This window comes from Hemiscyllium ocellatum, chromosome 32, assembly GCF_020745735.1.
Source record: "Hemiscyllium ocellatum isolate sHemOce1 chromosome 32, sHemOce1.pat.X.cur, whole genome shotgun sequence".
Taxonomy (NCBI): Eukaryota; Metazoa; Chordata; class Chondrichthyes; order Orectolobiformes; family Hemiscylliidae; genus Hemiscyllium; species Hemiscyllium ocellatum.
In genome coordinates, this window is record NC_083432.1 from 7,959,826 (window position 1) to 8,104,004 (window position 144,179).

The 144,179-nt window shown below is 46.7% G+C and overlaps 1 protein-coding gene across 5 annotated transcripts; it reads left to right on the forward strand.

Annotated features, from left to right (window-relative positions):
• The first annotated feature begins 18,713 nt into the window (after positions 1-18,713).
• Positions 18,714-110,349, forward strand: maptb (microtubule-associated protein tau b). 5 transcript variants are annotated; one of them, XM_060849067.1, is made up of 15 exons: positions 18,714-18,817; positions 28,536-28,780; positions 33,824-33,892; positions 43,560-43,598; positions 60,788-61,537; positions 74,312-74,373; positions 74,544-74,723; positions 76,118-76,259; positions 78,850-78,879; positions 82,868-83,142; positions 85,913-86,005; positions 97,061-97,142; positions 97,890-98,002; positions 101,498-101,642; positions 102,192-102,281. In XM_060849067.1, exons 2-15 carry the CDS (start codon positions 28,633-28,635, stop codon positions 102,194-102,196), a joined length of 2,133 nt encoding a protein of 710 aa, XP_060705050.1. In that variant the 5' UTR covers positions 18,714-18,817; positions 28,536-28,632; the 3' UTR covers positions 102,197-102,281. The 5 variants fall into 5 exon arrangements, with proteins under 5 accessions (XP_060705050.1, XP_060705045.1, XP_060705046.1 ...); XM_060849062.1 differs by lacking the exon at positions 101,498-101,642 and having other exon boundaries at positions 102,192-110,349; XM_060849063.1 differs by lacking the exon at positions 101,498-101,642 and having other exon boundaries at positions 43,563-43,598; positions 102,192-110,349.
• The last annotated feature ends 33,830 nt before the right edge of the window (positions 110,350-144,179 follow it).

Here is a 144,179-nt window from a genome sequence, read left to right on the forward strand (position 1 = left end):
TGGGGAAAGCTCCCTTTGCCTGAACCACTGATACTGAGGCAGTAAGAATGTCTATTTAAAGAGCACACCAGTCAGTCCCTGAGACTTATCATCAAAAATTCATAACCTGGTGAGACGTAGCTGGAATTTGAACAGCTCAAACATATGGCCAGTGGGCGTGGGATCTTAAGGCAGAGGCAACTGATAAAAGTCTCCTTGGACTAATTGTCCTACACCCCCTTCCAAATAAGAATGCTCCTCAGGGTGTCTGGGTCCAAACAGGCAGCCTCATTGGCTGCTGAGCTGAACCACAAAACCTTTGTTCCTGAAGAAATCCTCCCCTAGTGCCACAACCAATTGGAAAGGATTGAGGTGGGAGAGCGAGCACCAATGGTAGTGAGGGAAGTCCTGAGAGCTCTCCTTAGGACCGAAAGGCTGGTGCTGAATTGAAAGATGTGGCCAAGTCCTTCTGTTTTATCTTCTGCAAGTCCAGATATTGGCTAAAGGCTATGGGGGAAAACGGTGGGATTTATTAGATTTATTGTTTCTTTTTCAGAGCATATGCACCTCATGCAATGAATGGAAGTCAATCAGAGACTGTAACAGTCCATGCTATGGCTCTCAGTGTGGCTTAGATTCCTCGTAAAGATATTCCAAAGAACGTCAATGAGGTTAAACAAATCCCTGAAAGTAAACGGGATTTTGTATTGAACAGAAATATGGCTACATTTCCCTGAGGTGAGGCAAACAAGTCCATAGTGATACTGAGTGATATCAGAACTAGCCAAACTCTATTGCCTGATCTTCTCATCAGAGAGTCCAGTGAGTTCTAAGGTGCTATTAAAAGGGATTGATGGAGGGCACATGCCCATTCCCCTCACCGGCTGCACCCTGAGACCGACTTTAGGTTAGGATCAGTGATGATAGGAGTTGTCCCCAGTCTGCCTGAGGATGGGATCGGCCTACTCTTCAACAGTGATTGGGTGGGATCAAAGCACTCCCAGTGATCGACCAGGCAGTGGTCCAATGAGGTACCAGATGGAAATATTGCAGATGGCTCATCAGATTCCGAAGGCTGGGAATGTTGGTAAAGGTAAAACCTACACCCACATCAATCGGCATCATTCCTGGCCACAGCCTCACAAGGAGGTAGTAAGGGTATTACAGAACCTGCCTCACCTGTAGCATGTGGGAAAATCCCAAATTGCAATAAGACTGGCATTAACATTCTCAGGCTGGCTTTTGGGAAACCATTCAGCAAGGTGTTAGTGAACTGTGTCAAACTCAAATCAAAGTGTGGGGGAAATGGGGGTGGACAGAACCTCCTTGTCATCGATGGGCTTGCCAGTTTCCCAGACACTGTTCCCTGAGAACCATATCTGCTAGATTGGTGGTGAGAGAATTGACCCAATTGGTCAGCCAGAATGGTCTGCCTACGGACACCCAATCAAACCAGGGCTCCAATTTCATGTCCAAGATATTCCTGGAAGTTGTAGATAACCTGAATGTGACCCAGTGAGGTCTTCAGTGTATCTCCCGCTAAGGGGCACTAGAATAAATCATTGGCACTCAAACAAAATGACAAGAGCACACTGCCATGATGATCCCCATGATTTGGAGGGTCTTCTTCCACTCACCACGTGGAATTCAATCAATTGGGTCCACCAGGTTTACTTCATTCGAATTAGTTTATGGCACCAAATGTGAGGGCCTCTGAAAGACAGGATTTTAGAAAACAAGTTGTAAGTGTCCATGTTAGACCTACACAGCAGAAAGTGTGGGCCTGTAGCTTGAAAACACTGAAAATCTCCCTGGCAGTGATGAAACAAAAGGTAGAAAAACATTTAGCCAGGAGACCATGTTTTCATGCTCCTGACCCTATTTACACCAATATTGTGTGACCCCAAAAAGTCGCCAGTACAGAATAGCAAAAAAATTTGGGAAAGTGAAATATCTGATTGAAACTGTAGATTGGAGTTAAAAAGCAACAGTTCTGTCATGTTAAAATGATAAATCATTACCCACCGCCAAGGGAACAAGCAGGTAACAGTCTCATTGCAATCCCTAGAGGATGAGGCTAGTAGTGGAGAGGTATTAGAAGGAGACATTGATACGGCCCACATTGAATCCTCGACTGCCTGAATAACCATCACAGATAAGCTAAAACATAGACACGTTACTTACAGCCTAGGTCATCACAGCAAACAAACTAACAGGGCTGCTCACTGCACTCAGGGCGCTTATGCAGAAACAAGCTCGGCTGCACCATCCCAACTCAAAATATGATGGAACTGTAAGATAGGTCCCTCCCATCAGGCAACATCCTTATCAGCTTGGCCCAGAAACACTGGCTCAGGGCCACACAGAGAATAACTTTCTCCCAGAGAATAATTAGGCTAGGGAACTAATGAGTAGATTCGGTGACACCATTCCTCAGTAGTTAGCACTGCTGCCACGGACCCTGGTTTGATTCCCGCCTCAGGCGACTGTCTGTATAGAGTTTACACATTCTTCCAGTGTCTGCATGGGTTTCCTTCAGGTGCTCCGGTTTCCTCCCACAATCCAAAGATGTTCTGGTTAGGTGAATTGGCCATGCTAAATTGCCCATAGTGTTCAGGGATGCATAGATTAGGTACATTAGTCAGTGGTAAAAATAGGATAATAGGCTAGGGGTGAGTTACTCTTCAGAGGGTCAGTGTGGACTCATTGGGCCGAAGGGCCTGTTTCCACGCTGTTAGGATTCTAGAGTGTAGCAGCAATAGTGAGAGCTCCCGTTGTCCTGGTGTCCAAGCAGGACCACTTCATAAGGGTCTGCATTGCCGACTGAAAAGTTAATGCAGTGACTGGAGCCAACTCCTTCCCAATACCCAGTTGGAAGATTGTGTAAATAGGGTCAGTAAAGCAGCATGTGTTGTATCAAGATAGATCTATTCCAGGAATTCAGGCAGACTCCCCTGATTTCCTAAGTGATGGAAATCTCTACCTTTGTAATGCTGCATGGGGTGTACTCAGATAATGTCAATCAGACTCTGAAATCTCCCGGGCACCTGCCAAAGGCTGATTAACCAGATTTACCCGAAAGCATAATTTACTGAGACCTCCCCGCATACAGTGACACTTGGGAAACATACCGAGAGTCCTCGTTGAGAGAAAATAGTCAGCTGATCTCAGGGTCAGTCAGTTTGCTAAGGCCCAAGGGATCTGTCCAAGAGACACAGTAGGTCAAAGGTCCAGGACTATAGCCCCTGGAGTTTGGAAAAATAAGGGGGTATCTGATACAAACTTATAAAATGTTAACAGGACTAGATAGGGTAAATGTAGGAGGGATGCTCCCAATCACCAGGGGGTACAGAACAAGGAGTCACAGTCTAAGGTTTGGCTATTTAGGCCTGTGATGAGGAAACATTTCTTCACCCAATGTGGTGAGCCTGCAGAATTCCCTGCCATAGAAAGTGGTTGAGGCCAAAATGTTGAATGGTTTCAAGAAGGTGTTGGATATAGTTCTTAGAATTACAGGAATAAAAGCTTGTGGGAGAAAACGGGAGCAGGGTGCGGAGTTGGATGATCAGTCATGATCGTATTGAATGCTGGAGGCCTGCTCTCACTTTCTATGTTTCTATGTACTACCCTGCACTGCAATCAATAGCACAGTTCCCCATTCCCACAGCAAAACCAGAAACCACACATGAATGGGTTCTACAAAAAGATCATTCCAAACATCAGCACACCACTAACAGTGATACTACAGAAAACAAAGGCTGACTGAGAAATGCCAAACAGCTTTTGGAAAGGCGGAAGCCATTTTAATAAGTGAGCCTGCGCCTCCAGCTCCAAACTTTAACCAAACATTGGAAGTAACTATCAATGTGAGTGACCTTGGGATTGGGGCTATCTTCCTTTGGGTAAGTGAAGCCTGAATAGAGAGGTCAATCGGGTATTTCTCCAAAGATCTAAGCTAGCATCAGACATGGTGCTCCACAGAAGAGAAGGAAACCATTGATTTATTACTGGTTTTCAAACATTTGGAGACATACCAGGAGAAAGTGAGACCTGCAGATGCTGGAGATCAGAGTTAAGAGTGTGTTGCTGGAGAAGCACAGCAGGTCAGGCAGCATTCGAGGAACAGGAGAATCAAAGTTTCGGGCAAGAGCCCTTCACCTTGCCTAAAATGTTGGTGCTTCTGCTCCTTTCTACAGACAAAAGAATGGAGAAACAATTCCAGTGACTGTCAGACAAAGTCTTGTGTGGGACCCATGGAATGTTACACCTATGGGAACATTAAGTAAATTTCAAAAAAAGAGAGATTTAACAGGAAGAAGTAACAAAGGGGAAGACTATCTCTCCACACTCAGCAGAAAACCAACTCTTACAGCCATTTTATTGTGTTATGCCCTTTTAGGATTATACAAAAAAAAACAGTTTAAACAATGTTTAAAAACTGACTCAGGTCCTGATCTGTGAGTGTGCATGGGAGAAAGTGTGTGAGTAAACTGGAGAATTCCTTCCAGGGGTAATGATGTCTCTGATCCTGTTTTGGGGATCCTTGCGGGGGAGCGGGAGCAGCTCCGAGTCGTAGTCCACATAAGCACCAGCAACATAGGTAGGAACAGTGATGGGGACTTAAGGCAGAAATTCAGGGAGCTAGGGTGGAAGTTCCTCCTGCAAAATGTGGGAGGTAAGGGTCACCACTAGTATCCCTGCTGACTGCATCTGCAGGAAGTGCACCCAACTCCAGCTACTCAAAAACCCCATTAGGGAGGTGGAGCTGGAGCTGAATGAACTTTGGATGATTCAGGAGGTGGAGGGGGTTATTGAAAGGAGTTACAGGGAGTAGTCACACCTCAGGTACAAGAAAGTTGATAGGTTACCGTCAGGGGACGGAAAGGGTACCATCAGGGGACGGAAAGGGAACCATCAGACAGTGCAGAGATCCCCTGTGGCCGTTCTCCTCAACAAGTATACCATTTTGGATACAGTTGGGGGGGGTGGGGGGGTTGAACGACTTACCAAGGGTAAGCAGTGGGACACAGGTCTCTGACACGGCACGGTGGCACAGTGGTTAGCACTGCTGCCTCACAGCGCCAGGGACCTGGGTTCAATTCCCGCCTCAGGCGACTGACTGTGTGGAGTTTGCACATTCTCCCCGTGTCTGCGTGGGTTTCCTCCGGGTGCTCCGGTTTCCTCCCACAGTCCAAAGATGTGCAGGGCAGGTGAATTGGCCATGCTAAATTGCCCGTAGTGTTAGGTAAGGGGTATATGTAGGGGTATGGTTGCGCTTCGGCGGGTCGGTGTGGACTTGTTGGGCCGAAGGGCCTGTTTCCACACTGTAAGTAATCTAAGACACAGAGTCTGTCCCAGTTGCTCAGAAGGGGAGGGGGGAGAGAAGCAAAGCATTAGTCATTGGGGACTCCATAGTTAGGAGGACAGATAGGAGGTTCTGTGGGAACGAGAGAGACTCACGGTTGGTGTGTTGCCTCCCAGGTACCAGGATACGTGATGTCTCAGATTGTGTTTTCAGGATCCTTGAGGGGGAGGGGGAGGGGGAGCAGCCCCAAGTTGTGGTCCACATAGGCACTAACGACGTAGGTAGGAAGATAGATGGGATTTAATGCAGAAATTTAGGGAGCTAGAGTGGAAATTTAGATGTTATCTCTGGTTTGTTGCCCGTGCCACATGCTAGCGAGGCAAGGAATAGGGAGAGACAGGACTTGAACTCGTGGCTACAGGGGATGGTGCAGGAGGGAGGGTTAAGATACCTGGATAATTGGGGCTCTTTCTGGGGTAGGTGGGACCTCTACAAACAGGATAGTCTACACCTGAACCAGAGAGGTACCAAGATCCTGGGGGGGGGGGGGAGATATTTGCTAATGCTCTTCGGGAGGATGGGAACTGAGACTGTAGTTTGAGTATACAGTAGGTTAAGAGTAGGGAGGACTGAAATAAGGGTTCAGGGTCACAAGAGGGCAGCGGCAAGCAGGAAGGTAGTTTGAAGTGTGTCTATTTCATCGCCAGGAGCCTCCAGAATAAGGTGGGTGAACTTGCAGCATGGGTCGGTACGTGGGACTTTGGTGTTGTGGCCATTTCAGAGACATGGATAGAGTAGAGACAGGAATGGATGTTGCAGGTACTGGGATTTAGATGTTTCAGTAAGAACAAAGAAGATGGTAAAAGAGGGGGAGGTGTGACATTGTTTGTCAAGGATAGTATTACTGTTGCAGAAAGGACTTTTGAGGACTCCTCAACTGAGGTAGTGTGGGCTGAGGTTAGAAACAGGAAAGGAGAGAAACTCCCTTTTAGGAGTTTTCTATCGGCCTTTGAATAGTTCCAGAGATGTAGAGGAAATGATAGCAAAGATAATTCTGGATAGGAGCGAGAGTTACAGGAGACTTCAACTTCCCAAATATTGACTGGGAATATTATAGCTCAAGTACTTCAGATGGGTCAGTTTTTGTCCAATGTATGCAGGAGGGTTTCCTGACACAGTATGTAGATAGGCCAATAAGGGGCGAGGCCTCATTGGATTTAGTACTGAGTAATGAACCTGGCCAGGTGTTAGATTTGGAGTAGGTGAGCATTTTGGTGATAGTGACCACAATTCGGTTATGTTTACTTTACTAATGGAAAGGGATAGGTATACACTGGAGGGCAAGAGCTACAGCTGGGGGAAAGGCAACTATGATGCAATTAGACAAGATTTAGGATGCACAGGAGGTGAATGAAACTGCAGGGCATGGGCATAATTGAAATATGGCGCTTATTCAAGGAGCAGTTACTGAGTGTCCTTGATAAGTATGTACCTAGAGTAAGATTAGATCCAATCAAGGATAGCAGTGGGAAGTTGTGCGTGGAGTCAGAGGAGAGAGGAGTAATGCTAAATGAATATTTTTTGTCAGAATTCACACTGAAAAAGACAATGTTGTTGAGGAGAATACTGAGATACAGGCTACGAGACTAGACAGGATTGAGGTTCACAAGGAGGAGGTGTTAGCAATTCTGGAGAGTGTGAAAATAGATAAATTCCCTGGGCTGGATGGGATTTAAGCAAAAGTGAGGACTGCTAATGCTGGAAATCAGACTCTAGATTAGAGTGGTGCTAGAAAAGCACAGCAGGTCAGGCAGCATCTGAGGAGCAGAAAAATCAGGACTGACGAAGGGCTTTTGCCAGAAACATTGATTTTCCTGCTCCTCGGATGCTGCCTGACCTGCGGTGCTTTTCCAGCACCACTCTAATCTAGATGGGATTTATCCTAGGATTCTCTGGGAAGGCAGGGAGGAGATTGTCAAGCCTTTGGCTTTGATCTTAATGTCACCATTGTCCACAGGAACAGTACCAGAAAACTAGCAAATGTTGTTCCCTTGTTCAAGAAGGGGAGTAGAAACAACCCTGGTAATTATAGACCAGTGAGCCTTACTTTGGTTGTGGGTAACATGTTGGAAAAGGTTATAAGAGATAGGATTTATTATCGTCGAGAGTGGAATAAGTTGATTAGGGATAGTCAACATGGGTTTGTGAAGGGGAGGTAGTGCCTTACAAACCTTATTGAGTTCTTTGAAAAGGTGACCAGACAGGTGGATGAGGGTAAAGTTGTTGATGTGGTGTTTATGGATTTCAGTAAGGCATTTGTTAAGATTCCCCATGGTAGGCTGCTGCACAAAATACGGAGGCATGGGATTGAGGGTGATTTAGTAGTTTGGATCAGAAATCAGCTAGCTGAAAGAAGATAGAGGGTGATATTGATGGGAAATGTTCATCCTGGAGTTCAGTTACTAGTGGTGTACTGCAAGGATCTGTTGTGGGGCCACTGCTGTTTGTCATTTTTATAAATGACCTGGATGAGGGCGTAGAAGGATGAGTTAGTAAATTTGCGGAAGACACTATGGTAAGTACAGTTGTGGATAGTGCTGAAGGATGTTGTAGGTTACAGAGGTACATAGATAAGCTGCAGAGTTGGGCTGAGAGGTGGCAAATGGAGTTTAATGCGGAAAAGTGTGAGGTGATGCACTTTGGAAGGAGTAACAGGAATAATGATTACTGGGCAAATGGCAAGATTCTTAGTAGTGCAGATGAGCAAAGAGATCCCGGTGTCCATGTACATAGATCCCTGAAAGTTGCCACCCAGGTTGATAGGACTGTTGAGAAGGTATACAGTGTTTTATTGGTAGAGGGATCGAGTTACGGAGATACAAGGTCATGCTGCAGCTGTACAAAACTCTGGAGCGGCTTCACTTGGAGTATTGCATGCAGTTCTGGTCACCGCATTACCAGAAGGGTGTGGAAGCTTTGGAAAGGGTTCAGAGGAGATTTACTGGGATGTTGCCTGGTATGGAACAAAGGTCTTATGAGGAAAGGCTAAGGGACTTGAGACCATTTTCTGCCTGCAACTGTAGTAGACTTGTCAACTTTACGTGCATTTAAGTGGTCATTGGATAGGCATATGGATGAAAATGGAATAGTGTAGATTAGAGCTAGTGTATTATTGGGCTAGTGTAGGTTAGGTAGGCTTTGGTCGGCGCAACATCGAGGGCCGAAGGGCCTGTACTGCGCTGTATTTTTCTATGTTCTATGTTCTAGATGGCCTTCAGATTGGTTTTACAGAGCAGCGCAACATCGAGGGCCGAAGGGCCTGTACTGCACTGTCATATTCTATGTTCTATGAACTCAGACTCCTGTTCTAGCCTGGGTTTAAATGCTATTCAACTGAGAAAGCCAAAGAAACACCCATTAGTCTCCTCTAACAGCTGGAGTCCAACCAGCCAGCAAGCCAATTCGAGGAAGCAGGAGCAGCAAGACAGCCCCCAGCCAATCACCACCAAAGGAAACAGGACCAAGGGACTTCAACTCACTGCAAAACTAAGAACCTTAGAACATAGAACATAGAAGGATACAGCGCAGTACAGGCCCTTCGGCCCTCGATGTTGCGCCGACCGAATCCTACCTAGCCTATACTAGCCCAATAACTTCCAAATGCCTATCCAATGCCCGCTTAAATGACCATAAAGAAGGAGAGTTCACCACTGATACGGGCAGGGCATTCCATGAACTCACAACCCGCTGTGTGAAGAATCTACCCCTAACATCTGTCCTATACCTACCACCCCTTAATTTAAAGCTATGTCCCCTAGTAACACCTGACTCCATTAGCGGTAAAAGGTTCTTAGTATCTACCCTATCTAAACCCCTAATCATCTTATACACTTCTATCAGATCTCCCCTAAACCTTCTCTTCTCCAATGAGAACAGCCCCAAGTGCCTCAGCCTTTCCTCATAAGATTTTCCTACCATTCCAGGCAACATCCTGGTAAACCTCCTCTGCACTCGTTCTAAAGCTTCCACATCCTTCCTATAGTATGGCGACCAAAACTGCACACAATACTCCAGATGAGGCCGCACCAGAGTCTTATACAACTGCAACATGACCTCAGGACTCCGGAACTCAATTCCTCTGCCAATAAAGCCCAGTACACCATATGCCTTCCTCACAGCACTATTTACCTGGGTGGCAACTTTTAGAGATCTGTGTACATGGACACCAAGATCCCTCTGCTCATCCACACTACCAAGTAGCCTACCATTAGCCCAGTAATCCATCATCTTGTTATTCCTACCAAAGTGAACGACTTCGCACTTAGCTACATTGAATTCCATTTGCCACATTTCCGCCCAGCTCTGCAACTTATCTATATCCCGCTGTAACTTACCACTTCCTTCCTCACTATCCACAACTCCACCGACTTTTGTGTCATCCGCAAACTTGCTTACCCAGCTTTCAAGTCCTTCCTCTAGATCATTTATAAAGATAACAAAAAGCAATGGTCCCAAAACAGATCCTTGTGGTACACCGCTAGTAACTGCGCTCCAAGATGAACATAATCCATCAACTACTACCCTCTGTCTCCTTCCAGCCAGCCAATTCCTAATCCAAACCTCTAATGTATCCTCAATGCCATACCTCCGAAGTTTTAGCATTAGCCTACCATGGGGAACCTTATCGAACGCCTTACTAAAATCCATATACACAACATCTACTGCTTTACCCTCATCCACTTCCTTGGTCACCTTCTCAAAGAACTCAATAAGGTTTGTGAGGCACGACCTGCCCTTCACAAAACCATGCTGGCTATCCCTGATCACGTTATTCCTACCCAGATGTTCATAAATCTTATCCCTTACCATTCTCTCTAAGACTTTGCCCACCACTGAAGTCAGACTCACTGGCCTATAGTTGCTAGGGCTATCCCTACTCCCTTTCTTGAACAATGGGACCACATTCGCTATCCTCCAGTCCTCTGGTACTATTCCTGTTGACAACGACGACATAAAAATCCAGGCCAATGGCTCTGCTATCTCCTCCCTAGCTTCCCATAGGATCCTGGGGTAAATGCCATCAGGCCCAGGAGACTTATCTATATTCATCCTTTCCAATATTCCCAAAACCTCTTCCCTGCATATTTCCAGGGCATCCATTCTAATTATTTGTGATTCCATATTCACATCAGCAACAGTGTCCTGTTCCTGAGTGAATACTGATGAAAAGTACTGATTTAATGTCTCTCCAATCTCCTCCGCCTCCACACACAACTTCCCACTACTATCCTTGACTGGACCGATACCTACCCTAGTCATCCTTTTATTCTTGACATACCTATAGAAAGCCTTTGGGTTTTCCCTAATCCTACCAGCTAAAGACTTTTCATGTCCCCTTCTCGCTTCTCTTAGCTCCCTCTTTAGCTCCTTCCTGGCTACCTTATAACTCTCAATCGCCCCTACTGAACCTTCACGCCTCATCTTTACATATGCCGCCTTCTTCCCTTTCACAAGGGACTCCAATTCCTTACTAAACCACGGCTGCCTCACAAGGCCCTTTACACCATGCCTGACTGGTACATACCTATCGAGGACACGCAGTAGCTGCTCCTTGAACACTCCCCACATCTCATTAGTGTTCTTCTCTTGAAGCCTGTTTTTCCAATCCACACATCCTAAGTCATGCCTCACTGCATCATAATTTCCCTGCCCCCAGCTATAGCTCTTGCCCTGCAGCGCACGATTATCCCTCTCCATCACTAAAGTAAAAGTCACCGAGTTGTGGTCACTGTCCCCGAAGTGCTCACCTACCTCCAAGTCTAACACCTGGCCTGGTTCATTACCTAGAACCAAATCCAATATAGCCTCCCCTCTTGTTGGCCTGTCGACATATTGTGTCAGGAAACCCTCCTGCACACATTGTACAAACACCGACCCATCTAATGAACTCGAGCTATAGCTCTCCCAGTCAATATCTGGGAAGTTAAAGTCCCCCATAACAACCACCCTGCTACCTTCACTCTTTTCCTGAATCATCCTCGCAATATTATCCTCTACTTCTCTAGGACTATTAGGAGGCCTGTAGAAAACACCTAACAGGGTGACCTCACCTTTCCTATTTCTAACCTCAGCCCAAACTACCTCAGATGGCAAGTCCTCTTCCATCGTCCATTCCACTGCTGTGATACTGTCTTTGACAAGTAATGCCACGCCTCCCCCTTTTTTACCCCCATGTCTGATCCTACTAAAACATTTGAACCCTGGAATGTGCAACAGCCATTCTTGTCCCTGTTCTACCCACGTCTCTGTAATGGCCACAACATCGAAGTCCCAGGTACCAACCCACGCTGCAAGTTCACCTACCTTATTCCTTATACTTCTGGCATTGAAGTATACACACTTCAATCCACCTTTCTGGTTACAGGCACCTTGAAGTTAAACTAACAATGTTCCCCAATCCACTGTTCATTGAAAAACCTTGACAAACCTGATTCATTTCTGAGATTTTAGAGAAGATTTGTAGCTCAGGTTGTAAGTCTGCTCACTGAGATTTGTTCTCAGACGTTTCGTCACCATGCTAGGGAACATCATCAGTGAGCCTCCATTGAAGCACTGGTGGTCTATCCCACTTTTTATATGTGTGTTTTAGTCTGTTGTGGTTGGTGATATCACTTCTGGTTCTGTTTCTGAAAGGTTGGTAATGGGGTCCAAATCTATATGTTTGTTAATGGGGTTCCAGTTTGAATGCCAGGCCTCGCAGAATTCCCATGCATATCTTTGTTTAGCCTGTCCCAGGATGGATGCACTGTTCCAGTCGAATTGGTGCCCCACTTAGTCTGTGTGTATAGAGACCAGTGATAGTTGGTCATGTCTTTTGGTGGCCAGTTGGTGCTCGTGTATCTTGGTGGCTTGTCTCTAGCCCGTCTGTCCAATGTGACATTGGTTGCACTCCTTGCAGGGTATTTTATGTATGATTGTTCATTCTGCTGGTTGTTGGTACGGCTCCTTTTAAATTCATCAGGAGCTGTTTCAGTGGTAGGCTTGTGGGCTACCATGATGCCCAGGGGCTGGTGTCATAGGGTGGATAGAGTCTGTGAGTGTGTTGTGTCTTCTTGTTTAGGTCTGTGGTGTAGGAATCTGTGGACTGCGCTTATCAGGTACCTGGTCCTGAATACATTACATAGGTCTTTGTCCTCAGCTTCCCGTATTTCCCAGGTGCTGAATGTGTTTAAATAATGTCCTCATGCAGCTCTGTTTGAGGTGCTGGGATGGTTGCTCCTGTAGTTGAGTATCTGGTCAGTGTATTGTCACTTTCCTGTAGATGAGGTCTGCAGCTCTCCATTGGCTTTTCATTCTACTGTGACATCTAGGAAGGGGACTCTGTTGTTGTTCTCTTCCTCTTTGGTGAACTTTATAGTGGTAAGGATGTTGTTTGTGGGTTTATTCCAATTTGTTACATTTTGAGATGACAAAGATATCATCCACAAGTGGACCGAAAGCTTGGGCTGGATCATGGGAATGGTTTTACATCCTAACCTCTGCATTAACTGCTTCTGCTAAGAGCCTGAACATCGGTGATCCCATAGGTGCCCCATTTGGATACATGAGCACCAACTAGCTGCCAAAAGATATGATCAACTATCACCGGCATGTATACACACAGATGAAGGGGGACTCCAGTCCAGTTAGGACAATGCATCCATCCTGGGACAGGCTACACAAAGATATGCACAGGAACTCCTAGAGGCCTGGTATTCAAACTGGAACTCCATTAACAAACATATTGATTTGGACCCCATTCTCCACCCACTCAAACAGAACCGGAAGTGATCTCATACACCACAACAAACTGAGACAGATAAATAGCAAGTGGGACAGAACACCAGAGATTCATCGGAGGCTCACTGATGATGTTACCTAATATGTTGACGAAACATCTGAGGACAAATCTACCAGCTCAGCAAGTAAACTTCCAACTGATTCATTTCTCTTTTAACTTTAATCTTTCTTTGGGCTCACTTCTTATTCCTAACCTGTGTTGGGTATAATGCCACCATGATTCTTTCTTTTCATGTTTAATAATTAACAAACTCATTCTCTAGTTAACTGAAAACAGTCTGGTTAAATCTGCCTCTTTTAAAGCATCAATTCATTTGATCCAGATGAAAGGCATCCACAAGGGAGAGATCCTTTATAAATTAATCTTGAAGTGACCAACCAAGGAGGTGGATGAACAAGAAGGGGAGCCAGTTCATTCTGCCTCACCCAGGAACTTAATGAGTTTGGCTATTTGAATTAGGTAAATGTGAGGAGCTGCATTTTGGAAAGGCAAATCACAGCAGGATTTATACAATTAATGGTAAGGTCCTGGGGAGTGTTGCTGAACAAAGAGAACTGGGAGTGTAGGTCCATAGTTCCTTGAAAGTGGAGTGGCAGGCAGACTGGATAGTGAAGGAGGTGTTTGATATGCTTTCCTTTATTGGTCAGAGCATTGAGTATAGGAGTTGGAAGGTCATGTTGTGACTGCACAGTTCATTGGTTAGGCCACTTTTGGAATATTGTGTGCAATTCTGGTTCCCCTCCTCTAGGAAGGATGTTGTGAAACTTAAGAGTTAAAAGATTTAAAAGGATGTTGCCAGGGTTGGAGGGTTTGAGCTCTCGGTAGAGGCTGACTGGCTGGGGATGTTTTCCCTGAGAGGTGACCTTTATAGAGGTTTATAAAATCATGAGGGGCATGAATAGGATAAATAGACAAGGTCTTTTTCCTGGGGTGGGGGAGTCCAGAACTAGAGGGCACAGGTTTATGGTGAGAGGGACAAGACTTAAAAGTGATCGATTGGGCAACTTTTTCACGCAAAGGGTGGTGCATGTGTGGAATGAGCTGCCAGAGGAAGTGATGGAGGCTGGTACAATTACAGCATTTGAAAGGTATTTGGATGGATTTAGAGATGAATAGGAAAGATTTAGAGGGATCTGGACCAATTGCAGGCAGATAGGACTAGATTAGGTTGGGATATCTGGTCAGCATAGATGAGTTGGACCAAAGGGTCTGTTTCTGTGCTGGACATCTGTATGATTGCATCTGTCTGGAACCTTGCCTGGGGTTTGATCATAACATTAGGGTAAAAAATGAGGGCTGCAGATGCTGGAGATCACAGCTGAAAATGTGTTGCTGGTTAAAGCACAGCAGGTTAGGCAGCATCCAAGAAATAGGAAATTCGACGTTTCGGGCATAAGCCCTTCATCAGGAATGAGGAGAGTGTGCCAAGCAGGCTAAGATAAAGGGTAGGGAGGAGGGACTTGGGGGAGGGGCGATGGAGATGTGATAGGTGGAAGGAGGTCAAGTTGAGGGTGATAGGCCGGAGTGGGGTGGGGGCGGAGAGGCCAGGAAGAAGATTGCAGGTTAGGAGGGCGGTGCTGAGTTGAGGGAACCGACTGAGACAAGGTGGGGGGAGGGGAAATGAGGAAACTGGAGAAATCTGAGTTCATTCCTTGTGGTTGGAGGGTTCCCAGGCGGAAGATGAGGCGCTCCTCCTCCAGCCGTCGTGTTGTTATGTTCTGTCGGTGGAGGAGTCCAAGGGCCTGCATGTCCTCGGTGGAGTGGGAGGGAGAGTTAAAGTGTTGAGCCACAGGGTGGTTGGGTTAGTTGGTCCGGGCGTCCCAGAGGTGTTCTCTGAAGTGTTCTGTAAGTAAACGGCCCGTCTCCCCAATATAGAGGAGGCCACATCGGGTGCAGCGGATGCAATAGATGATGTGTGTGGAGGTACAGGTGAACCTGTGGCGAATATGGAAGGATCCCTTGGGGCCTTGGAGGAAAGTGAGGGAGGAGGTGTGGGCGCAAGTTTTACATTTCCTGCGGTTGCAGGGGAAGGTGCCAGGAGTGGAGGTTGGGTTGGTGGGGGGTGTGGACCTGACGAGGGAGTCACGAAGGGAGTGGTCTTTGCGGAACGCTGATAGGGGAGGGGAGGGAAATATATCCCTGGTGGTGGGGTCCGTTTGGAGGTGGCGGAAATGACGGCGGATGATACGTTGTATACGCCCACCAACCTCCGTATACAACGTATCATCCGCTGTCATTTCCGCCACCTCCAAACGGACCCCACCACCAGGGATATATTTCCCTCCCCTCCCCTATCAGCGTTCCACAAAGACCACTCCCTTCGTGACTCCTTCGTCAGGTCCACACCCCCCCACCAACCCAATCTCCACTCCCGGCACCTTCCCCTGCAACCGCAGGAAATGTAAAACTTGCGCCCACACCTCCTCCCTCACTTCCCTCCAAGGCCCCAAGGGATCCTTCCATATCCGCCACAAGTTCACCTGTACCTCCACACACATCATCTATTGCATCTGCTGCACCCGATGTGGCCTCCTCTATATTGGGGAGACGGGCCGCTTACTTGCAGAACGCTTCAGAGAACACCTCAGGGACGCCCGGACCAACCAACCCAACCACCCCGTGGCTCAACACTTTAACTCTCCCTCCCACTCCACCGAGGACATGCAAGGTCCTTGGACTCCTCCACCGGCAGAACATAACAACACGACGGCTGGAGGAGGAGCGCCTCATCTTCCGCCTGGGAACCCTCCAACCACAAGGAATGAACTCAGATTTCTCCAGTTTCCTCATTTCCCCTCCCCCCATCTTGTCTCAGTCGGTTCCCTCAACTCAGCACCGCCCTCCTAACCTGCAATCTTCTTCCTGACCTCTCCGCCCCCACCCCACTCCGGCCTATCACTCTCACCTTGACCTCCTTCCACTTATCACATCTCCATCGCCCCTCCCCCAAGTCCCTCCTCCCTACCCTTTATCTTAGCCTGCTTGGCACACTCTCCTCATTCCTGATGAAGGGCTTATGCCCGAAATGTCGAATTTCCTATTCCTTGGATGCTGCCTAACCTGCTGTGCTTTAACCAGCAACACATTTTCAGCTGTGATCATAACATTACACAATTGAGACAAGAAAACTTTAACACTATGAATAAAATTGGAGACTTCAAAGTTGAGTATGATAAATTTTATAAGGAATTTGTCAGTAGAGTGATCAAGAAGACATACGGCATACTTTCCTTCATTGGAAGGGGTACTAAGTACGAGAGGTGGCCGGTCAGTTTACAGTTGTATAAGAATTTGGTTCGGCCACATTAGGAACACTGCATACAGTTCTGGTTGCCACATTAACAAAAGGATGAGGATGGTTTGGAGAGGATGCAGAGGAGGCTCACCAGGATGTTGCCTGGTATGGAGAGCGCTAGCTACGGAGACAGGCTTGGGTAGATTAGGACTATTTTTATTAGAAAGACGGAGGTTGAGGGAGGACCTGAATGAGGTTTATAAAATCATGAGGTATAGACAGGGTGGATTCCAAGAAACCTTTTCCCAGAGTGGGGGACTCTATTACTAAGGGTCATGAGTTCAATGTGAGAGGGGAAAGGTTTAAGGGAGATATGCGTGGAAAGTTCTTTACACAGACAGTGGTGGGTTGCCAGCGGAGGTGATAGAGGCAGGCCCAAGAGCATCATTCGAGATGTATCTAGAGAGATATATGAATGGGCATGGAGCAGAGGGATACAGATCCTTGGAAAATAGGCGGCAGGTTTAGATAGAGGATCTGAATTAGCTGTGCTGTAATGTTCTTTGTTCTTTGAATCAGGATATGGAGCACAGGCAGTGAAATTGAATTAAGGCAGAGATTGACCAATGGTCTTGTTCATATTTTCATCCTTAAGGAATTGGGTTTCTATTGATCTTTTGAAAGGCTATGAGAATGTGGGTGGTTTAGCTGCCAACATGGATGTTGGGGAGGACAGATGAGAGGTGACAGGCAGACTGCCACAACCTGATGCCTGCAGACCATACAACAGCTTTGTTTCCACAAACTTTTCAGATCCAGCACCTATACCCAGGAGCACTGGGTCATCCATGGATTGAGTACCATAATCTGCTCCAATGATACAGGGACCTGTCGGCCCCAAAGGTTTCCCACATTGATCCGGGCAACATTTAGGTGGGGCACAACTGCAGTTTCAATGCCCAGGTTATAGAGTCACAGAGATGTAAAGTACAGAAACAGATCCTTCAGTCCAACTCGTCATGCCACCCAGATATCCTAACCCAATCTAGTCCCATTTGTCAGCACCCAGCCCATATCCCTCCAAACACTTCCTGTTTATATACTCATCCAATGCCTTTTAAATGTTGCAATTGTACCAGCTTCCACCACATCCTCAGGGAGCTCATTCCATACACGCACCACCCTCTGCGTGCAAAAGTTTCCCTTTAGGTTCCTTTCATATCTTTCCCTTCTCACCCTAAACCTACGCCTCTAGTTCTGGACTCTGCCACCCCAGGGAAAAGACTTTGTCTATTTACTGTATCCATGCCCCTCATAATTTTGTAAACCCCTATAAGGTCACCCCTCAGCCTCCAATACTCCAGGGAAAACAGCCCCAGCCTATTCAGCCTCTCCCCATAGCTCAAATCCTCCAACCCTGGCAACATCCTTGTAAATCTTTTCTGAACCGTTTCAGGTTTCACAACATCCTTCGGATAGGAAGGAGACCAGAACTGGCCAAACCACTCTCCTGTACAGCCACAACACAACCTCCTAACTCCTATATGTAGACAGTGAGGTCTGTAGATGCTGGAGATCAGAGTTGAGTGTGTGATGTTGGTATAGCACAGCAGGTCAGGCAGCATCCGAGGTGCAGGAAAATCCAACGTTTCCGGCCAGAGCCCTTCATCAGGAAGAGAGAGCTCCTAATTCCGATACTCAATGCCCTTACCAATAAAGGAAAGCCTACCATACACCTTTTTCACTATCATATCAACTGAGATTCCACTTTCAAGGGGCTATGAACCTGCACTCCCAGGTCTCTTCATTCAGCAATACGCTAGGACCTTACCATTAAGCATATCCTACCCTGATTTGGCTTTCCAAAATGCAGCACCTCACATTTATCTAAACTTCACCTGCCACTCCTCGGTCCATTGTGCAATCTTGGGTTGCTGGGCCCACGGCTTGTGTTAGTGGGGTCCTGACGAGTGGGGGTGTTCCTGCCTGAAGTGGAGCTCTATGTGAGGCAGGGGCCAGCCGGTAAAACTGATCCTCTGATCGCCCCGTGCTCAGCATTCCTACCACAGGCACCATCCTGCGGTTGGAGGTGGTCCAGGCTCTTCCAGCTTCTGTCCGTTAACTGCACGGAGGTGCCTGAGGGTTTTGGTTTGGAATGGGAGCCCTGTTAGTTTCCCCCTTCCCCTGGTTTGCTGCATTGATTGGGACGGCGTGTCAGAGCCCCGTTAGATCCAAGCTTGCGGTCTACCCCAGTGCAGTTCCTGCCTTTTTATCTGTAAGCGAGCCCAGCCCATAATAGACACTTATCTAATGCTTGGCAGAGCTCAGCACTGAACACACCCACTCGCTGCTGTCTCTCTCTCTCTCTCCCCCCCTGTGTCTGACGGCCAAGGCCTGTGTGTGTGTGTGTAGTGCCTGGATGATCAGCTTCCACAGAGAGGGAACCGGAGCTTGCACAGTGAGTACATCTATCGCCCCAGTTTGCTGCCTGACGCTGTGCGGGGTTCGGTGCCCGGGTTACTACAACACACGTCGCTCTCGCTCAATCCTCGCAGTGTGTGTGCCAGCCCCAGAGAGCAGAGAAAAACAGCACCATTCTGCAGCCAGACATTGATCCCTTGGGGGGTGGGGCTTTTTTTTCTGGAAGTGTCACAGTGTCCTGAGAAACGCAGCCTGTGGAAACACACACAGACATGCCTAACAGGAGAGATTTGGAGCAGTCCCTGTCCCTGTGCTCATTCCGTTGGCCCAGACTCGGGCCCCGACACTGCTTCCCCCACCGCAAGCCCGCTCAGGGAGCACAGGAAACAGAGGGTTCACGGAGCCACACTTCAGTGAGAGTCAGTGTGTGGGACTGTACCCCAGTGAGAGTCGGTGTGTATGTGTGAGACTGTACCCCAGTGAGAGTCGGTGTGTATGTGCGTGGGACTGTATCCCAGTGAGAGTCAGATGAATTGCAATGTAGTTTCCAGAGACCCCTTGGGAATGACCAATCATAATATGATAGAATTCTTTATCAAGATGGAGAATTGAGGTAGTTTGATTCTAAGATGAGAGTCCTGAATCTTAAGAAGGGGAACTGCGATGGTATGAGGCATGAGTTGGGTATGATGTAGGGTATTGAAAGGAATAACACTGGATAGGCAATGGCAAACATTCAAAGAGTGAATGGGTGAACTGCAAAAATTGTTTATTCCTGTGTGGCGTAAGCATGCAAAGAGAGCAGTGGCCATACTACTTCTTATGAGGGAAGTTAAATATTAAATACAAAAAAAATACACAAAATTGACAAAAAAAAATAGGTCTGAGGATTGGGAACAGTTTCGAAGTCAGCAAAGATGAATCAGGAGATTGATTAAGTTTGGTTAGTTGCAGGAAGGATGTTCCTGATGATGCAGAAGTCCAGGACCAAGGCTCATAGTTTAAGGCTATGGGCTAAATCTTAGGGAACTGAAGTGAAGAAAGTTTTCTTCATTAGAGAGTAGTAATTCCGTCAAATTCAGTACCATAGAAAGTGGTTGAGTCCAAAACATTGTGTTTTCAAGAAGGAGATAGGCATTGCGATTGTGACTAAACAGATAAAGGGATTTTGAGGGGATGGACATGAATTGAATTGATTGTCATCTGTACTGGGGCACAGTGAAAAGCTTTGTCTTGTGAGCAACACAGGCAGATCACAGAGTTAAGTAACATAGATAAATAAATAATAGGTAAACAGTGGCAAAAACCAAAACACAGGTACAGGTGAATGTTAACAGTTTGTGAGTCCATTCAGTATTCTAACAAAAGTAGGGTAGAAACTGTTTTGAAACCGGCTGGTGCATGTGTTTAGGCTTCTGTACCTTCTCCCAGATGGTTGAAGTTGTAGAAAAACATTGTCAGGGTGGGATGGATCTTTGAGAATGCTGGCGGCCTTTCCTTGACAGCGGCCTGGTAGATGGATTCTATAGACGGGAGGTTGGCCTTTGTGATTGTCCGGGCCGAGTTTACTACTCTCTGTAACCGTCTCCGATCTTGAATGGTACAGTTGCCATACCAGGTAGTGATACATCCAGACAGAATGCTCTCGATGGTGCACCTATAAAAGTTGGCAAGGGTATTCACCGTCATGCCAAATTTCCTCAGCTGCCTGAGGAAGAAGAGACGTTGTTGGGCCTTTGTAACCAGTGCATCCACATGAAGAGTCCAAGAAAGCTTGTTGTGGATGACCACTCCCAAGACACTCTCTACTAGTTCCACCTCTGTGCTGTTAATGTGTAGGGGGACAGGTGAAGGCAGGACTAAGGTATTGAGCATGATGATCAGCCACAATCATATTGAGTGGCAGAGCAGGCTGGAGTGGTTGAATAGCCTTATTCCTCCTACTGGCTTCTATGTTGTTGTGTTTCTATATGCATGGGACACCTAACCCAGTGAGAGTCAGTGTGTGAATGGGATACCTAACCCAGTGAGAGTCAGTGTGTGTGGGACATCTAACTGTGTGTGTGTTGTGTGTGTGTGTGTGTGTGTGTGTGTGTGCGTGTGCGTGACTGTACCCCAGTGAGAGTCTGTGTGTGTGTGTGTGGTGGGGGTCGGTGGGGGAGGGGGTACTGTTCCCCAGTGAGAGTCTGTGTGTGGGGGACTGTTCCCCAGTAAGAGTCGGTATGTATGTGGGACACCTAACCCAATGAGAGTCAGTGTGTGTGGGAGCCTGTTCCCCAATAGAGTCAGTGTGTGTGGCACTGTACCCCAGTGTGAATCAGGGGAACCCATACCCCAATGAGAGTTAGTTTGTATGGAAACCGAGCGCAGGAGGGTTAGTTTGTGCAGGACCTTTGCCTCAGTGAGAGACAGTGTGTGTGACCTGAACCCAAAGATGTGCAGGCCAGGTGAATTGGCCATGCTAAGTTGCCCATCGTGTTAGGTGCATCAGTCAGTGGCAAATGGGTCTGGGTGGATTACTCTTCGGAGGGTCGGTGTGGACTGGTTGGGCCAAAGGGCCTGTTTCCACACTGTAGGGTATCTAATCTAATCAAAAACCCGAGAGAGAGCCAATATATGTTGAAGTCTTACTACAGTAAGAGTTAGTTTGTGTGGGATCTGTATCCCAGTGAGAGTCAAATGTGTGTGAGACCATTCCCTCAGTTAGAGTCATAGAGCAGTACAGCACGGGAACAGGCCCTTCAGGCCCAACATCTCTACGCTGACCATGATGCCATTTTAAACTAATCCCATCTGCCTGCACGTGGTCTGTATCCCAGTATTCTCTGCCTGTTCACGTGTCAGTCTAAATGTCTCTGAAATATTACTATTGTATTTGCTTCTACCAGCTCTCCTGCCAGTGCGTTCCAGGCACCTACTACCCACCCACACATACCTACTACCCTGTGTAAAAAAACTTGCCTCACCCAGCTTCTTTAACTTACCCCCCTCTCACCTTAAGTCTATGCTTGCAAGTATTTGAAGTTTCTACTCTGGGGAAAAAGACTCTGACTGTCTACTCTATCCATGCCTCTCATAATGTTAACACTCTATCAGATTACTCCTCAGCCTCTGACATTCTTGTGATAACAATCTAAGTTTGTCCAAACTCTCCTTATAGCTAACACTCTCCAATCCAGGCAATGTCCTGGTAAACTTCTTTCGCACCCTCTCCACAGCCTTCCTATAATGTGGTGACCAGAATTACATGCAATACTTGAAATGTGGCCTCACTAAAGTCTTAGACGACTGCAGCATGACTTGCTATCTTTTATGCTCAATGTCCCAACTGATGCCACCTTATCTGCTTGTGTTGCTATTTTCAGGGAATTATGGACTTGCACCCCCAAGATCCCTCTTTACATCAACCTCCTACAGGTCCTGCCAGTTACTGTATGTTCTCCTCTTGCATTTGACCTCCCAAAATGCTCATCCAGATTAAACTCCATCTGCCATTTCTCTGTCCAACTTTACAACCAATATAAATCTTGCTCTATGCTTTGACAACCTTTATCACTATCTACACTTCCACTTATTTTCATGTAATCTTTTCCAACTTCCTAATTAGACCACCTACATTTTCAACCATATCATTTATATGTATTACAAACAGAGGTCCCAGCACTGATACTTGTGGAATACCATGAGGGCGGTATGGTGGCTCAGTGGTTAGCACTGCAGCCTCACAGTGCCAGGGACCCGGGTTCGATTCCTGCCTCGGGCGACTGTCTGTGTGGAGTTTGCACATTCTCCCTATGTTTGCGTGGGTTTCCTCCGGGTGCTTCAGTTTCCTCCCACAGTCCAAAGATGTGCAGGTCAGGTGAATTGGTCATACTAAATTGCCCATAGTGTTTGATTAGATTAGATTACTTACAGTGTGGAAACAGGCCCTTCAGCCCAACAAGTCCACACCGACCCGCCGAAGCGCACCCCACCCATACCCCTACATTTACCCCTTACCTAACACTACGGGCAATTTAGCATGGCCAATTCACCTGACCCGCACATCTTTGGACTGTGGGAGGAAACCGGAGCACCCAGAGGAAACCCACGCAGACACGGGGAGAACGTGCAAACTCCACACAGTCAGTGTTAGGTGCATTAGTCAGAGGGAAATGTGTTTGGGTGGGTTTCTCTTCGGAGGGTCGGCTTGGACTGGTTGGGCCAAAGGGCCTGTTTCCACACTGCAGGGAATCTAATCTAATTTAAAAAACCATGGTCACAGACCTCCAGTCAGAAAAACATCCCTCCACCACTACCCTCTGTCTTCTGTGACCAAGGCAATTTTGGATCCAACTTGCCAATTCACCATGGATCCCATGCGACTTAATCTTCTGGATCAGCCTATCAAGAGGGACCTTGTCAAATTCTGTATTAAAAGTCCCATGTAAACTGCCCTATCCTCATCAATCATCTATGTCACATCCTCAAAAAGACTCAATCAAATTGGTGAGACATGACCTCCGCACTCAAAGTCATGCTGGCTACTCCTTGTGAGTCCATTCTTTTCTGATAGAGGAATATAGGAAGTAGGAATGGGAGTAGGCAATTCAGCCCTTCAAACCCACCCTACTGTTTAACATGATCATGGCTAACATTATTCTGGCCTCAACTCCACCTTCCTGCCTGCTCCTCATAGCCCTTTATCCTGCTTTTCATTAGAAATATCTCTATTTCTTTTCTAAATCTGTTGATTGGAAATGAGTTCCAAAGATTCACAACCCTCTGAAAGAAGTAGTTTCTTCTAATCACAGTTTTGAACCTACCTCCTCTCACTCTATAGCTATGCCCTCTTGTTTGAGACTGTCCCACAAGGAGAAGCATCTGTTCAACGTCCGCCTTATAATCCTCTTTAGCATCTTGTATACCTCAATCATATCCCCCCTCATTCTTCTGAACTCGAGCGAATATTCAACTGCTCCTCATATGACAGCCTTTTCATCCCTGGAATCAATCTGGTGAGCTGCCTCCATTGCCATTACATCCTTCCTCAAGTAAGGAGACCAGAACTGGTCACAGTACTCCAGGTGTGGTCTCATCAATGCCTTATAAAATTGTAACAACACGTTTTTTAGTCTTGTAATCCAGTCCTTTTGCAATAAATGCAGGATTCCATTTACCTTATTATATATTGCAACTGCATACCCACTTCCTGTGATTCATGCACAAAGATTCCCAGATCCCTCTGCACCGATGCCTCCCATTTTGAATCTGCTTCCCATTTAAATAATAATTTGCCCTTTTATTTTTCCAGCCAAAATGGACAACCTCACACTTACCCACATTAAACACCACCTGCCAGGTTCTGCATCATTCTCCTAGTCCATCAATATCCATCTGTAATTTTTTTTTCCTCATCACTGCCTGCTTTCCTATTTTAGTATCATCAGCCAACTTTATTATATTACTCTCTGTCCCTGCTTACAGATCACTTATCTAATGCATGTAAATCCTGTCACTGAGAATATTTTCCAGTAATTACTCTACTACTGATGTAAAGATCACCAGCCTATAATTTCCTGGATTATCCCTTCTTAAATAAAGGAATGACATTGGCTATTCTCCAGTCTTCTGGGACCTCACCTATGGCTAAAGTGGATAGGAAGATCTCTGCGAAGGCCTGAGCAATCTCAACTCTTCCTTCCCTTAGTATTCTGGGATAGGTCCCATCAGGCTCTAGGGGTTTACCTGCCTTAATGTTTTTCAAGGCACCCAATAACACCTCCTCCTTAATATTGACATGCCCTAGAATGTCAGCATACCACTCCCTAATCTTACCATGCCATCCATGTCCTTTTTGGTGAATACTGATGTGAAATATTTGCTGGCTCTACATATAAATTTCCTCCTTTGTCCTTGTGTGGGCCTGCCTTTTCTCCAGCTACCTTCTTGCTCCTAATAAATGTGTAAAATGCCTTGGGATTCTCCTTAATTCCAAGTGCCCAGGACGGTGGTTAGTACTACAGCACCAGGGACCTGGGTTCAATTCCATCCTCGGGTGACAGACTGTGTGGAATTTGTATGTTCTCCCTGTGTCTGTGTGGGTTTCCTCCAGGTGCACTGAAGATAGTGTTTTGGCCATGCTAAACTGCCTAGTATCCAAGGATGTGCAGGCTAAATGGATTAGCCATGGGAAATGTAAAGTTACAGGGATAGAGAGTAGGATGCTGTTTGGAGGGTCAGCATGGACTTGATGGGCTAAATGGTCTGCTTCCATGCTTTAGGGATTCTACAGTTTCATGACCTGCTTCCTTTATACTCATCGAGGGCCTTGTCTGATCTCAGTTTGCTGAAACTTACATACGCTTCCTTTTTTATTAGCTAAACATCCAATATCTTATGCCATCCAGAGTTCCAAAATATCTCCATTCTTATCTTTCATCCAGATTGGAACGTGCTGATCCTGAACTCTGATCAACTGACCGTTAATAAACTCCTACATTCAGATATGGATTTACCCTCAAACAGCTACTTCATACCTGATTTCTCCTGTTCCTCCTTAATACTGTTGTAATTATCCTTCCCGCAATTTAGCACTTGCACTTGACGGATTTATTCTTATCTATAAACCACCTAAAATTTAAGGAATTATGATCACTATTTCCAAAATGCTCCCCTACTGAATCTTCAATCACCTGGCCAGGCTCATTCCTTAGTTGGATTATTACATATTGTTTCACAAAGCACTTGACAAAGTCTGACCCATCCAAGCCCCTGGCACTAATCCAGTCCCAGTTAAAATCATCCACTACAACACGTCTTTCCATGATCTGCTTACATATCTGTGCTTCTATTTCTGCCTGGCTATTCGCAGGACTATAGTATAAACCCATCATAGTGATTGCACCTTTCATATTCCTGAGTTCTGCCAATATGGCCTCACTGGATGAGCCCTCCAACATGTCCACTCTTAGCGCAGCTGTGACATTTTCCTTAATCAGTAATGCAACTCCCTCACCCCTTTTACATGCCTCTCTATCACACCCTAAATATTTAAACGCTGGAAAATTGAGCTGCTAAACCTGTCCTTTCCTCAACCAGGTTTCTGTAATAGTAACATTGTAGTAACATTGAACTAATCCAGGTCCTAAGGTTTACCTAATATATTCCTTGCTTTGAAATAAATACACTTTGTTAACCTGGCCTTGCCTTTTCTTCCTATCAGACTGACTTAACCTCTTCCTCCTCCTTCATCGATCCACAGTGTGTGTGGGACTGTACCCCAGTGAGAGTCGGTGTGTGTGTGTGGGGGACTGTACCCCAGTGAGAGTCGGTATGTGTGTGTGGGACTGTACCACAGTGAGAGTCAGTGTGTGTGTGTGGGACTGTACCCCAGTGAGAGTCGGTATATGTGTGTGGGACTGTACCCCAGTGAGAGTCAGTGTGTAGGGGACTGTACCCCAGTGAGAGTCAGTGTGGGGGACTGTACCTCAGTGTGTGTGGGACTGTACCCCAGTGAGAGTTAGTGTCTGTGTGTAGTACTGAAAGGAGGTACTCGTGAGTAGTAATATCTGGATTACTCCTGGTGCTGCGAGCTACTGAGAGTAGGAATAAGAGGATCAAGCAGCTGAATGTGTGGCTGAGGAGCTGCTGTGTGAGAGAAGGGTTCAAATTTTTGGATCATTGGGATTTCTTCTGAGGTAGAAGTGACCTGTACAAGAAGGATGGATTGCACCTGAATTGGAAGGGGACTAATATATTGGCAGGGGGATTTGCAAGAGCTGCTCAGGAGGATTTAACCTAGTAATGTGGTGGTGGGGAGGTGGGGATAGGGTGGGACCCAGGGAGATAGTGAGGAAAAAGATCAATCTGAGACTGGTACAGTTGAGAAAAGAAGCGAGTCAAACAGTCAGGAACAAAGTGGAGAACAAGGTAGGACTGATAAATTAAACTGCATTTATTTCAGTGAAAGAGGACTAAAAGGCAAGGCAGATTAACTCAGGGATGGTTAGGAAAAAGGGACTGGGATATTGTAGCAATTACAGAAACGTGGCTCAGGGGTGGACAGGACTGGCAGCTTAATATTCCAGGATACAAATGCAACAGGAAGGATGGGGCAGGGGGGGGCAAGAGAGGAATGAGGAGTGGCATTTTTGATAAAGAATAGTATTACAGTTGTACTTAGGGAGGATATTCCTGCAGTGAGAGTCAGTGTGTGTGTGTGGGACTGTACCCCAGTGAGAGTCAGTGTGTGTGTATGTGTGTGTGTGTGGGACTGTACTCCAGTGAGAGAGCCAGCGTGTGTGTGTGGGGCTGTACCCCAGGAGCTTCTGTAAAGTATGCCATTTGTAATTTGACTGTTCTGGCGATGTTTTTGCTTTGATATCTCTAGCCAACTTTGTCCAACATGCTGGAGTGTGAGGTCTTTGTTGACATCCCAACTTCGCATCAATGTCAATCTCTCCATCTGTGCCCCTTTGATTCCCTAATTTTTTTTTGATTCCCCACAGTGTGGAAACAGGCCCTACGGTCCAGGAAGTCCACACTGACATTCCGGAGAGTAACCCACACAGACCCATTTCCCTCTGACTAATGCACCTAACACTATGGGCAATTTAGCATGGCCAATTCACCCTAACCTGCACATCTTTGAACTGTGGGAGGAAACCGGAGCACCTGGAGGAAACCCACACAGACACAGGGAGAATGTGCAAACTCCACACAGACAGCCGCCCCAGGCTGGAATCGAACCCAGGTCCCTGGTATTGTGAGGCAGCAGTGCGAACCACTGAGCCACCCTGCCACCCCACGGTGCTTTGAATATGGTCAGAGCACGGATCCTGGCTGATATTTCTGCTGCTAGGTCACCAGATCGTGGTCAACCAAAGCTCAATTTCAGCACTGTTGTGTTGAGATTATCCAAGAGAGAGCTGGGAGCTTTGAGCACACTCTGATTCTCGTCCAGCCCGTGAGGCGGAATATCTGACTGGGTGCTTCTCTCCTGGTTTCTGGGTCTCGGCATTAGTCTGGGCAGCTCTTTCCTGCCCCCATGGGGCTTATTATTGGACTCAGCAATTCAGTACTGATCTATATGGCTCAGTACTAGACTAGGTGGTCCTCCTGTGGTCCTATAGAGCTCAATATCAACATGGACGGTTCACTCTCAGTCTTAGGGGCAGGATGATCTGCTCAGCAGTAGAAATAATGAAACTGAATAGTGGTGTGTTTACACGGCTAAGTCTGGAAGCAAGGCTGAAACCCGACTCAGGGACTTGAATTGCCTGCTCTGTCACTGCTGAATCAGGACAATTGCTGGCTTTGTGGCTAGTCTTGAAAAGGGAGTGTTGTGGGCAAGTGGGGTATGTGTCCCTGTAAAGGGCACAAAATGAATGAGCCCTGGAAATGGTCTGTGGGTCTACATTACTGGATCTTGCCGTCGGTATGAAATATTCCTTTAAGACTGAACCAGAAACGATACAGATTTCTGGCCCTTCGTAGGAGTCAGTATTTCGATGTTTCTGGAAAGGGCACAAAGCTTTGTCTCTCTCTGCAGCTTTGTGGATATTGCAGGGCTGAATTTTTCTGGCAAGCTGACAATGTGGCAGATGGAGACAGGGTTAGAGACTTGTGTATAATGGGGAATGTCGTGTAATGGAATGCTGTGCTGCAGTGAATTTAAAGGAGATCCATCGTTAGCAAAGAAATCCTGTGCCGTTCTGCACTAATCATGAATATGGAGGTGTAGCTGATCCCTCTCCCCTCCCCCTCTCTTTCAGGCTGAATCTGTGTGGGAATAGCTGAGCATCAGTACCAGTGCAGTGTAACAAGCCCCTGCACAACTCATCAGGAGAACCCGATCAAGCTGCAGCAGAGATGGAGACAGTGGTTAGTGGAGAGCACAGTCTGTGTGTCGACCAAGATAGGGACAATAAACCAGCACCGGGCCTCCCCGAGGTGAACGAGAATGGAGTTGGGGTAACCGCAGCAACACAGTTTGGGGCAGCAAACCAAGCGACTAAAGGTCAGTGAAGAAAAAGGGGCTTTGTTATGAATTGGTTTTCTTTCTCAGATGGGTGGAAGCAGCAGAGTTAAGCACAGATGGCTCAGGGCGTTGCTGCAGCCAGTGCTGGAATATTCTAGCAAATACTGACATATATGCCAGGGCTGCAGTTGCTACAATTTTTTCGGAATGAGCTTTTGTGTGCAATTGGTCGCAGCTTTGAAATGCTTTTCCTGTAGATTAATGCTGCTAAAGCATCCTCAAACAGACGGAACCAATTTAGACAGAGCTAATTCTGTAACCCTTGGTGACCTGCTCTCTGGTTTGAAAAGCTTCAATTACATCGAGAGAATCCACTCCAGAAAGGACCTTTCGGTTTTCTTATTCCAGTGCAAGACATCCCCACAACCGACAAAACCGAAGGTGATTCTCTTGCCGTGGCTTTGTGCAGCCATTGTGCCCCACCCCAGCTCGTACATAGTGGAGAGGGAAACGCAGAAAAGGTTCACCATTTCTGTATGTTACAGACAGTGGCAGCCACCTGTCCACCAGGTCAGAACTCAGCTTTTTATCACAAATCAATTGTCTGTATTAAAAAGGGGTTCCTCTGTCAGCTCACAGACACCCCATGCATGGGTTGTCTCTTCTGCCTCACACAGTCACATTTTCATATCCAGAACACCATCAGATTTCAGGTCTGAGAGCAGTGGAGTGGGGTTGGGTTTATGTGTGATCATGTCATATGTATGACAGCAAGTCGGAAGCTTGTTTTACACCTCCTGTCCCGTTTTTACTTATGATGAGCCCGAAAGAAAGTTGGGATCTGACTTACGTCTCCTTGTACCCTGACCTAAGATCATTACTACAACCACCAACTAACAAGATCATGCAAGAACACAAGCAGTAGCTTCGAACAGATGGGCCGAATGGCTTGGTTCCATACTGTAGTTTTAGATTTTGTTTATTTATCATCATGTGTATCTTATTGCAAAATACAATGAAAAGTGTTCCATAATGTTACCACTCTCCGACACCATCTTAAAAACACAGAAAAATAACCAAAAGATGGAATATAAATGCAGAAAAATGAAGAAATCAAGAGAATGTCCACTTTGACAGTCGTTCTTGTTGTGTGCTCTGTTATGGGGCTGGTGACCAGGCACAAATCTCCTTCATCGTGCCACTCCTGAAATGCAAGTTGCCCACTCTTCAGTGCCATCACCCCTCCACTGACTCCCTCGTCACTGTGAGTCCTCGATGGACTTCGCCATGCAGATGCCACCAATGCCGCTGGCTACTGCACTGTCCCAAACTCACCTCCACCACCATCACCGTGAGTCCACTCAGGGCCCACCTCGCCAACGCAGCCGCTGCTGATGCTGCCGGGTCTCGTACCGGGCCCCAACCTGTCATGGCCTCCGCCATATCCGTGTATCTGCACCAGACGTAGATGGTGTTGGGAACCCCAGGCCGGCCTCCCACCCCGCTGTCATGGGTCTGTATTGTTGGGCACATTCACTGCTGCCAACACTGTCACCGCAACGAGTTCTTCACCAAGAGGTAAGTGAAACAAAAGAGAAAGAAGAAGAAACAGGAAAAGAGGAAAACAGAAGGATAACTGGCAGAAGGGTGAGGCCTACTTCATCACTACCTGACCAGATATTACCAGTATCATAGTCACCCATTAGGGTCCGACTGAACCATTACCACTCTCTGTTTGCTCAATGGAGTAATACATCAACTGCCATGGAGTTTGCCCTCACCAGTCAGCATGTGCTCACCTATCTGAACAATTTATTCACCCAGGGGAACTGCCTGTATATCAGGCTCACAGAAGCCCAAGAACATGCCGTCCAACTCAACAGCTCCATGCTTCACCTGAACATCCTCCCATCCTTCTTCATCACATTCCTCTCATTGCTCAGTATCTAACTCAATCAACATATCTTTTTATTGATTCTTTCCTTAAGTCTTTATGCAGCTTTGCCTTAAAGCTATGTTTGCCTTTTGTCTCTCTTTTCTTCCTAAGGCAGCAGGTTCTACGTTCTCACTACTTGCTGACTAAAAATATTTTTAATGAGTTTCTTATTATATTTATTAGCATCTTATACTTATAACCCCTGGTACAGGTTTCTTCCACAAGAGGAAACATCAGTTCTACATCTATCTTATTGAAATCTTCAAAACTTTAAAAGCCTCTGTATGGTTCCCCCTAGGTTTTCTCTGTAACAGAGCTACAGCCTCTTCAGTTTTCCCTGATCATTAAAGCCTCACTTTTGTGTCATTTTTCAAAATCATTTTTACAACATCTCCAATACTCTGCATCCTCTTAATGATGTGGAAATGAGAATTGTTCCTGGTACTACAACTATAGTCCAATCATATTCTGATATGAATGTAATGTACTTTCTTTGCTTTTCAATGCCTTTTAGAACTAAACGTTTTTTTCCTTTTAAATAGCTTTATTAACCTGAATCACAATCAGTAGTTAACAATCCTAGTGACACTCAGGAGTATGTGACTTCCTTATTCTCCTGTCTGTCATACAGACGGTCATCTACCAATTGCATGCCTATTCTGAAAGTTTATCAGTCTTGTCTTTGAATATTTTGCAGTTCTCCTTTACATAAATTATTGCATTAAATTTAGTGCTGATTGCAAATTTTGAAATTGTGGTTCCATTTCTCAAGTCCAGTGGAACTGATCTGAATTATTGCCGCAGAACTTCTTCAACTGATCTGTTGCTTCTTAATTCACTCACACAGGATGTGGGTGTCAGACCTGCATTTATTGTCCACCTCTAATTACCCTGGAGAAAGACCTACCTCCACGAATCGCTGCAGATTCGGAAGGGACAGTGGCATAGTTCCAAGCCACGATGGTATGTGACTTGTAGGTGGTGGGTTCTTTTAAAAAAAATCCATTTGGTGTGGAAACAAGTCCTTCGGCCCAACAAATCCACACCAATCCTTCGAAAAGTATCACACCTAGACCCATTCCCTCTCCCCCTAATGCATGTAACCTACAATCCCTGAGCACTATGGGCAATTTAGCATGGCCAGTTCAACTGACCTGCACATGTTTGGACTGTGGGAGGAAACCAGACCACCCGGTGGAAAGCCACACAGAAGCAGGGAAAATGTGCAAACTCCACACAGAGAGTTGCCTGAAGCAGGAATTGAACCCAGGTCCCTGGTGCTGTGAGGCAGCAGTGCTAAACATGAGCCACTGTGCCATCCCAAATGTTTTCCCATGTGTCAACTGCCCTTGTCCTTCACTGAGTCATTGGCTCAGAAGCTGCTACCTAAGCAGCCTTGGTGAGCTACTACAATGTGCCTTGTAATTTGTCCACACCTGCTACTACTGTACATTGGTAGTGGAGAAAATGAATGTTTAGGTGATGTATGGTAAACTTATCAAGTGAGCTGATTTCTCCTGGATGGTGTCAAGTTTCTTGAATGGAGAGTGTTCATCACCCTTCTGACTTATGTCTTATAGATGGTAGATAGGCTTTGGGAAGTCAGGAGGTGAATTACAGTTATGGACCAGACCAGACTCTCTCAAAGCATTTCAAGAAGGCAGCCCAGACCCTAACTTTACTCGTTGCTTTAAGCAGATGTAACGCAGATATTCCAGGAGTGATGCAGCTGGCCTGACCACTCAGTTTTAAACAAAACAGTGTTTTTTTAATCATGAACAAAAGAGAACAGAATATAGAATAACACCACTTATCTTAAAACCCAATCAACTCTATTGCAACTAATGATGCTATTACAAATACTTGCAACGTGCCCAAAATCACCCCCTTGGCAAAAAAAAAAGGTAAATTCAAACACAGGTCATTACAGAAGAAAGATTGTAGAGAGAGAAAGAGGATCAGCATGGAACTGCTTCTTTGGGTCCAGCAGTTTGTCTGGGTTCTCAGCTAAGACTTGACCCATACCTGCAAAACATCCAGACTGCAAAAAACAAAACAAACCAGAGAAAAGCTAAGCTGGGAGAACTGGCCGCTCCCCTTTCATTGTACAAGTATTTTATTCAAACCTTAAAAGCTTCTTCAAGAAGATAAACCCAGACATGTTGGACCCTCTGCCTTTATGACCCCTAAGAAAAAACCCAAGGACAGCATAACCATGTTAATGGAGCAGCATTGTCACATTACTCACTGCAAGCTTCCTAGTCTCTGACCTGCTGTTTTACCCACAGTACTTTTTATGGTCAGTCCAGTTCAGTGTTTGCTCAATCATAACCCCAGTAAGTTGACGGTGGAATATTCAGCAAAGGTGATGTGATTGGATATCAAGAGCAGGTCGTTAAATTCTCTCTTGTGGGATAGGGTTTTTGACTGGCACTTGCATGGCAGAAATGTTACTTTCCACATGTCAACCTGAACATTATCTCAAATCTTGCTGCACAAAGGCAGGGTTTTTATGATATTTGAAAAAGTTGCAAAAGGTGCTGAACATTGAAAATTTGCACAATGAACATCCTCAATCCTCACTTTATGATAGAGGGACGGTCATGATTAAACAGCTGAAGGTGGTTGGGCTGAGGACACTAATCTGAGGAACTCCTGAAGAGATATCCTGGAGCTGAGATAACTGACCTGTAATAACCACAGCCATGTTCCTGTGATAGGTGTGGCTTCAACCAGTGGAGAGTTTTGCTGCATTTGGTCAAAAGCTCCTTAATGCCAAGGACAGTTGCAGTCACCTCTCCTCTCTTCACCAGTGTTTGTTTAGTTAGAAATTATTATACTGATCCGATTACTAGTTGAGTTAATGTTAACGGTTCAGATGAATGCTGCAGTGATTGTTCTATTGATTTGGATTAGTGCTATAATCTTGCAGTAATTATACTGATCTGGATTAGTGTGCTAGATTCCATTGTATATCTGGATTCGTGTTTTAGAGTACTGCTCTGGATTAACACCCTCGAATTAATTATATTCATTTGAATTAATAATCAAGATAGTTTAACCTGAAAGACTTATTATGGATTTAAACTGAACCAGATAAGTGACAAATTTCTCTGGTATTTTGAATGATATATATCCACTTTCAGATTCTTCTCCTGTGTCAGATGAGCCTGTTTCAGATGCTTCTGATGTAAAGAGTACACCATCTTCAGAAGGTAAGTGCCTTCCTTTCTCTGTATAATAGAAATAATTGCCTTCTAAAGAGTGGTTTAAACCTACTGCAAAGTCCAGAAAGTCCTGGGGTGAAAACAGAATGCTGGAGAAACTTAGCAGATCAGGCAGAGTTAACATTTCAGGTTGATGAATTTTATTGGGATCTTCTGATTTCTTTTCCCAAAATCAGAACAACTATACATCTAGTGCACCCCACGTTTACATTCATACAATTCAACATTGACATCAGTGCATTAGTCATCATATTCAGTATTGATTTGATCTGGCACTAAAATTACATCAGATTCTCTGAACTATCAATTCTAATATGTTTCAATATTAACAAGATCAGTGTCAATATCTAAACAAATCACTTATCACAATTATGTGGCAATCTAATCGCCTTAAACTCAGCAAAAAAAAACTCCAGAAAATTTCATTCATTAATAACTAAATTAGCATGGGAGCTCTTGTAAGGCAAGAGCAGTCTCCCTGCTTCCAGACGTGAAGCTCTGGGTTAGAGCCTGATACCAAGAAGTGTTGATCATGGTAGAGTGGTTCATATGGCCAAGCAGTTTGGTTGCCAGCCTGTTAATCTTTTCAATACAGGCAGTACAGGGGGAGAGTCTCCTAGTCAGCTATCCCACTGAAGACCACTGCAGCACTTTGCCCATAAATGTGGACCATCCAATGGAAGTTGATGGCCCAACCCTGAAAGTGAGGATGGAAGAAAAGGCAGGCAGAGCCTAAATAGATATTCACTGTGCCCAACACTAACAAGGGAAATGTAAATTAAACTTTGATCTCTTTACATCCCTATGTTCCTTCTTCAGTATGTTAATTCAATATTCCATTGTGCCACAAAACTGCTTTGGATTGTAATGTTGAATCAGGTATTACCATAGGAGCAGACCAGACAGATTGAGAGGAGAGAGGCAGGCTTACAATGCATTTATGTAAAGTATGTTGTGCTTAATAAGGTTAGTAAACTGATAGCAAAAATATGCATGGGGTTTTAATGTGGTGATAATAACAGAAAAATGTCTTAAAAGTAGTGAGGACTGAATCTTTTATATTCAAGGGTAGAACATAGTCAGAAAAGAGAGTTAAGGAAAAAGGCAGTGAGGTAATAGGACTGATTAGGGTAGACACTAACATTGGAAAGACAAAATGCCCTTGAGGGAGAGCAAAGGCAGAAAAAACAAATTGCTGGAGAAACTCAGCAGGTCTGGCAGAGTTAATGTTTTGGGTCCGGGGATCCTTGTTCAGAACTAGGCAGAATCTGTTTGGGGAGAACTGAGACAAAAATGATCAGGTTTATCTGGGGAGATAGACATCCCAAGGTGGAGAAATAAATCATTAGTGAAATGACCAAGATATGCAAGGCGAAGAGGGTTACCTCCAATTACAACAGGATCTGAACCAGATGGGCCAATGGGCTGAGAAGTAGCAGATGGAGTTTAATTCAGGTAAATGCGCGGTGCTGCATTTTGGGAAAGGAAATCTTAGCAGGACTTATACACTTAATGGTAAGGTCATAGGGAGTGTTGCTGAACAAAGAGACCTTGGAGTGCAGGTTCATAGCTCCTTGAAAGTGGAGTTGCAGGTAGGTCGGATAGTGAAGAAGGCATTTGGTATGCTTTCCTTTATTGGTCAGAGTATTGAGTACAGGAGTTGGGAGGTCATATTGCGGCTGTACAGGATATTAGTTAGGCCACTGTTGGAATATTATGTGCAATTCTGGTCTCCTTCCTATCGGAAAGATGTTGTGAAACTTGAAAGGGTTCAGAAAAGGTTTACAAGGATGTTGCCAGGGTTGGAGGATTTGAGCTATAGGGAGAGGCTGAACAGGCTGGGGCTGTTTTGCCTGGAGTGTCGGAAGCTGAAGGGTGACCTTACAGAGGTTTACAAAATTATGAGGGGCATGGATAGGATAAATAGACAAAGTCGTTTCCCTGGGTTGAGGGAGTCCAGAACTAGAGGGCATAGGTTTAGGGTGAGAGGGGAAAGATATAAAGGAGACCTAAGGGGCAACTTTTTCACGCAGAGGATGGGACGTGTATGGACTTAGCCGCCAGAGGAAGTGGTGGAGGCTGGTACAATTGCAACATTTAAAAGGCATTTGGATTGGTATATGAATAGGAAGGGTTTGGAGGGATATGGGCCAGGTGCTGGCAGGTGGGACTAGATTGTGTTGAGATATCTGGTCAGCATGGACGGGTTGGACCGATGGGTCTGTTTCCGTGCTGTACATCTCTATGACTCTAAGTATAGAGTGATGAAATTATTATTATTTAATTACACAAATTATTGTTAGAATAAAGCATAGTTGGGCGGGTTGAGAATTAGGTTCAGTATTTCCTTGATGAGTATTTGCTGAACCCAGTGAGGAAGGAGTGTCTGGTGTGGGGGATTGAAGTGTCAGAAGGGAGACAAGTTTCTATAGGAGAACATTTGGAGAAGAGTATTCATTATATCACGTAGTTTTGACTCGTAATGGAGAAGTGCAAGAAACTTACAAGGTAGAGCTTCTAAATTGAAAGATTAATTTTAATAGGATGATGAGAAGCCCTAGCCAAGGAGAATTACTTCAAATGTCTGTGAAGAAAACTAATAGATCAATGGTTGATCTTTGAGGAGGTGGTGTTTCAGGCACAGACTGTGTAAATGCCAAAGTTGGAAGGTCAGGGGATCAAACGCAGAACTCATTGTAGGATAAGCGAGATTCAGAATATAATGAACCCAAATAAAAGGGCGTACAAGGCATATCAGGTGAATTCTCCAATCAATAAGAACCAGGTCAGAGAGTGTGAGAATAGAATGGCAGTCTGCATTGAAGGGAACCCAAAATCTTCCTCCAGCGGGCAGGAAGTCAGCAAGTGGGAAGAGGCAAACACAGGGTCTCAGGGATATATATATTGCTAAGTCAAGGCTGGAATGCGAAGGCACTCTACTGGACTATGTTCCCTTTGTATCTTATGGCTGTTCAGTGCATCCTCCATAACCTTTGGTTCTTGAGTGTGCGCCTTGTTTATCCCACTACTCCACAGTGAGTCCTTTCCATAAACTGCTGAACTAACTGTATCTCTAAATATTACTGTTTGTCCAGATTCCTGGTATGGCTTTCTGTATATTCCACTGCTCCTTATTGTGTCCCTTACATTCACTACACTCCCTAATGTGCCTTGCCTATACTCCACTGTTTCCCAGCTCACCCCTCTACGTACCCTAATGTTCTCCAGTATGTTCCTCCCTGTGTTTTGAACTTACCAACCGGTTGTCTGTGACATTACACTGTTACCCAGTACAGCTCCTTAAACTTGCATTTTCAAAATTTCAAAATCTAACCTTTGATCCTCCATTTGCTGTAACACTTTGCAGCTCCTGATTTACTCAGTTATGCTCTCACCTCCATCTCTGATGCTCTAAGAACACAGTCAACCGATGAACCTCTCCAAATCTAGCTGTTCCCCTTAGTTTGGGCCTTAGCTGTGTCCTTTAAAAACAAACGATACAAACTTGAACAAACATGACATAGTAATTGTTGACCATCCACTTCCGCATTTAACTGGATCCCATCAGGTCCTCCTCCCATTTTCTAAAACTGTTCGCTGGAGTCGGAGCAACTGAAGATAATTCTGAGGTTTTTTTTCTCTGCTGTAAACCAACTTTCATTTTGTTTAATTGTATGGAACATGGGAATAATCGGCTGGCCAGCATTTATTGCCCATTCCAAGTTGCCCTTGAGAAGGTGATGGTGAGCTGCCTTCTTGATTGGTGCAGTCCCTATGTTGTAGGTGGATTCACAAAGCTTGGAGGGAAACTTGATGGTGATATTTTCATGTATTTGCTGTCATTGTCTCACTGGGTCTGTAGTGGCTGTGAGTTTGGAAATTGATATCTAAGGAACTTTGGTGAGTTTCTGCATTGCATCTTGTAGATAGTGGCAGTAATGCATACTGAGTGTCAGTGGAGGAGGGAGTGGATGTTTGTGGATATGCCAATCAGGCTGCTGCTTTGTCCTGGCTATGGGGAGTATTCCATCACATACCTGACTTGCACCTTTCAGATGGTGGGCTAGCTTTGGGGAGTCAGGAAGTGAGTCAGTCACTATAGTATTCCTCACCTGTGACTTGCTCTTGTAGCCATTGTGTTTGCATGGGTAATCCAGTTCAGTTTCAGGTCAGTGGTAACTCTCGATGTTGATAATAGGGGATTCAGTTGAACGTAAGAGAGCACTTAGCGAATATGGCCTTGATGTGAAGGACAGATACACTCACTTCTCTTCTGGAATTCAGCTCTTTTGTCTATGCTTGAACCAAGGCTGTAGTGAGGCCAGGAACCCAAATGGACTGTCAGTGTGCAGTTGTTGAGCAGGTGCTTTTTGATAGCATTGATGATCTAGAGTAGACCCAATTGGATGGTAATTGGCCGGGTTGGGTTTGTCCTGCTTTTTATGTACAGGACATACATGGACAATTTTCCACATTGTCGGGTAGCTGCCAGTGTTGTAACTGTACTGGAACAGCTTGGCTAGGGGAGCAGCAAGTTCTGGAGCACAAGTCTTCAGTAATATTGCTGGAATGTTGTCAGGGCCTATACCTTTGCAGTATTCAGTGCCCCCAACCATTTCTTGATAACACGTGGTGTGAATCAAATTGGCTGAAGACTTGTATCTTTGATGCTGGGGGCCACTGGAGGACACCAAGATGGATCATCCCCTCAGCATTTCTGGCTGGAGTTTGTTGCAAATGCTTCAGCCTTACCTTTATACTGATGTGCTGGGCTCTTCCATCATCAAGGACCGGAATATCTGCGGAGCCTCCTCCTTCAGTGAGTTTATTTGACCACTATCACTCATGACTGGACGTGACAGGACTGCAGAACTTAGATCTGATCTGTTGGATGTGTGATCACTTAAATCTATCTTAAGCTGCTTGGTACACATGTAGTACTGTTTGGTAGCTTCACCAGGTTGGCACCTCATCTTCAAGGTATGCCTAGTGTTGCTCCTGGCATGTCCTCTTGCAATCTCCATTGAACCAGGGTTGATCCCTTGGCTTGATGGTAATAATAGAGTAAGGGTCAGGGGCAAGGAGGTTGCAGATTGTATTGAATAAAATTCTGCTGCAGCTAATGGCCCACAGTGCCTCATGGATGCTCAGTCATGAATTGTTAGATATCTATCCTATTTAGCATCGTGGTCAGTCCACATTGGAGGCAGGATTATGTCTCCACAGGACTGTGCAGTCCTGGATGCTGGATAAGCTGCATGAGAATTTGGTGTCAGTGTTACCAATGCTAACATGGATCTGCAGCCAGCAGAGATTGGCAAGGATGATGTCAAGTAAGCTCTCCCCTTTTCTTGGTTCCCTCACTACCCACTGTTGACCCAAACTCGTAGCAAAAACAGAAATTGTTGGAAAAGCTCAGCAAATCTGGCAGGATCTGTTAAACATGTCAGGTCAAGTGACCTTTCCTCAGAACTTAAGAACCAGTCCAGTAGCTATGTCCTTGATTATCCAACCGACTGAGTTAGTATTGATGCTACTTATCCACTCCTGATGATGTCCCCCAAGTCTGCTCAACCTGTCCTGTCGATGGGACGGTGAGAGGATGGTGAGAGTGTTGCCTGAGACATAGTCATTCTCAAGAAAAATTACCGTGCAACTGTTTTTTTAATTGACAGTGGGAAACCTCTCCCAGTTTTGGTAAAAGCTTTCATTTGTTAGTATGAATGACATTGCAGGACTAATAGGGTGGATTTGCTGTTATGGTTTCCAATGCTTTGTCTGATGTTTTGTCTGGAGTAATTTTGTTTATCAGACTTTGTAAATGGTTTCATGCAACTGAATGTGTGGCTGAGCCATTTCAGAAAGCAGATCAAAGTCAGTGATATCGCTGTAGATCTGGAGACATGTGTATGCTAGACCAGGTAAGGTCAGCAGATTTCCTTCCCTAAAGGGCATTTGTGAACCTGATAGGTTTAATGACAATTGACAATGATTTTGTGGTTATCACCAGACTAGCCTTTTATTCCAGATTGATTAATTGAATTTCACCATCTGCTGTAATGAGATTGGAACCTATAACCCGAGCATCTTATACTACATCACTGTCTTCCCTTGATCATTTACACTGGATGCCCTCTCTACTTTTGGACCAGTGACTAACTCTGGTGACTTTCAATTGTCTGTCCTTGGTTTCCTTCTATTTCTCATCTACATGATGCCCATTATCTGAGTATTGCCAGCACCCAGCTCTATTACAACCTCCACTGATACCAAATTCTCATGCAGCTTATCCAGCATTCAGGATTGGATGAATTGAAATTTCCTGCAATTTAAAGACAAAAAACAAGTTTTCCATTCTTGCTCCAAAGTCTGTTGATTGTATAAGGTATAAGATCTGAAGGGGTTAATGTTCATGTTACATTGGTTCCACTCATTCTGCTGATGTTACATACATGCTGGTGTGGAGACAGTGAGTTCTACTGCAGCTTTTAGAGGGAGTGGAGAGACCAGCTAACTAACATCCTAGTAATTCTGCCAGACTTACTGGTCTTATGCAATAAACCCTAACGTTATCTAAGAGTAGCGCCTGTTCTGCAGATATTGTATCTCTGTACCACTAAGCACTAGATGGAGGAAAAAGGAGGATTATTGGCAACAGAGTACCTCAAACAAACCCTTACCCAGTTTCAAGGACTGATAGAGATGGCAACTATTATAAGGTATGAGCTTTGAGCTCTGTGGGAGTGTTGCACGGTTCCCTAGCCACTGACTTCACTCTTGTCTCTGGAAAGACTCTAAGACTATCCCAGTCTAGTCATAACCTTGGGGTCAGATTTGATGAGACTTTGCTAAGGCCACCAATTTCCAATCTGTAATATCAGCTTTGCTCCTATTCTGGCTAGTGTTTCTGAAATCCTCATGGACTATCCCAATTTACTCCTGAGCTTCCTGCCCCATTCAACCGCCGCTAAGTTTCAGTTTGTCTAAATCGTGCTGTCCATTCCTGATGTTGCACTGAGTCCTGTTGCCCTGTCACCCCTTTGCTCACTGGCCTGGATTGGCTACTGATGAAACAGTATCTTGATTTGAAACTTCAGGTGCCTGTTTTCAAATTGCTGCCTGGTCTTATCCATCCCCATCTCTGTAACCTCCACAGGCCACAACCCTTCATGATATCATCAAATTCTACACTCATGAATATCTGTCTCTGTCTTTCCAGCTCAATTCGTTTTGCTTGAGATCCTCCTTAAAACATACCTGTTTGACCAAAGGTGTGGTCATTTTCTCATGTTTCCCAATGGGTTTTGGTGTTATACTCTATCTTGTAATGTTCCTATGAAGTCCCAGCTGACTAGAGGGCTTCTCCAAATCATTGTGTTCCCCAAGACATTTCTGTATGGAGTGTTGTTCAGCAATGCCCCTTCTCTACCTGACCGTTCCCTAGTGTGTCTCTGTAAATCACAATGTTCCTAAACGTATTCCCAAATATCCCATTGTTCACAATTCTGTCCTATCCATATGTGCTCCCATTGTGTCCCACTTTGTCCCCTAGTATGCCTGTTCCTTCTGTGACACCTTGATACCCAGCTTGTCCTATCTATTTCTCACTCTTCTCCAGATATCTCCCTTGTTTTTCACACTTCCTAGTGTGACACTTCTCTCCTGTCCCCAACACTGTCTCCTCTATATCCCACTGTTCTGACTCCATCCCTTATGTATGTAACACTATCCCCACTATATCCCATTTCTCTACTGTTTGTTTTTGCCATATTCCCCAATGATCCATGCTGTATCCTCTTCATACTTATGGTGAGCAGTCCTATAGTTATCTAGAACTGTGGCAGGGACTTTATCTTTACCTTCCTCCTTGCATTCCATCTATAATATTCTGATCCCCACTGTGGCTCCAATGTTTCTTACTGTTGGTCCTCTATACATCTAATTGTCTTCTCTATGTCATGTCTATATATCCCTCCTACCTGGCATGTTTTCCTAGAATGTTCTAACAACACTCACCATTCCCCAACATGATCTTTCTACATTCCACTAGTACTCATTGTAGCCCTCTCAATGCATCCCACATTCCCAGTGTTTCTCCTCGTTTCCCACTGTTTCCATGTGTCCACTCCATATCCCACAGTTTTACAAAGTATTCCGATTCTCCTGCAGGTTGGCTAGAATATGTTCCTGCTGTATACCCTGTTGTTTTCCCAGGGTGTTTCCTCAAAATCTCACTCCTCCACAATGCTTTCCTATTTACACTCCAGTTTCTCAGTGTACTACTGCATCACACCATTTCCCAGGGGCATCTGTGAGAAGGTATGGGAATCAGGTGGGTTCGGCTCAGCTCGGCTGGGCTGGGAGTTGGGGAGGTGGGAGGCAATGAGCAGAAAGCCTGTAGTGTAGGAGCATACGCCCAAGATCCAGGACCTTTCTACCCAGGGCAGGAGGGGAGTGAGGTGAGTGAGAGAGACAGGGAGAAAGACAGGCTAGCAGGACGCAATGATTTAGAGGCGGACAGGGAGCTTGGGGAGATAGGGATGCTGCAAGTCAGCTGAGAAAGAGAAGGTTGACTCAAGAGCTGTGGGAGAGAATGGGCAGCTAGAAAGAAACCTCCCAATAAAAGTCTGCAGCAAGTGTGTTTCGGGTGATGGCTTTTTTGGGTGTCGACACATTTGTCAGGTATCAAAAAACAGTTTACTCACCTATGCTTGTTTTCCACTGTCAATATTATAGGATCAAGGAAATCAATACTTTCTTTGTGTGTTATGGTTTTAAGGTTAATGCAGTTGTTAATTATTGAGGATATTGAAGAATTCTTCTAATTCAGCTTTTGTACAAGCCCAAATACCTCAGGCATCACACATAATTAATGTAATGTAACTATTTGACTGCAATACTTAATGAGAACAGAAAAGCCACTCCTGAAAATCAAAAATGTGGCCATCAAAAGGTGCCATTGAAAAAAAGAAAATAATTTTTGCCATGCTACTAATAGGGTACTTTCAATGCCCTCCAGTTTCCCAGTCTGTTCTCTCTAAATCCCTGTGCCACCATGTGTTTTCATTGTGTAATCAGTGTTGACCAACATGTCCCCTCAGGATATCTCACTGTTCCACATTGTGGCCCCTCATTTTCCTACTTTTTGATTAGTTCCTTCATTATATCTCTTTGTTCCTTGCTGCATCCCCTTCAGTATGCCCCTCAATATATTTTGCTGATCCCTGGTGCATCCCCACTACAACCAACTGCTCCCCACTATGTCCCTTCTGGACCTCTGTTTCTCAGTGTGTTCCCTCTGTAAATCTCATTGTTTCTCAGAGTATCCCCTTCTTTATCTAATGATTCCACATTTGTGTCTCCTCTAAATCCTAACGTACAACACTCTTCCTGTTCTCTATCCATCTCGCTCTGTTCCAAACCTCTCTGTTCCCCAGATTCCATGGTTCCCCAGTGTGTCCCCTCCATATTCAGTTTCTGCTGTAACCCTTCACTCCTTATGTACTTCATCTGTGTTTTTCTCTCAATGAATGTTCCTAGCTAATATCATTCTTCATTTCCTGATTGATGTTTCGTTTTTTTAAATTATTTCCCAATACGCCTGTTTGGAAATGTTCTTTTCTTTGAAAAACATTGGATCTGGCTGGCCTTACAGCAGCACCCTTGGACCTGTCTTCACAAGAGGTCACAGCAGGTAAGACTGCTCTCATGCTCAGTCCCAAATACAGGAGGCTTTTCACTGGGAATGAGAACAGACAAACCTCTCAAAATTTACCGAGAGACAGTGTCAGCCAGCTGATTCTATCACGCAATGAAAGAATGATTGTCTGAAATTTGTAAATGCAGTGGACATGAGTAATTTAGAGGGTCCCTATATATTCCTCCATTAGAAGCCAGTATGACCCCTCCTTGGGGTCTAAAACTTGTCCTTCTAAAAATAACTCGTGGATTGGGTGTGGGGGTGGGGTCCATGTCTAGCCTGGAGTCTCAAATAAAGTAAAGTGCATCTTTTGGACACTGCTCCCGGCAAACTCAGGGAAGAACTGTGAAGACATGGAAAGAAAACAGTGTTTCTTCTTCATCTTCTTTGAACCCTTCTGTTTACTCAGATAAAAATATTGGAGAAAAGGAAATAGCTGTTTGTCCACAGCCACAAACCGTCCAATCATTTCATAAAAGGGTTTGTTGGCTGTACAATTCACATTGAAAAGGTAGGAAGCAGTGAGACTGGATGTTGGGATTGTGGAGGGAGGAGGAGCAGTTGGCAACATGTGAACTATGACCAGCCAGAGACAGAGGCAGTTTGCTGAGGTTTGATAAATGTCTGTTGCAAGATCCGTAATCTACAATTCAAACTAAAATGGTCACCTGTAGCTGACCAGACTCAGCCCTAAGTATCACTGTTGACTTTCCCTTCCAGGCTAGAGCTAAGATTGGCAGTTGGAAATTCAGCTTCAGTCAGCATGGCCGTCCCAATATGTAGCACCATGGTAACTGTATCCTTGGGATTTTAAGTCATGTTCATAGTGAATCATGCTGCCCGAAGTTGGGATGTCAATCCAGCATACAAATCTGTCATTCTAAAAAGATAGCCTTAACTATAAATAAATTTTGCAGGCATCTGAACACAGGATTAAACTTGGGGGATTGGAGGATTGCAAATGTGATGCTGTTGTTTAAAAAAGGACAAAGAATAACCCAAGACACTGTAGACTTGTCACCTAGATATCAGTAACGGGAAAACTGATGGAGGCTATTATACAGGATAAGATAAATATAGACTTAGAGAATCTGAGGCAAAGGGGTGACTTTATAGAAGTTTATAAATAATGAGGGGCATGGATAGGGTGAATAGACAAGGTCTTTTCCCTGGGATGGGGGAAGACCAAAACCAGAGGGCATAGGTTTAGGGTGAGAGGGGAAAGATATAAAAGGGACCCAAGGGGCAACTTTTCCATGCAGAGGGTGGTGCATGTATGGAATGAGCTGCCAGAGGAAGTAGTGAAGGCTGGTACAATTACAGCATTTAAAAGGCAATTGGTTGGGCATATGAATAGGAAAGGTTTGGAGGGATATGGGCCAAATGCTGGCAAATGGAACTAGATTTATTTAGGATATCTGGTCAGCATGGATGAGTTGGACCAAAGGGTCTGTTTTTGTGCTGTGCATCTCCATGACTCTACGGCTTTGTCAAGGGCAGGTCATGTTTGATAAATTTGATTGAGTTCTTTGACGAGGTGACACATTTTTAATGGTGGATGAGGTGGATATTTGGATTTGGCAGTTTGGTTGGCAAATTAAAAATGTTTGGGACTAATAGCTACTTTGCAAGATGGATTAGAAGTTGGAAAAAGGATATGAAATAGAGGGTGAGTATAGATGGGCATTTCTCAGATTGGATGTGTGCTGAAAATGGTGTTCTCCAAGCACCCTTGGTTTACATAAAATGATTTGGAGATCGTGCATTTGAAAATGTGAGGTTGTGCATTTTGGTAGAAGAAACATGGAGAGATAATACAGGCTCCGTGGTACAACTCTGAGGGAAGGGCAGGAACAGAGACATTTCAGGATTCATGTGTAATTTTCTGAAGGTGGCCAGGAAAGCTGAAACAGTTGTTTAAAAAGGCTTCTAGGATGCTTTGGTTTATAAATAGAAGCAGAGAGTATTGAAGTAAGGAGGTGATGCTACCCCTGTAAAAATCATTGGTCAGACCACATTTGGAGTATTGTATTCAGTGCTGGGCATTTTATTTAAGAAAAGATGTTAAAGTCCTGGACAAAGTGGAAAAGAGATTACTACAATGGTACTAGGAATGAGGGACTTTAGAAACCAGAAAAAAGAGAATTTGAGCTTATGTTCCTTGTGGCACAGAAGATTGAGGTGACCTTATTGAGGCTTTCAAAATTATGAACCGTTTTGACAGGGTGAAGAAGGATATCCTGTTTCCATAAGTTGGTACGTCAGTAACTTGGGGGTCACAATTTCAAGAATGTCAGCAAAAGAGGGAAGATTGAGATGAGAAGAAATGTCTTTTGTCAAAGAGTTGTTAGGATTTGGAATGTGCTGCCTGAGAGAGGTATCGAAAGGAGTTGAATATATATTTGAAAGGGATGAATTCAGAGGGCGATGGAGACAGGATTGGTGGATGGGACTAGCTGGGTAGCTTTATTGGGAGCTGGTGCAAATATGTTAGGTGGAATGGCCTCTTTCTGTCCTGTAAAATTCTATGTTTTATAAAATTTACTGTTTCAGATTATTTGTGACAGGAGACATTTATGTTGATGGCCTGATGAAAGTAACCATTTAGTAAAATGGTGACCAGCCTTCAGGTTTTCCTGATTGAGGGGACTTCCCCACCCCTCCCCAAATTTAGGCATACATAATGTGGAGTTGAAAATGTGTTGCTGGTTAAAACACAGCATGTCAGGCAGCATCCAAGGAATAGGAAATTCGACGTTTCGGGCATAAGCCCTTCATCAGGAAGGGCTTCCTGATGAAGGGCTTATGCCCGAAACGTCGAATTTCCTATTCCTTGGATGCTGCCTGACCTGCTGTGCTTTAACCAGCAACACATTTTCAACTGTGATCTCCAGCATCTGCAGACCTCATTTTCTACCCATACATAATGTGGAGCCAACATGACCTGACGTTAACCAGCTTGTAATAATTGTTGAGTGTGTCAGCTCAATCCAATCACCCCCAATGTCAATATGTCCCTCAAAGTGAAAGAAGAAAGTCAACCGGCACTAACTAGTTTGTGAGCCTAAACCGCTTCTTCAGGCCTGACCAGAGTGACAGCTGAACCAGTACTCCAGCTATGACGAATGCTCCAGACCTAACTGTACTGGCTTTGTGTGTGGGAAATCATGTTTCACAACCTTGATTGAGTTTTTTAAAGAAGTAACAAAGAAGATTGATGAGGACAGAGCGGTAGATGTGATCTATCTGGAATTCAGTAAGGCGTTCGGCAAGGTTCCCCATGGGAGACTGGTTAGCAAGGTTAGATCTCATGGAATACAGGGAGAACTAGCCATTTGGATACAGAACTGGCTCAAAGGTAGAAGACAGAGGGTGGTGGTGGAGGGTTGTTTTTCAGACTGGAGGTCTGTGACCAGTGGAGTGCCACAAGGATCAGTGCTGGGCCCTCTACTTTTTGTCATTTACATAAATGATTTGGATGCGAGCATAAGAGGTGCAGTTAGTAAGTTTGTAGATGACACCAAAATTGAAGGTGTAGTGGACAGCAAAGAAAGTTACCTCAGATTACAACAGGATCTTGATCGGATGGGCCAATGGGCTAAGACGTGGCAGATGGAGTTTAATTCAGATAAATGCAAGGTGCTGCATTTTGGGAAAGCAGATCTTAGCGGGACTTATACACTTAATGATAAGATACTAGGGAGTGTTGCTGAACAAAGAGACCTTGGAGTGCAGGTTCATAGTTCCTTGAAAATGGAGTCACAGGTAGATAGGATAGTGAAGCAGGCGTTTGATATGGTTTCCATTATCAGTCAGAGTATTGAGTACAGGAGTTGGGAGGTCATGTTGCAGCTGTACAGGACATTGGTTAGGCCACTGTTGGAATTTTGTGTGCATTTCTGGTCTCCTTCCTATCGGAAAGATGTTGTGAAACTTGAAAGAGTTCAGAAAAGGTTTACAAGGATGTTGCCAGGGTTGGAGGATTTGAGCTATAAGGAGAGGCTGAACAGGCTGGGGCTGTTTTCCCTAGAGCGTCGGAGACTGAAGGGTGACCTTATAGAGGTTTACAAAATTATGAGGGGCATGGTTAGGATAAATAGACAAAGTCTTTTCCCTGGGGTGAGGGAATCCAGAACTAGAGGGCATAGGTTTAGCGTGAGAGGAGAAAGATATAAAAGAGACCTCTGGGGCAACTTTTTCACACAGAGAGTGGTACATGTATGGAATGAGCTGCCAGAGGAAGTGGTGGAGGCTGGTACAATTGCAACATTTAAAAGGCATTTGGATGGGTATATGAATAGGAAGGGTTTGGAGGGATATGGGCTGGGTGCTGGCAGGTGGGACTAGATTGTGTTGGGACATCTGGTCAGCATGGACGAATTGGACCGAAGGGTTCGTTTCCATGCTGTACATCTCTATGACTCTATGATAACTACTATATGTCTAATAAATACTCCAGTCTAACCAATAGTTTATATGTTTAGTGCCAGTGACAAAATGGATTTTTCTGGTGCTACAGGGACAGAAGGCACAATCTCCTAGGCTCATGTCAACAAAATGTATTGTACAAATGCTCAAGCATCCATACTGGGCACATTGTTTAAAGCTTATTTATTCTGGATCCCAAATCTACTGCATTGCACTGGATATTTCAGAATTTATCTTCTTTACAGCTGGAGGAAAGGTCTTGAGGGCAAAATTTTAAAAAAGGCTTTCTTTGAACACTTGAATATATCAGAAATAGAAATATTGGAAAAGAGGGAAAAAATGGCCACTTGATTGTCAGGTTTCTGCACTTTGCTGTCTATCCCGATACCCTTTGAGGGGACGGGAAGCTCAGAGGTACAGAGCGATCTTGGGATATTTGTCCACAAATCCCTGAAGGTGGCTGGACAGGTTAATAGGGTAGTGAAGAAGGCATTGGGATACTTGCCTTTCTCAGTCAAGTCATGGATCATAAGTGCAAGACGGTTATGTTGGAGCTGTACAGGACTGTACGCCACAGCTGGAGTACTGAGTGCAGTTCTAGTCTCTGCACTGTAGGAAGGATGTGACTGATTGGAGGGGGTGCAGAGGAGATTCACCAGCATGTGCTCAAGAGAGTGCAGCAAAGGATTCCCAGGCCATTTCCGGGGATGGCGAGACTGAGGAGAGGTTGGCTAAGTTAGGATTGTTTTTGCTGGAGTGAAGAGGGATCTGATAGAGATTCATAAAATTCCAACAGGACTAGATTGGTAAGATACAGAGAGGATGTACCCAATGGTGGGTGTGTCCAGAACCAGGAGTCATAGTCTGAGGATTCGGGATAGACCATTTAGGATGGAGATGAGGAGATATTTCTTCACCCAAAGAGTGGTGAGCCTGTCGAATTCATTACCACAGGAAGTAGTTGATGCCGAAACATTGAATGTATGCAAGAGGCAGCACTTGGAGTGAATAGGATCAGAGGTTATGAGAGAAAGCAGGATTAGGCTGTTGAGTTGGACAATTTGGCCATGATCATGATAAATGGTGGAGCAAACTCAAAGGGCTGAATGGCCTCCTCCTGCTCTTATCTTCTATATTTCTATGTTTCCCGGGGTGGAGTATTTCAACAATAAAGAAAAGTTGTTTTCTTTGGAGCAGAGAAGGTGGGCCATGGGGGTGGGAGTGGGTGGTGGTGGGGGGTGATACCTGAGAGAGATGTAGAAGATACGAGGAAGGTGTTGTTAATCAATCTGCTCAGAGATGTTACTATATACCACTGATGCAGGTGGGGCTTGAACCTGGGCCTTTCAGCTCAGAGGAAGGGAGACCAGAAAGTCACCAAAGATTATGAAGCGCATTGACAGGTGAATAGAAAGCACCTGTACCCATCTTTGAATCATAGATCTCAGAATCCCAACAGTGTGGAAACAGGCCATTCAATCCATCGAGTCCATACTGAATGTCTGAAGACCATGCTACCCACACCCTCTCTCCCCCACCCTATCCCTGTAATCCTGTATTTCCTAGGGTTAATCCACCTAACCTGCACATCCCTGGACACTATGGGCAATATAGCATGGCCAATCCACCTGAACCTGCATATCCCTGGATAGTATGGGCCAATTCACCCTAACCTTCCCATCTCTGGAAACTATGGGCCAATCCACTGAAACCTGTGCATCCCTGGACGCTATAGGCCATAATTCCCTTACTATGGGCGAATCCACCCCTACCTGCACATCCCTGGACACTATTGGTCAATCCACACTAACCTGCATGTGTTTGGAAGAGAAAAACAAGGGGGCACACTTTGAAAATGAAGGACAGCAAGTTTTGCTAGGATTTGAGGAAACATTTTTTTCATGCAGAAGGTTGCTGGGTTCTGGAATGCACTGGAATTGAGGCAGGCAACCTTTGAAAAATATATGGTTAAGTACTTGACCTGTCAGGATATTGAGGCCAGATTCTGGAAAGTGGGACTTGTGTAGATTTAGTATATTTAGTGTATGGGCTAAAGGAGCTCCTCTATAATGTATGATTCTATTATTCTAACTCAATTTCAAGAAATTCAATGACTGAACTTCCACTCTCTCTGCTGAAGAGAATTCAACAGACTAATGACTGCTGGGAGATAATACTTTTCATCTCAGTCTTAAACTGAAATCCTTTATTTGTAAACTGTGTCTCCTACTTTTAGTTTCTCCCATAAGGGAAACCATTGGTTTTGATTTTCATCCCAAGGGCAGCTGGAATAAAAAAAATCCCTTCTCAGCCCAACTCTTCCAGCCCTACCTTTGCGAGAAATTGTCAGGAAGGACAATTGAATTGGGAAGACATATGGAGGCAGACAAAATGTCTGTTTATTTTAAAAAAAGCCCTCCTCATGCTGTGGAATCTTTTTCAAGTTGAAATAAAAACAGAAAGGCTGTCCAGTCTTCACTGGTTACACACCCTGCTCCCCCTACATATTCCAAATGCCTCACCGAATCTTTAGCTTTCCAAATATTGAATGGAAATACTATAATTTGAGTACTTTAGATGGGTCAGTTTTTGTCCAATATGTGCAGGAGGGTTTCCTGACTTAGTATGTATGCACACTACCAAGGGACCTGGCCACATTGGATTTGGTTTGGGTGATGAACCTGGCCAGATGTTGATTTGGAGGTAGGTGAGCATTTTGGTGATAGTGACTAGCCCTCCGAAGAGTAACCCACCCAGACCCATTTACCTCTGACTAATTCACCTACCACTATGGGCAATTTAGCATGGCCAATTCACCTAACCTGCACATCTTTGGATTGTGGGAAGAAACCAGAGAACCCAGAGGAAACACACGCAGACACGGGGAGAATGTGCAAACTCCACACAGAGGCAGGGATTGAACTCAGGTTCCTGGCACTGTGAGGCAGCAGTGCTAACCACAGCTACCGTGCTGCCCCATAATTTAGCAATGGAAAGGGATAGGGATATAACATAAAGCATGAGTTATTGCTGGGGGATAGGCAATTATGATGCGATTAGGCAAGATTTAGGATGCATAGAATGGGGAATGAAACTGAAGGGAATGGGCACAAGTGAAACTTGGAGCTTATTCAAGGAACAACTACTGCGTGTCCTTGATAAGTATGTACCTGTCAGACAGGGAGGAAGTGGTTGAGCAAAGGAGCTGTGGTTTACGAAGGAAGTTGAAACCCTTGTCAAGACGAAGAAGAATGCTTATGTTAGGATGAAACCTGAAGGCTCAGTTAGAGTACTTGAGAGTTACAAGTGAGCCAGGAAAGTTCTAAAAAGGGAATTAAGAAGATCCATGAGGGAACATGAGATGTCATTGGCAGATAGGAGCAAGGAAAAGCCTAAAGCTTTCTATCAGTGTTTCAGGAATAAAATAATGACTAGAGAAAGACTAGGGCCAATCAAGGAGAGTAGTGGGAAGTTGTACTTAGAATCTGAGGAGATAGGAGAAGTGCTAAATAAATATTTTTCATCAGTATTCACACTGGAAAAAGACAATGTTGTCGAGGAGAATACTGAGATCCAGGCTAATAGACTAGATGGGATTGACGTTCACAAGGAGGAGGTGTTAGAAATCCTGGAAAGTATGAAAATTGATAAGTCCCCTGGGCCAGATGGGATTTATCCTAGGATTCTCTGGGAAGCCAGGGAGGAGATTGCTGAGCCTTTGGCTTTGATCTTTATGTCATCATTGTCCACAGAAATAGTGCCAGAAGACTGGAGGATAGCAAATGTTGTTCTCTTGTTCAAGAAAGGGAGGAGAGAGAACCCTGGTAATTACAGACCATTACCCATAACTGAAGTAAGACTCAAAGTGTTGGAGAGATAGGATTTATAAATCATCTAGAGAGGATTAGGGATAGTCAACATGGTTTTGTAAAGGGTAAATGCTGCCTCCCAAACCTTATTGAGTTCTTTCAGATAGTGACCAAACAGGTGGATATGGGTAAAGGAGTTGATATAGAACATAGAACATAGAACAATACAGCACAGAACAGGCCCTTCGGCCCACGATGTTGTGCCGATCATTTATCCTAGCTTAAGCACCTATCCATGTACCTATCCAATTGCCACTTAAAGGTCACCAATGATTCTGACTCTGCCACTCCCACAGGCAGCGCATTCCATGCCCCCACCACACTCTGGGTAAAGAACCTATCCCTGACATCCCCCCTATACCTTCCACCCTTCACCTTAAATTTATGCCCTCTTGTAACACACTGTTGTACCTGGGGAAAATGTCTCTGACTGTCTACTCTATCTATTCCCCTGATCATCTTATAAACCTCAATCAAGTCACCCCTCATCCTTCGCAGTTCCAATGAGAAAAGGCCTAGCACTCTCAACCTATCCTTGTATAACCTATTCTCCATTCCAGGCAACAGCCTGGTAAATCTCCTCTGCACCCTCTCCAAAGCTTCCACATCTTTCCTAAAGTGAGGCGACCAGAACTGCACACAGTACTCCAAATATGGCCTTACCAAGGTCCTATAGAGCTGCAACATCACCTCACGACTTTTGAATTCAATCCCTCTGCTAATGAACGCTAATACACCATAGGCCTTCTTACAAGCTCTATCCACCTGAGTGGCAACTTTCAAAGAGCTATGAACATAGACCCCAAGATCCCTCTGCTCCTCCACCTGACTAAGAACCCTACCGTTAACCCTGTATTCCGCATTCTTATTTGTCCTTCCAAAATGGACAATCTCACACTTGACAGGGTTGAATTCCATCTAGCACTCCTCAGCCCAACTCTGCCTCATATCTAAATCCCTTTGCAGCTGACAACAGCCCTCCTCACTATCCACAACTCCACCTATCTTCGTATCGTCTGCAAATTTACTGACACACCCTTCAACTCCCTCTTCCAAGTCATTAATAAAAATTACAAACAGCAGAGGACCCAGAACTGATCCCTGCAGAGCTCCACTTGTATCTGGGCTCCAGGCTGAATATTTACCATCTACCACCACCCTCTGACTTCGACCGGTTAGTCAGTTCTCTATCCAACTGGCCAAATTTCCCACTATCCCATGCCTCCTGACTTTCTGCATAAGCCTACCATGGGGAACCTTATCAAATGCCTTACTAAAATCCATGTACACTACATCCACTGTTCTACCCTCATCCACATGCTTGGTCACCTCCTCAAAGAATTCAATAAGACTTGTAAGGCAAGACCTACCCCTCGCAAATGGTATATATGGATTTCAGTAAGGTGTTTGATAAAGTTCCCCTTAATAGGCCATTGCACAAAATACGGAGGCATGGGATTGAGGGTGATTTAGTGGTTTGGATCAGATGTTGGCTAGCTGAAAGAAGATAGAGGGTGGTGATTGATGAGAATTGTTCATCCTGGAGTTCAGGACCACAAGAATCTGATTTGGGGCCAATGCTGCTCATCATTTTTCTAAATTACCTGGCTGAGGGCATGGAAGGGTGGGTTATTAAATTTGCGGATGGCACTAAGGTAGGTGGAGTTGTGAATAGTGCTGAAGGATGTTGCAGGTTACAGAGGGACATAGATCAGTGCAGAGTTGGGCTGAGAGGTGACAACTGGAGTTTGATGCGGAAAAGTAAGATAATTCACTTTGGAAAGAGTAACAGGAATAATGAGTACTGGGCAAATGGTAAGATTCTTGGTGTAGGAGAGCAGAGAGATCTCAGTGTCCATGTACATAGATCCCTGAAAGTTGCTACCCAGGTTGATAGTGTGGTGCTGAAAGGAACAGCAGGTCAGGCAGCATCCAAGGAGCAGGAGAAACAATGTTTTGGGCATAAACCCTTCATCAGCACATTCCTGATGAAGTGCTGATGTCCGAAACGACAATTCTCCTATTCCTTGGATGCTGCCTGACCTGCTGTGCTTTTCCAGCACTACACTCTCAGCTCTGATCTTCAGCATCTGCAGACTTCACTTTCACTCAGGTTGATAGGGTTGTTAAGAAGGCGTACAGTGAGTTAGCTTTTATTAGTAGAGGGATTGAGTTCCGGAGCCACGAGATCATGCTGCAGCTGTACAAAACTCTGGTGCGGCTGCACTTGGAGTATTGCATACAGTTCTGGTCACTGCATTATAGGAAGGATGTGGAAGCTTTGGGAAAGGTTCAGAGGAGATTTACTAGGATATTGCCTGGTATGGAAGGAAGGTCTTATGAGGAAAGGCTGAGAAACTTGAGGTTGTTTTTGTTAAAGAGATGGTTAAGAGGCGACTTAATTGAGACATATAAGATAATCAGAGGGTTAGGGTGGACAGGGAGAGCCTTTTTCCTCGGATGGTGATGGCTAGCATGAGGGGACATAGCTTTAAATTGATGGGTGACAGATATAGGACAGATGTCAGAGGTAGGTTCTTTACTCAGAGAGTAGTAAGGGCTTGGAATGCCCTGCCTGCAACAGTAACTCGCCAGCTTTAAGGGCATTTAAATGGTCATTGGATAATCATACGGATGATAATGGAATAGTGTAGGTTAGATGGGCTTCAGATTGGTTTTACAGGTTGGTGCATCATAGAGGGCTGAAGGGCTTGTATTGCACCAGAATGTTCTATGTGTGCCCTAAAATATCACCAGAGCAATTAGAATGAGCTGAGTGGGCGCCATGCTCAGCATGGACCAGTTTGGGCTGAAGGGCCTGTTTCCATGCTGTATTACTCTGACTCTATGACCCTATATCTCTATGCGAGACTATGCCCCTTGTGGCTATGGGACTTTGATGCCAATCAAATACCATTCATTGTACAGACAAGCCTTATTATGTATTCTCAGCTGATCCCTTGGACATGACTCTGCTTGAATCAGAGGGCTCTAGCTGGCTGATCTCTGCTTTCAAATTTCACAATGTTCATTTACACACCATTACCCAGTTTGCAGTGTCTAGCTCCTATTCCAGAAATCAGTTTGCATGAACCCTCTCTGAAATGCTTAAAATTCAGCTATACCCTTTCTTAGATCAGGAGACCAAAACTGTACTCCAAACGTGGTCTCACCAAGGCCTTGTACAGTAGCAGCAAAATATCCCAACTTTTATATTCCATTTCCCTTACAAAAAATGGCAACATTTCACCTTGTTAATCATTTGCTGTATCTACATCCTAACCTTCATTATTCAGGACACCCAGATTCTCTTCCTATGATTAATACATTGTTTTTGTATCCTTCCTGCCAAAGTCACATTTTTCATGCAAATACCCTTTTGGAAGAATATCTGCTTTTCATTTATCTATAAAAGTCCCTTTGCAGACTTCCTTCTGTCCTCTTCACAGGGTTAGGTGACAGCCTTCACCCTATATTTGGGCCCGAGCCACACAAAGGTCAGAGAAATGAGATGGGTCTTGTGGTGACATTATAACAACCTTCTTCCTGTATGATACCATCGCTACAGAAACAAAAGTTCCTCAAACCAGACAGATTCTGGCATTTCCCAGACATTTTGTTTTTAAACTATTTTTTCATGGGTTTCCTCCAAGGAAATCTGTTGTTCCCAGGTCCACAGTGAAAGAATGCTGGCCTGGTGAGTGAGCTGTGTGCAAAGTCTGTTTAATAGTTATTTGACCTCCCCTTGCGCACTCACTTTGTCACTGCACCCAGCAATGTTGAAGATCTTTTAGGAGCAAGACTTAGTCATAGAGGTGGAAGTGCATGGAAACAGACCCTTTGGTCCAAATCGTCTATGCCAACCAGATATCCAAAATAAATCTCATCACATTTGCCAGCATTTGACCCATATACGTCTGAACCCTTCCTATTCATATAGCCATCCAGATATCTTTTAACTGTTGCAATTGTACCAGCCTCCACCATTTCCTCTGGCAGCTAATTCCATACATGCACCACCCTCTGCATGAAAATGTTGCCCTGCGTGTCCATTTTAAATCTTCCCCTCTCACCCTAAACCTATGCCCTCTAGTTCTTAACTCACCCATCCCAGGGAAAAGACATTTCCTCCCTGGATTGTAACCCACTGCGTGTTCCTTATCTATCTATTTATCCTATCATGATCCTCATGATTTTATTCGGCCACCCATCAGCTTCTGACATTCCAGGGAAAACAGCCCCAGCCTATTCAGCCTCTCCAAACTCGGCAACCCTGGCAACATCTTTGTAAATCTTTTCTGAAATTTAACAACAGCTTCTGATAGAAGGGAGACTAAAATTGCACACAATATTCCAAAAGTAGGCAAACCAGTGTCCTGTACAGCTGCAACATGACCTCCCAACTCCTCCACTCAATGCTCTGTCCAATAAAGGAAAGCATACCAAACACTGCCTTCAGTATCCTATCGAACAATGACTCGACTTTCAAGGAGCTATGAACCTACACTCCAAGCTTATGATTGGAGAATGAGACCATTCACAAATTCTGTGTACATGCACAGCATGAATGGTTTAGACTCAATGATGGAGAGGAAGAGAAACAGATACAAATAGAGGTATAAAGAAGAGAAAAACAGAGAAAAAAAAGAGAGAGAGCAAAGACAAAAAGTGAGAGGGAAAGAGAGCAATTAAATAATATCAGCAGCTTTGATTAAGTTTCCCACTGACACCCCAACATGAGCTTGGTGTCATTCACCAAGTGGAGGGACGCAGGTGGCCCAGGCATTATCATGTCCCACAGGCTGAACACTCAGCTTCCAAAATACACACAACACCATTTTAATTCTTGTCAACACTGCATAATAATTAGGTGCCACCTCCCTGGCATTGCTGTGATACAGTGTGACTGAATCATAGTGGCCTCCTATTTCAGTATATCTCAGAAAGATGATTTATATATTCTTCATGAGTGAGCACCAGGGTAAGGGAGGGGGCAGTAGAATGGGGAGATCAAAACAAAAATGTTTGTTTGTGTAAATCGAGAAATGTGAAAAATGTCTGTCTCTGTCAGTACATAGCAGAGCTACTGAAATGGAACTGGATTGTAACCCACTGTATGTTCCCAGAGGACAGAGGATTGGGACTTCATATTGACCAAGTGCTGGCAAATGGGACTAGATTAGGTTAGAATATCTGGTTGGCATGGATAGGTTGGGCTGAAGGGTCTGTTTCTGTGCTGTACACCTCTATGGCTCTGTGACCAAGAAAGGAGAATTCAGACAAACTGCATTCTCCAGGAGATGTCTGCTGTCATCTGCGCTGACAGAGTCACCGGCTGTGCCACCTTGAAGCCAGTGAGCAGACAACTCCTCACCAGTTCACATATTGTAAACAGACTGACACCCACAGCCAGTTTAATTATCATCTGATGTGTAGACAGACATTCCCTGGAGGGTATGGCAGAAACTTAAAAGAATCAGCTCAATGTTAAGAAATTAACAGTGCTAACTGCTACTGCAGGTTAAGGAAGATTTTTAGATTTAGATCTTTACAGTGTGGAAACAGGCCCTTCGGCCTAACAAGTCCACACCAACCCGCAACCCACTCCCCTACATTTACCCCTTCACCTAACACTACGGGCAATTTAGCATGGCCAATTAACCTAACCTGCACATCTTTGGATTGTGGGAGGAAACCGGAGCACCCGTAGGAAATCCACACAGACAATGTGCAAACTCCACACAGACAGTTGCCTGAGGCAGGAATTGAACCCGGGTCTCTGGCGCTGTGAGGTAACAGTGCTAACCACTGTGCCACCGTACCTCCCAGATTGTTTTGCTACAGATGAAATCACACTGACCTGCTCACTATCCATTAGGACAAAGCCAATTAACTGTAGGAATGAGCAGAGATTGCTGTGGCTCACACATAAAATCTCCTCCTATGAACGGGAATTCCCAAGTGAACCAAAGGTGATTGAAATTCAGGCCATGTCTGGGCATTTTGACTTCATGTCAGGACTGTGCATGACTTGTCTCTTGTGTTTTTGGGTAATTTTCCAGCAGCTTTCCTCGCCCACAGATTACATTTTATTCATTCAAACCAATGTTCAGCCAAGAGCAGTGAAAAGGTGGCTGCATTGGCCATCAGATGTCAAAACTGTATTCTTTCTGCAAAGGCATCTGCAAAAGTAAGCCCATTGTTTAAGAAAGGAAGGAGATAGAAAATGAGGAACTATATACCCTTTTAGCTTGACCTCCGAAGGAAGAAAATTATTGGACTCTTTAAAACCATATAATTACTAGAACGGTAGGAAATGATTGTCTGATTACACAAAGTCAGCACAGATTTATGAAGAGGTAATCATGTTTGACAGACCTAATATAATTATTGTGGGGTAGTTTTTGAGGATTTTACTTGTACATTCATCCTCAAAAAAACTCCCTTGGGTTTGTCAAACATGATTTCCCTTCATAAATCCATATTCAACAGAGTCAATCAGATAATTATTGTCTAACTTAGAGAGTTGATAATGGGGAACCAGTGGATGTGGTGAATTTGGATTTAGAGATTTTTGATAAAGTATAAATTTAGGAAGCAAACAGTAGGAATAAAAGGTGTCATTCTCAGGTTGGTAACCAGTGCTTGGCCCAGCTGTTCACAATCTGTGCAGTGATTTGGATTTGGGGACCAATTATAATATTTGCACATTTACTAATGATACAAAACTAGATGGGAAGGTGACAGTTGTAAGAATGATGCGAAGAGGCACCAAAAGGATTTGAGAGAGGCTGAGTGAATAGGTAAGAACTTGGCAGATGCAATATACTGTGTATGAAGTGAGAGGTTACAAAGAAACAATGTATTTCTTAAACAGTGAAAGATTGGGAAGTATCAATGTTGTTGTCAAAAGGGATCTCGGTGTCACGATACATAAGTCACTGTAAGCAGGTGTAGCCAGCAATTCAAAAGAGAAGCTGCATGTTAGTCTCTATGCAAGAGGGTTTGAGTACAGGAGCAAAAATCCTTGTGTCAATTTTATAGAACACTGATCAAGCTGCACCTGGAGTATTGTGTATAGCTCTAGTCCCCTTGCCTAAAGGAAGGATACACTTACTACAGAGGAAACAAAGACAGTGGAGGTTCACCAGATTGGCTCCTGGGATGATGGTATTGTGCAAGAAGGAGAGATGGAGGAGACTGGACCTGTATTCTCTGGAGTTAAGACTGAGAGGTGATCTCATAGAAACTTAGAAAATACTGATGGGGATCAACAGAGTAGGTGCAGAAAGGATGTTTCACCTTGCTTTGACATCTAGAACCAGGACACACAGTCTCAGAATAAAAGGAAATTACTTAGGACTGAAAAGAGGAGGAAATTCTTCTCTCAAAAGGAGGTGAATGTTTAGAATTCACCAGAGATCAAGGCAAAAGGACATTAGTGAACCAGATGAGTTCACACAAGGATTGGTGGCAATTTCATGGTCACCATCACTTGAGGCCAACTTTTAGAATTCATTAGTTATTCTTTGAATTCCAGTTCAACCATTTGCCTTATTGCCAAAGTATTATCCTGCGTCTCTGGATTACTGGTCACTAATATTGCCATTATACCACTATTTCTCCTCAAAATGACATCAGAGCATAATGGGCATAGTGCAGAAACATTGAGGTAGATGATCAGCCATGATCTAGAATGGGACAGCAGTGTCAAAGGGCTGAATGGCCTCCTCGCACCTCTACATTCACACTATTACATTCCTCAACTGATGTTTTGTTTGCCATTTTTCAGATCTTCAGATTACATCATTATTTTCATATGAGATTCATATTGAGGGGAATGGTGTGAGGTGGATGGGTTTCTGGCAGAGAGGTTTGGGAGGAGGGGGTGCTTGGAGCAATGGTGTTCAGGAAAGGGGTGATAGAATGGTGAAGTTTCTGGGAAGACGGTGTCAGACTAGATGTTTGAGGGGAGGGGGAATGTGCAGGAGGATGCCTGAGGACAGCTTTCCTGGGGGACGGATGTTTGTGGTGGGGGCAACGGGAAGAGGTGGAGGGAAGTGATGGAGCAAAGGTAATGGTAGCAGGTAATTAGCAGGTTTCTGGGGAGGGTATGTCTTGGGATAGAGGTTCTGGTCTAGAGAGCTGCTGAGGGGAAGGGGTTGAGTGTCGTGGGAGGGATATCTGGTTGGGTTTCAGTACGAGCGTCTGGGTAGATGTCTGAAGATGTCCGGGTGCCTGATTGGATTGTATCTGGGGAGAGAGGGTGGGAAGGGTGTCAGGGGAAGGGCTGTTGAGTGGATGTCCAGGCTGGGATTTTTGCAAGGCGGGAAAGCATTGTTTGTCAAGGTTTAAAATCATTGAATGTATTGTTTGTTGTCATGACTCAATGTGTTCATTGTGTGTGTTTCTTTGTTTATCCATTGACTCCATTCTGTTAATGACCCTTGACTCCACTGTCATTTGATGATGACGGGTAAGGGCCCTGGCAGCAGCATCCAGCCCTTGGCCTAGCCTCGAGGTGGAAAATGAGGAACCCGGAGGGAGTGTCCATCAATTTCCCTTCTTGCTTCTGGGAAGATGCAATAGTTTCCCAGAGCTGCTGCCAGGAAGAGAATGTACAGCTGGGAAGAGAGTGGAAGGAGCTGGATGGAGTGACAAAGAGGCAGCTCTGTGCACAGCTGTTTTATTTTTAATTTCAGGCGGAGGCTGTACTTCTTTAATTCAGCAGCTTTGTTTCTCAGCAGAACTTGGCAACATGTGAGGTCTTTACAGCCTCTCTGTTCTGTTGGGATTCCCGTGTTACTGCTTAGCCTTTCTTGTATCAGAATTCCAACAGATGTGGGTTTTTTTCGCTAAATTGCGGCCTTACTTCCCTAATGACAGAAGAAGAGGAGCAAACTGTGGCCTTTGTTGGAGTTCAGCTGAGTTACAGGCAACAGAGTGCTGTTGAGAGGATGGGAACTGAGATAGGCCCGAGTGAGCAAACCAGCCTAATTCTTCAGGAACCGCTTGTACCTGTGAGCTCGATATGGCCTGAGGAGGCAGTGACCATTACCCCGTCAGTCACAGAACAGGCATCTCTCACTTTGGACAATTCACAAATACCTGACGTTATTCAGGATACGTCCGGGCTGGGAGCAGTAAGCTTTGGATTAGAAGAGAGACAAATTTGTGAGCAAACAAGCCCTCGAGATACTGTTCTAGCAACTTCAGAACAACCCAGAGAGCAGGAGCTGGCTGAGAGTATGGAGGAGGATATGGGGGAACTCCTTCCTGAGGCTATCGGAGCTCTAAGCCTGGTGACTGCAGACGGTGCAAGAGAATCAACTGACATGACCTTGACAGATGGAAGAGTTCCTCAGGCTGAGTTTAAGATTGAAGCTGCCTCAGACCCAAAGTTAATGGAAGGCAGTGTGTGTGTGGAGGGCCTGGGAGATGCAGAATTCAGAGAGCAGGGGGAGGATATTCAGCTTACAGGGGATCATGATACAGCAACGTATCAAGTGGAAGAGGTTGAAGATCGTCAGTCACATCTGGCCATTCAGGAAGCAGACCTGGGACTTGTCCAAACACCAACCCTGGAATCTCAGAGGAGTAAGTGCGAAGAAGATCTGCCTGTGTCAGCAGAGAAAGGTTTGTCCCTTCCTTTCTGTCCTGTCAGCACCTTCTCTTTCTACCCCACTCTCTCAACATGTGCCTCTTGCTCCTTCTTCCAGCTGCCTGGAGCTGCCCAGTCCCTGAGCAGCAACCTTGCGCTCTCACTCTGGCAACAACTGGCCTTGCTGCTGCATGATCTCTTACTGCATGTGTCACTTCCACATCCTGTGTCCCTCACCTGTTTCTTCTTTGCTTCTTTCTCAAAGCAACACCTGGAAAGGCATCTTTTCTTTCAGGTTATCTTGTGATGGAGCATTTTGTGTCCACTAGCTTGAAAAGAACTGCTATTCCCTGCATTGATGGCTGGAGCAAACAAAGTCTGGCAGCAGAAAGAACAGAAACAGGGAGTTTGAGTGCACGGGTAGCAGTGCCAGTTCCAAGATATCAAGAGAATGGATTCTGGACTTCACTGAACTAGGGAGTCTGAGACTCAAAAGGACAGAGACCGTGAGATACTGTGTCTGACCAGCTTCCAGTACCAGCTGGTTTCACAGAAAGAAATCGAGTCTCTCCCTTTCTCCGGAGAGGGTTTGTGTAGGGTTCAGGGTCGGTTTGGAGAGGATAGAGGATGCTGTAGGATGAGGAGAGGGCTGGGAATGATGGGCACTCTATTAGGCAGAAATTGTAGCCAAGATGCGATGGGTCAGAGGTTGAAGTTCTGCTGTTAACTGATGATAAGAACTGGTTGAAAACCTGCCGGAGTAAATCACCTCCACAGAAATTTATTGGCATCTGGTTTAAGCTGGGGAGATTGGGCAGCACACTCAGAACAATCCCAGGTACATGCTGCAGCCCATAGAAGAGGGCAGTGCAGTATCCTGTCACCCTGCCACAGTGATTGACTGATTGGATATGCACCATGGCCTCTATTAAATGCCAAGTGCCAATATGATTACAGCATTGGCATTTGTCCCAACTTTCAGAAGAGAGGTGTCGGGGACTGTTCCAGTCAACTGCTCAAAACAAATTTGCCCTCTCTCTGCAAGCCGTCACACACTCTATGGTTCCCAATAAACCTGCTCATCTCGCCTTATTCCTACAAATCCTACCAGACTGCTAATCAGTCAGGTTTCATTTCTACTGTCCTGATCTCCTTACACTGGGTGTTTATTCTTTGTTACAGTGAAGAGTATTCCCCTTGTAAAATATTCACTCACTTTTCATTCACATTTCGATCCTTCAGAAGCCATATCTGTCAATATAAAAGTAGACACAGAAGCTACAACATAGGCACTACAAGATATACAGCAGCCACAATTTATACAGCAACTACAATGTAACAGGGCTGCAAATGAACACAGGGTTTGTTAATATAGAATTAGAATGTGTACAGGGCCACACTGTGCACAGGGACGTAGCTGTAATAGAGACAGGGGTTGCAACGTTCACAAGGCTACAGTGTATACAGAGACTCAGACCAGGTAAGGATGGCCGATTTTCCTTTGCTGAAGGATACTGGTGAATCAGATGAGTTTTTAAAACAAATAGTGGCAAGGTTGTTAAATTTTCATTCTAAGCATCTTTATTACATTGAAATTTCATCACATGCCATGATGGGAATTGAAACCATGCCTCCAGAAAATTCACCTGGAATTCTGGATTACTAAGACTTTGCCTCTGCCACTACACTCCAGTAGGGAGTTACTATACACATGAGATACAACATGAATAACGGTATACACCGAGGCTGCATATACACGGTGATGCAATAAACACAATGTACAATGTACACAGTGCCATACTATACACTGAGACTACACCATACACAAGGGGGAATAGGAAAAGTATGAGGATTATGGACGAAGTGCTGGCAAATGGGTCTAGATTAGATTGGGATATCTGGTTGGTGTGGCCAAGTTGGGCCGAAGGGTCAGTTTCTGTGCTGTAGATCTCTATGACCGTTGCTGCAGATCTAAGTGGGGTTACATTATAGATAGGTGCTACAATGTAGACAGTGACTAGAAAATACATAAGTGACCACATGATTTACAGTAGTTACTATGTACACATCATCCCCAAATATAACAATGCTGCAATATACAGAGGTGCCACAATTATAGAGATCCAAATATAAGTTGTGCCTACAGGTCTAAACAGTGCCTACAATATACGCGGTGTTATAGCATACACCAGGCTATGTACTATAGATAAGTGCTACAAATATATAAAGGGCCCATAAATGTACATAGCATCCAAAGGATACACAGTGCCTACAATATACACAGCATCCACAAATATACACAATGTTACAATATACAGAGGTGCTACTAATATACACAGGGGCTACAATACAGAAAAAGGCTGCAAATTTACACAGGGCCACAATGTACACAATGGATTCAACATACTATAAATGTAGACATAGAACATAGAACAATACAGCGCAGTACAGGCCCTTCGGCCCTCGATGTTGCGCCGACCAAAGTCTACCTAACCTACACTAGCCCAATAACCTTCATATGCTTATCCAATGCCCGCTTAAATGACCATAAAGAGGGAGAGTTCACCACTGCTACTGGCAGGGCATTCCATGAACTCACAACCCGCTGAGTAAAGAATCTACCCCTAACATCTGTACTATACCTACCATCCCTTAATTTAAAGCTGTGTCCCCTAGTAACAGCTGACTCCATTAACAGAAAAAGGTTCTCAGTGTCTACCCTATCTAAACCCCTAATCATCTTGTACACCTCTATCAAGTCTCCCCTAAACCTTCTTTTCTCCAATGAGAACAGCCCCAAGTGCCTCAGCCTTTCCTCATACGATCTTCCTACCATGCCAGGCAACATCCTGGTAAACCTCCTCTGCACTCGTTCCAATGCCTCCACATCCTTCCTATAGTATGGTGACCAAAACTGCACACAATACTCCAGATGAGGCCGCACCAGAGTTTTATACAACTGCAACATGACCTCAGGACTCTGGAACTCAATTCCTCTACCAATAAAGCCCAGTACGCCATATGCCTTCTTCACAGCTCTATTTACCTGGGTGGCAACTTTCAGAGATCTGTGTACATGGACACCAAGATCCCTCTGCTCATCCACACTACCAAGTAGCCTACCATTAGCCCAGTAATCCATCTTCTTGTTACTCCTACCAAAGTGAATGACTTCACACTTAGCTACATTGATCTCCATTTGCCACCTTTCTGCCCAGCTCTGCAACTTATCTATATCCCGCTGTAACCTGCCATATCCTTCTTCGCTGTCCACAACTCCACCGACTTTTGTGTCATCCGCAAACTTGCTCACCCAGCTTTCAAGCCCCTCCTCTAGATCATTTATAAAGATGACAAACAGCAATGGTCCCAAAACAGATCCTTGTGGAACACCGCTAGTAACTGCACTCCAAGATGAACCTATTCCATCAACTACTACCCTCTGTCTCCTTCCAGCCAGCCAATTCCTAATCCAAACCTCTAATGCACCCTCAATTCCATACCTCCGTAGTTTTTGCATTAGCCTGCCATGGGGTACCTTATCGAATGCCTTGCTAAAATCCATATACACCACATCTACTGCTTTACCCTCGTCCACCTCCTTAGTTACCTTCTCAAAGAACTCAATAAGGTTTGTGAGGCACGACCTGCCCTTCACAAAACCATGCTGACTATCCTTGATCACATTATTCCTATCCAGATGTTCATAAATCCTATCCCTTACAATTCTCTCTAAGACTTTGCCCACAACAGAAATGAGACTCACTGGCCTATAGTTACTCGGGCTATCCCTACTCCCCTTCTTGAACAAGGGGACCACATTCGCTATCCTCCAGTCTTCTGGCACTATTCCCGTAGACAATGACGACATAAAAATCAAGGCCAATGGCTCTGCTATCTCCTCCCTAGCTTCCCAGAGGATCCTAGGATAAATGCCATCAGGCCCAGGGGACTTATCTATTTTCATCCTTTCCAGTATTCCCCAGACCTCTTCCCTACATACCTCAAGGCCATCCATTCTAATCACTTGTGACTCAATATTCACATCAGCAATAGTGTCCTGTTCCTGAGTGAATCCTGACGAAAAGTATTGATTTAGTGTCTCTCCAATCTCCTCCGCCTCCACGCACAACTTCCCACTACTATCCTTGACTGGACCGATACCTACCCTAGTCATCCTTTTATTCCTGACATACCTATAGAAAGCCTTTGGGTTTTCCCTAATCCTACCAATTAAGGACTTTTCATGTCCTCTTCTCGCTGCTCTTAGCTCTCTCTTTAGATCCTTCCTGGCTACCTTATAACTCTCAATCGCCCCAACTGAACCTTCACGCCTCATCTTTACATAGGCCGCCCTCTTCCCTTTCACAAGGGATTCCAATTCCTTATTAAACCACGGCTCCCTCACAAGACCCTTTACTCCCTGCCTGACTGGTACATACTTATCAAGGACACCCAATAGCTGTTCCTTGAACAATCTCCACATATCATTTGTGTTCTTCCCTTGAAGCCTATTTTTCCAATCCACGCATCCTAAGTCATGCCTCACTGCATCATAATTTCCCTGCCCCCAGCTATAACTCTTGCCCTGCAGTGCACACTTATCCCTCTCCATCACTAAAGTAAAAGTCACCGAGTTGTGGTCACTGTCCCCGAAGTGCTCACCTACGTCCAAGTCTAACACCTGGCCTGGTTCATTACCTAGAACCAAATCCAGTATAGCCTCACCTCTTGTTGGCCTGTCTACATATTGTGTCAGGAAACCCTCCTGCACACATTGGACAAACACCGACCCATCTAACGAACTCGAGCTATAGCTTTCCCAGTCAATATCTGGGAAGTTAAAGTCCCCCATAACAACCACCCTGCTACTTTCACTCTTCTCCTGAATCATCCTCGCAATACTTTCCTCTACTTCTCTCGGACTATTGGGAGGCCTGTAGAAAACTCCTAACAGGGTGACCTCACCTTTCCTATTTCTAACCTCAGCCCAAACTACCTCACATGGCAAGTCTTCCTCCATCATCCTTTCCACCGCTGTAATACTATCCTTGACAAGCAATGCCACACCACCCCCTCTTTTACCCCCATCTCTGACCCTGCTAAAACATTTAAATCCTGGAACCTGCAACAGCCATTCCTGTCCCTGTTCTACCCACGTCTCTGTAATGACCACAACATCGAAGTCCCAAGTACCAACCCACGCTGCAAGTTCACCTACCTTATTTCTTATACTTCTGGCATTGACGTATACACACTTCAAGCCACCTTTCTGTTTACAGGCACCCTCCTTCGAGATCGATGCCTTGTTCCTAACCTCCCTACACTCAAGGTCCTGTACCATAAAGCTACAGTCCAGGTTCCCATGTCCCTGCAGAGTTAGTTTAAACCCTCCCAAAGAGCACTAGCAAACCTCCCCCCAAGGATACTGGTGCCCCTCAGGTTCAGGTGTAGACCATCCTGTTTATAGAGGTCCGACCTTCCCCAGAAAGAACCCCAGTTGTCCAGAAACCGGAATCCCTCCCTCCTGCACCATCCCTGTAGCCACGCATTTAACTGCTCTCTCTCCCTATTCCTCGACTCTCTATCACGTGGCACGGGTAACAAACCAGAGACAACAACTCAGTTCGTTCTAGCTCTGAGCTTCCAACCTAGCTCCCTGAAAACCTGCCTGACATCCTCACCCCTCTTCCTACCTATGTCGTTGGTGCCAATGTGGACCACGATCTGGGGCTGCTCCCCCTCCCCCTTAAGGACCCGGAAAACACGATCAGAGACATCACGTACCCTTGCACCTGGGAGGCAACATACCAATCGTGAGTCTTTGTCACCCCCACAAAACCGTCTATCTGTGCCCCTCACTATTGAGTCCCCAAGAACTATCGCTCTACCTTTCTCCACCCTTCCCTTCTGAGCAACGGGGCCAGGCTCCGTGCCAGAGGCCTGAACCTCGTTGCTTACCCCTGGTAAGTCATCCCCCCCCACAAGTATCCAAAACGGTATACTTGTTCTTGAGGGGAATGACCTCAGGGGGTCCCTGCACTGGCTGCTTCCTCCCACTCCCCCTCACTGTCACCCATCTCTCTATAACTTTCGGAGTAACTACTTCCCTAAAGCTCTGATCTATGACCACCTCTGCCTCCCGAATGATCCGGAGTTCATCCAACTCCAGCTCCAGTTCCCTAACACGGTCTTGGAGGAGCTGGAGATGGGTGCACTTCTTGCAAGTGTAATCAGCAGGGACGCTAATGGCTTCCCTCACCTCATACATGTTGCAAGAGGAACATTGCACTGCCTTCACTGCCATCCCTCTAAAACGTAAACTTTAAAAACTAGATCTAAAGAAACAAACAAGCAAAATGCAGCACTTACCTGCTTACCACAACGGGTCTTATTATTAGGTTAGAGGAGGAGGGCGGGCGGGAGGCTCTACCCCTGTAGTGCCTCGGGTTCCTCACCTGCGCGCTTATATAAGAAAAAAACCGTTCCCAGGTAACCTAGCGCGACACCAGCTTCTGGGTCCGCTAGGCGCTTAAAAAAACTTTAAATTTTAACTGTTAAAAAACACTAACTGGACTATACCCGCGACTTCAAAAAACACCACCAGACAGCCGTTACCTGCTCCACCGAGAGAGTGAGGCCGAAGGCTAAAAAAACGTATATGGGTTTAGCATTGAGCCTCAGAGATGTACAACATGGAAACAGACCCTTCGGTCTTACCAGTCCATGCTGACCGATATCCTAAATAAATCTAATCCCATTTGCCAGCATTGGACCCATATCCCTCTGAACCCTTCCAATTCATCGAGCCATCCAGATGCCTTTTAAATGCTGTAGTTGTACCAGCCTCCACCACTTCCTCTGGCAGCTCATTCCATACACGCACCACCCTCTGCATGAAAAAATTGCCCCTTAGGTCCCTTTTAAATTTTTTCCCCTCTCACCTTAACCTATGCCCTCTAGTTTTGGACTCCCCCACCCTATCCACGCCCCTCATGATTATATAAACGTTTATAAGGTGACACCTCAGCCTCCGATACTCCAGGGAAAATAGCCCCAGCCTATTCAGCCTCTCCCTACAACTCAAACCCTCCGACCCTGGCAATATCCTTGTAAATCTTTTCTGAACTCTTTCAAGTTTCACAACACCCATCCAAGGGTCACCCAGCAAGGAGACCAGAATTGTGTGCAATATTCCAAAAGTGGCCTAACCAATGTCCTGTTCAGCCAAAGCATGACCTCTCAATTCCTATACTCAATGCACTGACCAGTAAAGGCAAGTGTACCAAATGCTTTTTTCACTATCCAATCTACCTGTGACTCTACTTTCAAGAAACTATGAACCTGCACTCCAAGATCTCTTTGTTTAGCAACACTCCCCAGGATCTTCCCATTACTTGTATAAATCCTGCCTTGATTTGACTTCATAATAGCAGCACCTCACATTTATCTAAATTAAGAACATACATAGAACAAAACAGAACAGTACAGGCCCTTTGGCCCTCAATTTTGTGTCAGCCATTTATCCTAATCTAAGATCAGACTAACCCACATACTCTTTGTTGTACTATCTTCAATGTGCCTATCCAAGAGTCACTTATATGTCTGTAATGTATCTGACTCTATCATCATTGCTGGCAGTGCATTCCACACACTCACCACTCTCTGTGTAAAGAATCTCACTCTGACATCTCCCCTAAACCTTCCTCCAATTACCTTAAAATTATGCCCCCTTGTGATGGACATTTCCGCCATGGGAAAATGTCTCTGGCTCTCCACTCATTGTGTCCTCTCCATAACTTATACACCTCTATCAAGTCACTTCTCATCCTTCTTCGCTCCAATGAGAAAAGCCCGAGATCCCTCAACCTTTCTTCGTAAGACGTTACTTCCAGTCCAGGCAGCATCCTGGTAAATCTCCTCTGCACCCTCTCTGAAGCTTCCACATCTTTCCTGTAATGAGGCGACCAGAACTGAATATAATCGTCCAATTGTAGTCTAACCAGGATCTTATAGAGCTGCAACATAATCTCGTGGCTCTTAAACTCAATCCCCCGCTAATGAAAGGCAACACACCATAAGTCTTCTTAACAATCATATCAAATTGGGCAGCAACTTTGAGGGATCTATGGACGTGGACCCTAAGATCCCTCTGTTCCTCCACACTTCCAAGAATCCTACCTTTAACCCTGTATTCTGCATTCAAATTTGACTTTCCAAAGTGACTTCACTTAACTCCATCTGGCACTCTGCACAGTGGTTACAATATACACAGGAAAGAATGGACAGGGCTATGCACAGAGGCTACAGTAAAAATAGCTTTTACAATATACGCAGGCTATGAATTTACACAAGGACAACAAATATAGCTACTTTGTGTAGTCTAGCCCCTGTGTTTAACATACAAAGATGATACAATATATGCAAGGGCCAGAATATATGCAGTTCTCCAAGTGTACGTGAGTTACAATACACACAGGAGTGGCAACAAAATATACTGGGGCTATAATATAGACAGGGACTACAGTATCAACAGAGATTAGATGATACACAGGGACAAATATACACAGGTCTCCCATATAGCCCAGGGCTACAAATATGTATAACACTACAAAGAGTGGCAAAAATTCACATGGGTCCAGAATATATGCAACTCTGCAATATTCACAGGGCTACAAGTATCATAAGGCCAGAAATGTACCCAGAGGCTATCATGTATACAGCAGATACAAATTACACTTGGGCTGCAGGATGCATGGTATCTTCACTACACTGTGCTCCACATACACAGAAGTTACAATGGTAAACAGTGCTGTATATACGTAGGACCTACCTTAACTTTTCAATTCCTGAGCCCTCAATTTCCTAGCCAGCTGGAACAGTTTCTTTTAAACTTCCCAGTCTGTTTCTGATTATGCATTGAAAGCTTTCATCAAATCACCCGATGACCTTCTACCCTGCAGGGATTAAAAAGCCTTGTAATTTAACTCATGAAGTCCTGGTAAATCAACACTGTGCACGCACACACACCACGTGCTATGTTTTATCTGTTCCCGGTGGATGTCTTTTCGATACAGAGAGATAGGTGGGGGTGACAAACTCACGCCATCGTTCCCCGCCTAATCTCACCAGCACCATCCACTAGGGGCTATGCTCCAATGAGCAGCCCACCTACCATACTTAATTAAATAATTAACTGTCAGGCTTGTTCACAATAATCGACTTAGAGTCATAGAGATGTAAAACATGGAAACAGACCCCTCGGTCCAACCCGTCCGTGCCGACCAGATATCTCAACCCAATCTAGTCCCACCTTCCAACACCCGGCCCATATCCCGCCAAACTCTTCCTATTAATATACCCATCCAAATGCCTCTTAAATGTTGCAATTGTACCAGCCTCCACCACATCCTCTGGCAGCTCATTCCATACACATACCACCCTCTGCGTGAAAAAGTTGCCCTTTAGGTCTCTTTTATATCTTTCCCCTCTCACCCTAAACCTATGCCCTCTAGTTCTGGACTCTCCAACCCCAGGGAAAAGACTTTGCCTATTTATCCTATCCATGCTCCTCATAATTTTGTAAACCTCTATAAGGTCACCCTTCAGCCTCCACCGCACTAGGGAAAACAGCCCGAGCCTGTTCAGCCTCTCCCTGTAGCTCAGATCCTCCAACTCTAGCAACATGCTTGTAAATTTTTTCTGAACCCTTTCGAGTTTCACAACATCTTTCCGATAGGAAGGAGACCAGAATTGCAGGCAATATTCCAACAGTGGCCTAACCAATGTCCTGCAACATAACCTCCCAACTCCAGGACAGAACCCCACTGGTCCTCACCTACCACCCCACCAACCTCCATATACATTGTATCATCCGTCGTCATTTCCGCCACCTCCAAACGGATCCCACCACCAGGGATATATTTCCCTCCCCTCCCCTATCAGAGTTCCAAAAAGACCACTCCCTCTGTGACTCCCTTGTCAGGTCCACACACCCCACCAACACAACCTCCACTCCCGGCACCTTCCCCTGCAACAGCATGAAATGCAAAACTTGCGCCCACACCTCCCTCCTTACTTCCCTCCAAGGCCCCAAGGGATCCTTCCATATCCACCACAAATTCACCTGCACCTCCACACACATCATTTACTGCATCCGCCGCACCCGATGTGGCCTCCTCTATATTGGGGAGACAGGCCGCCTACTTGCGGAACATTTCAGAGAGCACCTCTGGGACACCGGGACCAACCAAACCAACCACCCCGTGGCTCAACACGTCAACTCCCCCTCCCACTCCACCAAGGACATGCAGGTCCTTGGACTCCACCATTGCCAGACCATAGCAACACGACGGCTGGAGGAAGAGCGCCTCATCTTCCACCTAGGAACCCTCCAACCACAAGGGATGAACTCAGATTTCTCCAGTTTCCTCATTTCCCCTCCCCCCACCTTGTCTCAGTCCCAATCCTCGAACTCAGCACCGCCTTCCTAACCTGCAATCTTCTTCCTGACCTCTCCAACCCCACCCCCTCTCCGGCCTATCACCCTCGCCTTAACCTCCTTCCACCTATCGCATTTTCAACGCCCCTCCCCCAAATCCCTCCTCCCTACCTTTTATCTTAGCCTGCTTGGCACACTCTCCTCTTTCCTGAAGAAGGGCTCATGCTCGAAACGTTGATTCTCCTGCTCTTTCGATGCTGCCTGAACTGCTGCGCTTTTCCAGCAACACATTTTCAGCTCGGATCTTCAGCATCTGCAGTCCTCACTTTCTCCTCCCAACTCCTATACTCAATACTCTGACCAATAAAGGAAAGGATACCAAATGCCTTCTTCACTATCCTATCTACCTTTGACTCCACTTTCAAGGAGTGCACTGCAAGGTCTCTTTGTTCAGCAACACTCCCTAGGACCTTACCATTAAGTGTATAAGTCCTGCTAAGATTTGCTTTCCCAAAATGCAGCACCTCGTATTTATCTGAATTAAACTCCATCTGCCACTTCTCAGCCCATTGGCCCATCTGGTCAAGATCCTGTTATAATCTGAGGTACCCCTTTTCGCTGTTCACTACACCTCCAATTTTGGTGTCATCTGTAAACTTACTAACTGTACCTCTTATACTCGCATCCAAATCATTTATGTAAATGACAAAAAATAGAGGACCCAGCACTGATCCTTGTGGCACTCCACTGGTTACAGGCCTCCAGTCTGAAAAACAACCCTCCACCACCACCCTCTGTCTTCTACCTTTGCGCCAGTTCTGTATCCAAATAGCTAATTCTCCCTGTATTCCATGAGATCTAACCTTGCTAATCAGTCTCCCATGGGGAATCTTGTCGAACGCCTTATTGAAGCCCATATAGATCACATCTACTGCTCTACCCTCATCAATCTTCTTTGTTACTTCATCAAAAAACTCAATCAAATTTGTGAGACATGATTTCCCATGCACAAAGCCATGTTGAGTATCCTGAATCAGTCCTTGCCTTTCCAAATGCATGTACACCCTGTCCCTCAGGATTCCCTCCAATAACTTGCCCACCACTGAGGTCAGGCTCACTGATCTATAGTTCCCTGGCTTGTCCTTACCACCCTTCTTAAACAGTGGCACCACGTTTGCCAACCTCCGATCTTCTGGCACTTCCCTGCAGCACTTCACCTGACAATGGCATGGGCAGGCCCCCCATAACCCTCCCCTTGCTGGACCTTACGATTCCTGTCTGCCCTAAAACCCCAAGATAACTTTATGCACAGCCAAATGCCTCTTTAGGCTTCCATCCTACAGTTCTGGTAAGCCCACACCTGAACTGCCCTGAAGGCAGGCTGGAATTCCTGATGTTAATGAATGTTGCCTATCCCCAGGGCTCGAAGAGACTCAGTGCAGCTGACTGTCCCTCTGGGGAAAAACAGTCAACAGCCCCCGATCCTCTGGGGCTGTCCTTTCACAGGCACAGTGCCCAGAACTGCTCGCTGAATCCCCACATTTCAAGCATAATCATCTTTACAACCCTACCATAGCTTTACTGACTGTAAGCTTTCAAAGATGCTCAGTCACCCTATCTTTGCTGAGACTCACGTAATCTCCTGACCTACTGCTCTTAAGCTGTTGGTTTATAGTCGAGGTTTCCCACTCTCCGATGTTTAAATAATGGAGGGGCATTGTCAATCTAAAGGAATAGTTCATAAATTAAGAGATCTTGGAAAGATACACAGGAGCTGTGGCATACAGGGGAATGGAATATCCACAGAAACCAGTATAATATACTACTGGAGCTGTGCCAAGTTAAAAAAAATCTCTTCTGTGAAATCATGAATATACAAAAGTCGATTTCCTCACATTTCTCCCATTCTCCATCGCAATAGAGTTTGACCTCCATTTCATCCATTTGAGAAACTAACTTTCAGGGTCATCGTGTGCAATCAGAGAAGCTAATGCATTAATCTCAGTGATTTGAAATTCTTTGGGTAACTTGTTGCTGCATTTTGTGGCAAGGTGAAATCTTGAAATCATCAGGTTGAATCATTTGTGTGAGGCTTGCAGTGTAATAAATGCTGTGTTACACTTTCCAACCTGATTGGGTATTCATTATCTGATTCCTGGTAGTCACAGCAATAGCTGAGAGTTGTTATTGTGTTGGTGGAGTCAGTGGGACCAGGCTCAGTGTGTGGGGGCTATGTGCAAGGTTTCCTTAATGTAAGTTCCTGCTGCTTTCTACCCCTTGCTCACAGCACCCATCTTCTGTCCAATCTTTTTAATGGCCCATTTAAAGTTGGAGAGAACCCATTTTGTTCTGTTTCCTTTTTCTTTAGCTCAATTGCCTGTGTCAGGAGAAGAAGGAAACAAATCTCAGGCACCCGAGAACAGGACCAAGGTGAGAGTGACAGCAATAAACAAGCTATTCGGCATCCAGACCATTCCATTAATCCATTGGCGCCCAAATGCTTCATCTTGTTTTGCTGTATTCTTTTTTTATCCATAATTTTATTTGGTTTATGGATTCATATGTTGTGTTGTCATTTTGAATTTTATTTTCATGTAAAGAGCTGCACACCTACATCTGCCAAAGTCTCAAAACCTAGGCCTCAGGCCTCTGTTACTCCTAAGAGGCCTACTACAGCTGCCCGTAGCAACAAATCTTCCAGTCTTATCTCCACCCCCAAAAGGCCTCAATCGACTACAAGCCAAGATGGTGCAGGAGTTAAGGAGCATAGAGCAATGAAGGTAAGGATTACATTATAGCTCGAGGAGTTCTCTCAGCTGCAGATTCTGACAACCCAAATGCACGTTGTCAGTGGCTGAGCCTAATTACTTCATGTTTATTTTTGTTCATTCATGGGATTTGGGCATAAGCCAGCATTTATTGCCCATCCCTGAAAGTCTGCCAGGTTCATTTGTGCTTTTTTGCTCTGGTTCAGGTTAATGTGTTTGGCTTCCATTTTCCAAATCAGCTTTTTACTCAGTGAGAAACTCATTCTATTCCGGGCATTGCTTTAATGATTTCCTCGTTTTAGTCTTCTCAAACCCCATAAATTCCTCATTAGCCCTCATCCCTCTCAAACCGCCCATCTGCAGCAAACTTCCTCGTATAACCATAAATACTATACCTTTAGCCTCTGCCACATCAACCCCTTCCCACTGTTTCCCCTCAGCCTTCACTATCTCATGCTTGCTAGGAGTCAGGACCCTCATTGTCTGTCAAGCTCATGATACCAGACCTCCAGTAGGATGTCATGGGCCAGCTCTCCATCAGCCTAGCCCCCATGAACTTGCTACTTCAATGCAGCAACTGAGGTCCACGTCATATCCTGGAGGATTCCCCACGTCAGCTATTTCTATCCAAACAATCATCCTTTGCCATCTAGTTCGAGGGTGGCAAGGTGGCTCAGTGGTTAGCATTGCTGCCTCATAGTGCCAGGGACCCGGGTTTGATTCCTGCCTCGGCTGACTGTCTGTGTGGAGTTTGCATATTCTCACCGTGCCTGCGTGGGTTTCCTCCGGGTGCTTTGGTTTCCACCCACATCAAAAGATGTGCAGATTAGGTGAATTGGTTATGCTAAATTGCCCATAGTGTTAGGTGAATGAGTTAGGGGTAAATATAGGGTAAGGGAATGGATCCGGGTGCGTTACTCTTCGGAGTGTCAGTGTGGTCTTGTTGGGCAAAATAGTCTGTTTCCACACTGTAGGGAATCTAATCCAATCAGTATGGTCTCCTGCTCACTCTATCTCAAGAGAGCCATCTATGAGCAGCAGCTTGGGTTGGTTGGTTTCACAAAAGCATGATGCCCTTAGAACATAGAATAGTACGGCACAGGAACAGGCCCTTCAGCCCACCATGTCTGTACCAACCATGATGCCATTCAAAATCAACCCCATCTGCCTGCACATAGTCTGTATCCCTCTACTCACTGTAAACACTGCTATCATATCTGCTTCCACCACCTCCCCCGAATCCCCAGGCAGACACAGCTATCAGGAAACATGTGCTCTACCATCCCTAGAGCAAGAATATTTGGCCGCGGGAGTGTACAGAAATGAATGGATTCTATCTAAGTAGCCAGATAATATCAGAGTTGAGTATTTGCCATCCAGTTTAACAGCCTAATAATTCACTGAAGGTAACAGAGACTAGGAAGACTCCAGGATCACAAGCACCATCCGGTCTCAGAATGCCAGGAAGTGTCGGTGCAAAGACTCCTCCAAAACCGACAGCCGCTGCGAAGGGAACACCTCACTCTCCTGATATCAAAAGGACAACAAGTAAGTGTGGGAAGCCGGGTGGAGGAGAAATGGGACGGCATAGTGGGATTGAGTGAATGAACCGGGAGTGGGTGCAGCTGATGTGTTTTCATACAGAAATATTGCAGGTAGCACAGATCCAGCAATAAAATCAGAAAGAGCTGGAGAAACTCCGAAAGTTCTGGCAGCACTTGAGGGGTGGTATGGGGCAGGGATAGCAAGCCAGAACACATCAGACTGGTTAACATTGGATTCACAGCATAGTGAAATTAAAACATTTGATGACCCTCAAAATTACCTAATTATTCCGAATCAGTTATTTACAAATAACTAATCTTGGATATCAAGTTTATAACTTAAACCAAAATTAATAATATATTATCAATAACATAACTTTAACAGAACACAAATGAACTACAAAACAATCTAATTAATACCTGCAATCTTAGTCCAGTCTTGTTTGGTCATAAACTCCCAATCACATGCCAATGGTCAGATATAGTTTTGGGGTAATTTTTTTTATAAATAAAAGAATTGTAAGTTGCCAATTTGACAGCCATATCAATGATGAATACTAGGTTTCATAAAATCCAACAGATTGTATTAAAGACCCCTAGGATTGTATCTTGCATGAATTCCAAAGTGACCAGTCAATACAAACAGCTTCTGCAGACCTCAGGAGACTTCTCCTGATTTTCTCTAGACTGGGTTCTTTTCTCAGGACTTTCAATAAATTGATAACTGGGGAATAACTCAAGAGAGAGCAAAACAAAAAACCCAGTCCTGCAGCTTTCAAAGCAACACTCTGCCACCTGCCCAAAACCCCAGTAAAAGCCAGTGCACTCCTAATGGTTTCTCTTTCCCAATATCCTCTGTGATTGGCTGGCGAGCCCCAGTCCTCCCTCAATTCAACATCCAACCAGCTACCAGTTTCAGAGCATAACATCCTGGTGCTTGTTCATCTGGAGTGTGCTTAGAGTCAGACGTAACCTGCATAGTCCTTCCAGGCCAGTTCCCAAGAGCAAATGTCATTTGTTCTCTGCTTATTTTTCAAATAAGCTGATGTTCAAAGTTCAATTCTCAACTGCAACTCACAGTTCCAAACAACAAAATGAGAAAATAAAAACAAGTAACAATGGTCTGAGCAGAAGAGAGAGACAGATCTAATGTTTCAATTCCAATGTGACTGTCCCTCAGAACTGAAGAGAAAGATGATGTATTTATACTGTAGAAAAAGTAGGAGGAGCAGGTAGCATGTAAGTGAAGGTCTGTGGGAGGCTAGAAGGTGAGGGATCTTAAAGATCAGAAGTTTCATCAAATAAAGGCAAAGGAAGTGGTCATGGTTGTAGAGGAGACTCAAAACATAGATTGCAAGTTGGTGTTAATAGACAAATAAAGTTCAACTCTGACTGAAAGAAAGAGCATGAAAACAAAGTAAAGACACTGAAAGGAAAACGAGGACAACGCTCATGGTCTGAAGTTGTTGAATGCTGAAGGCTGTAACTACCCAAGCAGACAAAGTGAAAAGGTGCTGTTCCTTCAACTTGTGCTGAGCTTCACTGGAATACCGGAGCAGGCCTTGGATAGAAATGTGAGCTCAAGAACAAGACAGTGAACTGAAATCGCACATGACCAGACGGTTGAGGTTAAGCTGGTGATCTGTGTGGAGGTTTTTCACAACGCAGTCACCCAACCTGCACTTGGGATACCTTGTGAGCACCAAATACAATTGATTAGATTGAGAAGGTAAATCACTGCTTCGCTTGGAAGGAGTGTTTCGGGCCTTAGACATTGAGGGACATGATTGGCCCACAGTGATTTCAAGGGCCATAGGAGGGGATAATGGTGTTTAGGATGAGAGAGGAATGGACCAAGGAGGGAACAGTCCCATCAGAATGCTCCTGGGGGAGAGGAGATGTGTTTACTGGCAGGATTGACAGAAGTTGCAGAGATTGATCTTTAAATGTAAAGGTTTGTGGGATGGCAAGTGAGAGCATGTGGAACCTTATTGGGTTTCTGGAAGGGAGGTGAAAGGGTGAAGGCAGAAAGATGGGAAATGAGTCAGGCAAGGTTGAAAATCCTTCAGGGCCTTTTATTGCCAAAATCGCCATTTTGAAACTAGAATTCTGTCCCACTCAGTCTCCCTCCGGTTCTAGTCTGCCCCTCTCACTCTCTCACCCTCAGTCTCTCAGTATTTCACGCTCTTTGCCCTGTCTCTCTCCCTCTACAGTATCTCCTGCTTTCCCTCAGTTTCTCCTGTGAACTCCCCTCCCTGAATTCTCTCCTGTCTCTATCCTGCAGTCTTAGAATCTTCTCCTTTCAGTCTCTCCCCCTCAGTCTCTCTCCCTCAGTTGAGCTCCCTCAGCGTGTTCCTTTCAGTCCCACCCTAAGTCTCTCTTCCTTTCTCTACCCCCCCATACCCTCCCGCTGGAGTCTCTCCCACTCAGTCTCACCCTTTCAGTCTCTCCCCCTCATCTCGATATCTTTCCCTGTCTTCTCTCCAACCCCTCCCTCTTCAGTTCCTCCCTTTCAGTCTGTCCCCCTCAATCTGTTCCCTGGTCTAATTCTGTAGTTCCCTTTCTCTAACATTTTGATTTATTTTCCTGAACAGCAAAGGTGGAGCAGAAGAAATCAGGAAAAGGTGAGTGGGGCTCAAGTGTGTGTTTACTTGACATCCTCGTGCAGTCTGGAGCAACTATTTTCAATTTCAAAAAGAACAAAAGATCAAAAGAACAGTACAGCACAGGAACAGTCCTTCAGCCTGTGCTGATGATCATGCCCTAACTAACCTAAAAAGACTAACCAACTGCCCTTATTTAGTCTGTATCCCTCTGTTCCCTCCCGATTCATGTAACCATTCAGATGCCTCTTAAATATCGCCAACGTACCTTCTTCAACCACCTCTTCTGGCAGTGTGTTCCAGGCTCTGCATGAAAAACATCCCTCGCACATCTCCCTCAACCTGTCCTCCTCTCAACTTGAACCTGTCACCCCTTGTAATTGAAACTTCAACCATGGAAAAAGCCTCTGACTATTCACCCTATCTATGCCGTTCATAATTCTGTTGACTCTATCAGGTCTCCTCCTAGCCACCATCTTTCCAGTGAAAACAATCCTAGTCTTTTTAACCTTTCCTTTCAGCCAATGCTCTCGAAACCAGGCAACATCCTGGTGAACTTTCTTTGCACTCTCTCCAAAGCTTCCTCATCCTTCTGGTAGTATGGTGATCAAAACTGTCCCCAGTACTTCAAAAGCGGCCTCATGAGGGTTTTTCATACAGTCATAGAGATGGACAGCATGGAAACAGACCCTTCGATCCAACTCGTCCTTGCTGACCAGATATCCTAACCTAATCTAGTCACATTTGCCAGCACTTGGCCCATATCCCACTAAACCCTTCCTATTCACATACCATCCAGATGTCTTTTAAATGTTGTAATTGTACCAGCCTCTACCACTTCCTCTGGCAATTCATTTCCATACACGCACCATCTTCTGTGTGAAAAAGTTGTCCCACTGGTCCTTTTTAACTCTTTCCCCTCTCACCCTAAACCTATACCCTCTAGTTGTAACATGGTTTGTCAATTCTTGTACTCCATGCCCTGGCCAATAAAGACATGCCATTTGCTTTCTTAATCACCTTAGCCGCCTGTGGACCTGCCCACCCAGATCAGTCTGTGTGGTAATGTTCCTAAGGGTTCTGCCATTTACAGTATAGTTCACACCTAAATTTGCTTCCCCAAAATTCATCATCTCGCATTAGATTTTTTTTTAGATTACTTACAGTGTGGAAACAGGCCCTTCAGCTTAACAAATCCACACCGACCCGCCGAAGCGCAGCCCACTCAGACCCATTCCCCTACATTTACCCCTTCATCTAACACTACAGGCAATTTAGCATGGCCAATTCACCTAACCTGCACATTTTTGGATTGTGGGAAGAAACCGGAGCACCCGGAAGAAACCCACGAGACACTGGGAGAATGTGCAAACTCCACACAGACAGTCGCCTGAGGCAGGAATTGAACCTGGGTCTCTGGCGCTGTAAGGCAGCAGTGCTAACCACAGTGCCTCCAACTACTATTTCTGTACCCGTCGCTAATCTATCCATATCCTGTTGTATCCTTTCAGAATCGTTGGCACTATCAGCAACTCCAGCATGTCTTCTACAAACTTACTAATCAGACCACCCACATTTTCCTCCAGATCATTTATATATACTACAGACAACAGAGGACCTAAGATTGATCCCTGAGGAACACCAGTCTCCATCCTGAAAAACATCCTTCCACTGTTACTCTCTGTCTTCTATGAACAAGCCAGTTTTGTCTCCATCTCACCAGCCCTCCCTGAATCCCATGTAATTTTAGTGTTTGTACCAACCTGCCATGTGGGACTTTATCAAATGCCTAATTAGAGTCCAGATAAATAACATCCACAGTCCATCCCTCATCAATTATCTTTGTCACTCTTCAAAAGATTCAATCAGTTTGGTGAGGCATGCCCTTCCCTGTACAAAACCATGCTGTTGTGGTTCTGCTCGCCGAGCTGGAAGTTTTTGCTGCAAATGTTTCGTTCCCTGGCTAGGGAACATCATCAGTGCTGTTGGAGCCTCGTGTGAAGCGCTGCTTTGATGTTTCTTCCGGTATTTATGCTGCCTGCCACTAACTAGACCATTTCTTCCTAATGTGCATTTTTCCAGCCCCTCAGTATCTTCTCCAAAGGCATCCCCACCACAGATGTCAGGCTCACTAGCCTGTAATTTCCTGGGTTATCCTATCTAAACAAGGGAACAACATTGGCTAATCTCCAGTCCTCTGGAACCTGAGCTGTGATCTAAGAAGATGTGAAGATATCAGTGGGCAGCACGGTGGCACAGTAGTTAGCACTGCTGCCTCACAGCTCCAGAGACCCGGGTTCAATTCCCACCTCAGGCAACTGACTGTGTAGAGTTTGCACATTCTCCCCGTGTCTGCATGGGTTTCCTCCGGGTGCTCCGGTTTCCTCCCACAGTCACAAAAATGTGCAGGTTAGATGAATTGGCCATGCTAACTGCCCATAGTGTTAAGCGAAGAGGTAAATGTGGGGGAGTGGATCTGGGTGGGTTGCGCTTCGGCGGGTTGGTGTGGATTTGTTGGGCTGAAGGGCCTGTTTCCACACTGTAAGTAATCTAATCTAATCTAACATCGGCTAATGTCCCAGCTATTTCTTCCCTTGCCTCTCAGAGTAACCTGTGATAGATCCCATCTGGCCCTGGGAACTTGTCTACCTTAATGCAATTTAGGATATCCACACTTCCTCCTTCAATATATTGATATTCCCCATTGTATTCACACACTCCTCCCTGACCTGAACATCGGTCGTGACCTTCTCTTTGGTGAATACCGATACCAAGTACACATTAAGGATTTCTCCCACTTCGTGCGGCTCCATGCGTAACTTCCATCCTTAGTCCTTGTGTAGGATGATTTTTTTCCCTTGCTTCCCTCTTTCTTCTAATACCTGCGTAAAAAGCTTTGGGACTTTCCTTGACCCGGTTTACTAAAGGCCCCTTTTAGCTTTCTTAATTCTGCGTTTTAAGTTCCTTCCTAATTTCTCTATACTCCTCAAGGGTTTCTTCAGTTTGCAGCTGCCTAGAACAATCATATGCTTCCTATTTCCTTTTGACTAAGCTTACAATTTCCCTTCACATCCATGGTTCTTGAATCCCTCCATTCCTATCCTTCATTTTTGCAAGGACATGCATGTCCTGCACTTTAATCAACTGGTCTTCAAAAATCTCCCACATTATCTCCAGATATTATCAGCACTTTCTTTAAGGCTCCAATACTAAGTAATATTTTAACTTATTCATGACATGCTCAAGCATAAGTGTCCTGCTTTTAGAAATGTTCATGACCTGAATATGTTCTCCTGTCAGTAAAGGTCAATGTGTGGGACTGTACCCCAATGAGAGTCAGTGTGTGAGATACTGTATCCCAGTGAGAGTCAGTTTGTGTGGGACTGTACCACAGTGAGAGTCAGTGTGTGTGGGACTGTACCCCAGTGAGAGTCAGTGTGCGTGTGGGACTGTATCCCAATGAGAGTCAGTGCATGTGGGACTGTACCACAGTGAGAGTCAGTGTGTGTGGGATTGTACCCCAGTGAGAGTTAGTGTGTGTGTGGGACTGTATCCCAATGAGAGTCACTGTGTGTGTGGGACTGTACCCCAGTGAAGTCAGTGTGTATGTGAGACTGTACCCCAGTGAGAGTCAGTGTGTTTGGGATTTGTACCTCAGAGAGAGTTCGTGTGTGGGACTGTACCCCAGTGAGAGTCAGTGTGTGTGTGGGATTGTACCCCAGTGAGAGTCAGTGTGTGTGGGACTGTATCCCAATGAGAGTCAGTGTGTGTGTAGGACTGTACCCCAGTGAGAGTCAGTGTGTATGTAGGACTGTATCCTAATGAGAGTCAGTGTGTGTGTGGGACTGTACCTCAGTCAGGGTTCGTGTGTGGGACTGTACCCTGGTGAAGTCAGTGTGAGGTGAACTGCAGATTTTACCTTAATATCTCCTGACAAGGTGGAGAACTCACCTGCAAACAACGTGGTTTCTCCTTTTTGTCTGACGTATCTGTTTTTCCTTGTTCTCAGGTGATTCGGCAGCCAAAGCCGGTGGTAGTGGTAGTGGGTGCAGCAGTCCAGGTACTCCTGGGACTCCCAGCAGTCGCTCCCGGACACCTTCCCAGCCCTCTACCGGAGCAGCAAAAGAAGTGAAGAAAGTGGCGATTGTTCGTACGCCTCCTAAATCACCAGCAGCTTCCAAAGTACGGGCAGCCCCTGTTGCTGTGCCCATGCCCGATCTGAAGAATGTTAAATCCAAAATTGGATCAACAGACAACATTAAGCACTCACCCGGTGGTGGCAAGGTAACTTTCTCATTCATTTCTCATCCCATTCTTTCCACTTTGGTCCCACCTCTAGCCCAATCCCCTGCAGCTGTTCCATGGACTGGCCAGAGAAACGTATCAAAACCTGTCAGCAATTCGAGACAGACAAACTCTGTGTCATTCTTTAGGGAATAATATTACAAGACAGTGAAGTTCTGTTTAAATGATACAAAGTCAGTCTTATATCCGTGTTCCTGAATCCCTCCATTCCTAGCCTTCATTTTTGCAAGGACATGCATGTCCTGCACTTTAATCAACTGGTCTTTAAAAATCCACCACATTATCTCCAGATGTTAGAGCACTGTACAAACCTCTGTTTTCCAGAATGATAATAAGAGTAAGGAAGATGATTGGTTTGGATGTTTCCCCTTGTGAGGCTATCTAGGTGAAGGGGTAGCAGATTTAAAACAGCGATGAGGATAGGTTCCTTTTCTCTATGGATCGTGGATTTGTGGAATTCACTGACCCAGAGTGCAGTAGATGCTGGGACATTGAATAAGTTGAAGGAACACATTATTTAGTAACAGGTTGAAGGATTATAGGCAGGCGTTAAAGCCCAGATGAAATCAGCCATGATTGTATTGAATGGTATAGTAGGGCACAGGGGTGATAATTGCCTACATCTGCTCCTAGTTCTTATGTTCTCACATCAAGGCATTTGAGAATATACAAGAAGGCTTTTCAAAATTATAACAAGGGGCTAAACACATCAGGAAAGTATCAGTGGAATGGCACTGTCTACGCAGAGAAAACTGAACGGAAATGCAATACCCTATGAAGCTGCTCCAACATTCATTAAGATTATGGTTGATCTGGCTGTGGGATATGGTCTCAGCTCTTTTCTGATCCACAGAATCCTCAGCTGCTTTGTCTGTCAAACATCCATCAAACTCAGTCTTCAATAAATTGGAAGACTCAGTCTCCACTGTTCTCTGTGAAAAAGACTTCCACAATTCTGGCAGCCTTCTGGGAGAGAAAGAAAATCTTCTCATCTCCATCTTAGAAAGGGAGACCCTGTATTCTTAAATGATATCTCCTCATTCTAATTCATTCCCTGCTCCTGGAAAGGAACATGCTTCTGTTATACACCCTGTCAAATCTGCACAGGATCTTATATGTTTCAATAATATAAACTCTTACTGTTCGAAACTCCAGTAGGCTTAACCTGTTCAACCTTTCTTCATAACACAAATGAGTCAAGTGAACCATCTCCCAGATTGTAATCGGAGCATCCAATCTGCACATAGTATTCAAGTTGTGGTCTCACGAAGACTCTGTACAGCTGCAGCTTCCCTTTTATGTCCAAATGCCATTGCAAAAACACCATTCTATTTGTCTCCCTACTCACTTGCTGTAGCTGCAAAATCACTCTTTGTGATTGATTGGGGGCCATTGAGTGGGAATGCCAGACAGGGTTTAGAATGAGACACTCAGCTATGATGCAGTACGTTTAGTCTGTGTTTTGCTGGTTTTTACTGTTGGAAATGTCTGGTCAGGAAGGACAAAGCGATCTGCAGTGGTTAGCTAGGACTCAGATGTCAAGCTGTGGTTAGAGGAAGGACCAGTGAGCAACATGACAGAGTGAGGCTCCCAGAGGGAAATCCAGGGAAAAAAACAATCTGACCTGTAAATGAACATACCAGTTGTACTGGTGTACCATGTTGAAACTTTTTTTTCCTCTTTATTCATTCACGGGATGAAGGTGTCACTGGCCATTCAAATCTGGGTTCCAGGATGTTATGTGGGTCTCTGGATTAACAGTCCAGCAATAATACCAGTAGGCTATCACCTCCCCCTATGAGAAAACTGGGACCAGGATGTCTCAATTGCCAGATATTTTGACTGTTCAAGGCACACAGTCCAGGCAGAACCCATCAAATAATCACGCAAGTCTACTTCCAGACATAATATATGACAGTACAAGAAGTCTGCACCACAAAGCATGGATGAGTGCAGGGATGCCAACTGTCTAGGATACACTGGATTCTCTCAGTAGACCATTTAGGACAGAGATGAGGAGAAACTTCACCCAGACAGTGGTGGCTGTGTGGAATGTTCTGCCCCAGAGGGCAGTGGAGGCCCAGTCTCTGGATTCATTTAAGAAAGAGTTGGATAGAGCTCTCAAGGATAATGGAATCAAGGGTTATGGAGATAAGGCAGGAACAGGATACTGATTAAGGATGATCAGCCATGATCATATTGAATGGTGGTGCAGACTCGAAGGGCAGAATGGCCATCTCCTGCACCTATTGTCTATTGTCTCATAGAGCATAAGAGCATAAGAACCAGGAGCAGGAGTAGGTGGTCTGGCCTGTCCAGCCTGCTCCACTATTCAATGACATCAGGGCTGATCTTTTCATGGCCTCAGTTCTATTTAGCTGCCTGCTCATCATAATCTGTAATTCCTTTACTGTTCAAAATCAAAATCTCTCAATCTTTGCCTTAAAAGCCTCTTATTTACTGAAAACTGGCAAAAAAAAACTCAAAGTGAGATAAAAAACCATAAAATTACTCCCTTAAAAATTGATACTTTTCTTGTCTAACAGTATTAAAGATTGGAGGTGGGGGAGTTGGCATAGGATTGAAATTGCTAGGAATGTGCCAAATGGAAGTTGGTGACCTGAGCTTGGTGTGTGAGGAAAACACAGACCAGGCTTCCCAAATTGATTATTCCACGTCACAGAGATGCCTGGGAATGAATCTCTTGCTTGTGATGTTTGTGACCCTTTTTCTGAACAAATTGTTGCAGGTACAAATTATACACAAGAAGGAAGATTACAGCAGTGTGCAGTCTAAGTGTGGGTCCAAGGAAAAGATCAAACATGTTCCAGGAGGAGGCAATGTAAGTATGGAAATAAATAATGAGAGCCGTTTCAGTGTTGTAAACTAATTACAGTCACTTAGCATGCAGAGTACTCCCACGTCCCAGTGTGAGTCTCCCTCCCTCCCCGCCATGTTCCAGTATGACACTTCCCCCAATATCCCAGTGTGACACTTTCCCCGTGTCCCAGTGTGACACTCTTCCCCCCGTGTCTCAGTGTGACACTCCCCCTACACCCCTTGTGACACTCCTCCCCCCCCAACATCCCAGTGTGACACTCCCCCTACTCCCCATGTGACACTCCACCCCCTCCCAACATCCCAGTGTGACACTCCCACCCACCCCCCACTCCCTGTGTCCCAGTGTGACACTCCTCCCCCTCCCCATGTTGCAGTGTGACACTCCCCCTTCCCGTGTCCCAGTGTGAAACTCCCACCCCTCCCCGTGTCCCAATGTGACACTTCCCCTCCCAGTGTTGCACTGTTATACTCCCCCTCCCCATGTCCCAGTGTGACTCTTCCCCTCCCCATGTCCCAGTGTGACACTCCCCCCGTGTCCCAGTGTGGCACTCCCCCCATGTCTCAGTGTGACACTCCCCTCGTGTCCCAGTGTGACACTTCCCCTGTGTCCCAGTGTGACACTCCTCCCGTGTCCCAGTGTGACACACCCCCCTTGTCCCAGTGTGACACTCCCCCCTTGTTACAGTGTGACACTCCCCCCGTGTCCTAGTGTGACACTCCCCTCATGTCCCAGTGTGACTCTTCCCTTCCCCATATCCCAGTGTGACACTCCCCCCGTGTCCCAGTGTGACACTCCCCCCGTGTCCCAGTGTCACACTCCCCCCGTGTCCCAGTGTGACACTCCCCCCTTGTCCCACTGTGGCACTCCCCCCGTGTCTCAGTGTGGCACTACCCCCATGTCTCAGTGTGACACTCCCCTCGTGTCCCAGTGTGACACTCCCCCCGTGTCCCAGTGTGACACTCCCCCCTTGTTCCAGTGTGACACTCCCCCCGTGTCCTAGTGTGACACTCCCCTCGTGTCCCAGTGTGACTCTTCCCTTCCCCATGTCCCAGTGTGACACTCCCAGTGTGACACTCCCCATGTCCCAGTGTGACACTCCCCCCGTGTCCCAGTGTGACACTCCCCCCTTGTCCCAGTGTGACACTTCCCCCGTGTCCTAGTGTGACACTCCCCTCGTGTCCCAGTGTGACACTCCCACCATGTCCCAGTGTGACTCTTCCCCTCCCTATGTCCCAGTGTGACACTCCGTGTCCCACTGTGACACTCCCACCATGTCCCAGTGTGACTCTTCCCCTCCCTATGTCCCAGTGTGACACTCCCCCATGTCCCAGTGTGACACTCCCCCCGTGTCCCAGTGTGACACTTCCCTTCCCCCATGTCCCAGTGTGACACTTCCTCCTCGTGTCCCAGTGTGACACTCCCCCATGTCCCAATGTGACACTCCTCCTATGTCCCAGTGTGACACTTCCTCCTATGCCTCAGTGTGACACTTCCCCTGTGTCCCAGTGTGACACTCCTCCATGTCCCAGTGTGACTCTTCCCCTCCCCGTGTCCCAGTGTGACACTTCCCTTCCCCCATGTCCCATTGTGACACTTCCCCCAATGTCCCAGTGTGACACTCCCCCCGTGTCCCAGTGTGACACTCTTCCCCCCGTGTCTCAGTGTAACACTCACCCGTGTCCCAGTGTGATACCTCCTCCCCATATCCCAGTGTGACACTCCCCCTACTCCCCTTGTGACACTCCTCCCCTTCCCAACATCCCAGTGTGACACTCCCCCTACTCCCCTTGTGACACTCCTCCCCCTCCCAACATCCCAGTGTGACACTCCCACCCACCCCCAACTCCCTGTGTCCCAGTGTGACACTCCTCCCCCTCCCAATGTCACGGTGTGACACTCCCCCTTCCCGTGTCCCAGTGTGAAACTCCCACCCCTCCCCGTGTCCCAATGTGACACTTCCCCTCCCAGTGTTGCACTGTTATACTCCCCCTCCCCATGTCCCAATGTGACTCTTCCCCTCCCATATCTGAGTGTGACACTCCCCCCTTGTCCCAGTGTGGCACTCCCCCCCCCGTGTCTCAGTGTGACACTCCCCCCTTGTCCCAGTGTGACACACCCCTTTATCCCAGTGTGACACTCCCCCCGTGTCCCAGTGTGACACTCCCCCGTGTCCTAGTGTGACACTCCCACCATGTCCCAGTGTGACACTCCCACCGTGTCCCAGTGTGACACTCCCACCGTGTCCCAGTGTGACACTCCCACCGTGTCCCAGTGTGACACTCCCCATGTCCCAGTGTGACACTCCCCTCGTGTCCCAGTGTGACACTGCCCCCGTGTCCCAGTGTGACACTCCCCATGTCCCAGTGTGACACTCCACCCGTGTCCCAGTGTGACACTCCCCATGTCCCAGTGTGACACTTCCCTCGTGTCCCAGTGTGACACTCCCCTCGTGTCCCAGTGTGACACTGCCCCCGTGTCCCAGTGTGACACTCCCCATGTCCCAGTGTGAAACTCCCACCCCTCCCCGTGTCCCAATGTGACACTTCCCCTCCCAGTGTTGCACTGTTATACTCCCCCTCCCCATGTCCCAGTGTGACTCTTCCCATCCCCATGTCCCAGTGTGACACTCCCCCCGTGTCCCAGTGTGGCACTCCCCCCATGTCTCAGTGTGACACTCCCCTCGTGTCCCAGTGTGACACTTCCCCTGTGTCCCAGTGTGACACTCCTCCCGTGTCCCAGTGTGACACACCCCCCTTGTCCCAGTGTGACACTCCCCCCTTGTTACAGTGTGACACTCCCCCCGTGTCCTAGTGTGACACTCCCCTCATGTCCCAGTGTGACTCTTCCCTTCCCCATGTCCCAGTGTGACACTCCCCCCGTGTCCCAGTGTCACACTCCCCCCGTGTCCCAGTGTGACACTCCCCCCTTGTCCCACTGTGGCACTCCCCCCGTGTCTCAGTGTGGCACTACCCCCGTGTCTCAGTGTGACACTCCCCTCGTGTCCCAGTGTGACACTCCCCCCGTGTCCCAGTGTGACACTCCCCCCTTGTTCCAGTGTGACACTCCCCCCGTGTCCTAGTGTGACACTCCCCTCGTGTCCCAGTGTGACTCTTCCCTTCCCCATGTCCCAGTGTGACACTCCCAGTGTGACACTCCCCATGTCCCAGTGTGACACTCCCCCCGTGTCCCAGTGTGACACTCCCCCCTTGTCCCAGTGTGACACTCCCCCCGTGTCCTAGTGTGACACTCCCCTCGTGTCCCAGTGTGACTCTTCCCCTCCCCATGTCCCAGTGTGACACTCCCCCCGTGTCCCAGTGTGACACTCCACCCGTGTCCCAGTGTGACAACCCCCCGTGTCTCAGTGTGACACTCCCCTTGTGTCCCAGTGTGACACTTCCCCTGTGTACCAGTGTGACACTCCCCCCGTGCCCCAGTGTGACACTCCCCCTTTGTCCCAGTGTGACACTTCCCCCGTGTCCTAGTGTGACACTCCCCTCGTGTCCCAGTGTGACACTCCCATCATGTCCCAGTGTGACTCTTCCCCTCCCTATGTCCCAGTGTGACACTCCGTGTCCCAGTGTGACACTCCCACCATGTCCCAGTGTGACTCTTCCCCTCCCTATGTCCCAGTGTGACACTCCCTATGTCCCAGTGTGACACTCCCCCATGTCCCAGTGTGACACTCCCCCCGTGTCCCAGTGTGACACTTCCCTTCCCCCATGTCCCAGTGTGACACTTCCTCCTCGTGTCCCAGTGTGACACTCCCCCATGTCCCAATGTGACACTCCTCCTATGTCCCAGTGTGACACTTCCTCCTATGCCTCAGTGTGACACTTCCCCTGTGTCCCAGTGTGACACTCCTCCATGTCCCAGTGTGACTCTTCCCCTCCCCGTGTCCCAGTGTGACACTTCCCTTCCCCCATGTCCCATTGTGACACTTCCCCCAATGTCCCAGTGTGACATTCCCACCCACCACCCACTCCCTTTGTCCCAGTGTGACACTCCTCCCCCTCCCCATGTTGCAGTGTGACACTCCCCCTTCCCGTGTCCCAGTGTGAAACTCCCACCCCTCCCCGTGTCCCAATGTGACACTTCCCCTCCCAGTGTTGCACTGTTATACTCCCCCTCCCCATGTCCCAGTGTGACTCTTCCCCTCCCCATGTCCCAGTGTGACACTCCCCCCGTGTCCCAGTGTGGCACTCCCCCCATGTCTCAGTGTGACACTCCCCTCGTGTCCCAGTGTGACACTTCCCCTGTGTCCCAGTGTGACACTCCTCCCGTGTCCCAGTGTGACACACCCCCCTTGTCCCAGTGTGACACTCCCCCCTTGTTACAGTGTGACACTCCCCCCGTGTCCTAGTGTGACACTCCCCTCATGTCCCAGTGTGACTCTTCCCTTCCCCATGTCCCAGTGTGACACTCCCCCCGTGTCCCAGTGTGACACTCCCCCCGTGTCCCAGTGTCACACTCCCCCCGTGTCCCAGTGTGACACTCCCCCCTTGTCCCACTGTGGCACTCCCCCCGTGTCTCAGTGTGGCACTACCCCCATGTCTCAGTGTGACACTCCCCTCGTGTCCCAGTGTGACACTCCCCCCGTGTCCCAGTGTGACACTCCCCCCTTGTTCCAGTGTGACACTCGCCCCGTGTCCTAGTGTGACACTCCCCTCGTGTCCCAGTGTGACTCTTCCCTTCCCCATGTCCCAGTGTGACACTCCCAGTGTGACACTCCCCATGTCCCAGTGTGACACTCCCCCCGTGTCCCAGTGTGACACACCCCCCTTGTCCCAGTGTGACACTCCCCCCTTGTTACAGTGTGACACTCCCCCCGTGTCCTAGTGTGACACTCCCCTCATGTCCCAGTGTGACTCTTCCCTTCCCCATGTCCCAGTGTGACACTCCCCCCGTGTCCCAGTGTGACACTCCCCCCGTGTCCCAGTGTCACACTCCCCCCGTGTCCCAGTGTGACACTCCCCCCTTGTCCCACTGTGGCACTCCCCCCGTGTCTCAGTGTGGCACTACCCCCATGTCTCAGTGTGACACTCCCCTCGTGTCCCAGTGTGACACTCCCCCCGTGTCCCAGTGTGACACTCCCCCCTTGTTCCAGTGTGACACTCGCCCCGTGTCCTAGTGTGACACTCCCCTCGTGTCCCAGTGTGACTCTTCCCTTCCCCATGTCCCAGTGTGACACTCCCAGTGTGACACTCCCCATGTCCCAGTGTGACACTCCCCCCGTGTCCCAGTGTGACACTCCCCCCTTGTCCCAGTGTGACACTCCCCCCGTGTCCTAGTGTGACACTCCCCTCGTGTCCCAGTGTGACTCTTCCCCTCCCCATGTCCCAGTGTGACACTCCCCCCGTGTCCCAGTGTGACACTCCACCCGTGTCCCAGTGTGACAACCCCCCGTGTCTCAGTGTGACACTCCCCTTGTGTCCCAGTGTGACACTTCCCCTGTGTACCAGTGTGACACTCCCCCCTTGCCCCAGTGTGACACTCCCCCTTTGTCCCAGTGTGACACTTCCCCCGTGTCCTAGTGTGACACTCCCCTCGTGTCCCAGTGTGACACTCCCACCATGTCCCAGTGTGACTCTTCCCCTCCCTATGTCCCAGTGTGACACTCCGTGTCCCAGTGTGACATTCCCACCATGTCCCAGTGTGACTCTTCCCCTCCCTATGTCCCAGTGTGACACTCCCTATGTCCCAGTGTGACACTCCCCCATGTCCCAGTGTGACACTCCCCCCATGTCCCAGTGTGACACTTCCTCCTCGTGTCCCAGTGTGACACTCCCCCATGTCCCAATGTGACACTCCTCCTATGTCCCAGTGTGACACTTCCTCCTGTGTCCCAGTGTGACACTTCCCCTGTGTCCCAGTGTGACACTCCTCCATGTCCCAGTGTGACTCTTCCCCTCCCTGTGTCCCAGTGTGACTCTTCCCCTCCCCGTGTCCCAGTGTGACACTTCCCTTCCCCCATGTCCCATTGTGACACTTCCCCCAATGTCCCAGTGTGACACTTCTCTCTATGTCCCAGTGTGACACTTTCCCCGTGTCCCAGTGTGACACTCTTTCCCCCCGTGTCTCAGTTTAACACTCACCCGTGTCCCAGTGTGATACCTCCTCCCCATATCCCAGTGTGACACTCCCCCTCCCAGTATCCCAGTGTGACACTCCCCCTACTCCCCTTGTGACACTCCTCCCCTTCCCAACATCCCAGTGTGACACTCCCCCTACTCCCCTTGTGACACTCCTCCCCCTCCCAACATCCCAGTGTGACACTCCCACCCACCCCCCACTCCCTGTGTCCCAGTGTGACACTCCTCCCCCTCCCCATGTCACGGTGTGACACTCCCCCTTCCCGTGTCCCAGTGTGAAACTCCCACCCCTCCCCGTGTCCCAATGTGACACTTCCCCTCCCAGTGTTGCACTGTTATACTCCCCCTCCCCATGTCCCAATGTGACTCTTCCCCTCCCATATCCCAGTGTGACACTCCCCCCGTGTCCCAGTGTGACACTCCACCCGTGTCCCAGTGTGACACCACCCCCCGTGTCTCAGTGTGACACTCCCCTCGTGTCCCAGTGTGACACTTCCCCTGTGTACCAGTGTGACACTCCCCCCGTGCCCCAGTGTGACACTCCCCCTTTGTCCCAGTGTGACACTTCCCCCGTGTCCTAGTGTGACACTCCCCTCGTGTCCCAGTGTGACACTCCCACCATGTCCCAGTGTGACTCTTCCGCTCCCTATGTCCCAGTGTGACACTCCGTGTCCCAGTGTGACACTCCCACCATGTCCCAGTGTGACTCTTCCCCTCCCTATGTCCCAGTGTGACACTCCCCCATGTCCCAGTGTGACACTCCCCCCGTGTCCCAGTGTGACACTTCCCTTCCCCCATGTCCCAGTGTGACACTTCCTCCTCGTGTCCCAGTGTGACACTCCCCCATGTCCCAATGTGACACTCCTCCTATGTCCCAGTGTGACACTTCCTCCTATGCCTCAGTGTGACACTTCCCCTGTGTCCCAGTGTGACACTCCTCCATGTCCCAGTGTGACTCTTCCCCTCCCCGTGTCCCAGTGTGACACTTCCCTTCCCCCATGTCCCATTGTGACACTTCCCCCAATGTCCCAGTGTGACACTCCCCCCGTGTCCCAGTGTGACACTCTTCCTCCCGTGTCTCAGTGTAACACTCACCCGTGTCCCAGTGTGATACCTCCTCCCCATATCCCAGTGTGACACTCCCCCTCCCAGTATCCCAGTGTGACACTCCCCCTACTCCCCTTGTGACACTCCTCCCCTTCCCAACATCCCAGTGTGACACTCCCCCTACTCCCCTTGTGACACTCCTCCCCCTCCCAACATCCCAGTGTGACACTCCCACCCACCCCCAACTCCCTGTGTCCCAGTGTGACACTCCTCCCCCTCCCCATGTCACGGTGTGACACTCCCCCTTCCCGTGTCCCAGTGTGAAACTCCCACCCCTCCCCGTGTCCCAATGTGACACTTCCCCTCCCAGTGTTGCACTGTTATACTCCCCCTCCCCATGTCCCAATGTGACTCTTCCCCTCCCATATCCGAGTGTGACACTCCCCCCTTGTCCCAGTGTGGCACTCCCCCCCCGTGTCTCAGTGTGACACTCCCCCCTTGTCCCAGTGTGACACACCCCTTTGTCCCAGTGTGACACTCCCCCGTGTCCTAGTGTGACACTCCCCCGTGTCCTAGTGTGACACTCCCACCATGTCCCAGTGTGACACTCCCACCGTGTCCCAGTGTGACACTCCCACCGTGTCCCAGTGTGACACTCCCCATGTCCCAGTGTGACACTCCCCTCGTGTCCCAGTGTGACACTCCCCTCGTGTCCCAGTGTGACACTGCCCCCGTGTCCCAGTGTGACACTCCCAATGTCCCAGTGTGACACTCCACCCGTGTCCCAGTGTGACACTCCCCATGTCCCAGTGTGACACTCCCCTCGTGTCCCAGTGTGACACTCCCCTCGTGTCCCAGTGTGACACTGCCCCCGTGTCCCAGTGTGACACTCCCCATGTCCCAGTGTGAAACTCCCACCCCTCCCCGTGTCCCAATGTGACACTTCCCCTCCCAGTGTTGCACTGTTATACTCCCCCTCCCCATGTCCCAGTGTGACTCTTCCCCTCCCCATGTCCCAGTGTGACACTCCCCCCGTGTCCCAGTGTGACACTCTTCCCCCCGTGTCTCAGTGTAACACTCACCCGTGTCCCAGTGTGATACCTCCTCCCCATATCCCAGTGTGACACTCCCCCTCCCAGTATCCCAGTGTGACACTCCCCATACTCCCCTTGTGACACTCCTCCCCTTCCCAACATCCCAGTGTGACACTCCCCCTACTCCCCTTGTGACACTCCTTCCCCTCCCAACATCCCAGTGTGACACTCCCACCCACCCCCAACTCCCTGTGTCCCAGTGTGACACTCCTCCCCCTCCCCATGTCACGGTGTGACACTCCCCCTTCCCGTGTCCCAGTGTGAAACTCCCACCCCTCCCCGTGTCCCAATGTGACACTTCCCCTCCCAGTGTTGCACTGTTATACTCCCCCTCCCCATGTCCCAATGTGACTCTTCCCCTCCCATATCCGAGTGTGACACTCCCCCCTTGTCCCAGTGTGGCACTCCCCCCCCTGTGTCTCAGTGTGACACTCCCCCCTTGTCCCAGTGTGACACACCCCTTTGTCCCAGTGTGACACTCCCCCCGTGTCCCAGTGTGACACTCCCCCGTGTCCCAGTGTGACACTCCCCCGTGTCCTAGTGTGACACTCCCACCATGTCCCAGTGTGACACTCCCACCGTGTCCCAGTGTGACACTCCCACCGTGTCCCAGTGTGACACTCCCCCCGTGTCCCAGTGTGACACTCCCCATGTCCCAGTGTGACACTCCCCTCGTGTCCCAGTGTGACACTCCCCTCGTGTCCCAGTGTGACACTGCCCCCGTGTCCCAGTGTGACACTCCCCATGTCCCAGTGTGACACTCCACCCGTGTCCCAGTGTGACACTCCCCTCGTGTCCCAGTGTGACACTCCCCCCGTGTCCCAGTGTGACACTCCCCCCGTGTCCCAGTGTGACACTCCACCCGTGTCCCAGTGTGACTCTTCCCCTCCCCGTGTCCCAGTGTGGCACTCCCCCCGTGTCCCAGTGTAACACTCCCTCCTATGTCCCAGTGTGACACTCCCCTCGTGTCCCAGTGTGACATTGCCCCCGTGTCCAAGTGTGATACTCCCCATGTCCCAGTGTGACACTCCCCTCGTGTCCCAGTGTGACACTCCCCTCGTGTCCCAGTGTGACACTCCCCTCGTGTCCCAGTGTGACACTGCCCCCGTGTCCCAGTGTGACACTCCCCATGTCCCAGTGTGACTCTTCCCCTCCCCTCGTGTCCCAGGGTGACACTCCCCATGTCCCAGTGTGACTCTTCCCCTCCCCTCGTGTCCCAGTGTGACATTGCCCCCATGTCCCAGTGTGACATTGCCCTCATGTCCAAGTGTGACACTCCCCCTATGTCCCAGTGTGACTCTTCCCCTCCCCGTGTCCCAGTGTGACACTCGCCCCGTGTCCCAGTGTGACACTCCCCCGTGTCCCAGTGTGACACTTCCCCTATGTCCCAATGTCACATCTCTCTGTGTCCCAGTGTGACACTTCTCTCTATGTCCCAGTGTGACACTCCCCTGTGTCCCAGTGTGACACTCCCCCCCCATGTCCCAGTGTGACACTCCCCCCCCATGTCCCAGTGTGACACTCCCCCCCCCATGCCCCAGTATGACACTCCCCCCATGTCCCAGTGTGACACTCCCCCCTTCCCGTGTCCCAGTGTGAAACTCACACCCCTCCCCGTGTCCCAATGTGACACTTCCCCTCCCAGTGTTGCAGTGTTATACTCCCCCTCCCCGTGTCCCAGTGTGACACTCCCACTGTGTCCCAGTGTGACACTTCCTCTATGTCCTAGTGTGACACTTCCTCCTATGTCCCAGTGTGACACTCCCCTTGTGTCCCAGTGTGACATTCCCCCTATGTCCCAGTGTGACACTCCCCCGTGTCCCAGTGTGACACTCCCCTCGTGTCCCAGTGTGACTCTTCCCCTCCCCATGTCCCAGTGTGACACTTCCCCCCCCATGTCCCAGTGTGATACCTCCTCCCCGTGTCCCAGTGTGACACTCCCCAATGTCCCAGTGTGATACCTCCTCCCCGTATCCCCATGTGACACTCCTCCCCCTCCCAATGTCCCAGTGTGACACTCCCCCACCCACCCCCACTCCCCGTGTCTGAATGTGACACTCCTCCCCCTCCCCGTGTCGCGGTGTGACACTCCCCCTTCCCGTGTCCCAGTGTGAAACTCACACCCCTCCCCGTGTCCCAATGTGACACTTCCCCTCCCAGTGTTGCAGTGTTATATTCCCCCTCCCCGTGTCCCAGTGTTACACTCCCACTGTGTCCCAGTGTGACACTTCCCCCATGTCCTAGTGTGACACTTCCCCCATGTCCTAGTGTGACACTCCCCCCATGTCCCAGTGTGACACTCCCCCCATGTCCCAGTGTGACACTCCCCCTATGTCCCAGTGTGACACTCCCCCATGTCCCAGTATGACACTCCCCCGTGTCCCAGTGTGACACTCCCCCTATGTCCCAGTGTGACACGTCCCAGTGTGACACTCCCCCTATGTCCCAGTGTGACACTCCCCCTATGTCCCAGTGTGACACTCCCCCGTGTCCCAGTGTGACACTCCCCTCATGTCCCAGTGTGACTCTTCCCCTCCCTATGTTCCAGTGTGACACTCCCCCGTGTCCCAGTGTGACACTCCCCCGTGTCCCAGTGTGACACTTGCCCCCGTGTCCCACTGAGACACTCCCTCCAGCCTCCCCCCACCACCCCCCCCCTTCCCCCCCCCCCCCCCCCCCCATCCCCACACCACCCTCCCCTGGATCCCAGTGTGACACTCCTGCTTCTCTCAGCTTGATGTTATGTTCACTGAGTCATTATGAGGCATAAAGAAATTGAATGGCATCTACTTGTTGGCTTTTCACTCTCTCATAAATAAATTCAGGTGCAAATTTTGAACAAGAAGATCGATCTGAGTCACGTTTCATCGAAATGTGGTTCTAAGGACAACATCCATCACAGGCCAGGTAAATGCCTGTCACATTTTAGTGAGTGTGGGAATGCAGTTATGTTTTATAAGGGTAGTAAATCCAGATCTAGAGAAACAGAGCACAGTCACATCTCAAGGAGTTTTTAACTTCTTCGACAGAGAATGGGACAGAGAAAGAGGTCATGGAGTGTGTGCAGTTAGACTTTAGAGAAAATTATGGCAGTCATATTAATGTAGAGAACTATCACAACTTAGAAAAAGATAACATCGTTACATCTCAGGGAGTGAGAGTGCAGTCACATCTGAGAGTAAGGGACAGGCATAGTCACCTCTCAGTGAAATACATGTTAGAGAGAGGGAGAATGCAGTCACACCTTAAAGATAAAAATCACACACCAGGTTATAGTCAGTGAGGGGGGAGGGAAGTGTCTGTGAGAGGGAGGGGAGTGTCAGTGAGGGGAGAGGGGAGTGTCAGTGAGGGGGAGGGAGGGTCAGTGAGGGGAGAGGGGAGTGTCAGTAAGGGGGAGGGGAGGGTCAGTGAGGGGGGGAGGGTCATTGAAGGGGGAGGGGAGTGTCAGTGAGGGGCGGGGAGTGTCAGTGAGGTGGGAGGGGAGGGGAGGGTCAGTGAGGGGGAGAGGTTACTGCTCACAGTTACTGACAGAGAATATGAAGTGAGTGCCTGAACCTGTGATGAGGAAGCGAGAAATGGATAAATGTTGAAACTGGATGAAGTAGCTGTCAAGCTAAAGCTGGCAGAGAGTAACTCCCTCAATGTTCCCTTTAGGTGGTGGAAATGTAGAGATCAAATCGCAGAAAGTTGACTTTAAGGACAAAGCTCAATCCAAAATTGGTTCAATGGACAACATCAGCCACACCCCAGGCGGGGGAACGAAAAAGGTGAGAGGCTTGGTTACAGTGACAAGGTGGAAATTAAATTACAGATGGAAAGAACTCCACTTAGACAGCTCTCTTCAATACCCAGAACTGCAGAAAATGCCTTATAGTCAGTCAATGACATGGCAGTAAAGTGTTGTAATAGAACAAACAGCAATGCAGCATAAGATGTCCAATATTTCGGAAGTTGGTTGATGGTGAAGTGTTTACCAAGACAATGGGAAGCTATTCTCGGTCTTTCCTTGCTGTGAAATCACCCGTAAATCAACCTGAATTATAGGGAGTCATGAACCCTCAATCTGTTTTGCAGATACAAGTACTTGAGCAAATACAGGGACTGGGACAGATAGAGACATATACAGCATACAGAGACAGATGCAGATAGGGGTGGGTGTCAGATTAGAAACAGGTGCAAGACGCAGAGATATACACAGATATGGGGAAAGGTGTAGAATACAAAAAAAAACACAGGGGCATGTGCAAATCCAGGGACAGGTTTGAGAGAGGGACAGATGTGGAGATAGGTGTCAGGTATGGAGGAAATGCAGGCTAGAGAGACAGATGGCAGTTACATGGCATGTACAGATACAGAGATAGGTGCAAATGCAGGGACAGGTGCAGAAACAGAGATAGGTGCAGAGCAGGGACAGGTACCGATGCAGATGTTAGATTCTGTGATAGGTGTAGGATACAGCGACATGTGTAGGATACAGTGACAGGGGTAGGATACGGTGACAGGTGCAGGATACAGCGACTAGTGTAAGGATACAATGATAGGTGTAGGATACAGCGAACGGTGTAGGATACAGCAACAGGTGCCGGATTCTGTGACAGGTGTAGGATACAGTGACAGGCGTAGGATACAACAACAGGTATAGGATACAGCAACATGTGTACGATACGGTGACAGGTGACAGGATACAGCAACAGGTGTAGGATACAGCGACAGGTGTAGGATACAGCAACAGGTGTACGATATGGTGACAGGTGCAAGATACAGTGACAGGTGTAGGATATAGAGACAGGTGCAGGATTTAGTGACAGGTGTATGATACAGTGACAGGTGCAGGATACAGTGGCAGGTGTGGGATATGATGACAGGTGCAGGATACAGCAACAGGTGCAGGATAGTGACAGGTGTAGGATACAGCAACAGGTGCAGGATACAGTGACAGGTGTAGGATATGGTGACAGGTGCAGGATACAGCGACAGATGCAGGATACAGTGGCAGGTGTGGGATATGATGACAGGTGCAGGATACAGCAACAGGTGCAGGATAGTGACAGGTGTAGGATACAGCGACAGATGCAGGATACAGTGGCAGGTGTAGATACGGTGACAGGTGTAGGATATAGAGACAGGTGTAGAATACAATGACAGGTGTAGGACATAGAGACAGTGCAGGATACGGTGGCAGTGTAGTATATAGAGACTGGTGTAGAATACAGTGACAGGTACAGGCTATAGAGACAAGTGCAGAATATGGTAGAAGGTGCAGGATACAGTTCAGGTGTAGATTTAAACAGGTGCCAGACACAGCAAAAGATTCTGTGTAGAAAGTCAGATGAGTGTTGCACACCAGAGATAGGTGTAATACAGTTGTATGTGTAGGATACAGAGACAGCTGCAGATGTAATTGGACTATAACATGGTGTTGTGTGGTTTCTAACGATGTAAGGAAAGGTTGAGATAGAGGGACAAGTGGAACTACAGGAACGGATGCAGGATTGAGGGACGGGTGCACTATAAGAGATAAGTGCAGATACAGGGATCACTGCAGATACAGGTGCAGAATAACAGATAGGCACAGATACAAGGACAGATACAGAATAAGATCTAAATGGAGGTACAGGTGGAGATAGAGAAACAAAACCGTGTTGTACGATACAAAGACTAGTGCAGGATAAGAAATAAATGTAGGCCAGAGACAGGATACAGGGCCAGGTACAAATCTAGATGTAGGTACAGATACAGTGACAGGTATACAATACATGGATAGGTTGAGGAATTGTGCAAGATTCAAAACATTGTTTGGTTAAAGGGATTGCATTGTTGGGGATCTCCACATTGTTACTGAGTCTTGTTCTACTGCACTTTTCCTTCTCTGTTTCATTCACTACATCATCTGCTTCTTCCATCTGTTTTCTTTGCTCTGGCGTCGCTCTCAGTCTCTGCAGCAGAGGAGAGGTTCTGGGACTTCCTGGTAACTACCTGAAAATGGACACTACAAAAAAACATCAGCCTCAACTTCCAGTCACCCTCAACTTCCAGTCACCCTCTGGGAAACAGCCGTCCCCTTGCTTTCATTCTCCTGCAAACCATAGAGTTCTGTGCATCTCAGAATCCCTATGGTGTGGAAGCAGGCCATTTGGCCCATCGAGTCCACATTGGAAGTTATTGGGCTAGTTATTGGAAGTTATTGGGCTAGTATAGGTTAGGTAGGATTCGGTCGGCGCAACATCGAGGGCCGAAGGGCCTGTACTGCGCTGTATCCTTCTATGTTCTATCACCCATTCGAAGACCATCTGACCAGATTCCACCCCAACATAATCCTGCATTTCCCCATGGCTAGCTTGCACATACCTGGACACTACGGGGCAATTTAGCATGGTCAACCCAACTAACCTGCCATCTTTTGGACTGTGGGAGGATACCCACACATACACAGGGAGAATGTGCAAACTCCACACACATTGTCACCCGAGACTGGAATCGAACCCAGGTCCCTCGTGCTGTGAGCCACAGTGCCACCCTTTCTTGGAGGCAAGCTGCTCAGAAAGTGGCCTCTTGTCTCCACATAAAGACATCTTCATCACAGTGGCAAGCAGCAACGACTTACCAGAGGAACTATCAATTCTTTCCAAGTTTTCTCTATCTCACACAAGCTCCTGAAAGCTGTAGTCAGAGGTTTGACCAAACAGGTAGGCTTTTACTCAAGACCATGTCTGGAACCAGGGCCAGTGACTCACCTGGTACAACTGCCCAGGGAGAGTTCCCCTCCCCTCCCCCAACTCTTTCCTCTTTTGCAGCAACAATGTTCTCTTTTTCCTGGTGAAGGGTTAAGACCCAACAGTGCTGCCTGCCAGGGATATTCCCTGATGCTGCAGCCATCTGAGACAGCACATTATCCATTCCAAGAAAACCGAGTAAATTCTAGAAGTAGATGAATGAGTGACCCTGCATCAGGCCCAGACTTCTTTACCTGAGACATTAACTGTCTGTTTCCACATCAGACCGTGTCTGTGAGCCAGGGGAGCTGTTTGTGAGATGCCTGGACAGCTGCAATCAGATATGATTCAGTTGTCGACATCTCTTCCCATTGGAAAAGGGCAGTTTTGTGAAGATTAACTGCATTCCCAGGAAACCTCAAAACCCTCACCCCAGAGCTTCCCTCCTTCTTTGCTTGTACTTTAGAGTCTAAATGAGCAAGTTAACTTTTTTAAAAACTGAGTTTAAGGATGATGATGTATTGTGTGCCACCCTGATTTCATTTATAGAAAGAGAACAGGAAGGAAGAAGCAGTGAATGAAACAGTTGAGAACTGTGTCAGTGATACACCTGCACAAGTGCCTGTTTCAGGTGTGACTGATTCCTGTGAGTTACACACAACCCCGAACCGGGAAACACAGGCAGACAAGACGTGTGAGTGAAACCATCGCAGCCTCTCATCTAGAAGTGTCTCTGTTACTCTATCACAAAGTTGTTCTAAGAGCTGGATTAAGTTTTGGGAGTGTTCTGTCAATTATCCACAGCCAGCAGTATTCTGAGTGGAATTTGGTCGGTTTTGATTCCATATCTGGGCAGTATCCACAGGGAAGATTAGATCCGAGCCACGTGCTGAAGAGAAGTAGTCACATTAAAGTTATACACGGAGAGTCCAAACACAACTGTCTCCAGAAACAACAAATGGAGCCGCGTGGAGACCCCTGGATGATAGAGAGAATCTGAGAATCAAACCTGCATAGGAGAATAGCTCCTGCAGCCTGGGAGGGTGTGGAATCTGAGGGTGTTGTGTCAGGGTTGGTGGGTTGTCAGGCTTTTGTTGGTTTTGGGGAGGGGCAGGGTCTGGGCTGCGCTGTTTGTGCTTGTTATTTCTCAGGGTGGTGATTGGGTGATTGTTTCTCATCTGCATACAAAATGGTTTCTCCTACCTGGTGCATGACACTGACACAACTGTCCTCCTCTCTCCAGATTGAATCTCACAAGCTGACTTTCCGTGAAACAGCCAAATCTCGCACAGATCACGGTGCAGAAATCGTCTACAAGTCCCCCACCGTCTCCAACGAGGGCTCCCCACGCCGTCTCAGTAATGTCTCCTCCACCAGCAGCATCAACATGGTGGAGTCGCCACAGCTTGCTACTCTCGCTGACCAGGTCTCAGCCTCTCTGGCTAAACAGGGTTTGTGACTGTTACTTGAAAGGCTCCCCTTCCTCCACAGCAGTTTGCAGGTGTCTAACATGAACTGGTGTTGGACCATCCTGAGCCCTCTCTATCTTGCTCCTTCCACTGTCCTCTGAAACATTCAGTCCAGCTGTGTCAAAATTATCTGGCCATTTACAGACAGTGGTGCTTTGTTGTATTTTGTATGCCCTTGCACGCACAGTGTGTTAAACTCCTGATCTGCGATCCTTTAGGCTTTGTGAGAAGACTAGCACTCGAGATGTGGTTTGTCCCTTTATTTAAAGTTTTGGGGGTCCAAGCAATCACTAGAAGCAAGTGGACAAGTGCAAAAATAAATTTAATATATGAATAGAATTTTGTTTCTTCTTTCAAGTGGCTGAAGTTCAGAGGGGTGGAGGTTGTTCTGCAATTGCGTGAAGTATTGGTTAAACCATAAGTAACCCCTCAGTTCTGAACACTGTATCACAGGAAGGAGATAGTGTCCCCTGAGAGAGTGCATTGGCTCCTCCACCAAATTGCTATCGAGGTTAAAATGGCTGTGTAAAGTGAGATTCTGTTACCTGGATGAGGATTCTATTCCCTTGAATGTAGAAGCTAAAGTGGTGTTTAACTGATGTTTAAGTTGACTGTAGGAGTTGAGAGAGAAAGTATTTGTTCTGGTGGGAACTGGGGAATGAAGGGGCTGAAGCTCAAAGTGGTCAGGAATGGAAACAGGGAACTCTCTTCCACCAAAAGCTTTTAAAATTGGTGTCAACAGATAATTTCAAATTCTGAGATTGTTAGACATGGTTTTATCAAGGCAGAGTGTCAAGGGTGATGTAACCAAGATGGGTAAATGAAGTTAGGGTATAGCCCAGCATTGAGCAGCTTGGATGGTGGAGTCACTGGAAGGCTGCCTGTCTCTTGGTATTCCCTGTTGTGTTCTTTCTGGTAGTGATTGCATTCAGCCTTATCCGATGGGGGACACAATGCTGGACAGTTTCCCCCCCTGGGTTGTGAGCATTGTGGACAAGAGCCCAACTCCCTTCCAAATGGCTGAGTGGAGCATACTTTGGGATGTGACCCAAAGTCTGACTTCTCAAGGTCAATAACCCGGAGAGGTTTGCTCAAAGTGAGTTGTTTTTTTCTGAATGGCATTTAGTATTTTCCATTTTCTGTATTTTGTGTGGGGAAGAGCTTCCTGAAATCACCCCTGGACAGCATGACTCGAATTTAATATTCTGCCCATTGTTCCTACCAGAGAAATCAGTTTGTTGTCCTGCCTGTCAAGTCTTTAGATTATATTAAATGTTTTGTTAAGTGGCCTTCAATTTTCTCTGGTCAAAGGACTACAAGCCTGGTGAATGCAGCCTGTCCTCATATGTTTTCCACATTCAGCCCAGGCCTAATTCTGGCAACACTGATCAATTAAGGAGCATGTGGGGAATGACAGACTGTTCACTGGAGAACCTCATATCTTTTACTGATCAAATTCAGTGCAGTGCTACAGAGACACAGCAGCCAGACAGGCCCAGACACCCCCTCCGCACATTGTCCAGACAGGCCCAGACACCCCCTCCGCACATTGTCCAGACAGGCCCATACACCCCCACCCCCACCCAGTCCAGACAGGCCCAGACACCCCCCACCCACCCTGTCCAGACAGATCCAGACACCCTCTCCTCCACCCTGTCCAGACAGGATCAGATACCCACACCCCACCCTGTCCAGGCAGCCCCAGACACCCCCACCTCAACCCTGTCCAGACAGGCCTAGACACTCCCACCCCCATCCTGTCCAGACAGGTACAGATACCCCCACCCACACCCTGCACAGACAGACTCAGATACACTCCACTCCACCCTGTCCAGACAGGCTCAGACATCCCCACCCCAACTCTTTCCAGACAGACTCAGATAGCCCCTCTACCCAACCTATCCAGACAGGCCCAGGACACACCCACCCTGTCCAGACTGGCTCAGACACCCCTTCCCCCACCCTGTTCAGACAGGCCCAGACACCCTGTTCCCCACCCTATCCAGATAGGCCCAGATACTCCCACCCCCACTCTGTCCACACCCCCACCCTGTCCAGACAGGCCCAGACAGGTCTGAGATAACCCCCACCCACACCCTGTCCAGACAGGCCCAGATAACACCCTCCCCACCCTGTCCAGATAGGCTCAGATACCCCCACCCACACCCTGCACAGACAGGCCTAGGACACCCCCACCCTGTCCAGACAGGCTCAGATACCCCCTTCCCCACCCTGTCTAGGCAGGCACAGATATCCCTCCCCCCCCACCCTGTCCAGACAGGCACAGATACCCCCACCCATCCTGTCCAGACAGGTACAGATACCCCTTCTTCCCACCCTATCCAGACAGGCTCAGATACCCCCTCTACCAACATATCCAGACAGGCCCAGGACACACCCACCCTGACCAGACAGGCTCAGATACCACCTCCCCCACCCTCTCCAGACTGGCCCAGACAGGTCTGAGATAACCCCTTCCCCCACCCTGTCCAGACAGGTTCAGACACCCCCACCCACACCCTGTCCAGACAGGCCTAGGACACCTCCACACTGTCCAGACAGGCCCCGACACCCCACCCCCACCCTGTCCACTTAGGCCCAGACACTCCCACGCCAACCCTGTCCTGACAGGCACAGATACCCCCTTCCCCCCACCCTGTCCAGACAGGCTCAGATAACCCCACCCCCACTCTGTCCAGACAGGCTCATATAACCCCCCCCCCCACCCTGTCCAGACAGGCTCAGATATCCCCTCCCCCCACCCTGTCCAGACAGGCTCAGATACCCCCACCCTATCCAGACAGGCTCAGATAACCCGTCCCAGACAGGCTCAGACTCCCACTCCCCCTTCTCTCCAGAACAGCTCAACACCCCCTCCCGGACTCTCCAGACCGGGCCAGACACCCCTTCCCGCGACTCTCCAGACCAGCCCAGGAACCTTTTCTCCCAACAGTTTATCTGGCACCCACTGAGCACTGACCTGTTCACTATGATTGATGTTATCTGGTGTGTGCTTCTCAGCCTGTGTTTCAGACACAGTCTGAATCGATACTGCTTGAGTTGAGGCTGTGTTACAATCCATGAGGTTGGTGCTGGAACGTAATGCACTTCGTATCTCATTGAATTTCACTGGTCAAAGGGTCAACGGTCAAACAAGTGTGGGTCTGAACACAGGGTGTCAAAAGCATTCTCCCCGTGTCTACATGGGTTTCCTCTGGGTGCTCCGGTTTCCTCCCGCAGTCCAAAGATGTGCAGGTCAGGTGAATTGTCCATGGTAAATTGCCCGTAGTGTTAGGTGTAGGGGTATGGGTAGGTTGCACTTCAGCGGGTTGGTGTGGACTTGTTGGGCCGAAGGACCTGTTTCCACACTGTAAGTAATCCAATCTAATCTAATTAATTAACTCCTCATTTACTTAAAATTAAATGCCCTCACCACAATTTGGGTCAGGGAAGGGAGTGAGCACAACATTGCTCTCCACAAAACAATTAGAGCATCACAGATAGCCTGGTCGAGATTCATCTCAACCTGAGGCTTCTCAGAGTGAAAAGATACAAAATATCACGGAGTGATTTAATTTAAACTTTGCAAAATCCTCATTGACATCTCCTTAATCCTGGCTAAATTAACCCGTTCAACCCAAGATGGGTGCGACCACCAGAACTCATTGATTAAACTCTTGGCTAGGGCCATTTCAGAGGCCAGTCAAGAGTAAATAATATTGCTATGGGTCTGGAGTCACATGTAGGTCAGACCAGGTAAGGACAGGCAGATTCCCCTCCCTAAAGGATATGAATGAACCACTTAAGGTTTTTTGACAATCAATGATGGTTTCATGGTTGCCATCACTGAGACTAGCTCTGTATTCCACCTTTTATTCATTATTAAATTGAAATTTCACCCACTGCCATCATGAGATTTGAATCCATTCCCCATAGCGATTTGTTATCACTACATCACTGCCTACTCAACATTGATGTCAGAATATCGAAAGGTTCAGTGAAAGTTATGGGCTGTTTGAATTTCTCGTAGTGATTTCATTACAATACCTAAACTCCTTGATTAGATTCCAGTCTGTACCCCACCCAAAAATCTTATTAATATTCTAGTGTGTAACTCATATCAGGGTATCAGTTATTCTACATAACCCACCTACCACCACCCTGTGCCCTCAATATGACTCATATTGTGCACATACTAGTCTTTCATTTACTGTGTTACAGAAGATTTTTTTGTAACTGCATGATATTCTCTCAGCAAATCCTTTATGGTAAGGGTATACCCTGAGCAGGTTCAAGTTGTACTATCTATTTCAGGAGGGCAGTTTAAGAATGTGCTTTTTAGCTGTTGTAACCTTAGTTCAGATTAAACATCGCTTTAACCTGGCTGTGAACTTCACTCTCCAGTGACCTCTCTACAGTGACCCTCACTCTCCAAAGACCACTTTCTCTCCAGTGACTCCTCTCTCTGCAGTGACCTCTTTCTCTCCAGTGACTCCTCTCTCTCCAGTGACTCCTCTCTCTCCAGTGACTCCTCTCTCTCCAGTGACTCCTCTCTCTGCAGTGACCTCTCTCTCTCCAGTGACTCCTCTCTCTCCAGTGACTCCTCTCTTTGCAGTGACCTCTCTCTCTACAGTGACTCCTCTCTCTGCAATGACTGCGCTCTCTACAGTGACTTCTCACTCCCCAGTTATCTTTCTCACCAATAAATTCCCTGTCAAGAGATCACACTCTCCAGGGTTATCTCTCTCCAGTGACCTCACTCCGTAGTGATTTTTCTGTCAAGCGAGTTCTCTCTTCAGTGATTATTTGCTGAGACACAAAGTTTAAGAGCAGGAAGGTGATGCTGGAACTGTATACAACATTGGTCAAGCCACAGCTGGAATATAATGTTCCGTTCTGGAATCTATGATAGCACTGCAGTGTGGGGCAGAGGAGCTGCCTGGGCTGGAGAGTTTCAGTGAAGAGAGATTATATAGACTGGGGTTATTTTCCATAGAGTAGAGGAGATTGTGAGGAGACATGATTGAGTTGGATAATATTATGAGAGAGAGAGCCAGTGTAGAAGGGACGGAGGGATCATTGACCAGGGGTAAGGGGCAGGAGGTTTCGAGGGGACATGAAGAAACCTTCTTTTAATCGAGTGGGTGGTGAGAAGCTGGAACTCACGGCCTGTAAGGGTGGCAGAAGCAGAAGCCCTCATAACGTTGAAGCAGTATTTACATATGCATTTGCAATTAATTCCAGGGCATACTTGGCCATGGGCCAAGTACTGGCAATGAGATTAAAGTAGTTAGGTGATTGTTGGTGACCAGCACAGACTGAATAGGCTGAAGGGCCTTTTCCTGTGCAGTCAACCATGATAACTAAGGCCTTTTTCTCCAATGATCCCCCTCTCCAGTGATCCCCTCTCCAATAATCTCTCTCTCCAGTGATCCCCTCTCCAATAATCTCTCTCTCCAATGATCTCTCTCGCTCCAATGATCCCCCTCTCCAATGATCCCCTCTCCAGTGATCCCCTCTCCAATGATCTCTCTCTCTCCAATGATCCCCCTCTCCAATGATCCCCCTCTCCAATGATCCCCCTCTCCAATGATCCCCTCTCCAGTGATCCCTCTCTCCAATGATCTCTCTCCAATGATCCCCTTTCCAATGATCTCCATCTCCAGTGATCACCCTCTCCAATGATCTCTCTGTCCAGTGATCCCCCTCTCCAGTGATCCCCCTCTCCAATGATCTCTCTCTCCAGTGATCTCTCTCTCCAGTGATCCCTCTCTCCAGTGAGTTCTCTCTCTAGTGAGCTGTTCCTCTCTAGTCAACTCACCCTCTCCAATGCTTTCTCTCTCATGCCTTGCTCTCTTTCTCTCTCTCTCTCTCTCACTTTCTCTCTCACTCTTTTCTGTGCACTCTCTATCTCTAGTGATCTTTCTCTTGTGATCTCTCTCTCCAATGATCTCATTCCCATTGATGACAATATAATCTATTTTCAGGATGTTTTTGATAACTGTGAATGAGGACTTCGATGATCAATGCTCTTGAGCGCAGACTAACTGGTGGTCGGTGCCCTTTGCAGTGTGTTGGATTACTGCTGACAGTGAGTGGCCAGGAGAGAGCAGATTGAGTTTTTACAGTAGCACAAATGGACCTCTGTCTGAACAGCTCCTGGTACCTCAGTCACTGATCCCAGGAAAGGGCTTTGAGAGGACCTCTCATTAACTGAGGATGAAGTCTGAGGAAGTGACCAATTAGAACAGAACAGACTGTGGAGCCATTAGACAGACAAGAGATGTGGCCTAGATGGTAATGGGTTGATCAATAGATTGACAGCACAGCCAGACAGTCAGACCAACTGATCCCAAGTGCACATCAGTCAGCTTCCATTGTCATGACCACTTCACACTATTTCTCTCTCCCCTCCATTCCCTTCTCCCGAAGGTATATATCAAGCCTACCCTTCAGTGAGTTCATGTTAATTAATTCAACTACTGCATGTAAAGCCAGCTGCACCCTCTACCCGTTCCTCATTGCTGGTGTCAGGCAATGGGCTATGATGCTGACCCACTGTAACTGTGTTTCAGGGTCTTGGTTGCCACTGCTGGAAGCTATTACTGTGCTCATGTTCAATAAAATGACTGTATTTGATTGTCTTAATATTTGTGAAAAAGCTTTTTCCATGTAGTTTCCAAATTCGGAAATGTGGTGAATATATTGTAATTAGCTGGTAGTGAATGAGCAGAAATAGCCGTGCAATGAGGCAGACTGAGAATTGTAGAAACCTGCACACAGCAGGGACTTTGCTGGACCCCTTGCTTTAGAAAGATCAACCCTTGCTCATGGTCAGTAGTCAACTGCATTCATACCACCTCCAATCAAACAATTAAATAAACTTCTTTAAATCTGAAATTGCTAATCTCCTGGAGCCATTGACAGGAGCTCGTGATTGGCTGGAGTTAGCTGAACACTTTGTGATTGAGACCCTCCCATCAAGTGAGATTAGGAGCAGAAAGATGCTGTTTCTGGAATCTGAATGAAGCCGGGATCACTGAGCAGATACTCATTGTCGTCACTCCTGGTTTGGCCATTCAGCAGAGTTGTGATAGAAACACTAAATGGAGTTTCCTCTTCATTCTGATGAAATTACACCAATAAGGCAAGAGTAGCTGTGAGGAATTTCTGGCCAATCTTGTCTCCAATTTGATCACTAATTCTATGACTTGCAGAATTACACCAATTTACGTATTTTGAGTCAATTGCTGCAACTGACGAATGAATTGATTCATTTTAAGCAAGCAGTGATTAGTCAGTAAGCCATGAACTGCTCTTGTCTTGGTGTCTGGGAGGTATCTGCTTCAGTGAAGGAGCTCCTTGTTCAGCTTTGAACTACCCTGTTAACACCAGCCTGGCTCTACCTGCTGCAAGAAACATGGGACAGGATGATTGAGCAGGACAGATCATTTTGTACCAAGGATCTCCAGAACCTAGTGAGAGTCAGACTGAGAGCAGGATAAAGGCGTCCAAAGTGACTTCCTGTGCTCGCTGTTAACATGGAGTCTTGTAGCAATTTTCAGGCTCTACGTTGCTATAAAAGGGCTGAGGACATGGGAGTAGCAGGGTTTGGAAGAGGTCATTAAACCATCTAAACTGATCTCTTTGAACAGACCTTCTTTCTCATCCTACTGTAGATTTTTTTCTGGGCTCAGGCAGGTTAATGCCGATGAAGGTATGTTTAGTGGCAACTGCACGTTGTTTCTTAAAGCTTGCTCTTTAAGGTGTGAGACACGGTATTTTAATCCCGATGGTAACATCTTTGCTAATGTTCAGTGGCTTTGCTTCGTGTCTGTGATATTCATTGCTGTAACTGTTTTAATCACTGGTTTACATTGATAATCGTTGCTGTAAAAGTAAAAGTTTGGAAATAAAGTCTGTGTAACAATTGCTGCGGCTTCCTGTCTTATTAACTTCTTCTTTGTGAATGAACCCAATCAAGAGTTTTGAGTTTGCTTCTGTTTTAGAAGACTTCTCCAGTAAGCATTGGAGAGATACCAAAGAGAGATGCGGCGCTCATCAACAGTAGGCAGCCAGAGGTTTGGAGTCAGAAGCAGGTATTCTTCTTGATTGAGCTGTTGTACGGTCACATTCTAACTCACACAAAGTCCCATTCACCCAACATTCTGGATTTGTTGGTCTCCACTGATTCCTGGTCCAGCAAAGCTTTGATATTAAAATTTTCTTCCTTGTTTCCAAATTCTTCTCAATCTCTGTAACCTTCTTTAGCTTCACATCCCCCAAGGCTCCTGTGCCGCAACAGTTCTAGACTCTTGAGTATGAGAACATAGAATGTTACAGCGCAGTATAGATCCTTCCACCCTCGATGTTGTGCTGACCTGTGAAATTAATCTGATGCTCATCTAACCTACACCATTCCATTATTATCCATATGTTTGTCCAATGCCCATTTAAATGCCCTACTGTTGCAGGCAGGCCATTCCATGCCCATACTACTCTCTGAGGAGAAAGTGAGGACTACAGATGCTGGAGATCAGAGCTGAAAATGTGTTGCTGGAAAAGCACAGCAGGTCAGGCAGCATCAAAGGAGCAGGCAGACCATTCCTGAAGGGCTCATGCCCGAAACATCGATTCTCCTGCTCCTTAGATGCTGCCTGACCTGCTGCACTTTTCCAGCAACACATTTTTACCCCTACTACTCTCTGAGCAAAAAAACTACCTCTGATATCTGTCCTAAGTCTATCACCCCTCAATTTAAAGCTATGTCCCCTTGTGATAGCCTTCACCATCCAAGGAAAAAGGCTCTCACTGTCCACCCTAATTAACCCTCTGATTATCTCGATGTTAATCACTCCACTATGAGTGGCCGTGCCTACATTACCTGGTATTCTGAGCTCTGGCATTCCCTCCCTACATCTCTCTTTGCCTCACTCTCTTCAAGATGCTGTTTCAAAATGACTTCATTGAGCAAACTTTTGATAATAAGACCTCCTTCCATGGTTCAGCATGAACTAATGTTTGCAACGGTGGAGCATTTTGCAACATTAAAGGCAGTATATGAATTCAGGTTGCTGTTGTTGATCAGAAAGTTAAAAATCACACAACACCAAGTTATATCTAACAGGTTTATTTGGAAGTACAAGCTTTTGGAGCACTGCTCCTTCATTAGGAACTGTGGAGCAGGATTATAAGACACAGAATTTATAGTAAAAGATCAAAATGTCATACAACTGATGTCATACAATTGAATGAACCTAGATTGCTGTTAAGTCATTTAGACTCTAAATCACTTAGAGTGAGGATGTAAGTTTCAATTAATTGATATGTAAATCCCAGAACTCCTTTCAAGTCACAGTTCTGAGATAATTTAAGGGATTGGCTTATGGGGAGTCACTGAGTAGACAGGGATTATATTCATTGGAATTTAGAAGAATGAGGGGGAGATCTTATGGAAACATAAAATTATGAAGGGAACAGATAAGATAGAAGTAGACAGGATGTTTCCACTGGCTGGTGAAACTAGGACAAGAAGGCTTGCAAGAGTTGGTGCAGCTTTAAACCTGCTCTGCCTCAGAAGGCAGTGTAATTGAATATTCTTAAAACACAGATGTACAGGTTCTTGTGAGGCAGGAGAGTCAGGGGTTATCACAGCTCGATGGAAATGTGGAATTTAAAACACAAACCAATCAGCCACGATCTTACTGAATGTGGAGCAGGCTTGAGGGGCTGAACGATCTTTGTCTGTTTACAGTAGGTCAGTCAGAGATATGATGTTTAGATCCTACAGGGGTCTTTGCTGAGATGTCAACATTTCACAATTTGTATTAATGACTTAGATTAGGGAAGCAAAGACAGTATGGGTAGATTCATAGACAGCATCAAGATAGATAGGAAAGCATGTTGTAAAAACAAATCAAGAGTTTGTTACTGTCTCAGCAAGGTGTTACTGAAGTGTTAGTCAGAGAGCAGTTTGGATCCAGTGACCATAACTCTCTTCGTTTTAACCTAGTTATGAATAAAGATAGGATAAGTCCACAGGTTATGTTCTGAACTGGAGCAGGGCCAATTTTGGGGCCATTGGGCAGGATCTAGCAGACGTCAATTGGGTGAGTCTGTTTGAAGGAAAAGGAACAACTGGCTAATGGAAAGCTTTGAAAAGTGTGATATCAAGAGTCCAGGGACAGTATGTCCCTGTAAAGGTGAAGGGAAAAGCTGGCAGGTGTAGGATCTCTGGCTGACGAGAGATATTGAGGCTCTGGTCAGGAATGGGAAGAAAGCATGCATTGGGTTTAAGTGTCAGGCTCAAGTAAATCCCTAGATGACTATAAAAAGTGTAGCAGCACACTTAGGCAAGAAATCAGGAAGCAAAAAGAAGGTATGATAGGTTAAAGATAATCCCAAGAGGTTCTAACGCTGAATAAAGAGTAAAAGGGAGGCTAGGGAGAGAATAGGTCCCCCTTGAAGATCAGAATGGAGCCACAAGAGATGGGGAAGATTTTTAATAATATTTATCCTACATGTTTACTAAGGAGAGAATCATGGATGCTAAGGAAATAAGAAAAATAAATGGGGATGTTTTGGATAGCATATATATTACCAGAGAGGAGGCGTTTGCAACCTTAAAGCCCATTAAAGTGGATAAATCCCCTCAGCCTGATCAAGTCCATCCTCAGACATTGTGGGAAGCTCAGAAAGAAATTCCAGAGGCTCTTGCAGAGATTTTTGCTTCACCTTTAGCCACTAGTGAAGTTCTGGAAGACTGGAGGGTGGCTAATGTTGTTCCATTGTTTAAGAAAGGTAGCAAAGACAAGCCAGGGAATTACAAGCCAGTGAGCCTGTCATCAGTGGTAGGCAAGTTGTTGGAGAGGATACTCTGAGGGACAGAATCAACTAACATTTGGATAGTCAAGGTCTGATTAGGGATAGTCAGCATGGATTTATGCACGGGAAGTCATGTCTGACAAATCTTTTTGAGGTTTTCGAAGAGGTAACCAAGAGAATAAATGAGGGTAGGGCAGTGGTTGGACGATAGTAAGATGTTATCTGGATGGACTTTTGTAAGGCCTTTGACAGGGTTCTGCACGGCAGGCCAATCAGGAAGTTTAGGTCGTACGGGATCCAGGGAGACAGAATTCATTGGATTCAAAATTGGCTCAATGGTAAGGGACCAGTGTCCCAGAGGGGATCACTGTCCCAGCAGGGAGTCACTGTCCCAGCCAGGGAGTCACTGTACCAGCCAGGGGTCACAGTCCCAGCTAGGGGGTCACTGTCCCAGCCAGGGGTCACTGTCCCAGCCAGGGGGTCACTGTCCCAGCCAGGGGTCACTGTCCCAGCAGGGAATCACTGTCCCAGCCAGGGGTCACTGTCCAAGCAGGGAGTCACTATCCTAGCAGGAGTCACTGTCCCAGCCAGGGGTCACTGTCCCAGCCAGGGGCCATTATCCAGCAGGGGGCCACTGTTCCAGCCAGCGGTCACTGTCCCAGCCAGGGGTCACTGTCCCAGCCAGGGGCCACTGTTCCAGCCAGGGGTCACAGTCCTAGCAGGGAGTCACTATCCTAGTAGGGAGTTACTGTCCCAGCCCAGGGGGTCACTGCCCCAGCAAGGAGTCACAGTCCCAGCCAATGGTCACTGTCCCAGCAGGGGATAACTGTCCCAGCCAGGGGGTCACTGTCCCAGCCAGGGGGTCACTGTCCCAGCCAGGGGTCACTGTCCCAGCAGGGAATCACTGTCCCAGCCAGGGCTCACTGTCCAAGCAGGGAGTCACTATCCTAGCAGGAGTCACTGTCCCAGCCAGGGGATTACTTTCCCAGCCAGGGAGTCACTGTCCCAGCCAGGCGTCACTGTCCCAGCCAGGCGTCACTGTCCCAGCCAGGGGTCACTGTCCCAGCAGGAGGCCACTGTTCCAGCCAGGGGGTCACTGTCCCAGCCAGGGCGTCACTGTCCCAGAAGGGTGCCACTGTTCCAGCCAGGGGATCACTGTCCAAGCAGGGAGTCACTATCCTAGCAGGAGTCACTGTACCAGCCAGGGCCCACTGTTCCAGCCAGGGGTCACAGTCCTAGCAGGGAGTCACCGTCCCAGCCATGGGATCACTGTCCCAGCCATGGGATCACTGTCCCAGCCAGGGGATCATTGTCCAAGCAGGGAGTCACTATCCTAGCAGGAGTCACTGTACCAGCCAGGGGTCACTGTCCCAGCCAGGGCCCACTGTTCCAGCCAGGGGTCACTGTCCCAGCAGGAGGCCACTGTTCCAGCCAGGGGGTCACTGTACCAGCCAGGGGTCACTGTCCCAGCCAGGGCCCACTGTTCCAGCCAGGGGTCACAGTCCTAGCAGGGAGTCACCGTCCCAGCCACGGGATCACTGTCCCAGCCAGGGGACACTGTTCCATCCAGGATCACTGTCCCAGCAGGGAGTCACTGTCCCAGCAGGGGTCCACTTCCAGCCAGGGGTCCACTTCCAGCCAGGGGTCACTGTCCCAGCAGGGAGTCACTGTCCCAGCTGGGGGTCACTGTCCCAGCCGGGGGTCACTGTCCCAGCCGGGGATAACTGTCCCAGCCGGGGGTCACTGTCCCAGCAGGGAGTCACTATACCAGCCAGTGGTCACTGTCCCAGCCAGGGATCACTATCCCAGCCAGGGGCCACTGTTCCAGCCAGAGGTCACTGTCCTAGCAGGCAGTCACTGTCCCAGCCAGGGGTCACTGTCCCAATCAGGGCATCACTGTCCCAGTCAGGGGGTCACTATCCCAGCAGGAGGCCACTGTTCCAGCCCGGGGTCACTGTCCCATCAGGGAGTCACTGTTCCAGCCAGGCGGCACTATCTTAGCAGGGAGTTATTGTCCCAGCAGGGCCTCACTGTTCCAGCCAGGTGTCACTGTCCCAGAAGGGAGTCACTGTTCCAGCCAGGTGTCACTGTCCTAGCAGGGGATTACTGTCCCAGCTGGATTCTGTAGGAATGCTGTGGTGGCTTTGGAAAGTGTGCAAAAGAGGTTTCCCAAGATGTTGCCTGGTACGGAATTCATTAGCTGTAATAAGAGGTTTGATACACGGACTGTTTTCGCTGGGGCATTAGAGGCTAAGGGACAACTGAAAGAAGATTATAGAATTATGAGAGGCAAGGATAAAGTGGATAGTCAGAATCCTTTCCCCATGGGGGACATGTCAAACACAAAGGGGCCTAAGTTTAAGGTGAAAGTTTAAAGAAGATTTCTGAGGTAATTTTTTTATGTAGGCATGGAACAATCTTACACATCTTTACTAAAATGAGGCAACCAGAATTGCACACACTACTCTAAATGTGGCCTTACCAAGGTCCTATACAGCTGCAACATCACCTCACGACTCTTGAATTCAATCCCTCTGCTAATGAACGCAGGTGGATTAGCCATGGGAATTATTGGTTACAGGGATAGGGCGGGAGGGCTGGGTCTCGGTGGGATACTGTTCGAAAGAGTGATGCAGGATTTGATGGGCTGAAGGCCTTTATCCACTCTGTAGGGATTCTGTGTTTCTCTAATTCTGAGACCCCTCACCCCTGTATCCAACACAGCAAATAGTGTAAGGAGTTTCGAGAAATTCTTGTCACAAGGTATGAGACACTTTGATCAGCTGCCTTTGCCCATCCCTCCTCCCACTGGCTTGCCTGCCAAACTTTCTCTCAGGCACTCATCCCCTGCCCCCAGCCAACTTCAAATATTTCTCCAGTTTCACTCCTATCTCTCCACATGGATTTCTCCAAGCCCATTTTATCCAAGACACCAACTTCCTGCTCTCTGAATCCTATTCCCATCATTAGTGTTCCCTCACAGACAAGGAAGACTGTCTCCCACTCTCAAGGTGAGTCTATAGGCAGCTGTACAGACCGATATGGGTACCTTAGGCTCTGTTACACCTGGGCCAGGGAGTGGTCACATGAAGGGGTGGGTGGGCATTAGTGTGGCAGCATGCTCTTTCTCCTGGCTTCCATTTCTCCCTGATGCCAGGTCTCGAGGTGCTCGCACCTTCCCGAATACTCCTCCTCCACATTGGATGGTCTTGGGCCAGTGATTCTCAGGTGTCTGTGGGAATGCTGCACTTCACCCAGTGAGGCCTTGAGGTGTACCTCTGAAGCACTTCCTTTGTCCACCTGGGGCTCACCTGCCCTTTGGGAGCTGGGAGTAGAGCACTTGTTCAGTGAGTCACATATCGGTCATGGGGACAGCGTGCCCAGCCCATCACAGCTGTTCAGGGGGGTCAGGGTCAGTGCCTCAATGCTGGGGATGTTAGCCTGGTCAAGGACACTGGTGTTGGTGCATCTGCCTTGCCGGTGGATTCGTAGGATCTTGCACAGGCTGTATTGGTGGGATGTTCCAGCAGCCTGAGCTCCCTGCTCTAGACAGTCCACATCTCGGAGCCATATCGGAGAGCAGAAACCACCACAGCTCTGTAAACCATGATCTTGGTGTCAAAAGACCCCTTTCACAGACACTTTCCCCACACTCAGAATCCTATTCCCACTAAATTGACAATCACCCAAATTCTCTCCCTTCTGCCCGTGCTAGTTAATGTTCTGTCTCCACAGGCATCCTTCATGTTTACCATCAGTAACCCTTGTCTCCTAAAAAAAAACCTTTAACTTCTGTGGCCTTGTAAGCCACCGTCCCATCCAAATCGCTCCCCCCACCCCCTGCCCCGTCCCTCCTTGATGCTTAAACGTGATGGTGCCTCCACAACACATTCATATCTTTCCTGAACAGACTTTAGGAAGTCAGGAGTGAGTTACTTGCAGCAGCATTCCTAGCCTCTGTAGCCATTGTGTTTATGCCCAGTTGCATTTCTGGTCAATGGTAACCACAAGGATGTTAATAGTGGGGGAATTCAGTGATGGTAATACCATTGAATGTCAAGAAGTAGCGAGTAGATTTTCTCTTATTGGAGATGTCATTGCCTGGCATTTGTGTGGTGTCAATTTTACTTGCCCCTTAGCAACACAAGCCTTTTGTTGCATTTCAGTATGGACTGTTTTGATATCTGAGGACTCACAAATGGGGCTGAATATTGTGCAATCATTGGCAAACATCCTACTCATAGTCATAACTACATTTTAATCATATATATCTATATAGAAATAATGGTGGCTTGCAATAATCCTGGGCAATTAAATTTTTACATCAGTAGCCATCTCAAAGAATACTTTTACCAATATGATTTGAGTTCACAGACACATTCAAGATAATTTGTCAGAACAAATAGGCTATTTAAGATGCAATAATATGTAATCACATGGGATAAAATCAGTCTTATTATAAGGACTCGTTAAGCAAGAATATCATGACATGATAGACTTTCATAATCAATTTGACCAAGAGCAACTTGAGTCGAAAAGTAATGTTCTACACTTCAATGTAATGGGGCACCTCAGTGATCAGCACTGCTGCCTCAAAGTGCCAGAGACAAAAGTTTGATTCTACCCTCAGGGTAGAATCTGTCTGTGTGGCAGTTGCACATTCTCCCCATGTCTGCATCGGTTTCCTCCCACACTCCAAAGATGTGCAGGTTAGGTGAGTTGGTCATGCTAACTTGCCCATAGTGTTCAGGGATGTGCAGGCTAGATGGATTAGCCTTGGGGAAATGTGGAGTTAGGGTAGGATGTTCTTTGGAGTGTTAGTGTGGACTTGATAGGCTGAATGGCCTGCTTCCACACTATAGGGATTTTGTAGTAAAGACTGTTCCTTTTTATTGTATGCTTTTAAAATTGTGGAGGATTTGAGCTATAGGGAGAGGTTGAATAGGCTGGAGTTATTTTCCCTGGAGCGTCAGAGGCTGAGGGTTGACCTTATAAAGGTTTACAAAATTATGAAGAGCATGGATATAATAAATAGACAAGTCTTTTCCCTGGAGTGGGGGAGTCCAGAACTAGAGGCCATAGGTTTAGGGTGAGAGGGGAAAGATATAAAAGAGACTTATGGGGCAACTTTTTCATGCAGAGGGTGGTACATGTATGGAATGAGCTGCCAGAGGAAGTGGTGGAGGCTAGTACAATTGCAACATTTAAAAGGCATTTAGATGGGTATATGAATAGGAAGGGTTTGGAGGGATATAGGTGCTGACAGGTGGGACTAAATTGAGTTGGGATATCTGGTCGGCATGGACGAGTTGGACCAAAGGGTGTGTTTCCATGCTGTATATCTCTATGACTCTATGACTGAAAAGGAGAACTGTTTCAAAACCAAGGATTCCTGCAGGTTTTGGAAAAGCAGGTGACCTGACATCTTTCCTCAATGTCAGTCCTGCCATCCTGGAATCAGTCTGGTGAATCTTTACTGGACTCCCTCAAAAGCAAGGTGTCCTTCCTCAGACTAGGAGATCAAACCTGCACACAATACCCAAGATGTGGCCTCACCAAGGTCCTGTATAACTGCAGCAAGACATCCTTACTCTATGAAGGCCAGCATGCCATGAGCTTTCCTCATTGCCTGCTGCACCTGCATGCCAAACTTCACCGAACGTTCCACCATGACATCGTTGCACCTTACCTTTTCCTAAACTGTCACCATTCAGATAATAATTCCCCCTTTCCATTTTTGTCACCAAAGCAGATAACTTCACATTTATCCACATTATATTGTATTTGCCCACACAGCCAGTCTGTCTAAGTCACCCTGCAGCCTCTTAGCATCCTCCTCACAGCCTAGCTTAGTGTCACCTGCAAATCTGGTGATATTGCATTTAATTCCTTCATCCAAATCGTTAATGTATATTGTGAACAGCTGGGGTCACAGCATTGAACTCGTTACTGCCTGGCACTCTGAAAAGGACCTGTTTATTCTAACTCTCTGTTTCCTGTCTGCCGGCCAGTCCTCTATCCACGTCAATATGTTATCTCATATACTATGAGCTTTAATTTTCCTTACCAATCTCTTGTGTGGAACCTTGTCAAAAGCCTTTTGAAAGTTCAGATACACAATATCTACTGATTCACCCTTGTCCACTCGATTGGTCATATCCTCAAAAAATTTCCAGAAGATTTGTCAAGCATGATTTCCTCTTATTGAATCCATACTGACTAGGACTGATTCTGTCACCACTTTCCAAATGCTCAATTATCACATCCTTAATATTTGACTCCAGCATTTTCCCCATCATCGGTGTCAGGCTAACCTGCCTATAAATCCCCATTTTCTTTCTCTCTCACTCCTTTTTGAAAGAGTGGGGTTACATTAACTACCCTCCAATCCATTGGAACTCTTCCAGGGTATACAGAATGTTGGAAAATTATCACTAATGTGTCCGTTATTTCTAGGGCCACATCCTTGGGTATTCTGGGCTGCAGAGCATCAAGCCCTGGGGATTTATTGGATTTTAATCCTTACAGTTTCCCCAATACCATTTCCTGACTATTAAAGATTTCCTTCAGTTCCTCCTTCATGCATCACCCCTAGCATATAAATGGCAACGAGAACAGATCAGAGCCTAGGAATACAATGGTGAGCAACTTGTTTCCTGATTCCCCAAAGCCTATCCACCACAAGGCACATGTCAGGAGTGTGGTGGAATGCTCCCCAATTCTCTGGATGGGTGCAACCCAACAACACTCGAGCAGCCTGACACCATCCAGGACAAAGCAACCCACTTGATTGGCACCACATCCACAAGCATCCTCTCCCTCCACCACTGATGCTCAGATGTAGCAGTGTATACTATCTACAAGATGCACTGCAGAAATTCAACAAAGTTCCTTACACAACACCTTCTAAATGCATGGCCACTTCCATCTGGAATGACAAGGCCAGATACCTAGGAACACCATCCCCTGCAAGTTCACCTCCAAGCTGTTCACCGTCAGTCATTCCTTCAGTGTTGTTGGGTCAAAGTCCTGGAATACCCTCCCTAAGGGCATTGTGGGTCTACCTCCAGCAGGTGGACTGCAGTGGTTCAAAAAGGCAGCTCACCACCATCTTCTCAAGGGGCAACTGGATGGTCAATTAATTCTAGTTAAGATTAGAGTGATGCTGGAAAAGCACAGCAGGACAGGCAGTATCCGAGGAGCAGGAAAATTGACGATTCGGGCAAAAGCCCTTCATCAGGAAGGGCCTCCTGATGAAGGGCTTTTGCCTGAAACATCAATTTTCCTGCTCCTTGGATACTGCCTGACTTGCTGTGCTTTTCCAGCACCACTCTAATCTTGACTCTAATCTCCAGCATCTGCAGTACCCACTTCTGCCTGGCCAATATCGGGCCAGTCAGCAACACTCAACACCCTACAAATGAATTCTTAAAAATTACAAAATTATTGAGTTTGAGTTGGCCAGATTAGATTCAGAAATTAGATTACAAGGTGAGCTCATAGATTGAGGTGACACAGTGGCTCAGTGGTTAGCCCTGCTGCCTCACAGTGCTAGGGACCAGGCGATTCCCACCTCGGCCAACTGTCTGTATTGTTTGCACATTCTCCCTATGTCTGCGTGAGTTTCCTCTAGATGCTCCAGTTTCCTCACACAATCCAAAGATGTGCAGGACAGATGAATTGGTTATGCTAAATTGCCCATAGTGTGTTAGGTGCATTAGTCAGAGGGAAGTATAGGGTGAGGGAATAGGTCTGCGTGGATTACTCCTCTGAGGGTTGGCATGGACTTGTTGGACTAAATGGCCTGTTTCCATACTGTAGGGAATCTAATCTAATCAAATTAGCAGCAGACATTAAAGGAGGTCATTTGTAACACGCAACAAAAATATATTTGATCATATCTCTATAAGAAAGATGGATCAGCTGTTGCGAATGATGAAAGCTAAGGATGGTATCAAAAATGGCATGTTATGAAGAGGTATTATCTAAAATATTAATTTATAATATAATTATCTGGACATGAGTGTCTTGAGCCCTTTTTCAGTGAACACTTGGAAAAGGACAAGATATAAATTACAGCAGAATCAATGCTGTATGATTGATTGATACAAGAATGTAGTCACTGAGTCTGCAATGCTTTTAGAAAGAGGTCATTTGTCCCAGTTTGTGGGAATAAAATCTATTGGTTTTCAACAAAGTCTGAGAGAAATTGCACATGAACAAAAGCCTAACCACCCACTCTACACACAGGCAGACACACACACACACACACACACACACACACACACACACACACACACACACACACACACACACATTATCTGAAAGTCTGCTCATAAAGTTTGACATTTAGAAAGCGATCTGAGTTATTACTAGGTGAGGAAGGAAGAATATTATTATTTACAAAGCCCCAAATAAATCTAATAAATGTACAATTCAATCAAACACGCACACACATACACAGGTAATACATTTTAAAAATGTGAGGGTGCCTGGTACACACAGGGAGAACAAAGCTTCATCAGTTTAAAAGATCTAAGAGTTCTTGTCATGTTAGATTCATGTCATAAGGCCCATCTGCAATCCTCACTTTCTCAAATTTGTTAATTAAAGTCATAGAGTCATAGCATGGAAACAGACCCTTCGGTCCAACCCGTCCATGCCGACCAGATATCTCAATCCAATCTAGTCCCACCCGCCAGCACCCTGCTCATATCCCTCCAAACCCTTCCTATTCATATACCCATCCAAAAGCCTCTTACCTGTTGCAATTGTACCAACCTCCACCACTTCCTCTGGTAACTCATTCTATACACATACCACCTCTGCCTGAAAAAGTTGCCCCTTAGGTCTCCTTTATATCTTTCCCCTCTCACCCTAAACCTATGCCCTCTTGTTCTGAACACCCCGACCGCAGGGAAACAATTTTGTCTATTTATCCTATCCATGCCCCTCATAATTTTGTAAACCTCTATAAGGTCACCCTTCAGCCTCCGACACTCCAGAGAAAACAGCCCCAGCCTGTTCAGTCTCTCCCTGTAGCTCAAATCCTCCAACCCTGGCAACATCCTTGTAAATCTTTTCTGAACCCTTTCAAGTTTCACAACATCTTTTCGATAGGAGTGAGACCAGAATTACACGCAATATTCCAACAGTGGCCTAATCAATGTCCTGTACAGCCACAACATGACCTCTCAACCCCTGTACTCAATCCTCTGACCAATAAAGGAAAGCAGACCAAATGCCTTCTTCCCTATCCTATCTACCTGCGACTCCACTTCCAAGGAGCTATGAAGCTGCACTCCAAAGTCTCTTTGTTCAGCAACACTTCCTAGGACCTTACCATTAAGTGTATAAGTGCTGCGAACGTTTGCTTTCCCAAAGTGCAGCACCTCACATTTATCTGAATTAAACTCCATCTTCCACTTCTCAGACCATTGGCCCATCTGGTCAAGATCCTGTTGTAATCTGAGGTAACCTTCTTCGCTGTCCACTACACCTCCAATTTTGGTGTCATCTGCAAACATACTAACGGTACCTCTTATTCTCTCATCCAAATCTTATGTAAATGACAAAAAGTAGAGGGCCCAGCACCGATCCTTGTGGCACTCCACTGGTCACAGGCCTCCAGTCTGAAAAACAACCCTCCACCACCACCCTTTGTCTTCTACCTTTGAGCCAGTTCTGTATCCAAATGGCTAGTTCTCCCTGTGTCCCATGAGATCTAACCTTGCTAATCAGTCTCCCATGGGGAACCTTGTCGAATGCCTTACTGAAGTCCATATAGATCACATCTACTGCTATGGTCTCATCAATCTTCTTTGTTACTTCTTCAAGAAACTCAATCAAGATTGTGAGACATGATTTCCCACGCATAAAGCCATGTTGACTATCCTGAATCAGTCCTTACCTTTCCAAATACACGTACATCCTGTCCCTCAGGATTCCCTCCAACAATTTGCCCACCACTGAGGTCAGGCTCACCAGTCTATAGTTCCCTGGCTTGTCTTTACCTCCCTTCTTAAATAGTGGCACCATGTTTGCCAACCTCCAGTCTTCTGGCACCTCACCTGTGACTGTTGATGATACAAATATCTCAGCAAGAGGCCCAGCAATCACTTCTCTAGCTTCCCACAGCGTTTTCAGGTACACCTGATCAGGTCCTGGGGATTTATCCATCTTTTACCATCCAACCTTCAAGATATCCAGCACTTCCTCCTCTGTAATCTGGACATTTTGCAAGATGTCACCATCTATCTCCCTACATTCTATATCTTCAATATCCTTTTCCACAGTAAATACTGATGCAAAATATTCATTTAATATCTCCCCCATTTTCTGTGGCTCCACACAAAGACCGCCTTGCTGATCTTTCAGGGGCCCTATTCTCTAGGAGAAAGTGAGGACTGCAGATGCTGGAGATCAGAGCTGAAAATGTGTTGCTGGAAAAGCGCAGCAGGTCAGGCAGCATCTAAGGAGCAGGAGAATCGACGTTTTGGGCATGAGCCCTTCTTCAGGAATGAGCCCTGAAGAAGGGCTCATGCCCAAAACATCGACTCTCCTGCTCCTTAGATGCTGCCTGACCTGCTGGGCCCTATTCTCTCCCTAGTTACCCTTTTGTCCTTAATATATTTATAAAAACCCTGTGGATTCTCCTTAATCTATTTGCCAAAGCTATCTCATGTCCCCATTTTGCCATCCTGATTTCCCTCTTAAGTATATTCCTACTTTCTTTATACTCGTCGAAGGATTCACTCAATCTAGCCTGTCAATACCTGACAATGCTTCCCTCTTTTTCTTAACCAAACCCTCAATTTCTTTAGTCATCCAGCATTCCCTATACCTAACAGCCTTCCCTTTCACCCTAACAGGAGTATACTTTCTCTGGATTCTCGTTATCTCATTTCTGAAGGCTTCCCCATTTTCCTGCCGTCCCTTTACCTGCGGACATTTGCTTCCAATCACTTTCGAAAGTTCTTGCCTAATACCGTCAAAATTGGCCTTTCTCCAATTTAGAACGTCAACTTTTAGATCTCATCTATCCTTTTCCATCACTATTTTAAAACAAATAGAATTATGTTGCTGGTCCCAAAGTGCTCCCCCATTGACACCTCAGCCACCTGCCCTGCCTTTTTTCCCAAGAGTAGGTCAAGTTTTGCACCTTCTCTAGTAGGTACATCCACATCAGAAAATTGTCTTGTACGCACTTAAGAAATTCGTCGCCATCTAAACCTTTAACACTCTGGCATTCCCAGTCGATGTTTTGAAAGTTAAAATCCCCTACCATAACCACTCTATTATTCTTACAGATAGCTGAGATTTCCTTACAAGTTTGTTTCTCAATTTCCTTCTGACTATTGGGGGGTCTATAATACAATCCCAATAAGGTGATCATCCCTTTCTTATTTCCCAGTTCCACCCAAATAACTTCCCTGGATGTATTTCCAGGAATATCCTCCCTCAGCACAGCTGTCATGCTATCGCTTATCAAAAACACCACACCCCCTCCTCTCTCGCCTCCCTTTCTATCCTTCCTGTAGCATTTGTATCCTGGAACATTAAGCTGCCAGTCCTGCCCATACCTGAGCCATGTTTCTGTAATTGCTGTGATATCCCAGTCCCAAGTTTCTAACCATGCCCTGAGTTCATTGCCTTCCCTGTTAGGCCCCTTGCATTGAAATAAATGCAGTTTAATTTATTAGTCCTACCTTGTCCCTGCCTACCCTGACTGTTTGACTCACTTCTGTTGTCAGCTGTATCCGTCTCAGATCGATCTCTTTCCTCACTATCTCCCTGGGTTCCCCCCCACCCCTTTACTGGTTTAAATCCTCCCAAGCAGTTCTAGCAAATTTCCCTGCCAGTATATTAGTCCCCTTCCAATTTAGGTGCAATCTGTCCTTCTTGTACAGGTCACTTCTACCCCAAAAGAAATTCCAATGATCCAAAAATGTGAATCCTTCTCCCATACACCAGCTCCTCAGCCATGCATGCTTCTGCTCTATCCTCCTATTCCTGCCCTCACTAGCTCCTAGCACTGGGAGTAATCCAGATATTACTACCCTTGAGGACCTCCTTTTTAAATTTCTGCCTAACTCTCTGTAATCTCCCTTCAGAGACTCAACCTTTTCCCTTACAATGTCATTGGTTTCAGTGTGGACAAGGACCTCTTGCTGGCCCTTCTCCCCTGTGAGAACATTCTTCACCCTCTCTGAGACATCCTTGATCCTGGCACCAGGGAAACAACATACCATTCTGCTTTTTCTCTGCTGGCCACAGAAACATCTGTCTGTACCTCTGACTACAGAATCCCTTAACACAATTGGTCTCTTGGAAGTTGATGTACTCCTCATTGCATTAGAGCCAGTCTCAACACCAGAAACTTAGCTGTTTGTGCTACGTTCCCCTGAGTATCCATCACCCCCAACATTTTCCAAAACAGCATACCTGTTTGAAATGAGTATATCCACAAAAGACTCCTACACTTGCTGCCTACCTCTCTTACCCTTCCTGGAGTTAACCCCTCTATGTGACTGTCTGAGACTTTCTCCCCTTCCTATAACTGCCATCCATCACATACTGTTGCTGTTGCAAATTCCTCATCGCTTCTATCTGTCTCTCCAACTGATCCACTCGATCTGATAAGATTTGCATCCAACAGCATTTATGGCAGATATAATCCACAGTAACCCTTAAACTCTCTTTAAACTCCCACATCTGACAAGAAGTATATATCACTGCAAAGGCCATTTTTGCTCCTTCACAATCTACGGACCCAGAAAATAACGTTGTCTTATTCCTCTACAAACACTGCCCTGGGTTAAATTAATAGCGATGGCTTATATTTTAAGTTTAATCAAGAGACTTATCTCCAAAAACATATAATCAGGAAAGAATCCACTATACTCACTACTGCAGCCTTTCTCTTGGACAGACTTAAAACAACAACTAACTTATCTGATTGTTGACTGATTTCCTCAGAAACAACAAAGCTATTTTTGAGTTGTTAGCAAACAGCTGTTTCTGCAACTTGATTGTTCACCAGGTTTAAATGTGATGATGAGGAATCAGGGGGGAGAGAGGGAAGCCTTCCAAGCTGGGATGGAAGTTACCATCTCTATTTTTAGCATATCTCCAAGTTTGACTCCTTTATCTTTCCAAGATGGATAATGGGCAATGATCATACAACTGTCAATTAATGGCAACCTGGTTTCAATTTCAGCAGTTTGTTGAGTCTGCATGGGTCTCCTGATCTTGCCTCGCACTGTGGTCAAATGGCAATGGCAGCCATTTCCGGTCAGCATTGTCCTTCTTATAAAAAACATTTTAATCTCAGATATAACAATCAGATATGCAAAGCTAAAATTTGCAAGTCAAATTTCCAATGATTGTAACAATTATAATTAGAAGGTTTTTAAAAGAAATATTTGAACATATACCATTGTCCCAAGGAAAAGTGTGAATGTGTTTATGTTTTTGAAGAATTTCACACATGGGACATGGGGGTTTCTGACTGGCCACCATTTCTTGCCTGTCATTAGTTGCTGTTGAGAAAATGATGGGGAGCTTCCTTCTTTAAACGCTGCAGTCCTTGTGCTGTCGGTAGACCCACAATCCAATAGAGGAAACTACTGAGAAGTGAATGATGAGTATTCTGGGAGGAGTCAACTCAGTCACCAGCGACTGCCCAGGAGCAAATAAAAGGAAGGGAAGCTATAGCAGAATGACTATTTTTGGAGCAGCTATTTTGAGAAGGGGTGCTTTGTCTTGAAATGCTGCTGGAAGTTTAAGTATGGGCGTTGGTGACCATTGGGCTTCGGTGAGGAGGAAGATCAGCAACAAGGTAAAGGTAAGGTAAAACTCTATCAGTTGTCTCACTGTGAAGGGTCAGAGATGGCAGTTAGAGCAGTGATGTGCCCCTCCTGCTGGATGTGGGAGATCAGGGAGCAGTCGAATGTTCCCGATGACTACGTCTGCAGGAGGTGTGACCGACTGCACCTCCTCACAGAATGCATTGTCTGGTTGGTGTGTGGCAATTGGACGCACTGAGGAACATAGAGGGGGCAGAGACTGTGATAGACACTAGTTACAGGGAGGTGATCACATCACAGGTTCAGTCAATAGATGGGTGACCACCAAGAGAGGCGGGCAGGTAGTGCAGGAGTCTCCCTGTGGGATCAAAAGCAATCCAAAAAAGAAAGAAAAGATTGAGGTTAGTGAAAGCAAGTTAAATAGTAGAGGCAGCCTACTAGGCAAACTAGGCAGGACAGCAAGGCCACAGCAGAAAGTCTGGGTTAAACTGCAATTATTTCAATGCAAGAGACCTGACAGGTAAAGCATGGATGGGTAACTGGGACTGGAATATTGTAGCTATTATAGAAACATGGCTGAGGGAAGGACAGGACTGGCAGCTCAATGTTTTAAGATACAGATACTATGGGAAGGACAGAAGGGTGGGCAAGACAGTTGGGTAAGTGGTGTTTTTGATTAGGGAGAACATCATGTCAGTACTCACAGAGGACATTCTGAAGCTTTCGTCCACTGAGTCTACATGTGCAGACCTGTGAAATAAAAAGGGGGAAATCATTTTGATAGCATTGTATTATGGGCCCCTAAGTGGTCAGTGGGAGATTGAGTAACAAATACATAAGGAGATTGCAGGTAGTTGCAAGGATAATAGAGTTGTAATAATAGGGACTTCTAACTTTCCTAACATTGGAACTGCCCTCATGTTAAGGGCATGGGTGGAGAGAAATTTGTTAACTGTGTTCAGGAAGAACTTCTCAGGCAGTATGTAGATAGCTCTACTAGAGAAGGGGCAAAACCTGACCTCCAATTGGGAAATAAGATAGGGCTAGTGATGGAAGTGTTAGTGGGGGAACACTTCAGGACCAATGGTCATAATTCCATTTGATTTAAAATAGCTATGGAAAAGGATAGGTCTGGTCCACAAGTTAAAGTTCTAAATTGGGACAAGACCAATTTTGATGGTCTTAGCCATGAACTTGCAAAAGTAGATTGGGGAAGGCTGTTTGCATGCAAAGGGACATCTGGTAAGTGGGAGGCTTTCAAATGTGAGTTAATGAGGGCTCCGGGCCTGCATATTCCTGCTTTTGTAAAGAATTGGACTGGCAGGGAACTCTGGAACAATGGAGTTATTGGGGCCCTGGTCAAAAAAAAAGGAGGCTTATGACATGTGTAGATAGCTGGGATCAAGTGAATTCCTTGAGGAAAGTAGAGGGCTCCAGAGCACACTTGAGAGAGTCATCATAGAATGAGAATCCAGACAGTGGGAAAACTGGCCCTTCAGCCCAACTAGTCCACACGACTCTTTGAAGAGTAACCCAACCAGACCCATTTCCCCCTACCTTATATTTACCCCAGACCATTGCACCTAACTTCCACATCCCTGAACCCTCATTATAGGCAATTTCCCATGGCCAATCCACCCTAACCTGTACATCTTTGGACTGTGGGAGGAAACCCACACAGACACGGGGAAAATGTGCAAACTCCACACAGGCAGTAGCCTGACGCTAGAATTGAACCTGGGTCCCAGCACTGTGAGGCAGCAGTGCTAACAGCTGAGCCACCGTACTATCAGAAATCAGGAAGGCTTTGGCAGAGAAGATAAAGGAGAGTCTAAAGAGATTCGACAAGTACATGAAGGGCAAAAGAGTAACGAGAGAGAGAACAGGGCCTCTTAAAGATTGACAAGGTCATCCATGTGCAGAGCCACAAGAGATGGGTGAAATCCTAAATTAATATTTTTCATCAGTATTTACCATTGAAAAAAGGCTTAGATACTAGGAACTTGGGGAAATAAATAGTGATGTCTTGAAGAAAGTCCACATACAGAACAGAAGGCTCTGGAAGTCTTAAAATGCATTAAGACAGTTAAATCCTCAGAACCTGATGGAATGTTTCCCAGGACCTTGTGAAAGGTGAGGGAGGATATTGCAGGACACCTAGCAGAGAAATTTGCATCCTCGAAGGCAACAGGTAGAGTGCCTGAAGATTGGAAGGTGGGGTGGCTAATGTTGTGCCATTATTTAAGAATGGCTGCAGGGAAATGCTTGCGAACTTGGTTATGGCTAACATCTGTAGTGAGTAAGTTGTAAGAGGGGATTCTGAGAGACAGGATCTCAATGCATTTGGACAGACAAGGACTCATTAGGAATAGTTGGCATGGCTTTGTGCGTGGGAAATCATGTCTCACAATTGGATTGAGTTTTTTGAAGAGGTGATGAAGGAAACAGATGAGGGCAGTGCAATAGATGTTGTTCATATGGACTTTAGCAAGGCCTTTGACAAGATACCACATGATAGGCTGTTCAGTAAAGTTAAATCTCACAGGATCCAGGGAGAGCTAGCCAATTGGAAACAAAACTGACTTGACTGTAGAAGACAGAGGTTGGTGGTAGAGGATTGTTTTTCAGACTGGAGACCTGAGTTCAGCAGTGTGCCACAGGAATCAGTGCTGGGCCCACTGTTATCATATTTATATCAATGATTTGGATGAGAATTTAGGAAGTATGGTTATTAAGTTTGCAGATGACACTAAGATTGGTGGTATAGTGGACAGTGAGAAAGGCTGTCTGGAATGCAGAGAAATCTTAATCAACTAGACCAGTTGGCTGAGGAATGGCGGATGAAGTTTTGCATTTTGTAGGGTGAAACCAGGGCATGACTTACACAGTTGATGGTAGGGCCCTGGGGAGTGTTATAGAGCAAAGAGACCGTAGGGGTAAGGGTCCATAGTTCTTTGGAAGTAGAGTCACAGTTAGACAGGATAAATCATAGGATAGAATGCCTGTACCATTTGGTCCATCAAGTCCACACTGACCTTCCAAAGAACAACCCACCCAGACCCAGCCTACAGACCTATTTCCATAATCCCACATTTCCCATGGCTAATCCACCTAGCCTGCACGTCCCTGGACACCATGGATAATTGAGCGTGGCTAATCCACCTTACTTAAATATCTTTGGACTGTGGGAGGAAACTGGAGCACCCAGAGGAAACCAAAGCAGCAGCCAGGAAGAATGTGCAAATTCCACATAGTCAGCTGATGCTGGAATCGAATCTGGGTCCTGGCACTGTGAGGCATCAGTGCTCACCTATGAGCCACTGTGCCGCCCACAGGTGGCGAAGAAGCCTTTCGGCATGCTAGCTTTCATCGATTAGAGCATTGAGTCTAGGAGCTAGGATGGCTTGTTGCAGCTATACACGACATTGACGAGGCCACATTTGGAGTACTGTGTGCAGTTCTGGTCACTTTACTATAGAAAGAATATTATTAAACTAGAAAGAATGCAGAAAAGTCTACTAGCATGTAGCTAGTTACTAGCATGTTATTAGCATAACCTGGACTGGAAGGTTTAACCTTATAAGGGAGTTTGGATAGACTGGGACTTATTTCACTGGAGGGTAGGACACGGAGGGGTGACTGTATAGAGGTCTATAAAACCATGAGAGGCATAAATGAGGTAGGTAGCCAATAGCCTTTCTCCACGTAGGGTAGTCTAAAACTAGAGGGCGTAGGTTTAAAGTGAGATGGTCTACACGGGCAGTTTTTTTCACACAATGGGTGGTGAGTCTCTGGAATGGGCTGTCATTTAAGAAACATTCAGACAGGTACATAGATGGGATAGGTATGAAGGTATATGGACCAAACATAGGCAAATGGAACTAGTTTAATTGTGAAAACTTAGCAGCACGATCTGTTTCCATGCTGTGGAGCTCCATGACAATGCTATTGTGGAGTGAATTCCAGGATTTTGATCAAATAGCACTGAAAGAATGATGATGTATCTCCAAGTCAGAACAACGCGGGGCTTCAAGGGGACCTTGCAAATGACAGTGCTCCCATGTATCCACTGCCCTTGCCCTTAGGTGGTGGTAGTTGTGGGCTTAGAAGATGCAGCCTCATGATTACAACAGGATCTGGACCAGATGGGCCAATGGGCTGAGAAGTGGCAGATGGAGTTTAATTCAAATAAATGAGGGATGCAGCATTTTGGGAAAGCAAATGTTAGCAAGACTTATACACTTAATGGTAAGGTCCTAGGGAGTGTTGCTGAACAAAGAGACCTTGGAGTGCAGGTTCATAGCTCCTTGAAAGTGGAGTCGCAGGTAGATGGGATAGTGAAGAAGGCGTTTGGTATGCTTTCCTTCATTGGTCAGAGTATTGAGTACAAGAGTTGGGAGGTCATGTTGTGGCTGTACAGGACATTGGTTAGGCCACTGTTGGAATATTGTCTGCAATTCTGGTCTCACTCCTATTGGAAAGATGTTGTAAAACTTGAAAGTGTTCAGAAAAGATTAACAAGGATGTTGCCAGGGTTGGAGGATTTGAGCTATAGGGAGAGGCTGAACAGGCTCAGGTTGTTTTCCCTGGAATGTCGGAGGCTGAGGGGTGAACTTATAGAGGTTTATAAAATCATGAGGGGCATGGATAGGATAAATAGACAAAGTCTTTTCCCTGGGGTGGGGGGTCCACAACTAGAGGGCATAGGTTTAGGTTGAGAGGGAAAAGATATAAAAGAGATCTAAGAGGCAACTTATTCACTCAGAGGGTGGCCTGTGTATGGAACGAGCTGCCAGAGGAAGTGGTGGAGGTTGGTACAATTGCAACATTTAAAAGGCATCTGAATGAGTATATGAGTGGAAAGGGTTTGGAGGGATATGGGCTAGGTGCTGCCAGGTGGGACTAGATTGGGGTACCTGGTCGGCATGGATGAGTTGGACCGAAGGGTCTGTTTCCATGTTGTACATCTCTGTGACTACATGATTCGCTGAATTCAAACCAGTTTCTGCCTCACAACTATGTGATTACCTCTTTCTTATTGACACAGTGCCAATTAGCTCATGGCTCAGAAAGTAAGCCAGAGATTAATAACTTTTAGATTCTGTTTTTATATTTATCACCTAGCTGCTCAGATTCCCTCTGCAGAACCTATTTCCCCTTTCTACCTGTATCGTTGGTACCTATGTGACCCACAACAACTGGATCTTTCCCCTCCACTCCAATTTCCTCTGCAGCCCTGATGAGACATCCCAGTCCCGAGCACCAGGCAGGGAACCCAGCCTTCGGCTCTGTCAATCCTGGCCACAGAGGACAGTGTTTACTCACCTGACAATACTATATTTCTCTCCCCCACGACCTGACACCTTCTGGAATGGCTCCCTGCACCACAGTGCTCCAGTCAGGTCTCTTGTCCTCCCTATGTATCCCGCTTTCATCCACACAATATTTTAAACCGGGTAAATAAGTTCAAGGCTGGAAATGTGTTGCTGGAAAAGCGCAGCAGGTCAGGCAGCATCCAAGGAGCAGGAGAATTGACATTTCGGGCATGAGCCCTTCTTCAAGAATGAGGAAAATGTGTCCAGCAGGCTAAGATAAAAGGTAGGGAGGAGGGACTTGGGGGAGGGGCGTTGGAAATGCGATAAGTGGAAGGAGGTCAAGGTGAGGGTGATAGGCCGGAGTGGGGGTGGGCGCGGAGAGGTCAGGAAGAAGATTGCAGGTTAGGAAGGTGGTGCTGAGTTCGAGGGATTTGACTGAGATAAGGTTGGGGGAGGGGAAATGAGGAAACTGGAGAAATCTGAGTTCATCCCTTGTGGTTGGAGGGTTCCTAGGCGGAAGACGAGGCGCTCTTCCTCCAGCCGTCGTGTTGGCATGTCCTTGGTGGAGTGGGAGGGGGAATTGACGTGTTGAGCCACGGGGTGGTTGGGTTGGTTGGTCCGGGTGTCCCAGAGGTGTTCTCTGAAACGTTCCGCAAGTAGGCGGCCTGTCTCCCCAATATAGAGGCGGCCACATCGGGTGCAGCGGATGCAGTAAATGATGTGTGTGGAGGTGCAGGTCAATTTGTGGTGGATATGGAAGGATCCCTTGGGGCCTTGGAGGGAAGTAAGGGGGGGAGGTGCGGGTGCAAGTTTTGCATTTCTTGCGGTTGCAGGGGAGTGGAGGTTGGGTTGGTGGGGGTGTGGACCTGACGAGGGAGTCGGAGAGGGAGTGGTCTTTTCGGAACACTGATAGGGGAAGGGAGGGAAATATATCTCTGGTGGTGGGGTTCGTTTGGAGGTGGCGGAAATGGTGACGGATGATATGATGCATATGGAGATTGGTAGGGTGGTGGGTGAGGACCAGTGGAGTTCTGTCCTGGTGGTGATTGGAGGGGCGGGGCTCAAGTGCGAAGGAGCGGGTAGTGGAGGAGATGCAGTGGAGGGCATCGTCAATCATGTCTGAGGGGAAATTGCAGTCTTTGAAGAAGGAGGCCATCTGGGTTGTACAGTATTGGAACTGGTCCTCCTAGGAGCAGATGCGCCGGAGACAAAGGAATTGGGAATATGGGATGGCGTTTTTACATGGGGCAGGGTGGGAGGAGGTGTAGTCTAGGTAGCTGTGGGAGTCGGTCGGTTTATAGTAAATGTCCATGTTGGTTCGGTCGCCCGAGATAGAAATGGAAAGGTCTAGGAAGGGGAGGGAGGAGTCTGAGACGGTCCAGGTAAATTTGAGGTCGGGGTGGAAGGTGTTGGTAAAGTGGATGAACTGTTCAACCTTGTGGGAGCACGAGGCAGCGCCAATACAGTCATCGATGTAGCGGAGGAAAAGGTGGGGGGTGGTGCCAGTGTAGCTGCAGAAGATGGACTGTTCCACATTTTCTACAAAGAGGCAGGCATAGCTGGGGCCCATGCGGGTGCCCATGGCTACTCCTTTGGTTTGGAGGAAGTGGGAGGATTGGAAAGAGAAGTTGTTCAGGGTGAGGACCAGTTCAGTCAGTCGAAGGAGGATGTCAGTGGAAGGGTACTGGTTGGTACGGCGGGAAAGGAAGGAGCGGAGGGCTTTGAGTCCTTTGTGATGGGGGATGAAGGTGTACAGGGACTGGATGTCCATGGTGAAGATAAGGCGTTGGGGACCGGGGAAGCGAAAATCATGGAGGAGGTGGAGGACGTGGGTGGTGTCCCAAACTCTTGGATTAAGGGGGACAGGACCGTGTCGAGGTATGCAGAGATGAGTTCGGTGGGGCATGAGCAGGCTGAGACAATGGGTCGGCTGGGGCAGTCAGGTTTGTGGATTTTGGGCAGGAGGTAGAAACGGGCAGTGTGGGGTTGTGGGACTATGAGGTTGGAAGCGGTGGATGGGAGATCCCCTGAGGTGATGAGGTTATGGATGGTCTGGGAGATGATGGTTTGGTGGTGGGAGGTGGGATCATGGTCAAAGGGGCAGTAGGAGGAGATGTCCATGAGCTGGCGTTTAGCCTCTGCGGTGTAAAGGTCGGCGCACCAAACTACTACCGCGCCTCCCTTGTCTGCCTGTTTGATAGTGAGGTTGGGTTGGAACAGAGGGAGTGGAGGGCTGGACGTTCTGAGGGTGAGAGGTTGGAGTGGGTGAGAAGGGTGGAGAGGTTGAGGCGGTTAATGTCGCGGCAGCAGTTGGCAATGAAGAGATCGAGGGCAGGTAAGAGGCCAGCACAGGGTGTCCAGGTGGATGGGGTGTGTTGGAGGCGGGAGAAGGGGTCGTCAGAGGGTGGGCGAGAAGCTTGATTGAAGAAGTAGGCGCGGAGGCGAAGGCGGCGGAAGAATTGTTCGATGTCTCACCGCGTGTTGAACTCGCTAATCCAAGAGTGTAGGAGAATGAAGGTGAGGCCTCTGCTGAGGACTGATCTTTCATCCTCAGTGAGGGGGCGGTCTGGATGGATGGTGAAAACATGGCAGGGGCTGGGACCTAGGATCTGGTGTGGGGCTGGAGCTGGGAGTGGGGGCGGCGTTGGGCGTGGGGGCAGGGACGGAGATCGGCATGGGGGCGGGGTTAGGCGTGCGGGCGGAGATCGGCGTGGGGACGGGGTTAAGCATGGTGACGGAGATCAGCGTGGTGGCTGTGCAGGTTAATGATGTCACTGGGGGCGGAAGTGGCTGTGGTGACGGCAACACAGGGGGCGGAAGTGGCTGTGGCGAGGGCAGAAACGGTGTTGTTCCCGACAGCTGTGGACCCCACAGAGGCCGCAAATCTGTCAGCGATGGTCTTCCTGGCGATCGTGGAGGCGGTTGTCTGGCCGGCGATCGCAGAGGCTGCAAGGTCAGTGGGGGCAGAAGTGACTCATGGTTCACGGCGGCGGTTGCCGCCGCGGGCGCTGTAGCGGCCGCATGGTTAATGGCACGAGAGTGAATTTGGCCGACGGAAGATTCTGGAACAGTTGAGGAATCTGGAGTGTGGGGGTAAGTACATGAAAGTTTTTGCCCCCACCTTCTCTCAGTCAAATCCCTCGAACTCAGCACCGCCTTCCTAACCTGCGATCTTCTTCCTGACCTCTCCGCCCCCACCCCACTCCGGCCTATCACCCTCACCTTGACCTCCTTCTACCTATCGCATTTCCAATGCCCCTCCCCCAAATCCCTCCTCCCTACCTTTTATCTTAACCTGCTGGACACACTTTCCTCATTCCTGAAGAAGGCCTTATGCCCGAAACTTCGATTCTCCTGATCCTTGGATGCTGCCTGACTTGCTGCGCTCTTCCAGCAACACATTTTCAGTTCTGATCTCCAGCATCTGCAGTCCTCACTTTCTCCTAGAAGATAAGCTCAAGGGCAAAGGATCCTTTAGCTTTACCTCCTGGATCCCTTCACACTCCTCACAGTCACACCCTCCTGTTCCTGACCACTGAATTCCAGGTAGCTAATCCAAAGCATGTGACTGCCTCGTGAAACACAGTATCTAGATAACTCTCCCTCTCCCTGATGAGTCACAGTATCCAAAGCTCAGACTCCAGCTCATCGACGCTGGGCTGGAGTTCCTCAAACAGCCAACACTTGCTACTGAACCACAATGGGATCCACCAGCTCCCACATCATGCAGGTACAACACATTGCTTAGTTCTCAATCTGATGTTTGAAAAAAAGTCCGACTGGTCTTTTAGGTTTGTAACCTGTAAATATTTCCCCTATGTACACTTACATTCGACAAAAAGGACATCTTCCCCTCTGCACCAGATTCCCATGCTGCCTCCAAATTTCACAAACTATATATATCCATCAGTTGGATAAAAATGTACTACAATCTTATCATTCACACCATGATGTGACATATGTGCTGACCGGATGTCCTAGGTTAGTCTGGTCCCATTTGCCAGCATTTGGACAGTGTCACTCTCGGCCCTTCCTATTCATATACCCATCCAGAAGGCTTTTAAACGTTTTAATTATACCAGCCATCTGTCCTATATCTATCACCCCACAATTTAAAGCTATGCCCCCTCGTGCTCGCCGAGGAAAAAGGCTGTCCCTGTCCACCCTATCTAACCCTCTAATTATCTTATATATCTCTATTAGTCACCTCTCAACCTTCTTCTCTCTAACAAAAACAGCCTCAAGTCCCTCAGCCTTTCCTCATGAGCCCTTCACTCCATGCCAGGCAACATCCTCTTAAATCTCCTCTGCACCCTTTCCAAAGCTTCCACATCCTTCTTATAATGTAGTGACCAGAACTGTACACAATACTCCAAGTGTGGCCGCACCAGAGTTTTGTACAGCTGCAGCATAACCTCATGGTTCCGGAACTCGATCCTTTTATTAATAAAAGCTAAAACACTGTATGCCTTCTTAACAACCCTGTCAACCTGGGTGGAAACTTTCAACGATCTGTGTACCTGGACACTGAGATCTCTCTGCTCATCTACACTACCAAGAATCTTACCATTAGCCCAGTACTTTGTATTCCGATTACTCCGACCAAGGTGAACCACTCAGAGAGTAGTAAGGGTATGGAATGCTTTGCCTGCGACGGTAATAGATTCGCCAACTTTAAGTACATTTAAGTCATTATTGGACAAGCACATGGACATACATGGAATAGTGGGCGGCACGGTGGCACAGTGGTTAGCACTGCTGCCTCACAGCGCCTGAGACCCAGGTTCAATTCCCGACTCAGGCGACTGACTGTGTGGAGTTTGCACGTTCTCCCCGTGTCTGCGTGGGTTTCCTCCGGGCGCTCCGGTTTCCTCCCACAGTCCAAAGATGTGCGGGTCAGGTGAATTGGCCATGCTAAATTGCCCGCAGTGTTAGGTTAGGGGTATGGGTGGGTTGCGCTTCGGCGGGTCGGTGTGGACTTGTTGGGCCGAAGGGCCTGTTTCCACACTGTAAGTCTAATCTAATCTAATCTAGTGTAGGTTAGATGGGCTTCAGCTTGGTATAACAAGTCAGCACTATGTCGAGGGCCGAAGGGCCTGTACTGCGCTGTAATGTTCTGTGTTTGTGTTCTATACACACAGACCACCCTCCTCTCAGGCCACGTGAATTTCTTGAATAGTATTCCACAACTTCTCACTGTTTTCTATACCTATATCATTCCTCTGGCTCATGAACACCAAGACAAAGTATTTGTCATAAACCTCTCTGTTGCTCTAATCCAATGATATACATTCCTCAATATTCACAGGTTTTGATAATCCCATCATTTTTTGTTGTTGGAAAATATTGTCCTTATACTCTTGTCCATTCTTTCTTCAATGCGTCCCATTGTCCCCTGAGACAGATTTATCTGAAAGTATTTGCTCCTGATCCACTCTGGCCCATTAAAATCCGATCCTATTAAAATTAGCCTTCTCCCAGTTGAGAACTTTGATTTCAGATCCATCCTTGTCCTTTTCCAAAATAATCTTGTGTCTAGCAGAATTATGATCACTGCCTGCAAAATGCTCCCCACAATACTTCAATTGGTACCTAAAATTAAGTCCAGGACTGCCACAGTTTTTTGTAGGGCTTTCTATGTACTAACTTTAAAAAACCATTCTAGATATAATATAAGAATTCCACTCCCTATAGACCTCAGGATGATGTTGCTGCCCTCGTACTACAGTCATCCTGAAGTCTCTTTGTTAGCCACAGTTACACCTGTCTGTTCCCCTTCCAATTGAATCTCTGACTATGATAGCCTTGCTGTTCTTTTCTACACCTCTCTTTAACAGCAGTGGCTGTTACTGCTTCCCACGAACAGTCATCTCCCCCAGCTGTATCCAACCTACAGCACGTGAACAACAGCAGTGCAAAAGACAGCTCACCACCACCTTCTCGGGGGCAAATGGGGATGGGCTATCAATGCTGGTCAACCAGCGACAGCCATGAGCGTAAACATGATTTTTTAAAAAATCTGTCAATTACATGAAATGACAAATTCAGGAAATGAAAAATTTGAAATTGCTCCTCAATGTTGGTACACCATCTGTCAATCATATATTTGGTGAACCAACATTGAAGAGCAATTTCCTGTATTTGTTTCAATAAAACAATAAGATGGCCAGACAGGACTCTCACTCTCCCTGCCTCCCTCTCCTTTGTCTGACAGTCCCTTATTGCCAGGCAGTGGTGAGTGGTAGGGTGGGATGAGGTGGAGATGGGTGCTGGATGCAGTGAGTAAAGAGGTGGAGAAGGAGCCCAGAAGGAGAGAGATCAAAGGCTAGACACACAAAGGGATTATTGATTGCAATCACACATATCATCTGATCACCTTGGTAAATGTGTTGCCCACAACTTTCTCAGCATCTCGGATATGCCATGTTGAACTCATCTGCAGTTCCAACTCCAAAATGCAGTTTGTCAGTAGTTGCAGCCAGACAACTTTAATGAGGTGAGAATCGACTTGTGACAAATAAATGGGAATCAAAGAATCAAAGACAAGGAGAATTAAGTGAGATTATGCAATTGGAAAATCCAATTGGGAACTGAACTGAATGTGGAAGGTTCACATCACTGATGAAAGGACTAACTTAAAGAAACAAAGATGGGTTATGAAAAGAGAGTGGCAATTAACATAAAAAGTAACCCAAAGGCTTTCTGTTGAGAAAGAAATAGTGAAAGGGTTGTATAAAAGGAGAAGTGGAGCTGATTCAGGAGCAGAACAAGGAAGACACATGTCATGATGATCAAGGAAGTCTTCAGCTGCTTAAAGAGTCTAAAGTCGATAAGGAAGAGTACTTTCATTTGATAAGGCACTGGGCCCTGCTGAATTACATCCAGGATACTGCAGGAGATTGCAGAACCTTTGACTTTGATCTTTGTGTCATCATGGTCGTTACCTGCCCGTATCAGTGGTGAACTCTCCTTCTTTATGGTCATTTAAGCGGGCATTGGATAGGCATTTGGAAGTTATTGGGCTAGTATAGGTTAGGTAGGATTCGGTCGGCGCAACATCGAGGGCCGAAGGGCCTGTACTGCGCTGTATCCTTCTATGGTCAACAGGAATAGTGCCAGAAGACTGGAGGATAGCAAATGTTGTTCCCTTGTCCAAGAAGGGGAGGAGAGACAACCCTGGCAATTATAGACCAGCGAGCTTTACTTCAGTTGTGAGTAAAGTGTTGGAAAAAGGTTATAAGAGATAGGACTTATAATAATTTAGAAAGAAATAAGTTAATTAGGAATCATCAACATGGTTTTGGGAAGAGGTGGTTGTGCCTCACAAACCTTATTGAGTTCTTTGAGATGATGACCAAACAGGTGAATGAGATTAAAGCGGTTGATGGGATATGGATTTTAGGTAAGGCGTTTGAAAAGGTTCCCCATGGTAGGGTATTGCACAAAATATGCCCTTGAACCCCACCTCTCCCAATGCAATAAAGACAGAAACCCCCCGGTCCTCACTTTCCACCCCACCAACCTCCACTTACATTGCATCATCCTCTGCCATTTTTGCCACCTCCAAATAGATCCCACCAGAGATGTATTTCCCTCCCACCCCTATCAGCATTCTAGAGAGACCATTCCCTCCGCAACTCTCTCGTCGGGTCCACGCACCCCACCAGCCCATACCCCATTCCTGGTACCTTCCCCTGCCACAGCAGGAATTGCAAAACCTACACCCATACCTCTCCCCTCACCTCCGTCCAAGGCCCCAAAGGATCCTTCCGCATTCGACAGAAATTTACTTGTAGCCCAACCAATGTCATCTACTGTATCCGATGTACCTGGTGTGGTCTCCTCTACATCAGGGAGACAGGACACCTTGCGGATCATTTCAGAGAACACCTCTGGGCCACCTGCACCCACCAACCCCACCGCCCTGTGGCTAAACACTTCAACTCCTCCTCCCACTCTGTGAAGGACATGCAGGTCCTGGATCTTTTCCTCTACCAAACCATTACCACCCGACACCTGGAGGAATAACACCCCATATTCTGCCTTGGGACCCTGCAACTACACGGGATAAATGTGGATTTCACCAGTTTCCTCATTTCCCCTCCCCCTCCCCACATTATCCTAGTCGCAAGCCTCCAATTTGGCAGCACCCTCCTGACCTGTCCATCACATTATCAAACTATCCCCAACCTGTCACCATCTCCCTCACCTTCATCTACCAATCGCTTTCTCAGCTACCTTCCCTCCAACCCCACCCCACCCCTCCCATTTATCTCTCAGCCCCGGCCCACAAGTCTCATTCCTGATGAAGGACTTATGCCTGAAACGTCGATTCTCTTGCTCATCAGATGCTGCCTGAACTGCTGTGCTTTTCCAGCACCACACTCTCGACAATATACAGAGGCATTGGATTGAGGGTGATTTAGCGGTTTAGATCAGAAATTGGCTAGCTGAAAGAAGACAAAGGGTGGTGGTTGATGGGAAATATTTAACATGAAGTTCAGTCACCAGAGGTGTACCGCAAGGATCTGTTTTGGGGCCACTGTTGTTTGTCATTTTTATAAATGACCTAAATGAGGGCATAGAAGGATGGGTTAGTAAATTTGTGGATGACACTAAGGCCAGTGGAGTTGTGGATAGTGCTAAAGAATGTTGCAGGTTACAGAGGGACATAGATAAGCTGCAGAGCTGGGCTGAGAGGCAGCAAATGGAGTTTAATGCAGAAAAGTGTGAGGTGATTCACTTTGGAAGGAGCAACAGGGATAAAGAGTACTGAGCAAATGGTAAGATTCTTGGTAGTGTAGATAAGCAGAGAGATCTAGGCGCCCATTTACATAGGTCCCAGAAAGTTGCCACCCAGGTTGATAAGGTTGTTAAGAAGGCAGATGGTATGTTAGCCTTTATTAGTGGGGAATTTAGTTTTGGAGCCATGAGGTCATGCTGCACCTGTACAAACCTCTGGTGCAGCCACACTTGGAGTATTGCGTACAGTTCTGGTCACAGCATTATAGGAAAGATGTAGAAGTTTTGGAAAGGGTGCAGAGGAGATTTACTAGGATGTTGCCTGGTTTGGAGGGAAAGTCTTATGAAGAAAGGCTGAGGGACTTGAGTCTGTTTTCATTAGAGAGAAGCAGATTGAGAGGTGACTTAATTGAGACATACAAGATAATCAGAGGGTTAGATAGGGTGGACAGTGAGAGCCTTTTTCCTCAGATGGTGATGGCTAACACAAGGGGACATAGCTTTAAAATGAGGGGTGATAGTTATAGGACAAATGTCAGAGGTAGGTTCTTTACTCAGTCGTAGGGGCGTGGAATGCACTGCCTACAACAATAGTAGACTAGCCAACAGTAAGGGCACTTAAATGGTCATTGGATAAACACATGGATGTTAATGGAATAGTGTAGGTTAGATGGGCTTCAGATTGCTTTCACAGGTTGGCGCAACATCAAGGGCCAAGGGGCCTGTACTATGCTGTAATGTTCTATATTCTATGTTCTATACTGAAGGAAGTTAGGTTGGCTACTTCATGGTGTGAATGACCCACAGACACGTGAATGCACAGTGCATCTGTCACCACTGGTAAAACTGCAGCAAGGGGACATACACCCAACTGCAGTTCCTCAGTCACGGGTCACTGATACAGGCCACCAACATAGAACACATACTAACCATCAGGCACCAACAAAAGAAACAGAACAACTACAGGTATCACTGCCACAACAAAAGGGCAGACGGGAAGCTCGTTTGATGAGAATGGAGACTATGAGGAGGTGAAAATGGGCTGGCTGTGTTAAAAGTAACCCATTCATGAGAGGATGTGGGGTGTGAGGTGTGTAATCACTTTGGAAGGTGATGTTCACATTCAAAATCATTTTGAGTCCCAAAAGATGAAATGTGGTTCTTCCAGCTTGCACTGGGCTCGCTTCTGCACTATTTCTGCTTTTGCTGGTTTCAGGTCCCCAGTAACTGCAGTCCTTTGCTTTATTTGAGGTTATATTGGAGCTGGACAGAGCTTTGGTTAGGGAACAGCTGAGGTACTGTGTGCAGTTCTGGTCACCACACTGTAGGGGGAATGCAATTCTACAGGAGGTGGTGTTAAGGAGATTCACCAGGATGTTGCCTCTCATAGAGTGCTCTCGCTATGTAGAGAGTAAAAAGTGAGGTCTGCAGATGCTGGAGATCAGAGCTGAAAATGTGTTGCTGGTTAAAGCACAGCAGGTTAGGCAGCATCCAAGGAACAGGAAATTCGACGTTTCGGGCCAGAGCCCTTCATCAGGAATCCTGATGAAGGGCTCTGGCCCGAAACATCAAATTTCCTGTTCCTTGGATGCTGCCTAACCTGCTGTGCTTTAACCAGCAACACATTTTCAGCTCGCTATGTAGAGAGGATGGATAAGCCCTCTGCGACTCCCTTGTTAAATCCAGGCTCCCAACCAATCCGCCCTCCACTCCCCAAACCTTCTCTTGCCACCACACGAGATGTAAAACCCATGCCCACACCTCTTTCCTCACCTCCATCAAGGCCCCAAAGGATCCTTCCAAGTCCAGCAGAGATTGACTTGCGCATTGTTATGAAGATGCGGGTGTACCTTTAAAAGAGTGAAGGACTTGGAAATTACACCAAGTGCTGATGAATTTACAAAAGTAACATATGATTCAGAATAAACAGCACTCACTGAGTTGCTATGAGACAAAAACACAAATTCGAATTTGGCCAATCAGTTTAAATTATACTCCCAAAAATATCAAACTCCAATCCAGTTTGAATTGAGTATATTGACAAATTTAAAACCCAACGACACAATCCGATGCTTTGGGGATATAAGACCAGGGGAATTTGAACAGTTGAGAGGAAACTGTCAAACCCAGCATGTAAACAGACTGCCTGAAAATAGCTCTCTTAAAATGGTACCTTTTCAATCAGTAACCTGTGATGAAGAAATTCCAAAGGAAAAAGAAGACACAGGAAGATCGGAATAGAAAAATGAAACGTGCCTGGATTTCAGATAAGAAGAGTGGTTTTGTAAATCTTTAGATTTACAGGCCATTTGGCCCATCAAGTCTACACTGACCCTCCAAAGATTAAGCCACCCAGACCTATTCCATACTTATCCCTGACTAATATACCTAACACTATGGGCAACTTAGCATGGCCAATTCACCTGGCCTGGAGGAGGAAACCCACACAGAATGTGCAAGCTCTACACAGACAGTAGCCCAAGGCAGGAATTGAACCCAGGTTCCTGACACTGTGAGGCTACAGTGCTAAACACTGAGCCACCGTGTCACCCACAAATGTTGATTGGGAATTTATCGGACTAGTATTATAGAAGGGAAGGAATGATAAATAGTTGTTAGTTGATTATTCTCTGTTATACTTTAAGAAAAAAGGTTGTTAATTTTTACTTTAAATAGTTCTTGGCTACTTGACTTTTTACAGATTACTGCATGGGATAAATCTTTGCTGTGCTGCTGCTTTTAAATTAAGCAGGAGGGCTTCCCCCGTGTCGTAACAACATCCTCGAACCTCATTTACCACACCCATTGCTCTCCATGTGCTCTCCTCTATGTCGAAAAGACTGAGTGCGAACTTGTGGAATGGTTCAGGGAACATCTCTAGTTCTTACGCACCAATCAACTCCACCTCCCTGTTGCCATCCATTTCAACTCCCCCAAGAGACATTGTACCCTGGTTCTTCTCCACCGTCTACACAAGACCACCCATAAACTCGAGGAGGAACACCTCATCTTCCACCTCAAGACCCTACAACCTAATGGCCTCAACATTGATTTCACCAGTTTCCAAATCTCC

Excerpts from the sequence above, each read along its gene's own strand:
- maptb (XM_060849062.1), top strand. The coding sequence starts at position 28,633 with ATGGAGACAGTGGTTAGTGGAGAGCACAGTCTGTGTGTCGACCAAGAT. Across the intron at positions 74,724-76,117 it reads AGGAGCATAGAGCAATGAAG|GTAACAGAGACTAGGAAGAC; the intron begins GTAAGGATTACA and ends AATTCACTGAAG. Across the intron at positions 76,260-78,849 it reads TGATATCAAAAGGACAACAA|CAAAGGTGGAGCAGAAGAAA; the intron begins GTAAGTGTGGGA and ends TTTCCTGAACAG.